Below are 137,776 nucleotides of genomic sequence, written 5' to 3' on the forward strand. Positions count from 1 at the left end.
TGGTAGAAGAAGACCTCTCTTAAGCGCTGGTTCAGGAGCCACTGGAGTGGGAACAGTGGTCTCTTGAGCACAGTGGGTAGGAGTGCCTGATGTGGGTCCTTGCGGTGGCCAACACAGGAGCTGAGAAGACTTTCTCCGGAATGGCGGAGCTGCGGATGCAGGTTAGCTGAAGCGGATCCGTAAGCAGGCAGGTGGATGATATGGCAGCAGCAGAACCTGGAGCTGGAAGAGCAGGCTGTAAGCAGCGTCACAGGACACAAGCAAAGCAGAGTCAGACAGTCCGTATTTGGCAGGAGATCAGGCAGGTATATGACAGAAGGGATGATCACAGAATAGTCAGTCAGGCAGGTGTTCGGCAACAGGTCACAAGATATAAGCAAGGTCAGGCAGGCCGGGTAGGGTTGGAGACAGTAGAATGGTCAGACGTAGCCGGGTCAATAGCAAACAATAACAACAGGCAGGATACAGGAACTCAGGTGCAGAGCTGCAGACGAACAGCACTTGATGGAAGCATCTGACACCCTTTTAAAGGATCTTTGGCGCCAAACAGCGCTAGCGCGCACGGGCGCGCGTGCGCACGGACGTGCGTGCGTGTGCGGGAGTGCGCCGGCGCCCCCCAGTGGGGAATTCAGCCGAACTGCCCTGGAGAAGCCCCTCGTGCACCTGCGCGCACGCATGTTTGCCCGGCGACCACCGACATGTCCCTGACAGATAGATTTCTGGACAGCTGACCACCCTCTTATCCTGGTAAATTCACCACGACTGCAATCAGAATTACGGAGACCTCAATGACACACACACACACAGGCAATGTGCAAAGCAAGTCTGGAACTTTATAAAGGGATACAGCTTATAAAGGAGAAAGCAAGAGGGGAGGGGTAGACCCACTCCTAGACATGATTGGTCGCTAAGATCTACGTCAATGTAACTATCCATAAATCTGACACCTGTTCTACAACCAGATAAACTTAATTATTCCCAGAATTCCTATATGTTCATTAAATGATTTACAACTGGTTTTGTCGAATTAAGAACACCTGTGTAGAGACCGTCTGGCACCCAGCTGTGTTAAATCATACCCTCCTCATCTTGATAAAGTTTAACTACGGTAACTTCAAGACTAACAGATTTACGACTCTGGAAGAATGAACTTTCAATAACCCCACCAAATGTGTTATGTTGTTTTTCACTATACAATCCTGTGTGTATGTATACATAAGGTACTGTATTACTTACAATATATATGTATATATATATATATATATATATATATATATATATATATATATACTGCATATACACATTTACACAAGCCAATTACTTTATTCAATATAATTGTTATTAAAATATATATATATATATATATATATATATATATATATATATATATATATATACACATACACATGAGTGTACTTCTTACTCATCTAGCCTCAGCAGGTGCACGAAACTTAAAGAAAAACAACACCATCTAATTGGCCTTGGCAGCTGCAAGATAAGATAGAAAGACATCATCATCTCCAAGGACATAAAGATAACACAATCTCCAAAGATACATCTGGCCCAAACACAACGAGTTCTAATTATTAATATATATATTGAAAACTGTATTTTAACAGTTTTAATGAGGCACAAGTAGACCTTTCTTTGACCCTGTCAAACTTAATTAATATACTGTACATAAGTTTCCCAAACCACCCGTTGTAAGGAGTTTTTATTGCTTGTGCTTGAAGACTTTTTATCTTCTCACCAAGCTTTATTTCAACTATTGTCAGAATGTTCCTTGTCTAATTGGTGAACTTACAATGAACTATCTTAATACATTTTCGAGAACACCTGTGAACAAGTACTTGTCATAAAGCAGAGGTCATTTAAAGTTCAACACTTACAAGAACTATAAAATGGAAGACAAAAGACAAAATGGAGTTACAGTTGATCATATACTCTATAACACTGGCTAATGCCCTTATTTAATATGCTCTTAAAGTAAACCCATCTCTCCTCCATGTTCTTTGTTCCTAAAATATTATCCCACTTTATATCTTCTAGCAAGGTTTGTAGTTTAGGGAAGTTGGCTCTTTTGAAATTCAGTGTCTTTGTATTCCCCTTATGTTTCCTATTTGTGTGATTTATACTGAAGCTAATTGACCTGTGATCGCTGTTTCCTAAATTTACAGGTCTGTATTGTTAGTAATCAGTAGGTCTAGTAATGCTTTGTTTCTAGTTGGTGCGTCTACCATCTGACCCATGAAATTGTCCAACAAGACATTTAGGAACTGGCGAGCCTTAGACGAATGGGCGGTTCCTTCCGCCCAGTCTATGTCTGGATAATTAAGATCCCCACTATGATGACACTTCCCATCCTTGCTGCTAATCCAAATTCTGATAGGAGGTCTGTCTCCCCCTCCTCATTCAGGTTAGGGGGCCTATAGCATACTCCCAGTATTATTTTTCCCTTATGCCGCGTACACACAATCGGAATTTTGGCATGCTCTCAATTTTTCGGTCGGGAAAAGTTCCTATCTGAAAATGCAATCGTCTGTGGCAATTCCAACGATTAAAATTCCTGCGCAGGCTCGGAAAAAATTTGACACATGCTCAGAAGCATTGAACTTCATTTTCTCGGGTCGTCATAGTGTTGTACGTCACCGCGTTCTTGACGGTTGTAACTTCAGCGAACTTTTGCTTGACCGTGTGTATACAAGGCAAACTTGAGCGGAATCCCATTGGAAAAGCCCTCATATCTTTTTCCGACGAGAAATCCGATCGTGTGTACGCGGCATTAGTTTCATCCCTTTGGAGCTCTACCCATAAGGATTCCACCTCCTCCCTAGCTCCCTTAGTGATGTCATCTTTCACTTTAACTTGTACATTATTCTTGATATACAGGCACACCCCTTCCCCTTTTTTACCCTGTCTATCCCTGCAATAAAGGGAATACCCTTGAATGGTTGCCAGCCAATCAAGAGAGCTGTTGAATCAAGTCTCTGAAATTCCCACAAAATCTAAATTCTCCTCGTACAACAGTATTTCTAGTTCTCCCATCTTGTCTGCCAGGCTCCTGGCATTGGTAAACATGCCATGTAGTTTAAACCGGTCATATACTGTCCTCTTATTGGGTGTTCCGAGATTGCAAATAGGACTTGTTACTATACTTACCTCAGGTTTATGTGCTTTAGTCAACCTACCACTAATACTACCCTCTGGAATATGTTCTGTGCTGACTATCTATACTTCTGGACCCCTCCCCCCCCCCGTCGCCTAGTTTAAAAGCCCCTCTAACTTTTCGGCCATCTTCATTCCCAGCAGATCTGAACCCTCCTCATTTGGGTGCAGTCCGTCCCTTCTATGGAACTGGTGACCGACTGAGAAGTCGGGCTAGTTCTCCAGGAACCCAAACCCCTCCTTACTACATCAGCTCCTCAGCCACTTGTTTACTTCCCTAATCTCCCTCTGCCTTTCTGATGTGGCTCGAGGAATACTACCTTGCAGGTCCTTTTCCTAAGTCCCTAAAATCGTTCTTTAGTACCCTCCATCTGCCTCTGACTTTGTCATTGGCGCCAACATGCACCATGACAGCTGGATCTTCCCCAGCCCCTCCCAGTAATCTGTCCAACAGAACCGTGATGTGCCGAACCGAGCGCCCGGTGGACAGCATACAGTACAGGTCTTTGACACAGATTGCCCTTTCTGTCCTTCTAAGAATTGAGTCCCCTACCACCAGAATCTGCCTTTCCTTTCCCTTCGCTTCCCCCCCCACTCTCACTGGAGGAGTTCTTCCCCTGGCAGCTAGGGGAGTCCCTCATCTCCAGCAGTGCTGGTCTCTGACTGGTTTCACCAATGTCACTCAATGGAGTGTACTTATTGGTATGTTCCAGCCCAGGATCGGCCTCCCTGGCACTTTCCTCTCTAACCTTCTTAACTGTCACCCATCTACTCTTTTCTAGTGCCTGCACCTCTTTGTCTCCACCCGCCTCTGTGCTGGCCCCACCTGGCTCTCCTTTAGTATGGAGGCTCTTCTCAGTGCTGACAGTTGCTTCCCTAGATTCAGAACCTGGGATTCCAGGGAAACAATGTGCTTACATTTTGCACAACAGTATTCGTACCTACTAATTAAATGAGGATTGGGGATTATACCCTGTCCAAATTAACTAACAACTAACAACCAGCTTCCTGACACTAATACTCAACAATACACAGGTATTCAGCAATACAAATAGAAAGACATGGAGGGTGCACCGACTTTGTGCATTACCAGAGGTAAAATGTATTTAAATAGTAAAAACAAGAGTCATACTCACAAACAAATTTTTAAAAGAGGCTTGACATTACTCAAAGAATTTGGAGCTGTGTCTTCTAGACACCTACAACCTGGACCTGGTGTATAGCAGGAACCAGATGGTATCGCAAGCAGCTTACGCATTACAAGGGAGTACCCTCTTCCTCACAGTCCACGTGCACTCGCAGCTCACGTGTACACACAGTCCACATGCACTCACAGCCCATGTGTACTCACAGTCCACGTGCACTCGCAGTCCACTCACAATACACAGGTACCCCTAACACTTACAATACTCAGGTACTCCCAACACTCACAATACTCAGGTACTCCCAATACCCAGGTACACACAATACTCAGGTACTCACAATACTCAGGTGCTCACAATACACAGATACACACAATACTCAAGTACACACATTACTCAGGTACCCACAATACTCAGGTACCTGCCGGGTACGTTCATCGGCTCTCCTTTAGTATGGAGGGTCTTCTCAGTGCTGACAGTTGCTTCCCTAGATACAGAACCTGGGTTTCCAGGGAAACAATGTGCTTACATTTTGCACAACAGTATTCGCCCTCGATCAGATGATCAAGGAACGCATACATGCCGCAAGATGTACACTGAGTCGCATCTCCATACCCGGCATCGTACCTACTAATTAAATGAGGATTGGGGATAAACCGCTATGCCACCTCCATCCCTAAATACAGCAAAAAGAAGGGGAGGACGGCCTTGGGACTTTGAGTGAGGTGGGAGAGATTCGAAACACTTCCATAATCAGTGCAAAAAATGTTTTATTGATCACAGAATGCTAAATACACAAATGGGATCAGCAATGAGTGTGCGTCACCCGGCATAGTGGCCCAGTTTAAAGCATGAGTAAAAAACAAATACAATTCATTACACTTGATTTAAACATCCATAAGAGATATTATACATGGTGAATCGCTAAAAAGCTAAAAATACATATACATCATCTGAATTTGTAAAATACATAATACGCATGCATGGATAGCAGCAGTGTGTGACCATATGATGACCAACTTGAAATACCCAGCAACATGGGCATGCATGTGGCATCGATAGTGCCCTACGCGTTTCGCGAGTCTCCTCTCGCTCATCAGGGGCTGATGCGTAATTTGTATGTCTAAAACAAAAAATATTGAAAATAATGAGGGTGTGAAAATAATTATTAAGTTGGGGTAAACAAGATGGTTGGCACGAAAGGTCTGTAACGAAACAACCCCGTACTTAGCACTTGACTGGATTGGGTCACCGAAACACCGGGTTTCAAGATGGCGGCAATGAGCAATGCCGCCCCGGGGGCTGAGGGGGAGTGGCAACCAACAAGGATAGACGCAGGATAGACCAGGAAGCACAGCAAAGACTGCAGGAGCTAATATGGTAGGTGGTCTGGAGGTGTCCATAAACATATCTAGAAAAAAATATATATAGGGATGCATGAGTCTCAACAGATGTACCCAGAGTAGACTAAGCATCGGAGGGTCATCTCTAACCCTCAGGAATAACCAAAACGGATTGTATTAAAAATAAAAAATGGGGTATGTATATATATATATATATATATATATATATATATATATATATATATATATATATATATATATATATATATATATATATATATATATATATATATATATATGCAAGGTTCACATTGATTCCTAGTATGAAAGGGTAGAAAATAAATGGACCGTCATGATGACAAATAATTAAGGGCAAGGGCTGGAGGGAAGTGCACACATACAAATAAATATATGATATAAACATGGATCTAGATTGTATATGGGTAAATGTGTGAACCAACAAAAAATGTTAAATTAAATTAAATTGAATAATCTTGTGTGTGGTGAGAGGGTATCACCTACACAACAGGTTTTATAGGGTGGAAAACAGATTCCAAATAGGGATAATACCTGAGTAGATGTAGAGAGTCCCAGACATAAATGGTGCTCTCACAGACCCAAAACCATAACAGCAGACCAACCGAACACAAATGCAGGCTGCAGCCGCGCCGAGCCTCCGGATATACCCACAGCGGCCACGGAGGCCACGCCCCCAGCGTCATGTACGGATGGTGATAGGCTGATGCTGGAAACGCCAACCAGAGAAGCCAGATGGGCGTGACAACAGCCGCTCACCCATCTGGGATGTTCCACACAGCCCAGGAACACGAGGTCAGAAGACATCGCGCACTGGGCGTGGAAAACATGACGCCGACGTGCAGGTGGCACCACCCGCCCGTGAGGACAGGTGAGGGCAGCAGGAGGTCGGGTAAACCTCCCCTTTGCACGTCGTAGCCCCCAATACCGGAAGTGCAGTGTCACCACCAAACAAACCACAGCCTGATTCTAGCTGGATGTATTGGTGAAAGTGGACCATTGGTTAAAACTGACCACATTATTGGCCTAATGGGTGTCTTCCACCCGGGTACATACAAAGAAAAAAGAGAATAGTGGTCTGAAGAAACCGCTCTGCCACCTCCATCCCTAAATACAGCAAAAAGAAGGGGAGGACGGCCTCCCCTTTGCAAAAAATGTTTTATTGATCACAGAATGCTAAATACACAAATGGGATCAGCAATGTGTGTGCGTCACCCGGCATAGTGACCCAGTTTAAAGCATGAGTAAAAAACAAATACAATTCATTACACTTGATTTAAACATCCATAAGAGATATTATACATGGTGAATCGCTAAAAAGCTAAAAATACACATACATCATCTGAATTTGTAAAATACATAATACACATGCATGGATAGCAGCAGTGTGTGACCATATGATGACCAACTTGAAATACCCAGCAACATGGGCATGCATGTGGCATCGATAGTGCCCTACGCGTTTCGCGAGTCTCCTCTCGCTCATCAGGGGCTGATGCGTAATTTGTATGTCTAAAACAAAAAATATTGAAAATAATGAGGGTGTGAAATACAATACACAGGTACTCACAACCAACGTGTACTCACAGTCCACGTGCACTCACAGTCTATGTGTACTCACAGTCCACATGCACTCGCAGCTCACATGTACATACAGTCCACGTGCACTCGCAGTCCACGTGTACTCGCAGTCCATGTGCACTCGCAGCCCACGTGTACTCGCAGTCTACGTGCACTCACAGCCCATATGTACATACAGTCCACGTACACTCGCAGCCCATGTGTACATACAGTCCACGTGCACTCGCAGCCCACATGTACTCACAGTCCACGTGCACTCGCAGCCCACTTGTACTCACAGCCCACGTGTACTCACAGCCCACGTGCACTCACAGTCCACGTGCACTAGCAGCCCACGTGTACTCAAAGCCCATGTGCGCTCGCGGTCCACGTGCACTCATAGTCCACGTGCACTCGCAGCCCACTTGTACTCACAGCCCACGTGTACTCGCAGTCCACGTGCACTAGCAGCCTATGTGTACTCGCAGCCCATGTGTACTCGCAGCCCATGTGCACTCACAGTCCACGTGTACTCATAGTCCACATGCACTCGCAGCCCACGTGTACTCACAGTCCACGTGCACTCCCGGGTCACGTGTACTCACAGTCCAGTCCACAGTCCACACAGATACACACAACACTCAGGTACTCACAATACACAGATACTCCCAACACTCACAATACTCAGGTACTCCCAACACTCACAATACTCAGGTACTCCCAATACCCAGGTACACACAATACTCAGGTACACACAATACTCAGGTACACACAATATTCAGATACACACAAGACTCAGGTACACACAATACTCAGATACTCACAATACTCAGGTACTCACAATACTCAGGTACACACAATACTCAGGTACTCACAATACCCAGGTACACACAATACTCAGGTACTCACATACACTGTCAGGTTTTGTAGTTTGTGTCTCTGTGTCCCATTGCACAGCCTCTCCTTGTAATCTGAAACTAGCAGTCAGTCAGTCACCTTCAGTGCCACCGATTCACTGATCAGCTTCACACTCTCCCTCTGCCCGCGTCTGTGGGGTGATTACTGTACTCAGCACACCCCCTCCTGCACCACGATGTCCCGCTCTGCCGCCGATGTAGGTCCCCGGGTCACCCGCTCTCGGTCATGGGGGGTCAGGTCCGATCGTGGGGGGGCCTGGTCGGGGAGGGGTCTGTCCGCCACGCTTCCACTTTCAGGGGTGGGGGGGTCTGGTCCAGTCCTCTGCTCGCTGCTCACACACTCCCTCTCACTCCACGCTGTCCCAGCACTGACTTCAGCGCCAAAAAAACTCTGCAACAGCACCACCTAGAGGTAGAAGGAATCTATCTGTTTCTATATCCTACCGACTTCTGTCCGCTGCCCTACATCCTACTGACCTCTGTCCGTTGCCCTACATACTACTGACCTCTGTACGCTGCCCTACCTACTACGGACCTCTGTGCACTGCTCTACATATTGCTGACCTCTGTACACTGCCCTACATACTACTGACCTCTGTACACTGCCCTATATCCTACTGACCTCTGCACACTGCCCTACATTCTACTGACCCCTGAACACTGCCCTACATCCTACTGACCTCTGTAAACTGCCCTACATACCACTGACCTCTGTACGCTGCCCTACATACTACTGAGTCCTGGACACCAAAAGTTACGGTTCTGCCGGCTGGAGAACCTGTCATGGTCGGAGGTAGAAGGGAAGCTATCACCACTAAGGGACCAACCACCTTTGCCAGGGACCACAGTGAGTAACTAAAGCAAGTACCGGAGCAGTATTCTCACCAAACAGGCATGGTGGAGAATCAGGAAACTTCAGGCGGTGATCAAGTCAGGGACCCAACCAGCGGAGGTGAAGCTTGCAGAGCAGCCTTGTGTATCAAGCCAAGGACTGACCCGGTTAGCAGGGGTGAAGCTTGAAAAGTATCTGGAGTGCCAAGCTAGGGAACCAGCAGGGAAGCGTGGGTGATGCTTGAGGGAGATACCACTGCAAAAGCCTTGAGGAGCTCACGGGATTCAGAGTCAGTGAATCAGAGAGTCCAGTGAGAGACTAGGAGCTCAAGGGGCTGAAGAACTACAAGTAGACATAGTAGTGAAGCTGATCGAAAAGTTGAACTTTATGTTGGGAATTGTTAAGTACTGTTGCCATAAGAGACAGCAATCCTGCACGTGCAGAAGTTTCACCTTGCTGGGGCCTTTCCTTGTATGGCTGTCCTCCTATTGAAGTCTCAGAGTCTGCTAATTGAAATTGCAACTACTTAAGGGTGTCCTGGCCCTAGCCCTCTTTCCCTTCAAAATATAAAAGGACTTTTAAAAGAAATAAAACCTCTTTTGCATATAAGAAGTGTCTGGCGCCCAATCACTTTCACCATCTTTGCACCCACTATGCCTCACAACCCACTACATATTAAAGGATGTCAGCTGTCTTTGGCCTTTAAGGTCCTCGTTAAACTGGAAAAGGTTAAAGACTTTGCTACAAATGCAAAGAGATTTATTGTCTCTTGAACAGAACTGTGAGAGAGAGAGAGAGAGAGAGAGAGAGAGAGGGTTAAGGCCAGGACACCCTTAAGTAGATGCAATGATAATTGGCAGACTCCAAGACTTCTATAGGCAGACAGCTATATAGGTGAAGGCCTCCAGCCGGACACCACTTCTGTATAGGTAGGAGTGCCGTCTTCTATGGCAACAATCTTGTAGTAGTTACTAACGGTAGTTGTATTCAACTATTGGCAACACAAACAGTTCTCTTCTTACTTCAAAGTCACTCACTGTGGGTCTTTACTCAATGAACTCCCAGTCTTTCACTAGATTTCGGATCCAATAGTCACTGGATCCCTTGAGCTCTTCAACTTTTAGCACTCAGTATCTTCCTCAAGCATCACCCCTGCTTCCCTACTGGGTCCCTGGCTTGGCAGATACTGTTCAAGTGTCACCCCTGTTGACCCGCTAGGTCCCTGGCTTGGCACCCACTGATGCTCTGCAAGCATCACCTCTGCTGTCCCGCTGAGTCCCTCGCTTGCCACTCGCTAAAGTTTTCACACTTCTTCCCCAACCCCGGCTGGTAAGAAGACTGCTCTGGTACTGGCTTCAGCTTACTCACCGTGGTCTCCAGTAATGAGGTGGATGGTCCCTTAGTGGCGACAGCTTCCCCTTCTACCTCCAACCACAGCTGGTTCCCCATGCGGCTGAACTGCTACTTCTGGTTTGACTACAAGCCAGCAGTTCCAACCCTACGCTGCTCTCTCGCTCCTGGAAAGGCCTTCAGGCAGCCTAGCAGCTAAATGTCCCTGGGATAGGCCTTAGGTTTCTGGCCTATCAGCCCGAGGCAGCACAATACACGTCCACCCAGACAGCCGTCCAGGTGGCACAGAACCCCGAACACCTGACTCCACCCAAATAAATAGGCTCTCCCAGCAGCCTAAGGGACCAAAGAACATCTCTGCTCATTGGTTGAGACACCCCATCCATTTATTTCTGAGCTTGCAAAGCCCCTGTCTTATCTAATGTCACTAGCATAGTGCCACCTAGTGACAGAAGAGAAAGGGTGCAACAAGTCCAGATTTAGAGAAGAACCAATTGATCCCCTAACAATTGATCAAGGCAACTATTGCCTGGCAAACAAATTAGATAGCAACCCTGCCTAAACATCAGGTTGCTACATTAGTTTTAGTAGATTTTTTCTAGGTTTTTAATGCTATCTTTACTTTTTAAGGGGGCTTGCTAGTTAATTTATTTTAAAAAAAGAGCGCTGCACCCTGGTGATCTTTGATCTCTTCATTGTTGTCCAGGTAGATCTACATTTCTCAAAGGTTGCCTACCCCAGCTGCAAAGTATTGCACCAGCCAGTGGCATAGCATGGGGAGTGTGAGGGGGGCCGTGGCCCCGGGCACAACATTTTGGGGGCAGAATCCCATGCCAGTGAGTGTGTGTCACTCCGTCTGAATTCCGCTATGATGTGTCCCCACGCTCCTGCCGCCATGTTCAATCTCAGGCTGGGCGGCCAGCGCCCTTTGATTGGCGAATTGGGTCATGTGCAGTGGCGGGGCTGGTCTGTCCGCGATCGTGGGTGGCACAATCGCAAATGTTGCTGTGACTCGCTGCTACTGTCTTCTCCTCCTCCTCTGGATCTCCGATTATTTCCCCGTTGTGGCAAGCCAGTCTGTCAGTGTGGCAGAGAAGAGGCAGACCAGATCAATCATGGATGGAAGACAAAAAGCAGGTGAGACTCGAGTCATGTTTCTGGCCTGGGGGGGAGTGAACACGGTCTGGGGAGAGGAAGCAGCAGAGAGAAGCAATTTGTGTCAAGCCATGTATGTAGTGGTCAGTATAGGAATAATATAGGTAGGTCGGTGTAGTGTAGTGTACAGTGTAGTGGGTAGTATAGTGTAGTGGACAGTGTAGTGTAGTGGGTAGTGTAGTGGACAGTGCAGTGTACTGTGGCGGGCAGTGTAGTGTGGTGGGTAGTGTAGTGTAGTGGGTAATGTAGTGGGTAGTGTAGTGGACAGTGTAGTGTAGTAGACAGTGTAGTGTAGTGGGTAGTGTAGTAGTCAGTACAGTGTAGTGGGTAGTGTAGTGGACAGTGTAGTGTAGTGGGTACTGTAGTGTAGTGGGTAGTGTAGTGTAGTCGGTAGTGTAGTGTAGTGGGTAATGCAGTGGGTAGTGTAGTGGACAGTGTAGTGTAGTGGGTAGTGTAGTGTAGTAGTCAGTACAGTGTAGCGGGTAGTGTAGTGGATAGTGTAGTGTAGTGGGTAGTGTAATAGGTAGTGTAGTGGACAGTGTAGTGTAGTGGGTAGTGTAGTGCAGTGGTCAGTAGGGATGAGCCGAACACCCCCCTGTTCGGTTCGCACCAGAACATGCGAACAGGAAAAAAGTTCGTTCGAACATGCGAACACCATTAAAGTCTATGGGACACGAACATGAATAATCAAAAGTGCTAATTTTAAAGGCTTATATGCAAGTTATTGTCATAAAAAGTGTTTGGGGACCTGGGTCCTGCCCCAGGGGACATGGATCAATGCAAAAAAAAGTTTTAAAAACGGCCGTTTTTTTCAGGAGCAGTGATTTTAATAATGCTTAAAGTCAAACAATAAAAGTGTAATATCCCTTTAAATTTCGTACCTGGAGGGGTGTCTATAGTATGCCTGTAAAGGGGCGCATGTTTCCTGTGTTTAGAACAGTCTGACAGCAAAATGACATTTTGAAGGAAAAAACTCATTTAAAACTACCCGCGGCTATTGCATTGCCGACAATACACATAGAAGTTCATTGATAAAAACGGCATGGGAATTCCCCAAAGGGGAACCCCGAACCAAAATTTAAAAAAAAAAATGACGTGGGAGTCCTCCTAAATTCCATACCAGGCCCTTCAGGTCTGATATGGATATTAAGGGGAACCCCGGCCAAAATTAAAAAAAAAAAATGACGTGGGGTTCCCCCTAAATTCCATACCAGACCCTTCAGGTCTGGTATGGATTTTAAGGGGAACCCCGCGCCAAAAAAAAAAAAAAAAAAAACGGCGTGGGGTCCCCCCAAAAATCCATACCAGACCCTTATCCGAGCACGCAACCTGGCAGGCCGCAGGAAAAGAGGGGGGGACGAGAGTGCGGCCCCCCCTCCCTCCTGAACCGTACCAGGCCACATGCCCTCAACATTGGGAGGGTGCTTTGGGGTAGCCCCCCAAAACACCTTGTCCCCATGTTGATGAGGACAAGGGCCTCATCCCCACAACCCTGGCCGGTGGTTGTGGGGGTCTGCGGGCGGGGGGCTTATCGGAATCTGGAAGCCCCCTTTAACAAGGTGACCCCCAGATCCCGGCCCCCCCCTGTGTGAAATGGTAAGGGGGTACATAAGTACCCCTACCATTTCACGAAAAAAGTGTCAAAAATGTTAAAAATGACAAGAGACAATTTTTGACAATTCCTTTATTTAAATGCTTCTTCTTTCTTCTATCTTCCTTCATCTTCTGGTTCTTCTGGTTCTTCTGGCTCTTCTGGTTCTTCCTCCGGCGTTCTCGTCCAGCATCTCCTCCGCGGCGTCTTCTATCTTCTTCTCCTCGGGCCGCTCCGCACCCATGGCATGGGGGGGAGGCTCCCGCTCTTCTCTTCTTCTTTTCTTCTCTTCTTCTCTTCTTCATTTTCTTCTCCGGGCCGCTCCGCAATCCATACTGGCATGGAGGGAGGCTCCCGCTGTGTGACGGCGCTCCTCGTCTGACAGTTCTTAAATAACGGGGGGCGGGGCCACCCGGTGACCCCGCCCCCCTCTGACGCACGGTGACTTGACGGGACTTCCCTGTGACGTCACGGGGAATGCCACAGGGAAGTCCCGTCAAGTCACCGTGCGTCAGAGGGGGTCCCCAAACACTTTTTATGACAAAAACTTGCATATTAGCCTTTAAAATTAGCACTTTTGATTTCTCCCATAGACTTTTAAAGGGTGTTCCGCGGCATTCGAATTTGCCGCGAACACCCCAAATTGTTCGCTGTTCGGTGAACTTGCGAACAGCCAATGTTCGAGTCGAACATGAGTTCGACTCGAACTCGAAGCTCATCCCTAGTGGTCAGTGTAGTGTAGTGTGTAGTGTAGTGTAGTGGTCAGGTAGGTCAGTGTAGGAATCAGGTAGGTTAGTGTAGTGGTCAGGTAGGTCAGTGTAGTGATCAGGTTGGTTAGTGTAGTGGTCAGGTAGGTCAGTGTAGTAATCATGTAGGTTAGTGTAGTGGTCAGTGTATGAATCAGGCTGGTCAGTACTTCTGTACTAGTGGAAGGGACTCAGGGAGTGCTAAAAGTCTGCAGGTTAGGGGTTGAAAATTTCTTGCCTTGCCCTGGGCACAGACAACCCACGCTACACCACTGGCACCAGCGACCAGGTGCCATGCCATGCAATGCAAGTCTCCAGCAAATTTGCCAGTTTATCTGTGTGCCCATTCATCCCGTACTGACAAGCGGATATAATCTGACGGGAAGAGAGAATGAACTACCACAGCACTCCACAGCGCCGTGATAGTTCATTGAAAACTACAAGCCGACAGCTGCAAAGACTACCAGACTTGTAGTTTTCCATTCACAGGACACTGTGAATGAGGGATGCAGCCGGGCTTGGCAAAGTTTTTTTAAATTCGGGCAGCTAGTGGGGGGGGGGGGAGATCCCCACTAACTGTCAGATTGGGGAATCTAAGAGGTGCGGGGGCGCCGGTCTGTTCGTAACATGTTACATGTTACACCCTGAATATGGGTGTAACATGTTACAAAATGTGAACATATCCTTTAAATGTTCCAAAAAGTCCTTCAGTTGAGATGAACTTTTGTACCTGGTGCTCCTCCAAGTATTTATCATCTGGCAAGCATTTCCTTTGTCACTAACAGAAAGGTATCAGCATAGGACCAGAACAGTATCCACTATACTATATTTCAACAATGGATCTGCTTCTTTGAAAGAAAAATCACTTTACGTTAGATACATCAGAATCCGCTTTCACTTCTATCAGTTCAGTCACTATATCAGCACTGACATGGTAATCTCATTGGCTCAAAGTTTAGGGTTGAAGCGGAGTTCTGTCAAAATTTTTCTTTTTAAAGTCAGCAGCTACAAATACTGAAGCTGCTGACTTTTAATATTAGGACACTTACCTGTCCAGGGCACCCGCGATGTCCTCACCGTAAAGCCGACACATCCTTCGGCTCTGGATGGAGGCGCTGGCATCTTCAGTAAGGGATTTAGGAAGTGAAGCCTTACGGCTTCACAGCCTGGTTCCCTAATGCGCATGCGCAAGTCGCGCTGCGTGTCCTCACTGGTCCCTGCTGTCTTCTGGAACCTGTGTGTCTCCCAGAAGACAGTGGGGGGGGGACAGAGGAGGGGCCGAACATGGCGTAGATCGCCACGGAATCTGCGGCGTTCTATCGCTGGAAGTAGGAGCAAATACCTGTGTTAGACAGGTATCTGATCCCCCCTCCCCCCTGAGAGGTGCCAAATGTGACACCGGGGGGGGACTGAAAAAGTGGAAGTTCCATTTTTGGGTGGAACTCCACTTTAAGGTTAGGGTTAGTGTAGCTCTCTTTTGGGGGTTATGAAAAATGACCCTCCCCAAACAGGATAGTGTGCTAAACTAGGTAAATAAGAGAACCAGAACCTTTGCTTTCACCTGGTGATCTGGCCAATGAAACCATTCACCACTGACAGGGGTGCTCACAATGATTAGCTTTTTCCCAAAAGAAAAAAAAAAGTCACTATAACTGCTTATGAAGTGGGAGCTGGAGTTTGGCTTTGTTAGTGTATGTAAATCTGCTAGTACATTTAACACTCCCCTCCCCCAGGACTGACAATGATGCTGTCCAAAGCCTGCCCCTGTGCTGCTACAGAAGGTGTGTTGCTGGCCAGATTACCAAGTGAAAACATGGGGGGGGAGCCTATAAAAGAAAACGGAAATTCCAAATTCATCAGTATTGGGTAGTGATAGCGGCCTTATGTTATTTGGCTCTGCTTTTGTTTCTTATAATTATATAATAATGACATAGGACATATTGTTTGACAGAGCAAAAATATTAGACCTTATGCCCCAAAAGAGATGACAACCCCATGTTTCTATTAGACATGTGCGATTAGTTTCGTACGAAATTCGTACATTCGCGAGGATCCGAAATACGAATTTTTATGCATACGAACTTTGTACGAAATACGAAATTTCGTTTACGAACTTCGGATCCAAATTCTGTTACAACAGAATCTGACAAAATAAGAATGTTCATTAATTACGATTATCTGTTATGATGAAGTTAAAAACCCCAGGAAGTCAGCACAGCACAGGGATGGTGGGAGCCCCTGATAATGGGCACAGCGGGTGTACAGACCCGAGAACTCAGCACAGGGATGGTGGGAGCCCCTCATAATGATAAATTTATCATAACGAACATTCAAAATTGTTACGAAAAGTTAACGAACCTAAAAGTTAAAAACCCAGGAAGTCAGCACAGCACAGGGATGGTGGGAGCCCCTCATAATGGGCACAGCGGGTTCACACTCAGACCCAGGAACTCAGCACAGGGATGGTGGGAGCCCCACATAATCGGCACAGCGGGTGTACAGACCTGGGAACTCAGCACAGGGATGGTGGGAGCCCCTCATAATGGGCACAGCGGGTGTACACTCAGACCCGGGAACTCAGCACAGGGATGATGGGAGCCCCTCATAATGGGCACAGCGGGTGTACAGACCCGGGAACTCAGCACAGGGATGGTGGGAGCCCCTCATAATGGGCACAGCGGGTGTACACTCAGACCCGGGAACTCAGCACAGGGATGGTGGGAACCTCTCATAATGGACACAGCGGGTGTACAGACCCGGGAACTCAGCACAGAGATGGTGGAAACCCCTCATAATGGGCACAGTGTTTGTACAGACCTGGGAACTCTGCACAGAGATGGTGGGAACCCCTCATAATAATAAATTCATCATAACGAACATTCGTAATTGTTACAAAACGTTAACAAACCTAAAAGTTAAAACCCCAGGAAGTCAGCACAGCACAGCGATGGTGGGAACCCCTCATAATGATAAATTCATCATAACGAACATTCCTAATTGTTACAAAACGTTAACAAACCTAAAAGTTAAAACCCCAGGAAGTCAGCACAGCGCAGCGATGGTGGGAACCCCTCATAATGATAAATTCATCATAACGAACATTCGTAATTGTTACGAAAAGTTAACAAACCTAAAAGTTAAAAACCCAGGAAGTCAGCACAGGGATGGTGGGAGCCTTCATAATGATCATAATCATCATAACAAACATTCATAATTGTTACGAAAAGTTAACAAACCTAAAAGTTAAAAAGTAAAACCCAGGTCAGCACTCAGCACAGCACAGGCATGGTGGGAGCCCCTCATAATGATAAATTCATCATGACGAACATTCGTAATTGTTACGAAAAGTTAACGAACTTAACGAAAATATAAATGAATTCTAATACGAAATGGAACGGAACGAAATGAAACACATTTATTGACGGCGCGCATGTCTAGCTCCTACTACTCTCATCCATAGACTGGTGTCATTTGGGGGGAATGGTGGGATTCTATGCACTAGGATACTTGTTTTTTGGTGTCAGCTTCAATGGCAACGATTACAAGGAGACTGTTCAAGATTCAGTTCATATGCTGAAGGTTCCGTGCTAAATTTTTCACAGGGTGCTAAATATCCCAAGGCTGGTCCTGTTCATCTTGATGTTTTTATTTGTCTCAGCTGTCAAATACCACAATATTGACAAAAGAACTGTGATGGTTGTGATTGAACTGAAACCTTTATATTCCACGGATATATAAAGGGTAACGATCATTTGAAGGAGTAGGACACCTACCCAGCGAAGATCCAGCGTAGAAAATGTCGGAGACCATTTACAAGCATTATCATGATGATGATTTTGATGCCAAGGAGTTTGTTAATACTCATTTTTCCCATGGGACCAGTATACTCGAAGAAAGCGTTGGCTTTCCTACAAGGATCATCCATGAGCTGGCTTCCACAGGTAATGTAATGTTCATCCATGAGATGGCTTCCACAGGTAATGTAATGATCATTAGGGATGAGCTTCGTGTTCGCGTCAAACCCATGTTCGACTCGAACATCGTCTGTTCGCCCATTTGCCGAATTGGCCGCTTGCGCCAAATTTGTGTGGCGCGTCACAGTCCATGATTCACTGCGGCATTGCAGTGCATTGCTGGCTGATGATTGGCCAAGTATGCACAATGACCCGCATGCTTGACCAATCACAGAGCCGTCTGAAAAGAGAGCCATAATTGGCCAAAGCCAAGGAGGCTTTGGTCAATTATGGCTCAGGGGATTTAGTACACGCCCCACACTATATAAGGCCGCCTGCAAGGCGGCCCTGTGTAGTGTGTTTCGGTGTTCATAGATAGAGAGGGAGACACACAGACAGTGTCATTTGATTTACGTTAGATAGATTAGGCAGGACAGTCAGTCAGTTAGATGCACTTACAGTCTATTGTGTATATATATATATATATATATATATATGCATCCCAGGTGTTGTATATATATATATATATATATATATATATATATATATATACACACACTGTATTCAGTTTAGCTAGATCCGTTCCTGTTATCTTGCTACTGCCAGGCAGGCTTGTGTTGTTACAGTATTTACAGCTACCTGAAGAAAATTGCTGGTGTTCTTTTGATCCTATTAGTACCACAGTCAGTCAGCTAGACTATTTACAGTTAGTGTAGTGCGTCCTCCTCACAGTGTTCAGTTAAAGCTACAAGTTAGTTTAGTGTGACCTCTGCACAGTGTTCAGCTAAAGCTACAAGTTAGTGTAGTGTGTCCTCTGAACAGTGTTCAGCCAAAGCTACAAGATAGTGTAGTGCACAGTGTTCAGCTGAAGCTACAAGTTAGGGTAGTGCATCCTCCTCACAGTGTTCAGCTAAAGCTACAAGTTAGTGTAGTGCATCCTCCTCACAGTGTTCAGCTAAAGCTACAAGTTAGTGTAGTGCGTCCTCCTCACAGTGTTCAGCTAAAACTACAAGTTAGTGTAGTGCGACCTCTGCACAGTGTTCAGCTAAAGCTACAAGTTAGTGTAGTGAGACATTGAAAAAATAAAATTTCCTCTAGGTGGGATATTTGGAAAGGGATAAATAGTGCAATGAGGTATGAGAGTAGTGTAAAAAGTATATACATTTTTATTAAGAAACATAGGTTTAAAATAATGAGCACATATATACACTATACATATCACAAAATTTCATGAATGAATACTGGACAGGACTAATCATATAATAACATTACAAAAAAAGACAGCTAGTAAATCGCAAAGATCTGTTATGTTGGAGGTGAGCGCAACAGAAAAGACCCAACGCGTTTCGAAAATGCTATTTCTTCATCAGGGGTGTATGCGATTTTAATTGTAATAGTTACTAGTTCTAGTTCTGGTATTTTAATTTTAATTTTAATTTTAAATTTTGATTTATAATTAATGTTTAGATCAGCGGCCATGCATATATTTGGGAGTGCAAACATCTACCAACAAATAGATTAAAATAGTCTAGAATAGTCCTGCCAATACTGTTACATACGTGAGCCAAAGCATAACAAATGCTCCTTGTAGCTCCTCTCCCCTCTTACCTATAGATTATACACATCAGGGGACACTGACCAGAGGTTAAAAATCAAAAAACAGAGATGGAGTAGCATACCTTATGATGTGCATGTCTGATGACAGCTCTTTTACTCAGAAAGAATATCTCTGTAGGGACCGTAGCTGTACCGGCTTCCATTGCTGGCCGGTGAAACGTTCCTGTGTACAGTAGAGCCTGGTGGAACGCACGCCGCTCCTCCGCTTCCGGGTTGCGGTCCACCGGGCGGAAGTGCGGTCGTGACGTCATATCCCATGCGCCGAAGGGTATATCTAGGGGTTATTAAATAGACACCAGTGAAAGGAATAACAGAAACATTATATCAAATTGATTTGTAAAATGATGGTGATAATGATGATGATGATAGTAGCAATCGTTTAGGTTATAATCAGACCACCAATTCTATTATATTTTTTAAAAAATACAAATGGTAATAACAAAAATTATATATATGGTAATAAAAAATTATAAATATAAAAAAAAAAAAATCAATTTGATATAATGTTTCTGTTATTCCTTTCACTGGTGTCTATTTAATAACCCCTAGATATACCAGGAATAATGTAAAAACCATTATATGTATTATTTATATGTGGTTATAACGAACCCTTTTTATATTACATTGGCTAAGTACACATATATCTGTGTACTTCTATACGGATTTATTATTTTTAATATTGTCTTTTAATCTGATTTCTATGCACATATATGCCTATGTTGATGTATGTGCATTTGTTTATATATATATATATATATATATATATATATATATATATATATTTTTATACATTATATTTTATATATTTTATATTACCACTTTTTTTCAGTGTATCTCTTGCTGGTTTTCTAAATACATGTGTTCAGGATACTGTCACCTTTGGTTACAGCTCTAGAATCATCTTTCTAATAGCCCCTGTCTACATCTAGTTTACATTTAGATAACTATTGTATCCAGTATCTGATAATTGGGCTTATCTCCTCCCCTGGTTTTTTTCTCCCCTTTTTTCCCCTCCCTCTCCCTTCTAGTGGCATCATCCGATCTAGTGTATCATATATATATATATATATATATATATATATATATATTTCTTTCAGGAACTCCACTTCAATTTATTATCCCCCTCTAATCCATAGCCTAGACGGTTCTGTCTCACTTTTGCCTCTATCCTTGCCTACGACAAAATGGAGACTATTGTTTACTATAGCAAGTCAATCTTGTGCGCCGAAGGGCGCACGGGATATGACGTCACGACCGCACTTCCGCCCGGTGGACCGCAACCCGGAAGCGGAGGAGCGGTGTGCGTTCCACCAGGCTCTACTGTACACAGGAACGTGTCACCGGCCAGCAATGGAAGCCGGTACAGCTACGGTCCCTACAGAGATATTCTGTCCGAGTAAAAGAGCTGTCATCAGACATGCACACCATAAGGTATGCTACTCCATCTCTGATTTTTGATTTTTAACCTCTGGTCAGTGTCCCCTGATGTGTATAATCTATAGGTAAGAGGGGAGAGGAGCTACAAGGAGCATTTGTTATGCTTTGGCTCACGTATGTAACAGTATTGGCAGGACTATTCTAGACTATTTTAATCTATTTGTTGGTAGATGTTTGCACTCCCAAATATATGCATGGCCGCTGATCTAAACATTAATTATAAATCAAAATTTAAAATTAAAATAAAATTAAAATTAAAATACCAGAACTAGAACTAGTAACTATTACAATTAAGATTAAATCAGACTAAAATCACACTAAACGTAAAAAGTTTTTTCATTATAGCCTTTTAATAATAACTACATAGCCTAGGCCCACCCCTCTCAGAGAACCGCCCACCAAGTAAGGGAGGAGCCTTTTGAACCAATCGGACCAGTCTTGTTTGGATGGACACATGTATAAAAACCAGCAGGAGACTAACACTACTAAGGCTCTGATAAAGAAGGGCAACCTTCGAAACGCGTTAGCCAGCTGTAGTCCGTACGCCTCCTTCCTGGGATCTGGAAAACTGCTACCATTGGACTAATCGTCGCTGTGCCATATACTAATGCGATTTTTTCTTCTACCTTTGTGAGTAGATTTTATCTTGTTTTTAATCAATAAATCTGTCAAGGATAATGCACTAGGCTGGTGCGCTCTTTTTTTCTTTCTTTTTATCTAATATTAGGACATCCCATCCTTAAAGAGCAGCAAGGCCGAAATCCACAGTCCTTCCTGAACCCTTGGGATCTTTTAGCTAATACACCTGTGCGCAAGAGTATTTTTTGCTTTTTTGTGTATGCGATTTTATCGCAGAACCCACAACCGTCGTATGAACTGTGTAGTACTAGAGTGGATTTTCTGTCCAGATTTTGATGTTTAAAAGCAGTTTAAATGTTGCAGCTGTTAGCCTGTGGGGCCCAAAGCCCGACGGGGTGAGTAAATGTACCAGCGCAAATAGATGGATCCAATGGTGGCACGAGGGGAAACATGGGCAGAGTCCCACACAAAGGACAAACCAGGCTGGCCCTCCGAAATGTATCCCTTACTAGGGGCGGTCGGAGTGGAGAAGGAGGAAAAGATACCAGAGCCAAGGCAAACGAGGATCTATACCTCCACAGATCCTTGAATCAGGAGACCAAAGGTGGCGCCCAAGAGGTTAATCTGATACTTGTACGGGTTCTATGGCGATGGATCCTCACCAGTGTCCACCCTCACAGCAAGCAGTAAGGAGTGCGTCCTCCTTACAGTGTTCAGCTAAAGCTACAAGTTAGTGTGGTGCGACCTCTGCACAGTGTTCAGCTAAAGCTACAAGTTAGTGTAGTGCGTCCTCCTCACAGTGTTCAGCTAAAACTACAAGTTAGTGTGGTGTGACCTCTGCACAGTGTTCAGCTAAAGCTACAAGTTAGTGTAGTGCATCCTCCTCACAGTGTTCAGCTAAAGCTACAAGTTAGTGTAGTGCGTCCTCCTCACAGTGTTCAGCTAAAACTACAAGTTAGTGTAGTGCGAGCTCTGAACAGTGTTCAGCTAAAGCTACCTGTAGAAGGTTGGTGGTGTTTTCCTGATCCTATCACTACCGCAGGCAGCTAAATAAGCTACAAGTTAGTGTAGTGCGACCTCTGCACAGTGTTCAGCTAAAGCAACCTGTAGAAGGTTGGTGGTGTTCTCATACTACAGGCAGGCAGTTGATTTTGCTAGCTGCAGTATATATATATATCCCAGCTTAGTGCAGCTACAGGCCATTAGTATGTCTGGAAGGCCAACAAGGAGAGGCGGACAGTCACAAGCCAATAAAAGAGGGCAAGCAGGCTCTGTGTCTAGAGGCAACAGTGCTGGTCGTGGAGACGGTGCATCCTCATCAGCACGTGGCCGTGGGACACGCTTGGATTTTTTTTCGGCAGCTGGCCGTGTTGAGCCGCAACATGTGGAAGACTTGGTCGAGTGGATGACCAAGCCGTCCTCATCCTCCTCATCCTCTCCCACCCATGCTCAGGGTACTTTGTCTGGCAAAGCAGCTGCCAACGCGGCCTCCTCCCTCGGCTCAATGGCATCAGTGACTCCTTCCCTAGCCCCACCATGTCTTCCTGAAGAGTCCCTCGAACTGTTTGACCACAGTGTTGGGTACATGCTCCAGGAGGATGCCCAGCGTTTAGAAGGTTCTGATGATGATACTGAGCTAGATGAAGGCAGTAACGTGAGCACGGACAGAGGGGGTGCTCAAGAAGAAAAGCAATCTGGCAGTCATGCTCCCCCTGCTGCAGCATACTGCCAGGTTTGCTCCAGTGATGAGGAGGGAGGGGATGATGAGGTCACTGACTCAACGTGGGTGCCTGATAGGAGAGAGGAGGAGGAGGGGGCACATCACCAACGAGGCAGGATACCCTCCAGGGTCCAGCCTAAGGGCAGCACACTGACTGCATCACACCGCAAAGCTCCGCATGTGCAGGGCGCTGCTGTCTCTACACGTTATTCCAAAAGTGATTTGGTGTGGGCCTTTTTTGAGACGAGTGCATCAGATCGCACCGCTGCTATTTGCAACATATGTCTCAAGTGTATCTCGTGTGGCCAAAACATCCCGCTTGGGCACCACATGCTTGACCAGACATATGTTGACCTGCCATGCAGTTCATTGGCAAGCATATCTAAAAGATCCACACCAAAGAACAGAGATGACCTCTCCTTGCTCCTCATCAGCTGAGATCTCCAACCCCACTATACCTTCAGTCTTCTCTGAGACCTGCACTGAGAGGAATGAAGGTGTAGAATTAGGTGTGTCACAGCCAAGTACTTGTGGGCAATCTGCTTTCGGTACACCGATGTCAGTTTGTACCAGGCAAATTTCCCTGCCGCAGCTGCTGCACCGCCGAAAGAAGTTCGCTCCCAGCCATCCACATGCCCAGCGGTTGAATGCTAGCTTGGCAAAATTGCTAGCACTTCAACTGCTACCTTTTCAGTTGGTAGACTCTGCCCCCTTCTGTGAGTTCGTGGAATGTGCAGTTCCTCAGTGGCAGGTACCCAAACGCCACTTTTTCTCACGGAAGGCGATTTCGGCTCTCTAACGGGCATGTGGAAGGCAATGTCCATGCCTCGCTGGACAGGGCGGTCAGCGGTAAGGTGCATATTACCACTGACTCATGGTCCAGCAGGCATGGACAGGGACGTTACCTAAGTTTCCCCGCGCATTGGGTGACTCTGCTGGCAGCTGGGAAGGATGCAGAACATGGTGCAGTAGTGTTAAAGGTTGTTCCGCCACCACGCCTCCAAAATGCCACTACTAATGATTCTGACACACCTCTCTCCTCCACCCCTCCTCTTCTTCTTCCTCCATGGCCTCTTCCTGTGCTTTGTCCTCGGAACCAGTGGTGCTCCGTAGGCGTTCAAGGGGCTAAGCAAGTACGCAGGCCAAAAGATGCCATGCGGTGCTTGAGCTGGTGTGCTTGGGGGACAGGAGCCACACTGGGGCAGAGGTTCTGTGAGCTCTGCAGGGGCAGGTTCAGAGGTGGTTGACGCCACGCCAACTTAAGGCAGGAATGGTGGTTTGCGACAATGGCACCAACCTCCTCTCCGCCCTCCGACAGGGACAACTGACCCATGTGCCCTGTTTGGCTCACGTCCTTAACTTGGTGGTGCAGCGGTTCTTGGGCAGGTACCCAGGCTTACAGGATGTCCTGAGGCAGGCCAGGAAAGTCTGTGTGCATTTCCGCCGGTCATATAATGCAAGTGCTCAGCTGGTAGACCTCCAAAAGAAATTTAACCTGCCCAAGAACCGCCTAATCTGTGACATGCCCACCAGGTGGAACTCAACGTTGGCCATACTGCAGCGGCTGCACACGCAGCAGAAGGCCATCAATGAGTACCTGTGCGACTATGGCATAAGGACAGGGTCAGGGGAGCTTGTTTTTTTTTTCCCCACAGCAGTGGGCCATGATCAGGGATGCTTGCACTATCCTGTCACCATTTGAGGAGGCCACGAGGATTGTCCCCCTTGTCCACCTGTTGGAGCACACGCTGCGTGGAATGATGGACAGGGCACTTGAGGCAGAACAGAGGCAGGAAGAGGAGGACTTCCTTAGCTCTCAAGGCCCCCTTTATCCAGACAGTGTTCCTGCATGCCCGCTGATCACACAGGAAGAGGATGAGGAGGAGGAGGATTGTGTCAGTATGGAGGTGGAGCCTGGCACTCAGCATCAGCAGAAGTCTTTAAGGGATCAGTCCCAAGAAACACATGGACTTGTACGTGGCTGGGAGGAGGTGACTGCAGACCATGTCGTCCTTAGTGACCCAGAGGACTCCGGACCGAATGCCTCTGCAAACCTACGCTGCATAGCCCCCCTGATCCTGCAAAGCCTGCGTAAGGATCCTCATATTCGTGGTATCAAGGAGAAGGACCAATACTGGCTGGCAACCCTCCTTGATCCACATTACAAGGGTAAGGTTGCGGACCTTATCTTGCCGTCGCAGAGGGAGCAGAGGATGAAACATCTTCGGGAGGCCTTGCAGAAAGGTCTGTGCAACACGTTCCCAGAGACTGGGAGGTTACAAACTCCTATTTCTGGACAACGTGTTGCTGAGGCTTCAGTCAGTCAAAGAAGGAGCGGTGGAGAAGGTGGCCGTCTGACCGATGCGTTCAGACAATTTTTTAGTCCGCAGCCCCAAGGTATGATCGGTTCCAGCAACCATCACCAGCGTCTGTTTTACATGGTGCAGGAATACCTAGGGGCAAGATCTGACTTGGACACCTTTCCCACCGAAAATCCTCTGGGTTACTGGGTCTTGAGGATGGATCACTGGCCAGAGCTTGCACAGTATGCAATTGAGCTACTGGCCTGTCCTGCATCCAGCGTTCTTTCGGAACGCACATTCAGTGCTGCTGGAGGCTTTGTAACCGAACACAGGGTGCGTCTGTCCACCGACTCGGTCGATCAACTGACCTTCATAAAAATGAATCAGTCTTGGATCACCACCAGCTACCAAGCACCTGATGCTGATGTAACCGAAAAATTTTTTTTGAAATGTCAGATCCCTTCAAAGACTGCCTATGCTGATGCTGAATGAATATCCTGAGTAATTATCCTTTCCTCCTCAATGATCATGCTGATAGCTTGTAAGAACATTTTTGGTTCTGGGCGCCGCCACCAGTGCCTAAGGCCCAATTTTTCAGCCACTGTATAACAGGGGCGTGTAATTACAATTTTTGATGCAATACTTTGCAGCAGGGCTCGTTCCTGCATTCCAACTACAGTATCTGTGAGGGGTTGCAGTGTTGTAGCACCAGCACCAGTGCCTAAGGCCCAATTTTTCAGCCCCTGTTTAACAGGAGCGTGTAATTACAGTTTTTGATGCAATACTTTGCAGCAGGGCTCGTTCCTGCATTCCAACTACAGTATCTGTGAGGGGTTGCAGTGTTGTGGCACCAGCACCAGTGCCTAAGGCCCAATTTTTCAGCCCCTATTTAACAGGGGCGTGTAATTACAATTTTTGATGCAATACTTTGCAGCAGGGCTCGTTCCTGCGTTCCAACTACAGTATCTGTGAGGGGTTGCAGTGTTGTGGCACCAGCACCAGTGCCTAAGGCCCAATTTTTCAGCCCCTGTTTAACAGGGGCGTGTAATTACAATTTTTGATGCAATACTTTGCAGCAGGGCTCGTTCCTGCGTTCCAACTAGAGTATCTGTGAGGGGTTGCAGTGTTGTGGCACCAGTGCCTAAGGCCCAATTTTTCAGCCCCTGTTCAACAGGGACATGTAATTAGAATTCTTGATCTAATATTTCACAGCAGGGCAGTTTCTGCGCCCACCAAGATTAACTGTGAGGACTTACAGTGTTGTGCCACCAGCACCACCACCACCACCACCAAAGGCCCAATTTTTCTGGCCCTCTTCAACAGGGGCATGTAATTACAATTCTTGATTGAATATTTCACAGCAGGGCCCATTTCTGCACCCACCAAGATTAACTGTGAGGACTTACAGTGTTGTGGCACCAGCACCACCACCACCATCACCAAAGGCCCAATTTTTCTGGCCCTGTTCAACAGGGGCATGTAATTACAATTCTTGATCTGATATTTCGCAGCAGGGCCCTGTGAGGGCTTACAGTGTTGAGGCCACAACAACACCTAACGCCCAAATTTCTGCTGAGTATATAGGGCAGGCCCCTACTTTCAAACATCCAACTTACAAACGACTCCTACTTGCAAACGGAAGGAGACAACAGGAAGTGAGATGAAATCTACCCCTAGGAAGGGAAATTCTCTCCTGTAAGAGTTAATATGGGAAAAACTTTTCTCCTTTCCACTGATGCTTTATCACCAATCCTTGTTTCACTAAAAACCCCAAATTTTCAAAAAACATTTGTCATTGGGACAAAAAGTGAGGTGAAATCTTCTGAAGAGGAGGACAGACAGCAAAACAAATGTCACAGGGGTGATAACCCTTCCCTATGTTTTCCAAAAAGCTTAAAGCGGAGTTCCACACAAAAATGGAACTTCCGCTTTTCGGAACCCTCCCCCCCTCTGGTGTCACATTTGGCACCTTTCAGGGGGGTGCAGATACCTGTCTAAGACAGGTATTTGCACCCACTTCTGGCATAGACTCCCATGGGAGTCTATGCCTCTTCCTGTCCCTCCGCGCTGTCTCCTGGGAAACACACAGGTCCCAGGAGATAGCGGGGACCAGTTACGATGCGCAGCGCGACTCGCGTATGCGCAGTAGGGAACCGGGAAGTGAAGCCGCAACGCTTCACTTCCTGATTCCCTCACCTAGGATGGCGGCGGCAGCTGCCGAGAACTGAGCGGGTTCTCGGCGTCGGCTGCCGACATCGCTGGACCCTGGGACAGGTAAGTGGCCATTTATTAAAAGTCAGCAGCTGCAGTATTTGTAGCTGCTGGCTTTTAATATTTTTTTTTTAGGCGGTTTAGGTGGACTCCCTCTTTAAAAACAGATTTTTTGGCTGGAGCTACACTTTAAAAATGTACCAGTTCAAAATTACAAACAGATTCTACTTAACAACAAACCTACAGTCCCTGTCTTGTTTGCACCGCCTGTATTTTGCTGTTCAGAGTATATAGGGCCTGGGGGCCCCACGCCTTTCCTTGCTTTAATTTGGGTGCGGGGTTCCCCTTATATCCATACAGGACCCAAAGGGCCTGGTAATGGACTGGAGGGTACCAATGCCGTTTGTCTCACTGATTTTCATCCATATACCTGGAACCCGACATTACAATAAAGCTGCAAGCAGTTTTAAATGACTTTTTTTTTCCTTTAAAAATGTCATTTTGTGCAGGGACTGTTCTAAGCACGGGAAACACGCGCCACTTTACAGGCATACTATAGACACCCCCAGGTACGATATTTAAAGGGGTTGTAAAGGTATTTTTTTTTTTTTTTTAAATAACAAACATGTTATACTTACCTTCACTGTGCAGCTCGTTCTGCACAGAGTGGCCCCGAACCTGGTCTTCTGGGGTCCCTCGGCGGCTGTTTCAGCTCCTCCTCGCAAGCATTTACCACCTTAATGCGAGCTCCCTCGCATGGTGGTGAGTGCTTGCGGGCGCGCTCCCGTGATACAGCCGGCGGCTATAGCCGCTCGCTGTATCACTCGGCCTCGCCCCCCGGCACGCCGCGTCATCGGATGTGATTGACAGCAGCGCGAGCCAATGGCTGCGCTGCTTTCAATCCATCCACTGCAGCCAATCAGCGACCAGGCTGAGCTGCAATGAAGATGACGAGGACGAGCAGCGAAGATTCGAGGCGTCAGGTAAGTAAAACGGGGGGGCTGGGGGCGGCGGTACTGTCAAAAGTTTTTTCACCTTAATGCATAGAATGCATTAAGGTGAAAAAATTTTTACCTTTACAACCCCTTTAACCACTTGAGCCCCGGACCATTATGCTGCCTAAGGACCAGAGGTCTTTTTCCAATTTGGCACTGCGTCGCTTTAACTGCTAATTGCGCGGTAATGCAATGCTGTACCCAAACTAAATTTGCGTCCTTTTCTTCCCACAAATAGAGCTTTCTTTTGATGGTATTTGATCACCTCTGCAGTTTTTATTTTTTGCGCTATAAACGGAAAAAGACCGAAAATTTTGAAAAAAAATGATATTTTCTACTTTTTGTTATAAAAAAAATCCAATAAACTAAATTTTAGTCATACATTTAGGCCAAAATGTATTCGGCCACATGTCTTTGGTAAAAAAAATGTCAATAAGCATATATTTATTGGTTTGCGCAAAAGTTATAGCGTCTACAAACTAGGGTACATTTTCTGTAATTTACACAGCTTTTAGTTTATGACTGCCTATGTCATTTCTTGAGGTGCTAAAATGGCAGGGCAGTACAAACCCCCCCCAAATGACCCCATTTTGGAAAGTAGACACCACAAGGAAATTGCTGAGAGGCATGTTGAACCCATTGAATATTTTTTTTTTTTGTCCCAAGTGATTGAATAATGACAAAAAAAAAAAAAATATTTACAAAAAGTTGTCACTAAATGATATATTGCTCACACAGGCCATGGGCCTATGTGGAATTGCACCCCAAAATACATTCAGCTGCTTCTCCTGAGTATGGGGATACCACATGTGTGGGACTTTTTGGGAGCTTAGCCGCGTACGGGGCCCCGAAAACCAAGCACCGCCTTCAGGATTTCTAAGGGTGTAAATTTTTTATTTCACTCTTCACTGCCTATCACAGTTTCAGAGGCCATGGAATGCCCAGGTGGCACAAAACCCCCCCAAATGACCCCATTTTGGAAAGTAGACACCCCAAGCTATTTGCTGAGAGGCATATTGAGTCCATGGAATATTTTATATTTTGACACAAGTTGCGGGAAAGTGACACTTTTTTTTTTTTTGCACAAAGTTGTCACTAAATGATATATTGCTCACACAGGGCATGGGCATATGTGGAATTGCACCCCAAAATACATTTAGCTGCTTCTCCTGAGTATGGGGATACCACATGTGTGGGACTTTTTGGGAGCCTAGCCGGGTACGGGGCCCCGAAAACCAAGCACCGCCTTCAGGATTTCCAAGGGTGAAAATTTTTGATTTCACTCTTCACTGCCTATCACAGTTTCGGAGGCCATGGAATGCCCAGGTGGCACAAAACCCCCCCAAATGACCCCATTTTGGAAAGTAGACACCCCAAGCTATTTGCTGAGAGGCATGGTGAGTATTTTGCAGCTCTCATTTGTTTTTGAAAATGAAGAAAGACAAGAAAAAACTTTTTTTTTTTCTTTTTTCAATTTTCAAAACTTTGTGACAAAAAGTGAGGTCTGCAAAATACTCACTATACCTCTCAGCAAATAGCTTTGGGTGTCTACTTTCCAAAATGGGGTCATTTGGGGGGGTTTTGTGCCACCTGGGCTTTCCATGGCCTCCGAAACTGTGATAGACAGTGAAGAGTGAAATCAAAAATTCACGCCCTTAGAAAGCCTGAAGGCGGTGCTTGGTTTTCGGGGTCCCGTACGCGGCTAGGCTCCCAAAAAGTCTCACACATGTGGTATCCCCGTACTCAGGAGAAGCAGCAGAATGTATTTTGGGGTGTAATTTCACATATTCCCATGGCATGTTTGAGCAATATATCATTTAGTGACAACTTTGTGCAAAAAAAAAAAAAAAAAAAAAAATTTGTCTCTTTCCCGCAACTTGTGTCGCAATATAAAATATTCCATGGACTCGACATGCCTCTCAGCAAATAGCTTGGGGTGTCTACTTTCCAAAATGGGGTCATTTGGGGGGTTTTGAACTGTCCTGGCATTTTATGCACAACATTTAGAAGCTTATGTCACACATCACCAACTCTTCTAACCACTTGAAGACAAAGCCCTTTCTGACACTCATTGTTTACATGAAAAAGTTATTTTTCTTTGCAAAAAAATTACTTTGAACCCCCAAACATTATATATTTTTTTAAAGCAAATGCCCTACAGATTAAAATGGTGGGTGTTTCATTTTTTTTTTCACACAGTATTTGCGCAGCGATTTTTCAAACGCATTTTTTGGGGAAAAAACACACTTTTTTAAATTTTAATGCACTAAAACACACTATATTGCCCAAATGTTTGATGAAATAAAAAAGATGATCTTAGGCCGAGTACATGGATACCAAACATGACATGCTTTAAAATTGCGCACAAACGTGCAGTGGCAACAAAATAAATGCATTTTTAAAAGCCTTTAAAAGCCTTTACAGGTTACCACTTTAGATTTACAGAGGAGGTCTACTGCAAAAATTACTGCCCTCGATCTGACCTTCGCGGCGATACCTCACATGCATGGTGCAATTGCTGTTTACGTTTGACGACAGACCGCCGTTTGCGTTCGCCTTAGCGCGAGAGCAGGGGGCTTTTTTTTTTTTTTTTTTTCTTTATTATTTTTTTGCTTTTTTATCTTATTTTTAAACTGTTCCTTTCATTTTTTTTTTTTTAATCATTTTTATTGTTATCTCGGGGAATGCAAATATCCCCTATGATAGCAATAGGTAGTGACAGGTACTCTTTTTTGAAAAAATTGGGGTCTATTAGACCCTAGATCTCTCCTATGCCCTCAAAGCATCTGATGACACCAAGATCGGTGTGATAAAATGCTTCCCCAATTTCCCAATGGCGCTATTTACATCCGGCGAAATCTAAGTCATAAAATGATCGTAGCTTCCGGTTTCTTAGGCCATAGAGATGTTTGGAGCCACTCTGGTCTCTGATCAGCTCTATGGTCAGCTGGCTGAATCACCGGCTGCATTCTCAGGTTCCCTGTTGAGACAGGAGAGCCAGAGAAAAACACGGAAGACGGTGGGGGGGAGCATTCCCTCCCACGGCTTGTAAAAGCAGTCTAGAGGCTAATTAGCCACTAGGATTGCTTTTACATGAAAGCCGACCGCTGGCTGAAAAGAATGATACCAAGATGATACCTAAACCTGCAGGCATCATTCTGGTATAACCATTCAAAGTCGTGAATGGTGTACCTGAAGACAAAAAAATGGTTAACAATAAAGCACAGTAAACGGTAAAGTATAAAAAATTGCATACCTGAAAAGCAAACATGATAAAACATAATAACAATAAAACATTGCAGAATAGAATACAGTAAAAAAGAGCAGAACAAGAGAGAGAGAATAGGGAGAGAGAACAATAAAACGACAACTATTTTTTTTTATGTTATATATATTTTTTTTTTTTTACACTTTTTTTGTAACTGTAACTTTTATAACGGTAACCGGTTCCAGGTTCGGGTCTCTCAAAATGCGATGGCATCTTGGGATACCCTGTGAAAGTGTGCCTAGTCTGTGCAATGCTGTACCCTACGCTAATACTCAACTAGTGTATGGTAGCGTTCAAAACATTCACCAATGCAAAGACCAGGATTGTCAGGACAGGAGGGACAATAATAGCGGGTGTCATGCCTATATCCGCGCTTGCTGCAGACACGACATCTTTTTTGGGGGGGTTCGTTGGGTAGGGGTACTCGGGAGGACATAAAGAAAATGCCTCTCATGCAGCCGACTGCATTTGGTTGGGGATGTGAATGGGGGAAGTACGGGCGCTGCAGAAGCGGTGGGTTCCCAATTAGGATTGGCTAATGCAGCAGGAAGGGCACTATGGGCACGACGGGCCTGTGTTTGTCTTCTTGGTGGCAGCGGGACACTACTTGTGCTTGCCACCTCACCAGCTTGAACTGCACTTATGGGACTCGCCACATCACCAAGTGTTACTGCAGTGCTGGTTTGACTACGACCGGGGTGTACTAGGCCGCTGGCGCTTGCCAGTTCAATAAAAAGCTACCAAAAAAACTGTTAGCGATCGCAGGGATCAGGCCTGACTCTGCGAACGCTGCAGTTATGCGTTTAGTGTTTTGTAAGTGACAGTGATCGATCGATACTGCACTTGGGTGGGCTGGGCTGGGCGGAGGGGCAAAATGCAGGTGCTAGCAGGTATCTGGGCTGATCCCGCTAACACTGCGTTTTTGGAAACCCTAAACTGCTGGGGACGCCAGTATAGATCTGATCGGATCAGATATTGATCCGTTCAGATACTATACCACTAAGGGAGGTGTACGGTGCGTGCGTGGGTGTTAGCGGTACTGGCGCTAATCTGACGCTGCTTGGGGCTGGTGCTTGCCAGTTCACCAAAATACTACCAAAAAAACTGTTAGCGATCGCAGGGATCAGGCCTGACTCTGCGAACGCTGCAGTTATGCGTTTAGTGTTTTGTAAGTGTCAGTGATCGATCGATACTGCACTTGGGTGGGCTGGGCTGGGCCGGGCCGGGCGGAGGGGCAAAACGCAGGTGCTAGCAGGTATCTGGGCTGATCCCGCTAACACTGCGTTTTTGGGAACCCTAAACTGCTGGGGACGCTAGTATAGATCTGATCGGATCAGATATTGATCCGATCAGATACTATACCACTAAGGGAGCTGTACGGTGCGTGCGTGGGTGTTAGCGCTACTGGCGCTAACCTGACGCTGCCTGGGGCTGGTGCTTGCCAGTTCACCAAAATGCTACCAACAAAACTGTTAGCGATCGCAGGGATCAGGCCTGACTCTGCGAACGCTGCAGTTATGCGTTTAGTGTTTTGTAAGTGTCAGTGATCGATCGATACTGCACTTGGGTGGGCTGGGCTGGGCCGGGCCGGGCGGAGGGGCAAAACGCAGGTGCTAGCAGGTATCTGGGCTGATCCCGCTAACACTGCGTTTTTGGGAACCCTAAACTGCTGGGGACGCTAGTATAGATCTGATCGGATCAGATATTGATCCGATCAGATACTATACCACTAAGGGAGCTGTACGGTGCGTGCGTGGGTGTTAGCGCTACTGGCGCTAACCTGACGCTGCCTGGGGCTGGTGCTTGCCAGTTCACCAAAATGCTACCAAAAAAACTGTTAGCGATCGCAGGGATCAGGCCTGACTCTGCGAACGCTGCAGTTATGCGTTTAGTGTTTTGTAAGTGACAGTGATCGATCGATACTGCACTTGGGCTGGGCCGGGCGGAGGGGCAAAACGCAGGTGCTAGCAGGTATCTGGGCTGATCCCGCTAACACTGTGTTTTTGGGAACCCTAAACTGCTGGGGACGCCAGTATAGATCTGATCGGATCAGATATTGATCCGATCAGATACTATACCACTAAGGGAGGCGTATGCTGCGTGCGTGGGTGTTAGCGGTACTGGCGCTAATCTGACACTGCCTGGGGCGACGCATATCACCGCCGGGCGATCAGGGGGCTAAATCTTTATTCGGTAATAAACGGCGGGTGCCCTGACACTATAAAAAATAAACAAACTAACCAGCGTCACCCGTAACAGTTATACGGTGATCAGTGGTGAAAGGGTTAACTAGGGGGCAATCAAGGGGTTAAAACATTTATTAGATAGTATATGGGGGTCCCTGTCGCTATAAAACGCTGACGGCGAACCTAAATATTTACCTCACTAACTAGCGTCACCACGACACTAATACAGCGATCAGAAAAATGATCGCTTAGTGACACTGGTGACAGGGGGTGATCAAGGGGTTAAAACTTTATTAGGGGGGGTTAGGGGGGTATCCTAGACCTAAAGGGGGGTAATACTAACTGTCCCAACACTGTAACTGTCACAAACTGACACCAATGCAGTAATCAGAAAAAAAAAAAAAAAACTGCTGGTGTCAGTTTGTGACGGGGGGGGGGGGTGATTGGGGGGGATCGGGGGGCGATCGGGGGGGGGATCGGGGTGTTTTGTGTGCCTGGCATGTTCTACTGTGTGTGTGTAGTGTTGTGCACTTACATACCTGTCTTCTCTCCTCGGGCCGGAACGGAAAATACAGAGCCGAGGAGAGATGACATCATTTCCTTTGCTGCTGTTTAGCATACAGCAGCAAAGGAATGTTCTCATTGGCCGGCGGCGATCGCGAGGGGGGGGCCACGAACGGATGGCCTCCCCCTCATCTCCGATCGCCGTGGGAGAAAAGACGACCGCCTCGGGCACCGGGGGGGGGGTCCGATCGGACCCCCCACCCGCGGAAGGCAAATCACGTATATGTACGTGATTTTGCCTGTCCGTGCCACCTTGCCGACGTAAATCGGCGTGAGGCGGTCGTCAAGTGGTTAAAGGAATATTTCACTTTTTTTTTTTACTTTAAGCATTATTAAAATCACTGCTCCTGAAAATACGGCCGTTTTTAAAAGTTTTTTTTGCATTGATACATGTGGCCTGGGGCAGGATCCGGGTCCCCAAACCCTTTTTAGGACAATACCATGCAAATTAGCCTTTAAAATGAGCACTTTTGATTTCAAACGTTCGAGTCCCATAGACGTCAATGGGATTCTAACATTCGTGAGAATTTTCTGGTGCGAACCGAACCGGGGGGGTGTTCGGCTCATCCCTAATGATCATCCATGACAAAGCTTCCACAGGTAATGTAATGATCATCCATGAGATGGCTTCCACAGGTAATGTAATGTATAGACTATCAATGCATAAAAGGTCAGCTAAGAAAGCACAGTGGCCAAATGGTCAGCACTGAGGGTTCCCAACCATCCACAGTTTCATACCATCCACAGTAAAATTGATAGGGGGGGATTTGTGCTAGAAGGAAGAATGAAGGGGGACATTTGTGCAAAAAGAGGGAGTGGAAGGGGGGGCTATTTATGCTAGAAAGAGGAATGAAGGGGGACATTTGTGCTAATAGGCTTGTGGAGGAGGGTGCTGGGGGGCTGTTTATGATGGAAAGGGTAATGGGGGGGGGATTTGTGGTAGAAGAAGGAATGGAGTGGGGGGGATTTGTGCTAGTAGGAGGAATGAAGGGGGGATTTGTGCTAGTAGGAGGAATGAAGGGGGGGATTTGTGCTAGAAGGTGGAATGAAGGGGGGATTTGTGCTAAAAGGTGGAATGGAGGGGGGGATTTGTGCTAGAAGGAGGAATGGATGGGGGGGCTTTGTGCTAGAAGGAGGAATAGGGGGGGTTGTGCTAGATGGATGAATAAAGGGGACATTTGTGCTAAAAGGGGGAATGGAAGGGGGGGTTGTGCTAGAAGGAGGAATGGAGAGGGGGGGGTTGTGCTAGATGAAAGGGGGGGTTGGGATTTGTGCCAGAAGGAGGAATTAAGGGGGACATTTGTGCTAATAGGAGGAATGGAGGGGGGGATTTGTGCTAGAAGTAGGAATGGGGGGGGGGGATTTGTGCTAGAAGGAGGAATGGATGGGGGTATTTGTGCTAGAAGCAGGAATGGATGTGGAGCTTTTGTGCTAGAAGGAGCAATGGATGGGGGCGGGTTGTGCTAGAAGGAGGAATGAAGGGGGACATTTGTGCTAGAAGCAGGAATGGCAGTGGGGGAATTACCGGGGTCGCAACAGTCGCAGTTGCGACAGGGCCCGGCATTCCGCCACTGTGGGGGGGGCCCAGCGTGGTTGCTCTTCACACACGCTCTGAGTGGAGATCGTGTGTCATAGAACAATAGCACAGAGACACCAGCGGCATTAATGTTCTATTTGTCTGTCCTCTCTGGCAGGGGATGAGAGAGGACACACAGCTGATCTCACTGCTCCCCCTTCTCCCCCCTCTCTCTCCTGTGTGCTCCGCGGGCAGTCAAGTGTGAAGCTAAGGAGCTCACATTTCCCGCGGAGCACACAGGAGAGAGGAGGGGGGAGAAGGGGGAGCCGTGAGATCAGCTGTGTGTCCTCTCTCATCCCCTGCCAGAGAGGACCGACAAATAGAACATTAATGCCACCGGTGTCTCTGTTCTATTGTTCCATCAGAGCCGTGCTGTCCGGCACTGATGGAATCTAATAGCATTCACTGATGAGCACTAATAGAAGGCACTGATGGGCACTGATAGAAGGCACTGATGAGCACTGATAGAAGGCACTGATGGGCACTGATAGAAGGCACTGATGAGCACTGATAGAAGGCACTGATGGGTACTGATAGAAGGCACTGATGAGCACTGATAGAAGGTACTGATGAGCACTGATAGAAGGCACTGATGGGCACTGATAGAAGGCACTGATGGGCACTGATAGAAGGCATTGATGAGCACTGATAGAAGGCACTGATGGGCACTGATAGAAGGCACTGATGGGCACTGATAGAAGGCACTGATGAGCACTGATAGAAGGCACTGATGGGCACTGATAGAAGGCACTGATGGGCACTGATAGAAGGCACTGATAGAAGGTACTGATGAGCACTGATGAGCACTGATAGAAGGCACTGATGAGCACTGATAGAAGGCACTGATGAGCACTGATAGAAGGCACTGATAGAAGGCACTGATGAGCACTGATAGAAGGCATTGATGGGCACTGATAGAAGGCACTGATGGGCACTGATAGAAGGCACTGATAGACGGTACTGATGAGCACTGATGAGCACTGATAGAAGGCACTGATGAGCACTGATAGAAGGCACTGATGAGCACTGATAGAAGGCACTGATGGGCACTGATAGAAGGCACTGATGAGCACTGATAGAAGGTACTGATGAGCACTGATAGAAGGCACTGATGGACACTGATGGGCACTGATAGAAGGCACTGATGAGCACTGATAGAAGGCACTGATGGGCACTGATAGAAGGCACTGATGGGCACTGATAGGAGGCACTGATGAGCACTGATAGAAGGCAGTGATGAGCACTGATAGAAGGCACTGATGGGCACTGATAGAAGGCACTGATAGAAGGTACTGATAAGCATTGATAGACGGCACTGATGAGCACTGATAGAAGGCACTGATGAGCACTGATCGAAGGCACTGATGAGCACTGATAGAAGGCACTGATAGAAGGCACTGATGAGCACTGATAGACGGCACTGATGAGCACTGATAGAAGGCACTGATGGGCACTGATGAGCACTGATAGACAGCACTGATGAGCACTGATAGAAGGCACTGATGGGCACTGATAGAAGGCACTGATGAGCACTGATAGAAGGCACTGATGGGCACTGATAGAAGGCACTGATGAGCACTGATAGAAGGCACTGATGGGCACTGATAGAAGGCACTGATGAGCACTGATAGAAGGTACTGATGAGCACTGATAGAAGGCACTGATGGGCACTGATAGAAGGCACTGATGGGCACTGATAGAAGACACTGATGAGCACTGATAGAAGGCACTGATGGGCACTGATAGAAGGCACTGATGAGCACTGATAGAAGGTACTGATGAGCACTGATAGAAGGCACTGATGGGCACTGATAGAAGGCACTGATGGGCACTGATAGAAGGCACTGATGAGCACTGATAGAAGGCACTGATGGGCACTGATAGAAGGCACTGTTGGGCACTGATAGAAGGCACTGATGAGCACTGATAGAAGGCACTGATGGGCACTGATAGAAGGCACTGATGGGCACTGATAGAAGGCACTGATAGAAGGTACTGATGAGCACTGATGAGCACTGATAGAAGGCACTGATGAGCACTGATAGAAGGCACTGATTAGCACTGATAGAAGGCACTGATGGGCACTGATAGAAGGCACTGATGAGCACTGATAGAAGGCACTGATGAGCACTGATAGAAGGTACTGATGAGCACTGATAGAAGGCACTGATGGGCACTGATAGAAGGCACTGATGGGCACTGATAGAAGGCACTGATGGGCACTGATAGAAGGCACTGATGAGCAATGATAGAAGGCACTGATGGGCACTGATAGAAGGCACTGATGGGCACTGATAGAAGGCACTGATGAGCACTGATAAAAGGCACTGATGGGCACGGATAGGAGGCATTTATGGGCACTGATAAGAGGCACTGATGAGCACTGATAGGAGGCACTGATGAGCACTGATAGGTGGCATTGATAGGTGGTACTGATGGGCACTTACGAATACTGATAGGCAGAACTCAGGCAGTATTGATGGGCTTTGATGGGCAGAATTGAAGAGTACTGATAGGTGGCACTGATGGACGCTGTTAGGCGGCATTAATGAGCACTGATAGGTGGTACTGATAGGCAGAATTGATGGGCACTAATAGGTGGCATTAATGAGCACTGACAGGTAACACTTGTAGGTGGAAGTGATGGGCACTGATAGGCAGCACTGATGGGCACTGATAGATGGCACTGATGATTGGGGCACTGATTATCAGTGTAAACAATTTACTGACATTCTTGACAGTTAACGGCAGTCCTTTCCTCACAAAGACACAGCGTGTGAGGAAAGGGCTGTGGATAACCGGCAAGTCTGTTTACATGTGATCAGCTGATCACATGGTAAAGGGCCGATGTGATTGCGCTGGATGCACGTCCCAGGGGTCATGCAGGAAGCACGGTTTTGGGAGGATGTCCATGGACACTCTCCCAAAATTGGAAGTCCAGGGCTCGGATGGAAGGGGGGCCCATCATGGATTCTGGCACCGGGGCCCTGAAGTTTCTAGTTACGCCTCTGAGGAATGTAGGGGGGTTTTGTGCTAGAAGCAGGAATGGATGGGGTGGGTTGTGCTAGAAGGAGGCTTGAAGGGGGACATTTGTGCTAAAAGGGGGGGTGGAAGGGGGGATTTTTGCTAGAAGGAGGAATGGAGGGGGATTTGTGCTAGAAGGAGGAATGGAGGGGGATTTGTGCTAGAAGGAGGAATGGATGGGGAGATTTGTGCTAGACAGCCGGGAGGAGGTGCGGGCTCTCTGTGCTCTCTCCCATCCTGTCAGTGGAGCGCTCCTCCATACAGCAGAAGGATCGTTCTTAGTTTGAACGGTACAGGGCTTCATAAACCCCCCCCAGAAGGAGGAATGGAGGGGGGATTTGTGCTAGTAGGAGGAATGTGGGGGGGGGGGGGGGGATTGGTACTAGAAGGAGGAATGGGGGGGATTCCATGAATATCCCATCACCAACCACCCCACCAACACCCGAAATGTGGATCAACCTAAGGAAAATAAAATTGCATGAATCAGTGATAGAGTAGTCACTTGGTGTCCTGGTGGATCATCCACATAGTAAGTGCTCTTTACTGTAAAGGCTCGAAAAATAGTCTTTCACATGAGCTGATTCTTATCATTAAACTCATTTAAAAAAGACCTGGGTGTGCTTCTAAACATACCACATTTTCTAATGTTTGTAAGAAACAATACTGTATTATGTTGACTCAGAGAGTATCCAACTGCTAATAAGATTGGGCCATGCTTTATGAGGGCTTTTTGCCTTTCTCTGTATTAACTGCATATGCTAGTACACGAGCACTGCAGCAAACAAATTGGCTACTTTTGCTGTTTCTCCCTCTTGTAGTCTGATCTCTGCTACATGGACTGCAAGAGGCTTGATACCGAGCAGGGTTGCCAAGCTCCCGCAGCATGTTTTACTGACAAACCATTGAAAATTAACTAGCGGAAAACATTTTTTACTGGCAACCTGAGAAATTACAAAACTCCTATTCACGCCTAACACAGTGAATATTTGAACAATATAAACATGATATGGAAACACTGACAGTAACTATAACAAAGTAATTTGCTTGATTAACACTTAAAAAGTCTACACAGCATGAAATTATCAGCCCTTGATATTTACCGGTAGTTGTAAAAAAATCATTGATTTTTACAAACTGTCAGTAAATTTAAAATTGGCGGTTGGCAACCCTGATACAGAGTCAAAATTACGTATTTGCAAGGCTTGCATTATATAAACACATTTAATGGTATATATATATATATATATATATATATATATATATATATATATATATATATATATATATATATGTCATGCTGTTGTTGTTTTCCCCACAGACAGCTGAAAGTAATATGTTAAATTATATATAAATAAATACAGATCTGCATTCATTTGTGTTTTTATTAAATCTGCCTAGAGATCAGCTGTAAAAGGTTTGTGGTTTTATTGTTGTTTTTCCCCACAGGGCAGCTGAAAGGAGACAAGGTACTTGATAACAGTATGGGGTCCATAATGTACCAACTCTTTTCAGTCAGCAATATTTTCAAAGAGATCTATGTTGTGCACTTGACTGATGCCAGCTTCAAACACTTCAAGCAATGGCTGGACAATGACATCAAAGCCACTGATTGGTCACATGCTGCCAAACGAGTCTGCCATCTTGAGGGTAACAGGTATGCTTTACATTAGGGGAACATCAGGGAAGAATATGATTTGGTCATCAATGCCCACCACCATTTAATTGGAAAGAGCTGTATCCCATACACTAATCCCTTTTAGGTGTGTTGGATGGCTGCCTTCCCTGACAAGCCTTGTGGTTCCATCTGCCAGCCCCTACATAACTACTGTGTGTTGTACCTTTAAGTAGGATGCAGCTACAGTAGGTGACCGCAATATTGTGTCAATCTCGCCGATAATCGGCGAGATTTGACACCTGCGAGCCCCGTCCCGGGAGCCAGCGCCGAGCTGGCTCGCTCATCAGGAAAGGAAAAAAGTGTTTTTACCTTTCCCGATGAGCGACAAGCAATACTGACAGGTGTTTGGTATGAATCATGAAGGGGAACTCAATGCCAAATTGAGAATAAAAAAACGGAATGGGTTCCCCTCCAAGGGCATACCAAGACCCTTATCTGAGCACAGCCCGGCCAGTCAGGAAAGGGGGTGGGGACGAGCGAGCGCCCCCCCTCCTGAACCGTACCAGGCCGCATGCCCTCAACATAGGGGGGTGGGTGCTTTGGGGGAGGGGGGCGCCCTGCGGCCCCCCCACCCCAAAGCACCTTGTCCCCATGTTGATGAGGACAAGGGCCTCTTCCCGACAACCCTGGCCGTTGCTTGTCGGGGTCTGCGGGCGGGGGGCTTATCGGAATCCGGGAGCCCCCTTTAATAAGAGGGCCCCCAGATCCCGGCCTCCCACCCTATGTGAATGAGTATGGGGTACATGTTACCCCTACCCATTCACCTAGTGAAAAAGTGTCAATAAAAAAACACACTACACAGGTTTTTAAAGTAATTTATTAGACAGCCCCGGGGGTCTTCTTCCGACTTTGGGGGTCTTCTTCTGACTTCTGGGGTCTCTCTGGTTCTTCTCCGCTGTCCCAGGCCTCTTCTCCGCGCTCTCCGGGTCTTCTGCCGGGCTCCTCCGCTATCTTCTGCTCTTTTGCCGCTCTTTTGCTAGCGGTGGCCCGGACTTCTGCTTTCTGCCTTTTTGTCTTCTTCCCTCTTCTCTTCTTCCGATGTTGACAGAAGAAGACAAGAAGGCAGAAAGCAGAAGTCCGGGCCACCGCTAGCAAAAGAGCGGCAAAAGAGCAGAAGAAGGCGGAGGAGCCCGGCAGAAGACCCGGAGAGCGTGGAGAAGAGGCCAGAGACAGCGGAGAAGAACTGGAGAGACCCCAGAAGTCGGAAGAAGACCCCCGAAGTCGGAAGAAGACCCCCGAAGCTGTCTAATAAATTACTTTAGAAACCTGTGTAGTGTCTTTTTTTATTGATACTTTTTCCCTAGGTGAATGGGTAGGGGAAACATGTACCCCATACTCATTCACATAGGGTGGGGGGCCAGGATCTGGGGGCCCTCTTATTAAAGGGGGCTCCCGGATTCTGATAAGCCCCCCGCCCGCACACCCTGACAACCAACGGCCAGGGTTGTCGAGAAGAGGCCCTTGTCCTCATCAACATGGGGACAAGGTGCTTTGGGGTGTGGGGGGGCCGCAGGGCGCCCCCCTCCCCCAAAGCACCCACCCCCATGTTGAGGGATTGCAGCCAGGTACGGTTCAGGAGGGGGGGCGCTCACTCGTCCCCACCCCCTTTCCTGACCGACCAGGCTGCGTGCTGGGATCGGGGGATCGGGGTCTGGTATGGACTTTGGGGGGACCCCACGCCATTTTTTTGGCGCAGGGGGTTCCCCTTGAAATCCATACCAGACCTAAGGGCCTGGTATGCCCCGCGACGGGGCTCGCAAGGTGCCAATCTCACCGATAAAAGCGGCGAGATTGACTTCCTTTTCTAGTCCCGTCGTACCCGAGTCACGTTCAAAATGAACGGACTTGGCCGTGTGTGGGCAAGTCCGTTCATTTGGAAAGTCCGCCGTAACTCCGATGAAAGTCCATCGAGAAGACCGGCGGACCTAGTCTGCCGGAAAGTCCGGTCATGTGTAGGCAAGTCCGTCCATTCAGAAAGTCCGCCGGAAGTCCGTCGGGAAGACTGTCGGACCTAGTTTCCCAGAAAGTCTGGTCGTGTTTACGCGGCATTAGGACCTCTCCATATCGGCCAATCACAGGCCTTCCTCAGTAGGCTACTGAGGAAGGCCTGTGATTGGCCGATACGTGTCTAGAAGGGAGGAGCTGATAGTCACGTCCAGCCAGGCACTGTGTATGTGGACACGGTGGTGCTACTCTGGAGGTTGTTATGTGGTTTTAAACGTTTTTATCTTGTAAGTGCAACTTGTCTGTTTGGGGGCTTTGAATAAATTTGTATACGGAGAACACTATGATCTCTATACTTATTATTTACATGTCCTGAACTCATGGAATCTTGATCCAAACTGGGAGATGATCCGCTTCTTTGGATATTAATGAGCTGAGTTACCATTAAGAAAAGAGCCATCTTGATTACCCACCATTGATTGGGAAGAGGAAGTGAGAGCAAAGAGCTTGTGGGGAGATCCTCATATGAGTTTTGACTCATCTGGGAGGTGAGCGCGCATTTTTACTGGTGGTGGTGTGCACTCCTTTTGAGGACGAACAATCACTGTGGTGGAATTGTGTGGATACACTGATCACAAGAAGAGTTTTTCATGTTTTATTTCTTATTTTTTTCATTTTATGGACTATTCATTTATATGTAAGATTTATTTATTTTAGAGATTTGCACTTTACATTTATAATTTTACACACAGCGCTACATTTATTTATTTACTATCCATTTTGAAATTAGTGTGGTGTACCACTTGGAATGTTTAGCAGCTGTGCACGTTTATTATTAGGTTATCTTATTTAAACATCACAATCTTTTTTACTTGTGGCGCTGATTGTTTCATCTTATAAGTTGTCCCTTACCCCCAGTCTCTGGGTCCTCCCACTGGAAAGCAAAAATGCGCTGGGATTGTTCTGCCACTGTGAGACAGAAGAAGGCATCTTTCAAATCCAGAACTGTGAAATAGGTGGCCTCCCCTGGTATTAAACCCAATAGGTTGTATGGGTTCAGGACTGCTGGGTGGATGGTCATTACAGCCTGATTGACCGCTCTGAGGTCTTGAACAGGACGACAGTGAGCTGTTCCGGGTTTCTGTACTGGGAGTAGAGGTGTATTCCAGGGAGACTGACAGGGTTTTAGAATTCCATAGTGTTGGAATTTGTTTAAGTACTTTTGTATTCCTACTAGGGCTTTTTGAGGGACTGGGTACTGTTTCAGGCTGACTGGAGTGGCTCCTGATTTTAATTCATAAAGGATTGGGGGAATGTGTCTGGCCAATCCTGGTGGGTTGTCTTCTGCCCATAGTCCCGGGATGTCTTGCAGTATGCGGGCTTCAAAGGGATGGGGCAATTTTAGGATAGCCTGTCCGTCAGATTTGAAGTATATGTGTGCTCTGAGTTTAGCAAGTAAGTCTCTGCCCAGCAAGGGAATAGGGCAATCCTGCATGTACAGGAACAGATGTTGGACTTGATGCCCCCCCCCAAAACTACAAAGTCTTTCTAATAGGAAGGGTCTTTTGACTTTATACTTCTGCACTGCTTGGTTAATTCTGTGTCTCTCCTCAGTATTAAAAAGGGTCAATAAAAGTTGCTGGCAGTCCGACCAAGTGGGGTTATGGGTCTGAGTTATTGACTGGAGCAAAACTGTCATGGCTTGGGGCTTCTCAGAGTAGGCAGGGTTATGAATCTTCCAGTTCAGTAAATCTGTTGTGGTAAAAAGGGGTGTAAACTAGAGTCCGATGTTCCCCCACTGCCTGTTTTCTTAGAGACATATGCAGAGGTATGTTGAAAGACGGGGCAAGGGTCCGGCTGTTTGCATCAGGATTTCTCGGAGTGGAAGTGGACACTTGATTGGGGAGCCCATTGACTACTACTGAGTTCCCTATTTCTGTCCTGCCTATACCCAGAGTGTTACGGTTTGGAGTATATTTACTGAGATTTGGCATTGACAAACTTGCTGAATCTGATGTAGGTGGACAACAACTTGAATCCCCTTGTCTACTGGACGGGGCATTTGGACATGGCTCTGACCTGTCTCTATCTGAGGTCCGTTCATCTACATGCGGGGGAGGCTGATCTGTCTCTTCGGGTTGAGAATATATGTGTTTTGTTTGTTTTGTCAGTGGTACTACTCTTGTCATAACCATAATTCTGCACTGTTCCTCTTTTTGTGGCTTCTATCCACTGCAGGTCTTTATCTCCCATTTGTCCAAAGGATGCACAATCATCCAGATGGACGTTTTCTCCTAGCTGACTGACTGACTGACTGAGGATTTGTCCGAAAAATGCACAATCATCTGGACGGATATTCCTCCTGACTGACTAGCTGAGGATTTATCTGAGAGATGCACAATCATCCGGAAGGATATTCCTCCTGACTGACTGGCTGAGGATTTATTTGAGGGATGCACAATCATCCAGACGAACAGTCCTCCTGGAAGGTGCATCTTGGTCATGTTTCTGTGAGTCTAACATAATATTCTCAAATAATCGGTCAATGGTCTCTAAGTCAAAGGTTCCCTGTGGGGGCCATCTCGCTCCATAGTGGGGCCAATCTTTCTCACACAATGCTATCAATTTCTCAGGACTAAGTTTTAACTTGCAGTTCTTAGAAAATCCCTTCCTAAAGTTGGAGATCATGGATTGTAGGGGAGATTCAACACTATGTTTACCACCCATACTTGTAACCTAAAAGACACCAAGACAGACACAGAGGGTAGGGTAAATGATGAGAATTCAGTAAGGGGTCTGAATCCTCGACACAAGTAGGAACAATAGACAACGCTTCCCTCGGTCAGTGGCCTGGGCACGGCCTCCCGGCCAGGAAACGCACTTAGAAGAGGACAACTGTCACCTCGCCACAAAGTGATGTCTCATACACACATCAATCATACCAGACACTCCCACCCAAAAATTACTGACTGACTGAGGATTCGTCCGAAAGATGCACAATCATCTGAATGGACGTCTCTCTCTTGGAAGGTGATCAGTCTTCCCTTCTCTCGATCCGTCGAGAGGCTGGCTGTCTGACTGTTATCCAAAAACAAAAGTAAAAAGACTCTCACCTGTTCCCGTTGGAGCTCCAGCTATCTATTTCTCAGATTCCCAGGTCCTTTTGACGCTACCAAGGTCGTCCACAGCAGGCCACCAAATGGGACACAGCGCAGTCTCCTAGATAACAGTTCTAGAAGGCGCCTTTTGAGACTACGATATAGCCCACAGGGCTGGCCTCTCGGACCACTCCTTGTAGGTCTGGTGGAAAACAGTGCCACCTGCCTCAACAGGTCACACCGATATTCCCCCCTCACAGCCAAATGCACCAAATGAAGTAGCAGATTTAAGGCAGAATATCGGTAAATGACGTTGCTGGACACAGGACTCTAGTTCTCAGATTTATTCCACCTTTTTGGCCAAAAAAGTCAACACGCTTGACCCGACTCGTGTCTACAGTCAGGTCCATAAATATTTGGACATCGACACAATTTTAATCTTTTTGGCTCTATACACCACCACAATGGATTTAAATTGAAACGAACAAGATGTGCTTTAACTGCAGACTTTCAGCTTTAATTTGAGGGTATTTACATCCATATCAGGTGAACGGTGTAGGAATTACAACAGTTTGTATATGTGCCTCCCACTTTTTAGGGGACCAAAAGTAATTGGACAGATTAACAATCATCCATCAAACTTTCACTTTTTAATACTTGGTTGCATATTCTTTGCAGTCAATTATAGCCTGAAGTCTGGAACGCAAAGACATCACCAGACGCTGGGTTTCATTCCTGGTGATGCTCTGCCAGGCCTCTACTGCAACTGTCTTCAGTTCCTGCTTGTTCTTGGGGCATTTTCCCTTCAGTTTTGTCTTCAGCAAGTGAAATGCATGCTCAATCAGATTCTCGCGATCAGGTACTGTACAATACAAGACTGATAGATATCTATAGCAAGATGTCTAGCAAATAAGCAGAAACTACGGTCTATGCACAGTAAAAGTATGCTTAAAAGTTACTTAACTCCGGTTACTGTTTGTTCATGATCTCCATTGCTTCTGGAGATCAGACACCTTCTTCTTGGCTGGGACAGATTTGAGTGTCCTTGGTTCTAATGCATGTTAAGTGGCTTTTGATGTTAATCCATGTTGAGTGGTTTCAGCATATGCCTGGCAACCTTTATATAACTCCATAACAACTTTTTCCATAACAACCAACTACAAGTCATTCTTTCAGTTTGAGAGACCCTCTCTTACCTGTTTACTGTAGCTATAGAGACAATAGCCTGTTCAAACTGTCTATTGAATACAATGGTATCCACATTCCCATTGTATGCAACAGCATTTGTTTGAGAAGTTCTGTGTCTGTGAAACCAGAATGCTATGAGTCTAATAGAAAAATCATATTTATATCAAACGCAACACAGCAGGCCAGTCAAGTTCCTCCCCCCTAAACTCACTCATCCATGTCTTTATGGACCTTGCTTTGTGCACTGGTCCAAATCATTTGGTGGAGGGGGGATTATGGTGTGGGGTGTTTTTCAGGGGTTGGGTTTGGTCCCTTAGTTCCAGTGAAGGGAAATCTTAAGGTGTCACCAGTGCACAAAGCAAGGTCCATAAAGACATGGATGAGTGAGTTTGGGGTGGAGGAACTTGGCCTGCACAGTGTCCTGACTTCAACCCGATAGAAAAACTTTTGGATAAATTAGAGCGGAGACGTCAAGCCAAGCCTTCTTGTCCACATCAGGGCCTGACCTCACAAATGTGCTTCTGGAAGAATGGTCAAATATTCCCATAGACACACTCCTAAACCTTGTGGACAGCCTTCCCAGAAGAGTTGAAGCTGTTAGAGCTCCAAAAGGTGGGCCAACACAATGTCACATGGTCCTAAGTATTCAGACCCTTTATACAGTATTTAGTAGAAGGACCCTTTTGATCTAACACAGTCATGAGTCTTTTTGGGAAAGATGCAACAAGTTTTTCACACCTGGATTCGGGGATCCTCTGCCATTCCTCCTTGCAGATCCTCTCCAGTTCTGTCAGGTTGGATAGTAAACGTTGGTGGACAGCCATTTTTAGGTCTCTCCAGAGATGCTCAATTGGGTTTAAGTCAGGACTCTGGCTGGGCCATTCAAGAACAGTCACGGAGTTGTTGTGAAGCCACTCCTTCGTTATTTAAACTGTGTGCTTAGGGTCATTGTCTTGTTGGAAGGTAAACCTTTGGCCCAGTCTGAGGTCCTGAGCACTCTGGAGAAGGTTTTCGTCTAGGATATCCCTGTACTTGGCCGCATTCATCTTTCCCTCAATTGCAACCAGTCGTCCTGTCCCTGCAGCTGAAAAACTCCCCCACAGCACGATGCTGCCACCACCATGCTTCACTGTTGGGACTGTATTGGACAGGTGATGAGCAGTGCCTGGTTTTCTCCACACATACCGCTTAGAATTAAGGCCAAAAAGTTCTATTTTGGTCTCATCAGACCAGAGAATCTTATTTCTCACCATCTTGGAGTCCTTCAGGTGTTTTTTAGCAAACTCCATGTGGGCTTTCATGTGTCTTGCACTGAGGAGAGGCTTCCGTTGGGTCACTCTACCATAAAGCCCTGACTGGTGGAGGGCTGCAGTGATGGTTGACTTTCTACAACTTTCTCCCATCTCCCGACTGCATCTCTGGAGCTCAGCCACAGTGATCTTTGGGTTCTTCTTTACCTCTCTCACCAAGGCTCTTCTCCCCCGATAGCTCCGTTTGGCCTGACATCCAGCTCTAGGAAGGGTTCTAGTCATCCCAAACGTCTTCCATTTAAGACTTATGGAGGCCACTGTGCTGTTAGGAACCTTAAGTGCAACAGAATTTTTTTGTAACCTTGGCCAGATCTGTGCCTTGCCACAATTCTGTCTCTGAGCTCTTCAGGCAGTTCCTTTGACCTCATGATTCTCATTTGCTCTGACATGCACTGTGAACTGTAAGATCTTATAGAGACAGGTGTGTGGCTTTCCTAATCAAGTCCAATCAGTATAATCAAAAACAGCTGGACTCAAATGAAGGTGTAGAACCATCTCAAGTATGATCAGAAGAAATGGACAGCACCTGAGTTAAATATATGAGTGTCACAGCAAAGGGTCTGAATACTTAGGACCATGTGATATTTCAGTTTTTATTTTTTAATAAGTCTGCAAAAATGTCAAAAATTCTGTGTTTTTCTGTCAATACGGGGTGCTGTGTGTACATTAATGAGGAAAAAAAATAACTTAAAAGATTTTAGCAAATGGCTGCAATATAACTAAGAGTGAAAAATTTAAGGGGTTCTGAATACTTTCCGTCCTCACTGTATATATAGATATCTATATATATATCCCTAATTGGAAACTCATATAGTTGTTTTGCTTGGTGTCTATTAAAGTGGTAGTAAACCGGCCGTTGTTTTCATTTTTTTTTTTAAAGCACCTGTAAGGCAATTGCATAATGTGCTAGTATGCATTGCATGCTAGCACATTATCAAATACTCACCTTGGAATGAAGCCCTTCAGTGCTGTGCTGTCACCGCTGAGAGGGCTGACATCTTCCCCCGGTCTGACGTCACTCCTGTGCATGCACGCAGGAACCCTTGGTTTCCGGCACAAAGCTCTAAAGATCCGGCAAGGTATGCTGGATTTCAGACCACATGTGCTGGTGATGCAACTGGCTATATTCAGGGTGTTTATCTCCTAAACGGTACACGTTAAGGAGATATTCATTTTTCCTACAGGTAAGCCTTATTATAGGCTTACAGTACCTGTAGGTAAAAATGACCAAGCAGGCTTTACTACCACTTTAAAGTGGATGTAAACCCAATTCATAAAATGAGAGCTGGGTACATATATCTGCAGAGTTTTCTTATCTTTCTTCAAATTCCTAAGTCCCGTGGCTTTCTGTTCTGTTATCAGCATGATAACTTCTGACAAGTTCTCTGTCAACTGTGATAAAACCATTTTATGTCAGGGAGAGCGCTATAAATAGATTAGCAGAGAGCTGGTCTATTCACAGCACAGCTCTGCACGTCTCTGCCTATGTGGAGTGGGGTGGTGTGCCTTTCCTCCAATCAGCTGTCTCAGAGTGTATGGCAAGAATCCACACCCACTGGTGAATCAGGAAGAGGAAATTCTAACAGGACGTGCACATTTTAAACTGTATAAAAAGCTGAAGACAGCAGATATACATGTAAAACTTATGTAGGGAGATTTGTTTCATCTCTGTGTATCATCTGAGGCTGTTCACTTCACTGGGTATATGTGAGGGTTTACATCCACTTTAAGATCCTTTGCGATATAAGCCAAGGAAGCTATTAAAACTCTGTAGTGTAGTAATGCTTTTAGTAAACAGAAATTTATAGCATATGTAGCACCCTGATAGTGAGCAAGGTTGCTAACCAATTTAGCTTGCTAGCTGATAACTAGTATGGCTGATTGATAGGGGGTGCACTGGTTCTTTCCCTAACTCTGGATTTGATGCACTTCTCTCTTCTGTCACTAGGTGGCACTGTTGCCTGTGGCATTAGAATGACGAGGGCATAGTGAATTCAGATCAGGAGTGAATGGGTTGTTTCAGCCAATTGGCAGGGACTTCTTTGGTCCCTTGGCATGCTGGGAGAGCCTATTTATTCAGGAGGAGTCAGGTGATCGGGGTTCTGTGCCATCTGTACAGCTGTCTGGGTGGACGTGTGTTACAAGATCCCGGGCTGCTAGGCCAGAAGGCTTATCCTGGGAGCACCTGGTTGCTAGGCGGTTAGAGGCCTATCCAGGTTTGAGAGAAGCAGCACGGGGTTGGGGCTTCAGGCTGGAAGCTCAACCAAGTTGCAGAGGTTCCACCGGACGGGGGAACTGGATCGTTGCCAGTAGGGAGGGAGAAACTGTTGCTATAAGAGATGACCACTCCTGTCACCAGGGGCAAGTGATGATCAAGGCCAGAGGTAAAGGGAGGAATAGTCAGTAGCAAGGGATCCTCATTCTTATTATCAGAGGCCAGTGCATGAAAGTCTGAAGAAGTACCAGAGCAGCCTTTTCACCAGTAGTGGATGGTGAATAAGTGGGAAAGCTTCAGCAGAGTGCCAAGCCAGGTACCCAGCGGGTTAGCAGGGGTGACACTTGAGAAGTATACAATGGGTTAGCTGTGGAAGAGCTCAGGGGATTCAGTGACGACTGGGATCTTGAAGTCTAGTGAGAGACCGGGAGCTCAGAGAGTGAAGATTTAAAGTAGGATGCTGTGAGAAATGAGTGAAGATCTAAAACGGGTTACTATGAGTTACGTGTACAGATCTCTATTAACTGTTGCAAGTTCATTTGCCATAGGAGACAGTAGTTATACAAATACAGTTGCTGCATCCAGCTTAAAGGCCCTCCACCTGTATAGCTGTCTGCCTATTATTTTGTCTTGGAGTCTGCCAATTACCATTGCATCTGCCTAAGGGTGTCCTGGCCCTAACTCTCTCTCTCCCAGTTCTGTTAAGAAACAATAAATCTCCTTTTCTTGCATTCAAAAGGTGACTGGCGCCCAATCATTCTATCTTGCATTACACCCACAATGTGCTTGGGGGGGACATGGGGACCCCAAAGCACCCTCCCCGTGTTCAGGGCATGTGGCCTGGTATGGTTCAGGAGGGGGGCGCTCTCTCATCCCCCCCTTTTTCCTGCGGCCTCCCAGGTTGCATGCTCAGATAAGGGTCTAGTATGGATTTTGGGGGGGACCCCACGCCATTTTTTTTTATTTTGCCGTGGGGATCCCCTTAAAATCGATACCAGACCTGAAGGGCCTGGTATGGATTGGGGGGGACTCCCACGCCATTATTTTCAAAAATTTGGGCACGGGGGTCCCCTTAAAATCCATACCAGATCTGAAGGGCCTGGTATGGATTTTGGGGGGAACCCCTACACCATTTTTTTAAATTATTTTGGTGCAGGGTTCCCCTTAACCACTTTTTGCAGGTTGAAATGTCTGCTAGTGGTAACTCATGTAGCAGGGTAAGTATTAGTCTCATTAATCAAAGTAAGTCCGGGACGCTGTGTGGAACAAGCCACCGAGGAGCTGCCAGGGTCCGCTGCCAGGGTCTGCTGCCACACTGTAAGATGTTTAGGGAAGCCGGCCGAACATTTCCAAGATGGCGCTGGTACTCAGGTGATGTCATCATGTGTGCATTTCAGCGACATCTTGGAAGTGTTTGGCCGGCTTCCCTAAACATCTCATGGCATGGCAGCGGACTCTGGCAGCTTCTCGGCATCTTGTTCTACACAGCGTCCCGGGCTTACTTTGATTGATGAGCCTAATACTTACCTTGCTATGTGAGTTGCCATTTGGCACCTTTTTATTTTTTAATAAAAAGCTTTTAAACAGTCTGCACTTAGATGTGCTTCTCTATTTGTTTTTTGTGTTCAAAACAATTCTGTCCTCCTCTGCCTCCAAAACAAGTGTTCCTTCTTTGTCTTCCCTATCCCTCCCCCTATTTTCTGCGACCTCATTTCCTGTAAGGAGTTTGTAAACCAATCCAACAGTTTCATTTGCAAATCAATAGAGCCTTATTTTCCAAACACAACATATGTAACTAATTAATTTATATCTAAGCTATAAAAAATCACCAACATAGCCAAAGCAACACATTAGTTTAGAGTTTTTGCACTTCGCAGAGGTGCCTTGACGCAACATTGTGGCTTTACATACGTTTGCAAACATATGCAACAAAAAAGCTCTTTTAACCTAAAATTTTGAAACAGTAAAAGAAAAGAACTAAAGTCCCACTTTGAAAATATTTCTAGGAATTCATTTTTTCCCCAAGAAAACTTTATCTCATGCTTCTAGCAATCCTTTCCTTTCCTTAGAATGGTAAACATCCCTGGTTATTTTTGGCATTTTGAAAATAGAGATGGCTGCTGGGAATGAATTAAAAACCAGAAAGTCGCGCTAAAATAATTTGGTCGTGAGACAATGTGATATGTGCTCACAGTGACATGAATTAGTGTACCATAGTAAGTGGAACCTAAAAGTTAGCAAAAAGCCAAATCCACTCTGTGCAACTGCACATATTGATAAGTGATAAAAATATTGAGTAATTGTGAAATAAATCAATAAAAATGAATGGAATAATACAAACAAAATGGTGGGTCAAAACATATAAAAATATTGAGTGTCTAAAGTCCAATAACTGTTGATGACCCAATGCAAATTGATAAAAGGTCCATAAATGGATCCAATGGTAATATCTCCAAAGGTGATGTGAAAATAAACACCCCAAAGGAAAGTGATAATAGTAGAAGTGCCTCCACCATAGCAAACACTGCCGCTTACCAGATGATATTGGTCCCTTAATCACAGAGGACCGCTATCAGCAGATGATTGATACCCCAGCTCAGGATTTTTAGGGGATGAGCCAGACTCTTTAATCCCAGTGATGATGGTCTCCACTTAAGATCGAACCCAGCAGCAGAATACACATAGTAAGGATAAAGACTCACAATAGTGTAAAAACTCTTAGTGTTTATTATAATATATAAAAAAGACAAATGCGCACTTACATGATAGAAGACAATGAATAGCATAAAAGATCGAGCCAGCCGGCCTCGAATACACCCATAGCTTCTGGGACTAAAGCATAAAGCGGTGACGTCAGCGCGTCGCTCCTCCCTACGGGTTTCGTCACTAGTGGACGTTGTCACGGGCACGGGCAGCGTCCTAACGCACTGCTTAAGTACCATACATCTAACCAAGCCTTGGTTACCCGCCCTGCGGATAAAGGGGGTGGTATATTTATCTTAAATAAAGATGACTATATGCAAGAAATGTACCGTATATTAGGGGATGATGCCACCTATACTCGGCTGCTATCCAATCCTAACAAAAGGCATAGGAGCAAATTAGTGCTATAGTCACTAGGGGTTTTGATTTGAACATCTTAAGTAAAAAAAGAAAGGGTATTCCTGGTGCCTAAAGCACCCAGGACCCCGATAATTTATTATCTGCCAAAGATACATAAGAGTCTTCCTTGCCCCCCGGGACGTCCCATAGTCAGTGGGATTGATTCCATCACATCCTGGGTGGGCAAGTATATCGATTTCTTTTTACAGCCTTTGGTGCGTTCAGTGCGTTCCTATATTAAAGACACTCGGGATGTTATTAACCTCCTCTCCAATTTAAAGCCACGTGTGGGGACCAGGCTCGTAACGGCTGATGTTACTTCTTTGTATATGGTAATCCCTCACCAGTTGGGTTTAGATGCTGTGTCTTTTTTCCTGAACCAGTTTTCTAACCTTCCTCAGGAACAAATAGATTTTATTATGGTACTATTGGAGTACGCAGCTACTCACAATTTATTTTGGTTTGATGGACACTTTTATTGCCAGGATAAGGGGGTTGCTATGGGGGCTAAGTATGCCCCCAGCCTGGCCAACATATTTATGGCCAAGTGGGAGGAGGATGTCATCTATGCCCAGCCAAGGCCTGAAGTGACCTTGTGGGTGTGTTATATAGACGACATCCTCCTCCTATGGGACGGCAGTGATTCCGACCTTTCTGATTTTATGTGCTCCCTTAATGCTAATGACAGGGGCATTCATTTGAGTTACAAGGCTAGTTTGGAACAGATCCACTTTTTTGACCTTTACGATTTCTGTCACCTCTACGTATTTTAAACCAACTGACAGAAACTTGTTTATCCCGACGATAGTTGCATCACACCTGGTGGCTCAAGTCTGTGCCCAAGAGTCAATTCCTAAGATTAAAACGGAATTGTACTGAGGATAGTACATTTCAGGCTCAGGCACAGATTTTGACTCAAAGGTTTGTGGCTAAGGGATATGCCCCTAATTCCCTTACTAACTCTCTGGATCAGGTGAAGAATGTGGACCGTAAAGATCTGCTCACTGATCTTTCTCTTGCCAGCTTTCCAGGGTTAAACATATAATGAACAAACACTGGCACATCCTCAAAAATGACAGTGTTGAAATCCATCCTGCCAGATAAACCCCAGGTGGTTTTCAGGGGTGCACTATCCCTAAAGGATAGATTGGCGCCTAATATTTTGAACCATTATTAAATCCAGTTTCTTCTCTGAACTTACTGGATATTATCAGTGTAGGAGGTGCCAGGTCTGTTCACTTTATCATTGTAGGATAAGAAGGACCATTAGTTTTACCTCTACCTGTACCTCCAAAACTTTTGCAATCAAGCCTTTCATTACTTGCTCCACGGTTGGGGCTGTATACATGCTTCAGTGTCCGTGCGGCCTGCAGTATGTGGGCCGGACTAAGTGACCCTTGCAGGTTCGCTTAAATGAACATATAAACAACATACGCAAGGGTTTCACCAAACATTCTGTATCAAAGCACTATCTTACAGCACACAATAGAGATCCATCCAATACAATCTTTCTAGGCATTGATAAGTTCAAACCGCACTGGAGGGGTAGTTGTCTAGTTGGAAGCATCTCTAGGCTAGAGATGTCTTGGGTCCACAAAATTAAAAGCTATACTCCTTTTGGCCTAAATATCGATGTCGATGTCAATTCTTTCATTGACAACTCCTAGTGACTCGGTGTACTCTTTAATATTTATTTTTGTTCTTTTTTACAATTTTTTTTCAGGAGCTCATATGTTTCACAGTTTATACCATATATATATATTATTATTCTTTCTAATTTACTGTATTTATGCATTCTTTGTAATTTTTTATTTTTTGGAATATATTTATTATATTTTTTCTGGTTAATTTAATTGGCAATCTTTCTTTCTCATGTTATTATGGCACTCCTTAGTGCTATATGGTATTTGAGTTTATTGCCCATTTTTAGATGCTGAAAGGGTGGGGTATGGGGAACTGTGGGGTGCCTCTATGTTAGGGGAGGACAGTGATTACACCTATCTCACCCATAGATCCATGTGTTTATTTATCGGTATTGCTTACTGAGAGGTCCCACTGCTCAGATTGTTTCCCTGTCCGCTCATTATGTTCAGAATTTTTATGAAATTACTGTTTATTTTTTCTCTGGTCCTCATGTCCATTCATAGATATTAGGACCTTGATTGTTTTTAATTTCAAAGCCACTCAGACAGCTTTGCTAGTCTGGACAGATTTTAGATTGGCTTTGCTGCGCAGCGCTGTTTGTGTGCTGTGATATATTTGCCATTTATTATATCTGTTTCTGTTTCATTTATCTGTTTATCTTTCACATTTTTTATTGGATGCGCCTAATCCACTGTGTGGCAGTAATTAAATTTTTTATTTCCCACACAAGTCGGTATTTTGTGGCAACTTCCATATGCCCCTTCAAACTGGCTAGGTGGTTTTTGGCCGCTTCTGTCTTGCCCTTTCTTTATGGGCTTTTAGATGTGTATGTCCATAGGTGTACCCTTGAACAAGATGGCGCCTAGTGGTTCTCTCCCTGGGACCCAGACCGAGGCTTGGTTAGATGTATGGTACTTAAGCGGTGCATCAGGACGTGGCCCGTGCCCGGTGACGAGGTCCACTAGTAACAAAACGCGTAGGGGGGAGGAGCGATGCGCTGACGTCACCGCGTTATGCTTTAGTCCCGGAAGCTACGGGTGTATTCGAGGCCGGCTGGCTCAATCTTTTATGCTATTCACTGTCTTCTATCATGTAAGTGCGCATTTGTATTTTTTACATATTATAATAAACACTAAGGGTTTTTATCATTTCTATATGGATTCTGTTGCTGGGTTCGATCTTATGTGGAGACCATCATCACTGGGATTAAAGAGTCTGGCTCACCCCCTAAAGATCCCGGGCTGGGGTATCAGTCATCTGCTGATAGCGGTCCCCTGTGATTAAGGGACCAATATCATCTGGTAAGCGGCAGTGTTTGCTATGGTGGAGGCACTTCTACTATGATCACTTTCCTTTGGGGTGTTTATTTTCACATCAGCTTTGGAGATATTACCATTGGATCCATTTATGGACTCTTTATCAATTTGCATTGGGTCATCAACAGTTACTGGACTTTAGACACTCAATATTATTATATGTTTTGACTCACCATTTTGTTTCTATTATTCCATTCATTTTTATTGATTTATTTCACAATTACTCGATATTTTTATCACTTATCACTATGTGCAGTTGCACAGAGTGGATTTGGCTTTTTGCTAACTTTTAGGTTCCACTTACTATGGTACACTAATTCATGTCACTGTGAGCACATATCACATTGTCTCACGACCTAATTATTTTAGCGCGACGTTCTGGTTTTTAATTCTGTTTAGTGTTGTATAACATTTTTGAGTCGCAGCTCAGTTCACTTGTATATTAATAGTGCTGGGAACGAATGCCCAGGAGTTTCAGTAGCTCAGTAACCGTCCACTAGCCAAAGAGAAGCATCACAGGACCTAGAAGAAAGGCCGGGGGAGTATTAGTAGTATTTCTGCCTTCCTTAGTAGTAGGATCATTACTTATAGTAGGAACAGTAGCCATAGTCCTACAAAAATATTATTATTATATGACCTGTAGTAGTAGGAGGAGGAGAAAACGCAATACTATTATCACCTTTGTGAATAGTAGTGTCTACAGCAACATACCCATTAGAAATAACAGTAATGAAAAGGTGTAATTGTAAAACAGTAATTGTAGTAATATTGCTAACATTAGTAGTTGGATCAATATTAATAATAGTACAATAATTGTAGTAATAAAAATTATATATATTATCTGGTGTAGTCTTTTTTTATCTTTACTTCTAGTAGTAATCAAACTTTGGAATTAACAATAGTAGAAAAGGAAAAGTAACATAATATTTGTAGTAATATGGCTAGCATTATTAGTTAGATCAATACTAATAGTAGTAGAAGTAATTGGAATAATAAAAAGCTATTATACAGAATTATGTCATAGTAGGAGAAGCAGTTCTTTTATCACCTTTACTACTAGTAGTAAATGCACAAGCAAAATCAATAATAGTAATAGTAGCAGTAATATGGTCGTATCATTAGTAGCATTACTGAAATTAATTGTACAATGATTCTAATGCCGCGTACACACGGGCAGACTTTTCAGCAACAAAAGTCAGACGGTCTGTCCAATGGACTTTCGACGGACTTTTAACGGACTTCTGACGGACTTTCGAACGAACGGACTTGCCTACACACGATCACACCAAAGTCCGACAGCCTAGTACGCGGTGACGTACACCAGGTAAGACAAGACTATAAAAAGGCAGTGTAATAGCTCGTGTGCCACCCGTTGGGCCCTTCTGCTAATTTCGTGTTTATCTCATGTTAGCAGAAATTTGGTGATAGACGATTCATGCTTTTTTTAGACTCGTGTTTTTCAGATGGTTTAACTGTTGTTCAGTTTGTGCTTGTGAGGTTTGTATCTGCTTTTCAGTGCGTGTAGTCAGTTCACATTGATTTATCAGTGTGTTATTGTCCGCTCATTGCTGAATTTCAGCTCGTTCTTCACAGGCCTTGCTGTTCTTCAGTGCGTTCTGTTAAGTGCATTCTGACCAGCCGACTGTTTTGAAGCCATGTTGCATGTACGTACTCGTCGTAGAGCTCGTGCATTGTATATACTTGGTGCTGTAGTTCATTCTTCAGCCCAAGCCCAGTCCATGAACAGGGCGAGGAGTAGGGATGAGCTTCGAGTTCACCGAACAGCGAACAATTTGGGGTGTTCGCGGCAAATTCGAATGCCGCGGAACACCCTTTAAAAGTCTATGGGAGAAATCAAAAGTGCTAATTTTAAAGGCTAATATGCAAGTTATTGTCATAAAAAGTGTTTGGGGACCTGGGTCCTGCCCCAGGGGACATGGATCAATGCAAAAAAAAGTTTTAAAAACGGCCGTTTTTTCAGGAGCAGTGATTTTAATAATGCTTAAAGTCAATCAATAAAAGTGTAATATCTCTTTAAATTTTGTACCTGGGGGGTGTCTATAGTGTGTCTGTAAAGGGGCGCATGTTTCCTGTGTTTAGAACAGTCTGACAGCAAAATGACATTTTGAAGGAAAAAACTCATTTAAAACTACCCGCGGCTATTGCATTGCTGACAATACACATAGAAGTTCATTGATAAAAACGGCATGGGAATTCCCCAAAGGGGAACCCCGAACCAAAATTAAAAAAAAAAATGACGTGGGAGTCCCCCTAAATTCCATACCAGGCCCTTCAGGTCTGGTATGGATATTAAGGGGAACCCCGGCCAAAATTTAAAAAAAAAAATGACGTGGGGTTCCCCCTAAATTCCATACCAGACCCTTGAGGTCTGGTATGGATTTTAAGGGGAACCCCGCGCCAAAAAAAAAAAAAAACGGCGTGGGGTCCCCCCAAAAATCCATACCAGACCCTTATCCGAGCACGCAACCTGGCAGGCCGCAGGAAAAGAGGGGGGGACGAGAGTGCGGCCCCCCCTCCCTCCTGAACCGTACCAGGCCACATGCCCTCAACATTGGGAGGGTGCTTTGGGGTAGCCCCCCAAAACACCTTGTCCCCATGTTGATGAGGACAAGGGCCTCATCCCCACAACCCTGGCCGGTGGTTGTGGGGGTCTGCGGGCGGGGGGCTTATCGGAATCTGGAAGCCCCCTTTAACAAGGTGACCCCCAGATCCCGGCCCCCCCCTGTGTGAAATGGTAAGGGGGTACATAAGTACCCCTACCATTTCACGAAAAAAGTGTCAAAAATGTTAAAAATGACAAGAGACAGTTTTTGACAATTCCTTTATTTAAATGCTTCTTCTTTCTTCTATCTTCCTTCATCTTCTGGTTCTTCTGGCTCTTCTGGTTCTTCCTCCGGCATTCTCGTCCAGCATCTCCTCCGCGGCGTCTTCTATCTTCTTCTCCTCGGGCCGCTCCGCACCCATGGCATAGGGGGGAGGCTCCCGCTCTTCTCTTCTTCTTTTCTTCTCTTCTGTTCTTCTTCATTTTCTTCTCCGGGCCGCTCCGCAATCCATGCTGGCATGGAGGGAGGCTCCCGCTGTGTGACGGCGCTCCTCGTCTGACAGTTCTTAAATAACGGGGGGCGGGGCCACCCGGTGACCCCGCCCCCCTCTGACGCACGGTGACTTGACGGGACTTCCCTGTGGCATTCCCCGTGACGTCACAGGGAAGTCCCGTCAAGTCACCGTGCGTCAGAGGGGGGCGGGGTTCACCGGGTGGCCCCGCCCACCCGGTTATTTAAGAACTGTCAGACGAGGAGCGCCGTCACACAGCGGGAGCCTCCCTCCATGCCAGCATGGATTGCGGAGCGGCCCGGAGAAGAAAATGAAGAAGAACAGAAGAGAAGAAAAGAAGAAGAGAAGAGCGGGAGCCTCCCCCCTATGCCATGGGTGCGGAGCGGCCCGAGGAGAAGAAGATAGAAGACGCCGCGGAGGAGATGCTGGACGAGAACGCCGGAGGAAGAACCAGAAGAGCCAGAAGAAACAGAAGAACCAGAAGATGAAGGAAGATAGAAGAAAGAAGAAGCATTTAAATAAAGGAATTGTCAAAAACTGTCTCTTGTCATTTTTAACATTTTTGACACTTTTTTCGTGAAATGGTAGGGGTACTTATGTACCCCCTTACCATTTCACACAGGGGGGGGGCCGGGATCTGGGGGTCACCTTGTTAAAGGGGGCTTCCAGATTCCGATAAGCCCCCCGCCCGCAGACCCCCACAACCACCGGCCAGGGTTGTGGGGATGAGGCCCTTGTCCTCATCAACATGGGGACAAGGTGTTTTGGGGGGCTACCCCAAAGCACCCTCCCAATGTTGAGGGCATGTGGCCTGGTACGGTTCAGGAGGGAGGGGGGGCCGCACTCTCGTCCCCCCCTCTTTTCCTGCGGCCTGCCAGGTTGCGTGCTCGGATAAGGGTCTGGTATGGATTTTTGGGGGGACCCCACGCCGTTTTTTTTTTTTTTTTTTTGGCGCGGGGTTCCCCTTAAAATCCATACCAGACCTGAAGGGTCTGGTATGGAATTTAGGGGGAACCCCACGTCATTTTTTTTTTTTAATTTTGGCCGGGGTTCCCCTTAATATCCATACCAGACCTGAAGGGCCTGGTATGGAATTTAGGAGGACTCCCACGTCATATTTTTTTTTTAATTTTGGTTCGGGGTTCCCCTTTGGGGAATTCCCATGCCGTTTTTATCAATGAACTTCTATGTGTATTGTCGGCAATGCAATAGCCGCGGGTAGTTTTAAATGAGTTTTTTCCTTCAAAATGTCATTTTGCTGTCAGACTGTTCTAAACACAGGAAACATGCGCCCCTTTACAGGCATACTATAGACACCCCCCAGGTACGAAATTTAAAGGGATATTACACTTTTATTGTTTGACTTTAAGCATTATTAAAATCACTGCTCCTGAAAAAACGGCTGTTTTTAAAACTTTTTTTAGCATTGATCCATGTCCCCTGGGGCAGGACCCAGGTCCCCAAACACTTTTTATGACAATAACTTGCATATAAGCCTTTAAAATTAGCACTTTTGATTATTCATGTTCGTGTCCCATAGACTTTAACGGTGTTCGCATGTTCGAGCGAACTTTTTTCCTGTTCGCATGTTCTGGTGCGAACCGAACAGGGGGGTGTTCGGCTCATCCCTAGCGAGGAGGAGTTCATGGACGAAGAATTGGTTGCTCCAGCGTGACCAATTCTCTTACATGCCTTTGCTCCGTGAGAATAATCCTGAGGATTTCAGGAACTTTCTCAGGATGACGTTTTTCACCGTTTGTTGGCTTTGCTGACCCCTTATATCAGCAGGCAGGATACCTGCATGAGGCAAGCCATCACTCCGGAGCAGAGGCTAGTCACCACGTTACGGTGCTTGGTGACAGAGAGAAGCCTGCAGGACCTCAAGTTCTCGACAGGCATCTGCCCCCAGGCTCTGGGAATCATTATCCCAGAGACCTGTTCTGCCATCATCCAGGTCCTGCAGAAGGACTATATTAAGGTAAGATTTTTATCCTTTAACATCACATTTTATTGTATTTAATATTTGCTAATGTAATGTATTTCTTAACTCAAACACTAATTACCATGATTGCAATATGCTGTGAATGTACCCTTTGTCCTTATGCATGCTGTAAACATTTAATGCTCTTTTTTGTCATGCATGCATATTTGCATTCACTAACCTCCCCAGCATGCTATGCTGGGCCCATATCCACCTAATGTAGTCACTTAACAATGTATTTTGTCAGCTCCATCGTAGTGCTTTACCCTAAAATTTATCCAAATGGTCTGTGTGTCCTTAAATTGCTTAATAATTCCCCCCCCCCCCTAACATTCATTCAAATGGCCTGTGTGTCCTTAAATTGCTTTATATTTCCCCCCCCCTAAAAATGTATCCAAATGGTCTGTGTGTCCTTAAATTGCTTTATAATCCCCCCCCCCTAAAATGTATCCAAATGGTCTGTGTGTCCTTAAATTGCTTTATAATCCCCCCCCTAAAATGTATCCAAATGGTTCGTGTGTCCTTAAATTGCTTTATCATCCCCCCTAAAATGTATCTAAATGGTCTGTGTGTCCTTAAATTGCTTTATAACCCCCCCCTAAAATTTATCCAAATGGTCTGTGTGTCCTTAAATTGCTTTATAACCCCCCCCCCCCCCCCCTAAAATGTATCTGATAAGTGGGCCTTATATTTTAGTCTTTAAATAATACTTAAAATTAATGTTATACTGATACTGCGCAGGAATGTTTTTTGTGTAATGTGCTTGCAATGTTATGTGCAAAAGCACTTATATTTTTTTTCTTGTTTGACTCCCCAGTTTCCTTCAACGCCACAGGAATGGCAGACTGTGGCATCCCATTTTGCCACTCGTTGGGACTTTCCCAACTGTGGAGGGGCTATAGATGGGAAACACATCCACATTGTGCCACCACCCCATTCGGGGTCATACTATTTTTTAAATAGGCCCCATTGTCACTGTAAACACCAAATAACTTTCAAAACTGATATTGAGCATTGAAAGAAAAAGCCACACATTTCATTGATTAACATAATTTTTAATCTGTGCACATTCACATGTGCGTTTAGGAATTATTTTGGTTTTAAAATATATATATATTTTTGTTCAAACAATATTTTTTTTTGGTTTTTACAAATATTTTTTTTTCTTTTTGATATATTTTTATATAAACAGACCTCATTTTTTTTACTTTTTAAAATTTTTTTTAATAACAGGCCTCTATTTTTTTTGTTTTTTTATTATAAACAGGCATCATTTTTATTTATTTTTTTAGTTATTTTACAAACAGGCTTTATTAAAATTAAATATAATATATTATAATAATATATTATATTATATTAAATTATATTTTTAAAATTTTTAATAAAAGTCAAAGCCCAGAATGGGGTCAGCAAAAAAAGGAAATGAAGAACATGATCAATGTTTTTTTTTTGTGAAAAAGGGATTAGATTCTCCCCAAAACATCGATCATATTCTTTTTTTTCTGCTGCATATTGTCCAGCCGATTACGCATTAGGTCCAGGCTAGTGCGCATGGCATCAATATCCCCATTCCAGGCCTTGATCTGCCCAATTAATCTTTGGGCACTGTCCGTGGTGAATGGTTCCCCTTCTTCCACAACCAGCACATCACCTAAAATTGATGAAAAAATATGTATTTAGAAATATGCAGGCATACATAGATTATCAGAAGCCGGGGTATCAGACACTCACATGGTGGGGTGCACTTGTCGCCCACTTCCCCCACCTCTCCTTTGTCAATATCCTCAGGGGGGCGTTGGTGCTTGGAACTGGTTCCGCCGCTTCCCCTTCCACAACCAGAACATCACCTAAAATGAATGAAAAAAGATGTATTTAGAAAAATGCAGGCATACAGATTACCAGAAGCTGGGGTGTCAGACACTCACCTGGTAGGGTGCCCATGTCGCCCACTTCCTCCACTGCTCCTTCCTCCACATCCTCGGTGGGGCTTGGGCTGATTTCCCAATCCGGCAGGCGAGGTCGGGGGTCCCTGGGATCAAGTTGTCTGAGTCTTTTCTCCCCTATGAGAACGCAACAAAAGGTGTACTTAGCGCTCAGATATTTGGGTCCAGGAATAGGAATATGAAACGTATTGAAGTGGTGTACAATTGTCTGTTTGGGCAGAGATCCAAGCTGAAGACATGATTAAAATTCCCTTTGAAACAAGCCGGAATACTTACCTTTTTGGCCACATTTCACAGATAGAGACACCCCAACAAGTATCCACTGGAGCACCTGTATGGATTACCCTAAAAAATGTATTCTGGTGTCCCACACTAGTGCTCCTGAGTCCAGATGTGTAAACAGCTGCTGAGCAGCGTTGCCAACCCTCCTAAGTGAAATTTACTGGCAAGATGTCTAAAAATTACAAACGACACCAATTTTTTTTACTGGCACTTCAAAAAAGTACCTAAAATGGCTGTTTTCGGGGCTAAACTGTGCAACTGTTAGTATTTAAACTATAAACATGTAGCTAGAGCTATTAGCAATGTGTTTAAGTTAAACAAAAGTCAAAAAATTAATTTCTCTATTTACATGAAGGTAACAGTGCAAGGGAGAACTCTGCGGACCCTGATGTAAAGGACGATGCCACAGATCATGATCTAAGGGGGAACTCTGATGTAAGGGGGGCTCTGCACTCCCATTTACATCAGAGTTCCCACTTACATCAGGGTCTGCAGAATTGTCCTTTACATCAGGGTCCTCAGTGTTCTCCCTTGCACTATAAGAGGAAATCCTTCAGACTCTGATGTAAAGGGGAACATAGGGAACTCTAATGAGAGAGGGGGGGGAACTCTGGTGACCAGAGATTACCTTCCGCAGAGTGAATACATTAAGGTAAGGGGGGGGGCTGTTACTGATATAAGGGTTAACCCTTACATTGTGTTCACTCCCCCCCCTCCTTACATCAGTGACCCCTCCTCAGACTGACCTCCTCTCAGGTGCACCGTGCAGGGCAACAGGGCTCAGTCAGGCAACTCCAGCTTTGCGGCTCTGGTTTTATCCGATAGTCTCCGCTACACAGTCCACACATGTCTGACTTCTCTTGTGATCCCCAATCTGGCAGCGCTCCCACTCTTGAGTCCTCTCCAGACTCCCCCTGAGAGACTGCAGACATGATAAAAGATGAAATGGTCAGAGATTGTAGACATGGTACAGGAGATGGTCAGAGATTGTAGACATGGTACAGGAGATGGTCATGCAGACAGGATACAGGAGATGTTCATATATACTGTGCTGCATTTTGTATTGTTTTTATTTAGGGTTGGTTTACACTAGCTCTTGCCATCCCACAGTGGATCGCTTTTCAGAGGATGTTTGAAAGGCAGCAGAGAGGTGACATGTTTATTGCTCACTGCCTGTTTGAACCCTGTAAATCCTGCGCCACCATGCCACGTGGCCCCATTCATTGAACTGGGTGACGTTTGGCAGCGGTACTGCCAGCTGAATGTGATGTGGGGTACAATGTTTGCTGCGGCATGTATACAACCCTGTCTAGCCTCTGTTGCAGTTTTACCGCCGCCCCTGTGAACAAGACAAGCCCTTACAGAGTTCAGTGCGTTTGTTAAGAAAAAAAATGCAGCATGTTGAACTTTTTTTTTTTTTTACCGCAATGGTGTGAACAAGGCTTATTGAGATGCATTGTTTTTTTCTCACACATGGGATCATATTGCAGACTCCTGAGGGTTCATGGACATGAATGGTTTGCGGTGCAAATATGCTGCAGCATAAAATCACAGTTTACAGGAGTACAGCCGCATATGCATACAGCTATTCATTTCTATGGCCGACTGTCTGTGCATGCTGCCTGTGACTTCCCAGGCTCAGGAAATGCCAGGACTTTTAAGCCATGGACCCCTTTCACATAGAAAATTTGAGGCACAAATCTGCTGTGGCAAAAAAAAAAAAAAATCACTAATTTCCAACTTTCCAGGAATACTTAATACGTGTAAACGCCAGTGCAAAAAAGCATCTGCTGTTCCTCGAGTACAGCTGCTTACTGCTAGGTAGGTACACTCACCAGGCAGACACACCGGGCAGCAGGGCAGGCTGAGTCATCACCAGTCAGGGCAGGGGTCTGTCGCTCGCTCCGGTGGGTGAGGTCACGGTGTGTGTGGTCCAGTGTGTCCACTCCACAGTCCGTCGCTGCGTCTCCCTAGTCCCGATTGGTCAGGCTCAGGTCACTGCTCCTTCCACTCTACATGAGGCTCCTCCGTCTACCCGCTCAGCTCCTGCCTGTTTATAGGCTGGCGGGAAAATAGGCTGACATCATTGGCTGCGCTGCGTCAGGTGGGCTGAGCAGAGGCTGCAGGAGTCAGACTCGGCGGCTCAGAATCGGATCTTCTCGGGGATTTCCGGAATTGCGCATGCGCAGTTCTGACCCGATCCGATCGCCGCCATTTTTACTGGCACTTTTCCCCTACTACGGGCAATTACGGGCACAAGAAAAGTGCCTTGTTTTTACGTGCTGCCCGTAAATCTACGGGCGGTTGGCAACACTGCTGCTGAGTGTCCTCTCCTTACATTCCACTGAATGAAGTTTGCTATTCATTCTAGTTTCAAAGATACCTAGACAACAATGACCTAAACTTCTTTTAATAAAGACAAATTACCAAGACCAAAATGTTGTTTAAACCCTGTATCAACTAAATACATTGTATATACTTGCTAATGATGTTTCCTATGAACGATGTTTCCAACGAACGAATAACGATTAAACCTGTACAGTAAAGAAAAGCACATGGAGCAGCATGCAACTGAATAATCTGAATAGGCGATACACGACAATTACTTACTTTTTTTAAGAACTTTCTTGATTCATCTGTACTGATCCGGCTCCCTCAATTTAAGGTCGGACCATTGTTTCCTCAGCTGGTCTTTAGACCCCAAAATTCTGATGCAGGGTCTTCACCACTTTGGACGTTATTTTTGCCTTCCGTAAATTAGGCTGGCCGTACGGTCCATGCTTTCCATCGTAATCTATTCTCTGCAAAATTGCTACCATCTCCATCATCTCTTCAAAGGCCATATTGGAGGCCTTAAATCTCCTCTTCCCGGATCAGGACATTTCGGGCTTTCCTCGTTACTGGAGTTAGTACACACCTGCTTTGTCTCCGCCACTGTTACTCCTACTGCGCACCGTAGAGAGAAGGGGCGGAGAATAAAGTAAATAAGTACATTTTCTTTACTTTGTAGCGGCCTATACTGCTTAAAGAGTGGGGCTTATGTTTGGGATAAGATTATGTGAGTTTAGGCTGACATTAGTGTTTTTGTCTTGTATGTAAATAAAAAGTGTAGCGCTGGAAATAAGTAAACAAAAAACAAGAGGCAAAGAGGCTATCCAAAAATGTATAAAAAGCTAATTACTCATGTTAGAAAACATAAAAACGTCTATCTATACATAATGTGTATAAGTGAAGAAAGCATCACCTACACTACCTGTGTTTATTTTTAATTTTATTTCAGATGCGTTTTTTTGCGACTTAAATGTCACATGATGCTTTCTTCACTTATACACATTATGTATAGAGACAGACGTTTTTACATTTTCTAACATGAGTAATTAGATTTTTATACATTTTTGGATAGCCTCTTTGCCTCCACTTGTTTTTTGTTTACTTATTTCCACCGTGTTAGGGAAATAATTCACCATCTCAGACCGTCCTTGGGCATCAAGGTAATATTTATTGCATATGCAAGAGAAATGAATAGCATTACATCTTCATGCTGTCATCGTCATTTCTAAGGAAAATACTGTGGTACATGTCTTTTTTATAAGCCCTGGACACCCCCCTTTCCTGTCTTAAAACATGCCCAGTCTCATGTATTTTCAACTTTATTCTGGACGTAACAGGAAAGGTGGAAGTGTCTGTTACAGACTGTTATCTTCATCTAACAATGGTTACAGGATACTGACTTGAAAACTCCCCAAGTCAACACAAAAATACAGGGTATATGCAAAACTGCAGCTCTAAGCATTTTATATTGCTGAATATATATATTGCTGACTCCATATTATCTATAGTTTATTTCTAGGCCATGATAAACAAAATGGCGTCTTTCATAACTGACATTTAAAGTATAATTTCTCTTACATCTCCCCCCTTTTATACTAATAATGTCAATACTTCAAATATCCAGGTTATTTTATTTTACCAGGTATTATCATTTTGACAGATGAGTCCTTAGCGAGAGTTGTAAATTCATCATCAGGTTCCAAGTATAGTTCCGTGTCGGTCTGGAGGAGCATAGTTTTTGTTAAAGATGTGTCAATCAGTCTTTGAAGAATTCCCCTAATACAGGGAATGCAGCAACATCCACACAATGTAAGAACTGCGGCTGCCATGACAATAGAGATAAGCAAACTTTTTGCAAGATCACCCCATTTACCAAACCATTTTTCAAAGAGTCTCGTCAGGGGGTTCTCTACACCAGAGTTCTCAGCTAATTCTTCGGATAGCATTTGTAGGCCTTGTAAGGCCTTGGTGATACTTCCATCAGGTGCCGTATTTTTTTGGAATAAAAGTGCAGCAGAAGGTGCCGAACATTTTGCATACCCCGCCCCTTTCTGCCAGCAACATACCCAACGCTATACGGTTCTGCCACGCTGTCAAAGAGGTGGCGTCCAATTGTGCTGCTATGCATTTGATAGCATCTCTGGTGTAATTCACAAACCTCTGCTGGTTGTAGTAGATGTAGTTTATCCAGTCGACGTTCTTGTTGGGCTGGACCCATATGAAGAGTGAGGTGAGTCCTGCTGTTATTTGATTCTGCGCTTTAATTCCATCTGAAACTCCTCGTGGAACACCTATTTCGTCTATATACACTCGGTTGTCAAATGATCCTTGTGGTGTTTCTCGCTTAATTCTTTTAAAAAAGTATTTACCTGGTAGTTTCATTGATTTATCACTCATAGGAACTATATAAAAGGGAAGCAGCAATCGGGTAAGGGCACAATTACCCTCCCCTTTAGGTGGCAGTCTGGGCCTTAGTCTCTTATCTCCACACAGACACCAAACATCAGCCAATTGCTGTTTTTGTTCCTGAAACCATTTTAGTTCATACTTAATGTCCGTAGTACGGGTTGTAATTACACAATATTCAGGGGACAGGGTGCCAACATTTGTACCATTACTGTCATTGTTAGAAAAACAAGTAAAATTTCCTGGTAATGCTTGTACTGATGGGGGTATACTTTGCATTTTAGTCTTAGGGTAACTCTTTTTCTCATTTACACATTCTGACCCAGTTATATTTTATGAAAACATTCTTATTATACAAGTCAAGTCTATTTCCTCTTTAGGGAGAGGAACGGTGGCTAGTTGTGGAATATAATAAGGTTTACAATACAACATTTCATACGGTGTTAGTCCTTTAGCAGTAGGGGTAATTCTTATACTCAACAATGCCATTGGCAAACACTAAACCCATTTATTTTTCCCTGTTTCCTCCAACAATTTTCTTGGTTTACTCTTTAAGGTACCATTGTGTCTCTCCACTGTGCCCACAGATTGTGGGTGGTAGACACAGTGTTTTTTTTTTTTTTTTTGTCAATATTGTACCATTTACCAATTTGTTGTATTGTTCGGTTTACAAAATGGGAGCCATTGTCACTGTAAATCACAGAGGGGATCCCATGAAATGGAATCACCTCTTTAATAAGTACTTTGGCTACTGACTGCCCATTTGGGTGTGTCATAGGAAAAGCTTCCGCCCACTTTATAAACAACAATAATCATAAAATCCATGCATATCGTGTGAAAGGGATAAGAGGGTTGTGGGAAATGACCTCTTAAGGGTCTTAGGGCACCTTGAGCATGGTATCTGGTACAAAGCGGACATGTGAGGCAAAAGTTTCTAGTCGTTCATAAACCCAAATGTTGTGAACACCTTATTGATCACCTGCACCATCCCTCCTTTTGAGATATGGGCTTGCCCATGGCTCAATAACGCAGCATATCTAAATAGTGATGTAGGTAAGATGGGTTTACCTTCTGTACTTGTGTATATACCATTGACCAGCGTTGCCCCTTTAGATAACCACTTTTGTTTTTCACCTGCCGGTGATGTTTTCTGCATTTCTGATAACCATGTTTTATCAATAGCTTTCCGTACCTCACCATTTTCTTGGGGACCTGTATAGTATATGTGTGTTTTTTGCGGTCCTGTAGTAGCTTCCCTTGCGGCCTTTGTCTGTTAGTGCATTTCCTAGAGTAATTGGATCTGTTCCCTTTCTGTGTGCTGTACATTTACAAATAGCCACTTGTGTTGGTTTCTGTACATTTTCTAGAAGGGCCAGGATAAGATCTCCATGTGAGATTGGTTTACCTGTGGACGTAATCATACCCCTATTTTTCCATTGTTGGGCAAATATGTGTATAGTAGAAAAAGCGTATTGGCTGTCTGTATAAATATTTATTTTCTTCCCTTCCCCTAGACTACAGGCCCTGGATAGGGCAATAATTTCAGCTTGTTGTGTAGAGTAGGAACTGGGAAGGGGTCTGGCTTCAATGACCTGGTCATGCGTTACTATAGCGTATGCCGTTTGATGTACCCCTTTATCGTCCTTTTTACAAGACCCATCAACACAAAAGGTAATGTCAGCATCTAGAAAGGGAACATCCGTGAGAACCCACAATGAGGTGCTTTACCTTTGTAAATGCATCCTCTGCTTGCACATTCCACTGAATGGAATCTTTTGCAGCCATTAGTGAACCATAGATGAGATCAGAAAGAGGCGCCACCTCCATAGCATAATTTGCTATCCATGCTCTACAGACATTTGCCATGCCAAGAAATGACATCATTTATTTTTGGTATGTGATTTGGGGACTTGAAGGATGGCCTCTTTTCGGATCTCATGCAAAAGTCTACCTTCTTGAGATAAAATGTAACCCAGGCATTTCACCTTTTCTTTCCACAGTTGTAATTAGTCTTTGCTGACCTTTTGACCTTGGTCTGCGAGGAAATGCATCAGAACCATGGTAATTTTACATACATTACTACCAGAATGTCATCCACATACAAGAGAATTTAACTCACACTGGGAGGTACAAACCGAGACAAATTATTGGTCATTCTTTGTGAGAAGGTAGTTGGACTTTCACAATATCCCTGGGATAACCTAGTGTATGTGTACCTCTTTTTTTTTTCCGTGTACATAAATGCAACCCAGAACTGACTGTCTTTGTGTAAGGGAATGGGAAAGAAGGATTACTGTTTTCAATAACAGAAAATACCTCGTTCTCTGGGTAGAGCTCGTTCAGGAGGACATGCATGTCTGGGACCACCGGGGCCCTCGGTAATATGGCCCCATTGACTGCCTGTAAATCCTGCACGAGTCTCCATCCATCTTTCTCTCCCTTATGCCTCCTATACCTCTGAATCCCTCTGGATTTTAGTTTCTCATCTGTCAGTTGGACCCAGTTCGTGATAAGTTCTCCTAGCTCATGCCATGATACCTTGGGGTTCCGGGTGACTGAAACATGAGGTACAGTATCCTGCCTGTATATTTGCAGAATAGGCTATGGTAGGAGACAAGTAGCCACGCTATTTCCTTCCTTATCACAGTACAGACATTTTAATAGAACTTCAGTGTTAGTGAGACTCATTAACTGTTTCTCATAGAACTTATCAGGCCCAGAGGTCTTTCTGTAGTACATGGTGCAATAGAGGTTTGCCTGGACCTTATACCTTTTCCTCACAGACTCTTCATCAATTATTTCTGCCAGGGTTTTGGGTATATTTAATCCCTCAGTTTGCAAATTCCAGGCTGTACCAGTATCAGGGCTCATTATCCACGGCTGTGATTTGTTTTTCACACAGCCGATGGGCTCTGAGACCTCCCTCCACTGGTACGACAGAAATATCAAGAGCGTGCAACATGTCTCTACCCAACAAATTAACAGGACATTTAGTCATAATGACAATTTTACACTGAGCCTATTTACCTGTCTGTGGATCTTCCACAGTAAGGCCTTCAGACATGACCTCCTGGTGCATCAAACCCATTTTGCAGATTCTACATATACTACACCTTTTTCTTTACCTTTTTCATATCCAGCGGGTGTATTAGGGTCCTACAAGCCCCAGTATCACAGAGAAATGTTAGCCATCTACCCTTCACAAAAAAGATTATTTCTGACTTGACTTTAGCATGCAAACAAGTTTCAACAGTGCACACATCCAAAATTTCAGATTCTTTCTCATCATTTTCTTCTGTATCTCTCTCTCTGCAGACATACTAACATCTTCTAGTCATGCTTCTTCCTCTCTGTTTTCTTTTACCAAATGACCTCTTTTACCTCACAGGAAACACTCCCTTCTCTTTTTTTTTTTTTTTTTTTCATAGTCCTGAATGCGGGGCCTTGTTCAGGTGTTTCCCATCCTTCTGTTCTCTATCCTTGCTATAAGAGCATTTCTCCTGTTTTCTAGTGCTGCATCATCATGAGGCAACACAACTCCCTGATTGTTTAATCCACTCCAATCTCCCACTACATGATGCCAGTCGGGACACAGGATCTGTCTGATATTCTGCTCTATTTTCCTCCCAATAAGATGATAGTTAACAATCATTCCCATGATACCATCCCTGATTTGAGCTATGTTGACCTTGGGATGTGGTACCCCTTCAGTAGTTTTTTTTAACATCCTCAGGGGTCCAGGGGCGATATACCATCATAGTGTTGGGGACTACTATACCACCTACATTTTGTCCTGCCCTAGGGTTGGGAACTTCAATTAGTGGAAATTCTTCCTCTCCACATTCTGTTTGTTCCCCTGCTGAGGGGGATATCAATTGGTTCCCCAGGTCCCCCAAAAAATTTGTAACAGTTGCTGTAAAGGGGGTCCCTTGTGGACTCCTCTGGACAGCAAGAGTCATCTTGAGAGGGGGTTTAGCTGCAGCCATAGGAGAATCGGTTGTATCTGCGGGTGACCCAGGTGACCACGGGGGAACAACAAACAGTGGAGAGTCAGGTTGCATTTGGTTTGTTACGTTTTGTTCAGTCAATACTTGCTGAACTAAACTTCAGAGGACAGTCATATTATTGTCCTCCTCTTTGTTCAAAAACATAGTCTTTTTATGGTTTTCTGAATTTAACCTATGGTTAGCCTCCTCAAGCCATTTCTTTGCCTGGGGAAGGCCTAATTTCTTCTGTTTTCTTATTTTTGTGCCGGCATAATTTTTAAGCTTTCTACACAGTATTACACAATAATCCTTATTTAAAAATGCATCAAAATCATACTTTGTTTTCAAACATTTTAGGAAATGTCACATTCTCTTTGTCTAGACTACACATATACTTAACATCTTCATTCATACTAACAGATTTTCCATGGATCATACCTACTTTGTTTATCGTGCACACGGAGCTCTTTTTTGTTAATGTCTTCTCACAATGACACAATACACGCACACAGTATCTTATCACTTGCAATCACTCACAGACTTTCTAGTCATGATATATCACTTCTAGATTACTGATCTTGTGTATTGCTAAAACACTGGTGTCTTAGAGAATTACAGAATTACGAGGAGACTGAATTCTCCCGACTGTTCTTTCTTTGTTACTTAAAACTTCACTAACTTGTAGAGAGAATTTACAGAATTACGAGGAGACTGAATTCTCCCGACTGTTCTTTCTTTGTTACTTAAAACTTCACTAACTTGTAGAGAGCATTTACAGAATTACGAGGAGACTGAATTCTCCCGACTGTTCTTTCATCCTATCAAAACATTTAATATTTCAGTCCTTGATCCAAGGGTATTTATGTGCCTGCTCAGGATTAATACAACATATGAGGCTGGCATGAACACTGCGGTCCGCCAAATGTCCTCTGTTTGTTACCTGGAAATCTATCAGGCCACACCCTTGTATCAGGGGGGGTTCTTTGTCTGGAAATATTTTTGATCCAAGGGTATTTATATGCCTAGAAATCTATCAGGCCACACCCTTGTATCAACGGGGGGTTCTTTATCTGGAAGTATTTTTGATCCAAGGGTATTTATATGCCTAGAAATCTATCAGGCCACACCCTTGTATCAACGGGGGCTTCTTTAGGTTTTGATCTAGGAGTATTTATGTGTCCCCAAGGGATTTTCTGCAGTTTACAAGGCTGTCTGGATCTAAGATCCAATCGACAAATTTCCTTTATCTGCACCCGGATATTAGTATGGGACCATACCCCTATATCAAATGACAATTAACCAGAAGAAACAAACAAGAACACACATGAGAGAACACCCGCAGTGCTCGACTGCCGCCAGGTCGCCCTGAGCGCGTCTTCCCAAAACGCGGGCTAGTCACTAGGTCTGCCCATCCAGGATGGCCACAGACGGATCTATACGGGGAATACGTGACCACTTATTTCCCCTCAACAAGAGTAAAGCAGATAGGACAGAAACAGATAAACATTCAATCAATCTCTATATTGTATGTATATATTCAAATCCCTTATTCATCAAATTCCTAATCAAGTCTAACACAAAAGGTTAATAATAAAATAAAAATAAAAATCTTACCTTGTCCCGAGAGCGGTCTCTTGTGCTGATCCGGTAAGTCGCTGCCTGGGAGGCACTAGTTCAGCGGACCGGCCTCTTTTTAACATCTAATTTAAGACTTACAGTTTTGCCGTACGGTCATCGGTCACTGTTGGCCAGTGCTTCTCGGGGGACTCCCGGCTCCTCGAAGGACCAAATTGTTAGGGAAATAATTCACCATCTCAGACCGTCCTCGGGCATGAAGGTAATATTTATTGCATATGCAAGTGAAATGAATAGCATTACATCTTCATGCTGTCATCGTCATTTCTAAGGAAAATACTGTGGTACATGTCTTTTTTATAAGCCCTGGACACCACCCTTTCCTGTCTTAAAACATGCCCAGTCTCATGTATTTTCAACTTTATTCTGGACGTAACAGGAAAGGTGGAAGTGTCTGTTACAGACTGTTATCTTCATCTAACAATGGTTACAGGATACTGACTTGAAAACTCCCCAAGTCAACACAAAAATACAGGGTATATGCAAAACTGCAGCTCTAAGCATTTTATATTGCTGAATATATATATTGCTGACTCCATATTATCTATAGTTTATTTCTAGGCCATGATAAACAAAATGGCGTCTTTCATAACTGACATTTATAGTATAATTTCTCTTACACAGCGCTACACTTTTTATTTACATTCTGTTTACAATTAGTCTTATTGTTGTGTTGGCTGCTTACACTTCACATATTGGCGCAGTATTTTATATACCTTTTTTTTTGTCTTGTATATTGTCTTACAACAAAAATGAATAATAAGTTTAAGGACCCTGAATTTCTGAGACCATTTATTGAGAAGTACAGGGAGATGAGGAATCTGTGGGAGGTCAAACACCCTCAATATTACAATAAACCAGTGAGGAAGTTAACGCTGGAGAGACTTCTGGCATTTGTGCAGACTTTCATCCAGGGGCGGATCCACAGTCTAGTCTCGGGAGGGACACTGCCAGAAAATAAGGTGTACCTGTACGCCATTTTGTGCAATAGCCAGCAAAGGCACGCGTACTGATTGGCCAGAGGGGGAGCCAATCAGCGAGTCCGGTGGAAGTGATATCCGCCGGCCACCTGCAATCGCTCCCAAAAATTCTGTCAGAGATGAACAAAGTGATCTTGTGTTCCTGCTAACCAGGAACACGGATCACTCTGTTCATGTAGTGAGTCCATCTCCACACATTTAGCAAGCACCCCCTAGGGACACAGTTAACCCTTTGATCACCCCTGATGTTAACCCTTCCCAACCAGTGTCATTAGTACAGTGACAGTGCATATTTTTAGCATTGATCACTGTATTAGTGTCATTGGTCCTCAAAAAGTGTCAGATAGGTGTCCGATCTGTCCGCCACAATGTTGTAGTCCCGCTAAAAAAAAAAAAATCACTGATTGCCGCCACCATTACTAGAAAAAATAAATAAAAATGCCCTAAATCTTTCCCCTATTTTGTAGATGCGATTACTTTTGTGCAAACCAATCAATATACATTTATTGGGATTTTTTACCAAACATATGTAGCAGAATACATATTGGCCTAAATTGAGGAAGACATTTTTTTTTTTATAGAAAAAATGTAAAAATATTGTTTTTTTTTTAAAATTGTCAGTTTGCTTATATCACAAAAAATAAAATATCACCAAAAGAAAGTGCTATTAGTGAAAAAAAAAGGACATCAATTTTACTTGGGTACAGTGTGGAAGGACCGCGCAATTGTCAGTCAGTTACAGTAACGAAATGCAGTATCGCAAAAAATGGCCTGTTCATGAGGGGGGGGGTAAAACTTTCCGGTGCTGAAGGGGTTTAGATTGAACAAGACTAAAAGGGCAGCATTTGCTTTCCATAAATAATGGCAGTTTTACACATTCATTAATTCTTTTACTCACTTTTTGGTGCTCTGGTGGGGGGGGGGGGGGGGCTCCCATGCAGGAGCAATGGAGAGGAGCAGGATCCATTAGCAGGTGGTGCAGCCAGCAGCATCAGATGACAGTGACACACAGTCACTGCTTCTTCCTGTGTTCACGCCATGCTGTGGAGAAGATAGAGGGAGGAGGTGGGTGGAGCCAACACTCAGGGGCGGAGAACAAAGAAGGCTCCGCTATGAATGCTTGGGTTCTCCTCCTCAGCAGCGGCTCCAGCCTCCGACGTGACTGACGTCACTGGTTGCTACACGCCAGGCGGCCCAGGCGTTAGCAACCAGTGCAGGATACACTAGCCAGCAGCTCCACCCACCTCCTCCCTCCATCTTCTCCAGGTCCAGCGCAGCGAAATGATCACAGCACGGAGTCTCTCTCAGCGCCGCTGATCGGCTAATTACACTGATGTGAAAGAGAGATACTCGGTCGGGACTGCATTGATATTTTCGGGGGGTGCAATTGCCCCGTTGCCCCCCCCCCTGGATCCGCTCCTGCTTTCATCCCAGAAGCAACCGAGGAGATTTTGGAAAAGAAAATTGGGATCTTGCGAAATATGTATAGGAGGGAGCATAACAAGATCCAGAGTTCCCTGAGATCAGGAGCATCAGCAGATGATGTGTATGTACCCAGGCTGTGGTACTTCGATAAACTACATTTTCTTGATGACCAGACTGAAGCCAGGGAATCACTTTCGACCCTTCCCTCCACCCTTCCCTCCACCCCAGCAGAGGCTGATGAGGACCAACCTGGGACTTCCATCCTGGAAGAACCAGATGCGACCATCTGGAGCCAGGTATATTATTTTTAGACATATTTAGTGTCCTAATATTAATGATGTTTAGATGTTCTAATTGATTACCCATTAAGGATTCGATCCAAAAAATTATGTTGACATATCAATTGACAGTAGTGGCCAAAAATGTTTGTCACCAGCTTGTAAAAATGCTGGTGTCAGAATAATACTCTTTTATATGTATTAACATTGATTTTGCAAGTCATGAGCTGAAAATTGTGTGTGATTGATGAACCAAAAACTAAAACTATGTCCCTTTTTTATACACAGGATGAGCTCAGCCAGGAGGACGGTGTAGAAAGTGACAGCCAGGAGGAGGCCGGGCCCAGTAGGAGCCTCACACAATCGCAGGTGCCTCCCCTCCGCCTTCAAACAAAAAGGCCCAGAAAGGGGACAGTGACAAAGGAGGCATCACTGCGCCTCATGAGAGAAGCTACAAATTTCCTCAAGAGCCCCCCCGAAGCTGAAGAGGCCTATGGCTCCAATATAGCCAGCAAGTTGCTCGAAATGGAGAAGGGCCAACGCCTCCTGTGTGAAAAACTTTTTTCTGATGTCCTTTAAAAGGGGCTGAAGGGCGAGTTAACTGTCAACACTCAAATAAATGAACAAGCCCCTCCTCCTCCTCCTGCCACAAGTCAACCACCAGAGCCACAGCCTCCAAGGAAGGGTGCAGGGCAGCGTGGAGGGAAGGCTGCAAAGAAGAGAAGAAAGTGATGACCTGGCTTCAGTCTGGTCTGACAGAAGACGCAGGCTGGTGTAGTACCACAGCCTGGGGACATGTATGTCATCTGCTGCTGCTCTTGATCTCTGGGATTCCTGGACCAGATTGTGCTCCCTATTATATGGACTCCTCAAGATCACAATTTTCTTTTCCACAGACTTGATGTGTGCCCTGGGGCCAAAAGGCTTCACAAATTCCAAAAGTTTCTCCAGCATTGACTTCATCTTTATTTTGTTAACCAGAATAAATGAATATTTTATTTTCAGAAAATACTTGCCTATGTGTTTTTATTAACCACTTCAGCCCTGGAAGGATTTACCCCCTTCCTGACCAGAGCACTTTTTGCGATTCGGCACTGCGTCGCTTTAATTGACAATTTCGCGGTCGTGCGACGTGGCTCCCAAACAAAATTGATGTCCTTTTTTTTCCCACAAATAGAGCTTTCTTTTGGTGGTATTTAATCACTTCTGCAATTTTAATTTTTTGCGCTATAAACAAAATAAGAGCGACAATTTTGAAAAAAACGCATTCTTTTTTACATTTTGCTATAATAAATATCCCCCAAAAATATATAAATATATTTTTGGTAAAGAAAAATCGCAATAAGCGTTTATTGATTGGTTTGCGCAAAAGTTATAGCGTTTACTAAATAGGGGATGGTTTTATGGCATTTTTATTAATAATTTTTTTTTTTACTAGTAATGGCGGTGATCAGCCATTTTTATTGTGACTGCGACGTTATGGTGGACACATCGAACATTTTTGACACATTTTTGGGACCATTGTCATTTATACAGCGATCAGTGCGATTAAAAATGCACTGATTACTGTGTAAATGACATTGGCAGTGAATGGGGTTAACCACTAGGGGGCGGGGAGGGGTTAATCAGTACTAGGGGAGTGTTTTCTAACTGTGATCAGTGACACTTGTCACTAGGCAGAACGGGGAGATGCTGTTTACATCAGCATCTCCCCATTCGTCCTCTCCATGAGGCGATCGCGGGTATCCCCGCGGTGATCAAGTCCGTGGGACCCGCGACCCGACTCACGGAGCTCCCGGCCGGCGCGCACGCAAGCGGCAGGCAGCGCGCACGCAATGGCACGGCGGGGAATTCAAATGGACGTACAGGTACGTTGATTTGCCCAGCCGTGCCATTCTGCCGATGTATATCGTCGTGAGCCGGTCGGGAAGCGGTTAAAATACATTTTTAAAAGGCAATGTCAAATTAACAAGGGACAACAACCTCCTTGAGGTTCCAAAAAAAAAAAATATCTAATGTTCTGGTGGTAACTTTACACCAAAAAAAAAAGGTTCTTGTGGTAACTTTACACCAAAAAAATATATATATATATGGAGATCACTATAAAATAATTTTGTAACAATCGTAAAAAAAGATCTTGATGAAATAAAAAATAATAAAAGATGACTCCAAAAAACAAATGTGTAAACATTAGTTTGGAGATCGGGCTTTTAAAAAATACATTATCATTCATGAGATCAAAAGAGAAATAATCCAGAAATCAGTTTGTGAGAACTCTGTGAATATAAGCAGCAAAACAACGTTGTTCTTCTAGTATTATAAAGAAAACAATTAATGCGCTGCATTCAACAATCACAGAATATGCAGCGTGAGGAATGTGCTAGCTACAATACGAACACTAGTTTTACCAGACCAAGCGCTTCCGTGTCGTACTTGCTTCTGAGCATGCGTCGTTTATTTGTCCGTCGGACTAGCATACAGACGGATTTCTCGATAGGAACTGGGTCCAGCGGAGTTACGGCAGAAAGATTTGAAGCATGTTCCAAATCTAAAGTCCGTCAGACTTTTGACAGAAAAAGTCCGCTGAAGGTCCGATGAAGCCCACACACGGTCGGATTGTCCGCCAGATTCAGTCCGTCGGACCAGTCCGGCCGAAAAGTCCGCTCGTGTGTACGCGGCATAACAGTAGCGCAAGTAATCATAGAAATAAAAAACTATCTGTAGTTGCAGTAGTAGGAGAAGTAATTCTATTATCAACTTACAACTAGTAGCGATTACAGTTGAATATGCATACAAAAATAGTAAAGTTGTAGTGGTATACTATCGTTAGTAGTATTGCCAGCTTAACTGCTTCAATACAGGGCATTTTCACCCCCTTCCTTCCCAGACCAATTTTTAGTTTTCAGCGCTGTCGCACTTTAAACGACAGTTGCGCGGTCCTGCGGCGTTGTACCCAAAAAAAATTGACGTCCTTTTTTTCCCCACAAATAGAGCTTTCTTTTGGTAGTATTTGATCACCTCTGCGGTTTTATTTTTTGCGCTATAAACAAAAGAAGAGCGACAATTTAAAAAAAATAAATAAAATTTTTAGCTCAGTTTAGGCCGATACGTATTCTTATAAATATTTTTGGTAAAAAAAATCACAATAAGCGTATATTGATTGGTTTGCGCAAAAGTTATAGCGTCTACAAAATACGGGATAGATTTATGGCATTTTTAAAAAAATTTTATTTATTTATTTATTTTACTAGTAATAGCGGCGATCTGCGTTTTTTTTCGTGACTGCGACATTATGGTGAACACATCGGACACTTTTGACACATTTTTGGGACCATTCACATTTATACAGCGATCAATGCTATAAAATTGCATTGATTACTGTATAAATGTGACAGGCAGGGAAGGGGTTAACCACTAGGGAGAGACGAGGGGTTAAATGTGTTTCCTAGGGGAGTGATTCTAACTGTAGTGGGAGGGGACTCACAAGGGGAGGAGACCGATCGGCGTTCCTCTGTACTGGGAACACAGATCGGTCTTCTCTTACCTGACAGGACGTAGATCTGTGTGTTTACACACACAGATCCACGGTCCTGCTCGGTTAACGGGCAATCGCGGGTGCCCGGCGGACATCGCGGCCGCCGGGCACACACACCGGGTCCCGAGCAACGTGGCGGGCGCACGCGCGCGCCCCCTAGACTGCCGGGAAGCCCAGGACGTCATATGACGGCCGCCCAGGATGGGAGATCTTATCTGTGCCCGTCATTTGACTATGGGCAGGTATTGAAGTGGTTAACCGCAGGTATTGAAGTGGTTGACCTACATTGCCGGGACGATGTCTATTGACGTCGTCCCGTGCACGAGCGGCCTGCGCGCCCCCTGCAGGGCGCGCGCGGCGCGCTCGGTGATCAGCGAGTCTATGAGACTCGCCTGATCACAGATCAGAGTAAGGGGTCGGTCCCGACCCCTTACCACATGATCAGCTGTCAGCCAATGACAGCTGATCATGTGATGTAAACGGAGCCGGTAATCGGCTATTTTTTCTCCTCGCGCTGACAGCGTGAGGAGGAAAAAAAAAGCTGATCACCGGCGGCCGTGAGAGGGACATTAGACCCGATCACGGCGATCATCTGCCCCCTGCTAGTGACACCTAGCAATAGGCAGCAGTGCCGCCTACCAGTGCCCACCAGCATCACCCATCAGTGCCCACAGTGCCATCCATCAGTGTCCACAGTGCCACCCATCAGTGCCCACAGTGCCACCCATCAGCGCCCACAGTGCCACCCATTAGTGCCCACATCAGTGCCACAACAACAGTGCTGCACATCAGTGCCACCTATCAGTGCCCATCAGTGTCACCTACCAGTGCCCATAAGTGCCCATCAGTGCCAACCATCAGTGCCTCCCATCAGTGGTACCTATCAGTGCCCATCAGTGCCACCTATCCATGCTACCCATCCGTGCCACCCATCCGTGCCACCCATCAGCGCCCATCAGTGGCCATCAGTGCCGCCTTATCTGTGCCCATCAGTACCGCCTTATCTGTCCCCATCAGTGCTGCCTTAACTGTGCCTATCAGTGCCGCCTTAACTGTGCCTATCAGTGCCGCCTTAACTGTGCCTATCCGTGCCCATCAGTGCAGCCTATCAGTGCCCACCAGTGCCGCCTCATCAGCGCATATCAATGAAGGAGAAAAATTACCTGTTTGCAAAATTTTATAACAAACTATGAAACATGATTTTTTTTTTTTCAAAATTTTCCATCTTTTTTTGTTTGTTTAGCAAAAAATAAAAATCCCAGCTGTGATTAAATACCACCAAAAGAAAGCTCTATTTGTGGGAAAAAAATGATAAAAATTTCATTTGGGAACAGTGTTGTATGACCGCGCAATTGTCATTCAAAGTGCGACAGCGCTGAAAGCTGAAAATTGGTCTGGGCAGGAGGGGGGTTTAAGTGCCCAGTAAGCAAGTGTTTAAAGAGGTGTTCCAAATAAAAAAAAAAAAAATTAAAAGTCAGCAGCTGCTGACTTTTAATCGGACACTTACCTGTCCCTGGGTCCAGCGATGCAGGGGATCGAAGCCCCGCTCGTCCCCCCCCACCGCTCGGTGGCGCCGGCATTTTAACTGTGGGCGCCCGGCTGTGGCTTCACAGCCAGGCGCCCACTGCGCATGCGCGAGCGGCGCCGCGTGCCTTAATTGGCCGCTTAGTCATCTGGGACCTGTAATGGGTCCCAGATGATTGACAAGAGGGAGGGGGCAGAGCTGAGCCCTTCCTGTGCCAAGGGGGAAGTGATGTCACCAGCCCAGGCACTGAAAGAGGCAGACTACGAGGTACCCCCTAGCAACAGGCATTTAGAGGTGAGTAAAAAAAAAAAGAATTCCAAATGTTTTTCTATTTTTTTTTAGGAACATTCATGCATTTTTTTTTTTTGGGTGGAACGCCACTTTAAGTAGTAGGATCATTACTAATAGTAGTGGAAGACATCACAATAGTAAAAAAAAGCTAATGATATCTATCGTAGTATCTCTGTTAGTACCGTGTTTCCCCGAAAGTAAGACATCCTCCGAAAATAAGGCTTACTTCCAGTTTTGCCTCTCGTTGTAATATAAGGCATCCCCCGATAATAAGACCTCCCCGATAATAAGGCATCCCCCGATAATAAGACCTCCCCGATAATAAGGCATCCCCCGATAATAAGGCATCCCCGGAACAAAAGGCATCCCCCGAACATAAGGCATCCACACGATAATAAGGCGTCTGACTCCGGACCATAGCGGCAGGCGCCGCCGCGCAGCTCATTGATTGGCCACAGCTGTTCAGGCAGTGCGAGGTCTCTTTAAATCAGTGAGCTGCAGCGGGCTCTCTGGATGACAAGTGACATCCCTGATGTTGCGCAGGGGAACGTCGCCCGTCGGAGAGCCCGCGCCGCCGCTGCCAGACACAGGAGTCTGGCACATTGTGTGGAATCTCACCGCCACAGGGGTGACTGAGGTGAGGGGGGGGTGTCTGGTGAAGGTGGGAGGGGGGAGAGACTAAACTGTCCACTGGCACAGGGGTGGGGGGAGGGGGGCTTAAAATGACTTAAAATGACACATGGTGGATTTGAGGGGGGGAATCAAATCGGCACAGGAGGATCAGAAGGGGGGAATCAAAATGGCACAGGAGGTACTAAAATGGTAATCCCCCCTCTGATCCTCCTGTGCCATTTTTATTGATTCCCCCCTCTGATCCCCCCTGTGTCATTTTAAGTGATCCCCCCATTTCAATCCCCCCCCCCTCTGATCCAGTGTGTCACTTTAGAGGGTGACTGCTTTTCTGCTGAAGGGTCTAAAGTACAAGAAATACCGGTAAACAGTGCTGGTATTCTTCTTCATTGAAAAATAAGACATCCCCTGAAAATAAGACCTAGCGCATCTTTGGGAGCAAAAATTAATATAAGACACTGTTTTATTTTCGGGGAAACAGGGTAGTAAAACCAGCAGTTATAGTACAAATGATTCCTATTGCTATTATCAGACATGATTTCTTGTTCCAGACAAGGGTGGAAGGAGAAGGAAGACCAGGTGAAAAAAGTAATTAAAGGGGTTTATAAGTGGGACAACCATGAAACCAATGGCCTGGATCCTGAGGTGGTGCCACAGGTGGATTGTGTCCTCAGTCTATGGATATTAAAAGCCATCAGTAGAACAAAGGAAGACTTCCTGAGGAACCTGGAGAGATTCACATCCAGACTGAAAATTGGAGGCCAGCTGATGCTGTTTCTGCCGCTGAACATGACCTTCTACAATGTGGGCCACCATCGCTACTTTTGCCTGACCTTGGACGAGACAGAAATACAAGAACTCGTGATTAAAGCCGGCTTCGTCATTGAAAAGTCATCTGTCATTAAAGCTGTGGAGTCCAGTGATAATGTTGACTACAGCCATCTGAGTTATGTCCTTGCTCGCAAAGTAAAAGAAGCCTGAAAACCAAAACCCAGAGATCTCATCTCACCGTGGTGAACCAAACTTACAACATTAATAAAATATATAATACATTTTGCCATTTGCTGAAACGTCGTATTTATTTTTTCTTTGGGAGAAAGGTATAAGCATTTATTTAAAGCCAACTGTTCTCCCCAATAGGGAAATGGGCAAGAACAAAAATTAATTTTTTTTGTAAAAATGTTGCTGTCCATGCCTTCCTATCCCGGTGACAACCACACTACCCCATTTCTTGTACAAGTTTCACAGGGACAGGAACTGTGGGAATTTTTGCAATGGACAGTAGACACAGAGAGTTATAAAATCCTGATATTAAAGTCAATGTGACATAATTATTTGTCTTTTTGTCAAGTGGAATTGTTTGTATATCTTACTTTGTAGCTTTAGTATGCAGTCATGTGACCGCACACCCTCTCTGCCCATCCCTCTTTCTGCAGGGGGTCGGTGTCTGAGGGCAGAGAGCGAATGACATGTAGGACAGCAGAGAAAAAAGCTGTCATCAAGCAAAACAGGGCTGATCAGCGGTGTCGCAGCAATGCTTTTGAACTACAGGCGCACCATGCATCAGCACAGCATCCTGTAGCTACAATCAGAAAGCTTAGAAACACAAACTGACCACGCTAACATGGATCTGCCTCTCTGCTTGGTGAGGTCAGAATACTACAAGACTCTAATGCCCCGTATACACGGTCGGACATTGATCGGACTTTCCGACAACAAAATCCATGGATTTTTTCCGACGGATGTTGGCTCAAACTTGTCTTGCATACACACGGCCGCACAAAGTTGCCGGAAAATCCGATCGTTCTGAACGCGGTGACGTAAAACACATACGTCGGGACTATAAACGGGGCAGTAGCCAATAGCTTTCGTCTCTTAATTTATTCTGAGCATGCGTGGCACTTTGTCCGTCGGATTTGTCTACACACAATTGGAATTTAAATGATCGGATTTTGTTGTCGGAAAATTTTATAGCATGCTCTCAAACTTTGTGTGGCGGAAATTCCGATGGAAAAAGTCCGATGGAGCCCACACACAGTCGGAATTTCTGACAACAAGCTCCGATCGCACATATTCCGTCGGAAAGTCCGACCGTGTGTACAGGGCATAAAAGAATAGGCAATAGCCCCATGGATTTGTTTATTGTAACTGCACAAGAAGCAACATATACAATATTCTTTAATAAAAAGGGAATTCCTTACATGAATATCAATTATAAGGCTTTATATACCTCTCCACTTTATCCAAAACAAAAAACTGTCTGTAATCAGGCTTCAGGAGGCATTTTATTTCTTGAAATTAGTCCAATCCTCCCCTTGAGCCTTTTGAAATCCCAGCAAAGTTTAGATTTTGTGTAATTTCTCACTGCAAATCTCTTTAACTCTGACCTGTTTACATCTGTCCTGGTTTATGTGTGTAAAGACTGAGCAAGGGAAGGACTACAACTTCCAGAATTTACTTAATTTATGGCCAGGTCTCATACAGCAAGCATTGCTGGTTGAAAACAGTAGGTGTAATAATCGATATAATTATTAATATTATATCTGTGTATTATTTATCTAGTCCCTATAATTAGTTGGTCTATTAAACTCTGAGCACATGCTATTGTTAATATCACAATAATACCAGGTTAGCTATGAAACCAAACACACGGTGCTGCTAGTAAAACAATATCTTATTTTATTTCCCAAGGAGTTAGGAAACTATCATAAAAGTACTAAAAGGGTACATAGCTTACAATCAGAACACACTATACTAACAGCATATCTCTACAACATATAACAACAATGAAATATCAAAGATACTTATCACACATGGTTTCCTCTGCGGGTTCTGGATGATAAAAGGGGTCTGGGCCACATGGAATATAGGCCCAAGCCCTCGGTCAGAGCGAGGTCCCAAGATAGCAGAGGGACACCCTTACAGCAGGCTTCTCAGCAACCAAGAGAAAGAACAAAAGCCTGTGTGTTCCTTTCATTCAAACATACACGGCCACTCGTAGCCACCCCCATTTGCCTTTTATCCAATATACATTGCCGAGAGGTATCCCTCCCAAATGTCTGCCCATTCTCCAGGAAGCATGCTATATTGTCCACCAGGGCCAGCGTCTCTATTAGCCCTGTGTCAGATCTTCAATAGACATCTTGGCAGCAGTGGTCTCTTTGAAACTTGTACTCACACATGTCACAGCAGGTGGGCTTGAGCCAAGGCATTATTCTTCTGATCACAAAGCTTTGATGTGTTTCATTCCTACCTGGCTGTGTCAAACAGGAAGTGAAATACCAGAAGTAAGATATTAAACCATGTTGCTATCCAACATATGCCGCTTTGCGCCTAAAGGGCGCATACCACCCTTCTTCAGACACGGCTCCTATTGAACAGTCCATAACTGTTTCCTCCCCAACATGTGTTTCCAAGCCAGTACCTATAGAACAGTCTTTAACTGTCTTAACGTGTTGTGTTTTCAACATGTGCAGAAACAGCCCCTATGGAACAGTCCATAAATGTCTTAACGCATGTTGCGCATCTCAACATAGGCCTCAGAACCAGCTCCTGTGGAACAGTCCATAACGGTCCTAACGTGCTGTGTTTCCCAACACGTGCCGCTTTGCTACTGTGTGACACACCAACATCATTCTTCCGTGACAGCTCCCATGTCACCATTCTGTATCTTCTTCTTTCTAACATCTTCATGAAGGGGTATAAAACAGGCAAGGAGTGTCCATACACTCATCATTCACCAGCACACATCCAGAGCAGCATCTTAACCAACTTTCAGATATAGAGTCTCGAGGAGGGCCTTTTGCCCATGTTACTAGCTTAAAATATACCTTTATCACACTATACCATGACATAAATCACCCATTACCATAATATATACATATATACCTATGACCCATCAGATTTCGGGCATGTCAGTGGTATTGCAGGGCTCTGACTTGGCAGCAAAGTCTCTAACTTGTACGCAGAGACCCTACCGTCACTTCGTTCCCCAGCTTGCATAGATAACTGGGCGACCCTTCTATATAAATATCAAGTCCAACAACAAATATAAATCTGCAACAATGACAAAACCCACACAATTCCGTCCCTGTGCCTGGATTTACGAGACCATGCCCAGGGTATACAATGCACCCCTACCTATTGTTAGGTTCAAAGAACCATCTAGTTCCATGACTAACGTTACATCGGCATTCTTTAGGACAAGGAAACAAACTCGTCTATGTCCCAAATAATACCCAGGTGCTTCCTTCCCAGCAATGATCCTTCCATCCCGAATACAGAATGAAATATCTTCCCAACATTTTTTTGTTCACCACCATGTGTTGACCTGGCATACAAAGGACATCATGGTCATGCTTCTGACCAAGGGAAGTATCAACCTGCCTCCATCTTCCAGCTTCTTTGATCATATGTGGGCAATTAGCCTCAAACGCAAGAATATAGAATCCCCAGTCAGTAAGCCCATTAATGCCACCAAATATACAGACCGAATCTGCACTTCTGTATTTTAGATCATACAGCATAACACCTTTCACAATCCAAACTGGTACAGCCCATCCAGGCAATCGACCACCACTTTGAATCAGTGTAAGCGACGTGTTTGGCAAAGTCTTACTGAGCGGTGATGCTAACTCATAAGGCCTCTGTCCCTCATATGGAGACTGTACAATCAGCTCAATGCTGGTTGACACTTCCACCTGCCACTTTGTGCACGCAAGAGCCAATGACAGATTCCTGTCCTATACCATCACATTCTCTACCAACCTCTCAACATGGATGACAAAATCTTGAGCCACTTTAACCTGGGTATTTATGTGACTTTGTTGAATGCTATCATGGATGCCACCAATCTCTCTGAGTACCAAAGCCCCGCTTAAGTTCTGAAGCTATGGCTGTGATTTTGTTCCTCAGGAGGCCGATGTCCACCCCATTAACAACATCCATCCCAGCTCCTATTCCCCCAATATGGGGCTGAATACATCCCTCCTCTTCCGGTTACTCCTCAGACATACGCGCCCTGCATGAACCTCATTCTGTGTCCGCACATCTCTGGGAGCAAGTCACTGGTACAATGATTGCACTTGATTCAGTGTATACTCAGCACATATAGGGTAATAGGTTTTTATCAACCACTGTGAGATGTTGCAGCACCATGTGGTGAAGGCATATTGTACCCTGGTAGCCAGCGTTTGTTCCCTTTATCTAACGGAGCGTGCTCCTGTGTGTATTCACTGGCATTACCTGTGCCGGGTTTCAACCTTTCCGGTGAGACATCAACCAGGCGTATCCCCCCATACAAGGAAATTTTCACCCCATTGATGTGTCACCTGGCCAACCGACACCTTATTATGTATAAGCGCCAGTCACCTGGGCACCTGCACCATATTACTTCCGTTATGTCAATACATGTCATACATTAAAAACCTTTTCTTCTTTCAATTCCTCCCTTCAACAAAAAACATATATTTCGCATTTCATGTTCTGACGGATTGGATGTGTATATTCCTTCCCCAACCTCCAACCCATTGCACATGTATTAATAGCATGTTTGCATTCTTCAGGAGAGACTCCGGCAAAAATGTTTCACAAGTCCTGTTGATGGGTACAGTCCTTCAGATTTAGTATAAGCCCTAAATTGTCCATAAGCAAAAACACGTATTAAACTGAATCTTTTCATCTGTCCCTTCTCTCCTGATGTCTATAAGAACAAATTTGCGGTGTGGTATGGCACAGACAAACTGCCAACCAGATGAACATCTGTCATCCATGTTCCAGAGACCCCTCCAATCTCGCTCCACCAGGACTCTGGAATTGAAACACAAGAGCAGAATCAAATTCTTATCCATAATATCTGCTCGCTTACTACGTTTACTTATAGTTCCTTCCTTGGAAGCCAGGAACTTAGTGTTCCTGGTTTCTGCAACTCTGACCAACCTATCAAAACAACCATGACCTCTTTAGGCTGAACCCACTCTAAAATGGATCCCCATGGTATGATCAAAAATTTTTAAAACATGAACTTGAACGTTGCTTCTCAAAAATTCAAAATTTTAAGCATTAAAAAGACAATGCATTATCTGTACTTTCAGACCTATGCACCAACCCCCCTTTCAGGTGGACAAAGCGTACACCTTGTAACTTTTCCCACCTGAATGAACATAAAACAAAGAGAAAAAAAAATGAACTCTAGAAGCTAGAATGGCCTCCTACCAACAACTCTTGTCTTAAATCAACAAAATGTATTCAGCTGCAGGACATATCCCATGACCATCTATTCAGCTGCTAATTGACGGAATGGCCAATTACCCTCCTTTCAGGTGGACTAAACAATAATTTCTCCACCTGAACAAACAAAAATAAAATGGATGACTAAACAAATACCAAAAATATTAAAAAAATTAAAAAACTTAACAAAAAAATTAAAATTCTGGCCATTATTACACAAAAACAACATGACAAGACAACCACCATAAGACAATGACAAACACTCAACTTTTAACTAAAGACATCCATGGATTTTCCTCCTGAGAAGAGTAAGTGCTCACTTCCATCTGAAAGACAATTAGTTAATGGGAAAAACAAAAAAACAAAATATCTGTACCTCATCACAACATTTGTAACTTCACTTGTAGCACTTGAAACCCTTAATGCCTGACCATTGTTTATCTTATTTTTTCATTGTTTGCAAACAATTACTAACTAATGAGCTCATGGTACCATTTGATAGTCGATTATGTCTTTACCATAACCTAACCCCTGTTTTGCTAAATGTGCCCACTGTTGTTCTCTCTTTGAAGAACCCACAACCAAACACAGACATTAGTAGCCAAACCAGTTTTATCTTCTTCCAAGGTCTCTGAAAAAGGAACACAAAGACAGTGATTACACACAATTATCATGACAATTGACTTTTTGAGTCCCCCAAGCCTTTTCCCATTAATTGCAATGCCAGGGGAACAATTGTTATGAATACGGTTTAGATGTGAGCGTCATATTTAAAATAAATATGGCAAGGAAACATTGACCATACAATTCTTAGCAACCATGCAGCTCACTAAGTGCTGCTAACATTGTTTTCCCCAGTGCTACATTTGAATAACCATGCGGCTACCTCCATTTTGACTTTACGTAACTGTTCTACATACTGGCTATTTTCCATTTGTAGTCTCCGCATTTGGGTCTTTAAAGGGAAATGGGTTTGATTACTATGGCCTCCATGCTTTGGGTTGCTACCCCATCGGGCAGAATACACTTCATAATGCCTTGGGGTCGTTTTGGGGTACTGCGACCTTCTTTTGATATCATTATTCGCTGCGCAACAATACTTAGCGATGTTACCCCCCCTTTTACACAAAAAACATTTGAGGGCTGGTCCCTCTGTATCGGCCCTTTCTTGAGCATACGGCATTGGAAACTCACATTGCTGGACATTATTACTATGATTACTATGCTTGGAATATCCATACTTTACACTTTCATCATCTGAGGAGTCATCAGAAGTTTCAACTCCTGAATCACTTTCAAGCACAGTTATCGCACTTTTATTTACATCTCCACCATTGATTTCTGTCATAGCAACATCACTTGCAGCAATAAGAGCGTCTGTTTTTTCTGCATGCTCCACTTCTATTTTTGCTGAGCACTGCGCATGTGCAGAGGGTACCTTCACCATTGCACATTCAGCTTTTGCATGTTTGGAGGATAACTCCATTATGGCTGCCTGTGCACCCTGTAATTCTGGGGTTTCCTGCTCCATGCTAGCAATGTTAAGGGCTTTACAAAATCTATGTCCATGCCTATTCCATTTAGAACGTCTGAACTCTCTCTGCCTTCCTGTACCTCTGCTTATTATGGATACACCTGCCTTTGACCCATATTCCCTATCACTGGACTCTTGACAGAAGTCTTGCAGGATATTGACAAAATTTTGGTAGGATCTAGCATTCCTCAGAGCCATTCTAGTGGGATAGCTTACATAACACTTATTGGCCATTGAGTATATGAAACTTGTATCATCCTCCAATAAGTCAGGACAGTTGAACACTTTCGTATACAATGCAAGATACTCACTGCAGAACAAAATTGGGTCATCTCCTCTCCTAAATCTCATTCGTTGCAAATCACTCATACCATTATCACGACTGTCCACAATACGCTGCAACTCTTTCCTCCGCACCTCTGCATCTGCTAAGTTATCATTAACCTGTGCAAATAACTGGCCTGCCAAAGGTCCTGGTAGCCATGCTCTCAGAAGAGAACATGCATCCTCATTACTCAAATGAAATTTAAGGACTAGAGCCTCAAATTTATTGGACAGACTCACTGGTTATTGCAGGGCATTAAATTCACCCAGAATCTGGCACAAAGTAAGTCTCTCTTGGATTGTAATCAAACTGTTATCTTGCTTCGAAGCTATGGGTGCAATAGCAGACTGTGTTTCATCACAGCCCTTCTCCTCATTGACTGTGCAGATATTGGCCAATTGGCACGTTCCTTTGTGCTCATTGAGCGATACTATACATTGCTCTTTAGTAAGAAGCTGGGAGTGTGCATTTGCTAACTTTCTTTCTAAAGACATAACCAACTCTTCCATCTCTGACAACTTTATTCGCAATGACTCTAAAAGTTTGCTCTTCATATCACAGTCCATGCTGCACCTCTGAAGCTGTTCTTGTAGCTCACTGTTTCTTTCTGACAAATTGCCTGCTGTAGTCCGCAATTCATCCATCTCACTACTGGAGGCTGTTGCAATCTTTAGAAGGTTTTCACTGATTTTCTCTATGTCCTCCCCGAGACGTCTCCTCTCTGCTTCCCACTTCCCCTCCATTTGCTCAGATATAAATTTAATTCTGAGCAACACTGCAATTTCATTTGCCAACCTTTCTTTTTTAACTTTCTTTTTTAGCTGTTTACCCAATAATCTGCTATTATGTTGGTGACACTGAGACAATAATACATTACACTGGCTTTTAAGAGGTTCATCTGCACATGAATGATAATTGGCAGAAGCGTACTTTTTAACATATGTATACACCAGTTCCATTTCACAACCATACAATCCACACAATACACAATTCTATTTGTACTAGCGTTCCAACACTGCACTGAGTAATAAACCAAACTCAATTATCGTTAGCTCTTACAACTCACGAAAAAAAAAACTGAATCGCTCTTCTAGCATTCAATATTCTTCATTCATTACCACTTTTACCTGATATCCTTCAAAACCATTAAACTTTTGCATATCCATAGAAAAGACCCCCCACGCTTACTGTGGCATTATCGGCTGCCTTGTATATGAGCACTTCTGTCCTGTAGGTTCTATGTGGCTTTTAGGATTACCACATGCTTACTGGGGAATATCCATTGATATGCTAATTAGCCTACCCCCACTAAAGCTCGTCTGACCTGCTTTTACCAGAGTTCCTTACCAAAAACTGATACAAAGCCATTTAAAAATAACTGTGACTTGACACAAGGCACATTCTAAGACACAAGGCAGACTCTCAATCAATGCCTTCCAGTTAGGTTGCAGGCCACATTGATCTCCTATTGGAACAAAGCATTTCACTCTCACATGGGTAAAAAAAAAAAAATGTAAAAAAAATTAAAAATTTAAAATAACAATCTATATTTCTCCCACTTTTTCCTCAAAGATGTATGGTAATTCCTGTCAATCTCTAACCAAGGGTGATCAGCCCTTTTACTCGTCAGCACCTTTGGCTGGTTACAGGCCTAAAGCATATTAATGATACAAACGTTTAACATATATACATATATCAGCGAAAGATCTCACCAGGTTCTACGTTTCCCTGATGAAATATTTCACAGAATCTTCATGACCATCCAAGCGTGGTTTCAGAATTCGCGAGCCAGCGCCAATCTTGTCCACACTAGAGATGATTTTGAGTTCTGGGTGTAGTTGAGGATTTATCCTTACAGGGACTCAAGACAAAAATACATTAGGTTTTTGTGGATTCTGTGTAAAAATAAAATTCACAGTCCGGGGTGCCAATTGTAATAATCGATATAATTATTAATATTATATCTGTGTATTATTTATCTAGTCCCTATAATTAGTTGGTCTATGAAACTCTGAGCACATGCTATTGTTAATATTACAATAATACCAGGTTAGCTATGAAACCAAACATACGGTGCTGCTAGTAAAACAATATCTTATTGTATTTCCCAAGGAGTTAGGAAACTATCATAAAAGTACTAAAAGGGTATTACAATGTTACATAGCTTACAATCAGAACACAAAAACCAAAAAGAAGAGGGGGACTTTTGGACTTTTTAGGCACAACTACACAACCAAGTTATAGATAAAAATCTTATTTTATTAATTTAGAAAAACACGTAGCAAAAAAGGGGCGACAATATTAAAAACACAACATATGTATATGTTCAGATAATTGCTATACAACACCATCTAAAGTATATGAGTCTTCGGACATCTGAAAGGTTGCTCCAAATATAGATCAGTCCGAAGAGGTGGTTAGATAGCAAATACGCAATCAGCTCATGTGTTGTGATTGTTCGATGCTCGACATGTTTCGCGCGTGGGCCACGCTTCTTCAAGAGCGATGACAATATATGTTGTAACTATCAGAGTATATAACATTACAATTTCATGGTTAGTATATACATATATACATATATATAGAGAACAGGCGTCTATGATGACGCCACATATATTGTGCAGAAAGAAAATGTGTACTCGTTCAAACAGGGGGGCAGTGGGCGTCAAAACCCCAAGCGGTGCTGGAAGGCTGCTATGGGGGCGTGCACAACATAGTTTTAAATAGTATTTAAGGAGTGATACAATAGAACAGGTTTGTGAACTAAATGAAATTTGAGTAACCTTAACGTGTGGAAAAGGGGGGGGGGGAGGAAAAGAAAACGTGGAGGGCAGGACGAGGGCAACCCAAGGGCAAGGAGAGGGGGGAAGGGGGAGGAAGGGGGAGGAAGGGGAAGGGGGAAAGGAGGGAGGGGGAGGGGGAAAGGAAGAGGGAGGAGGGGAAGGGAGAAAAGGGGGGGGGGGAGGGGGGGGAGAGAATTGGGGGGGAAGGGAGGGGGGGGGGGAGGGGGGAAGAGGGGGGAAGAGGGGAGGAAGGGAGAGGGAGGAACAGGGGAACAACCAGATATAGGGGGGGAAAGAGTGGAGGCGTGGTGTAATAAAGGGAGGATACTCACATTTAGAACAATTATAAAATCATGAAAAAGGGTAATAGTCCGCCGGTAAGGAGGAACCAGATGACTGGCAGTATGGTAAATATGCACATCAGGGTAGGTATGTTACTGGTACTAGCTATTTTTTATATATAGACCTGTTCCTAGAAAGAGAAACAGTTAAATTTGAAAGAAAAAGGAAAGGGGAGTTTGGAATATAAAACATATAGATTTTAGGTAGTCTATTCCTTGCTATAATATGGGACACTCACCAATATTCATCTCATAGGTAGGAATTTATAGTCTGTATGCCCCTGGATTCCACGGTGGGATGCAGGCAATAATAGACCATTACACAGGTACTGTATTATCAAAGATGGACTACAGACGATTTGTCCTGAAGTGTGAGTAAGGTAGACAAAAGAAGAGGGGGGGGGTTTAAACTAGTATTTGGACTAGAGAAGAAACAGACATCCAGCAGTGACAACGTCTTAATGGTTGATGCTGTAATGGAAGGTACCTGGATATAATGGAAAGAGACCTGTGGCATACGATATCCTCCTGGAGCTAGAGCGGAATGCACACTATGTTAGGACGCTGTCCTATTTGTGTGCCCGTCCCGTCCGTCGTCATCCAATCGGCAGCGCCGACGTGACGTCATCCGGACCGGCCGAATACTCACCGTGCGCATGCGCCCAAGCCAGCCGGGAGAGTCGTCAGCAGAGACGGTGCTTCCAGTGGGGAAGCGGCACACGCCCACTGTAAGAGGACCCAATGCGGCGCTGGGCGGCCGCATAGCAGCCAAGAATGCACCACCAGGTGGCGCTGCCACAAACCGCACCTCAAGAACTCAGTACACAAAGGGAAATCATTTGTCATAGAAAAGATTAAAAAACACATTTTATACAGTAAAGCATTACAGATAATTCTGTTATTGCATATATATACCTCAATATCTATATTGTTGGTATGCTTACTATGTACAGAAGCACAAATGGACCTCAACTCAAGCTGTGTATATAAGTGGATCTCTATATGGATCAAAATGGAAAAATGGACCTGTGTGTGTCTTGGCCCTTGCTCATTGTTCCTAAACCAATAGATATACACAGACTGTAATCAGAGCCTATATAGCTCAGTAATTATCACAAAAAAGGTTTATAGGACTGCACCTCATTAATGCCAGGGGCCCGAGTCGCATTCAACCATTCTATCCAAAAAGTTTCTTGTCTTAAAATCTGTTTGTCCCAGTCGCCACCTCGGGGGCTCCTTGGAATAACCGCAAGGGCAATGAAGGAAACCACCGAGGTGTCGAATCTGTGATAGAGGTCCAGATGCCTACTCACAGATGTAATCATTTTTCCTCCTCCAGAGTAATATACGTGGTCCTTAATGCGCAAACGGAATTGTCGGATGGTTTTTCCGACATAGAAGGCTTGACAATCACATGTCATAAGGTAGACTAAGCCCTGAGTTTCACAGTTAGCATGAAAGTGGGGAGTAAATGTCTCACCATTGGGAAGTTTGAAGCGGGTCCCTGTACGGATCCAGGGGCAGAAGGAGCATCTTCCGCATCTGGTAATTCCTTTTGGATGGAGTTGTGTTATAGAGTCATTACAAAAATGACTAGATGTAAGTTTATCCCTAAGGGATCTGCTTCTCCGAAAAGTGATGGTTGGGGTAGGGGTTATGTATTTGGCCAGGATCGGGTCTTCACGTAATAACGACCAATGTGTGGTTAGGATATCACGTAATTCTGAGTGGTGTTGGGAGTATTTTGTGATGTATCTTACCGTCAAATTTGGTTTAGGGGTTTTATTTTGGTATAAAAGTACATTCCGTGGTTGGCGCAATGCTTTATTGTAGGCGCGGCGAAGAAGTGATTTACTATATCCCCTTGCCCTCAAACGTTCGCGAAGTTTATTAGCTTGTAGTTTAAAGTCCTCTGTGAAAGTACAGTTTCTGCGGAGTCTAAGGTACTGAGCGTATGGTATGCTACGTATGAGGGTATATGGGTGGGCACTTTCCGCATGTAGCAGAGTGTTGCCTGCTGTTTCTTTGCGGAACAAAGAGTTGGCCAATTTGCCGTCTCCATCTTTGCAGATTGTAAGGTCAAGGAAAGTGATGGTTGAATAGTTACTACATACTGTAAATTTTAAGTTGGATGAATTGCAGTTAAGTCTTTTGACAAAGGTGTTTAAGCTTTCCATAGACCCTGACCATACGATAAAGATGTCATCAATAAAGTGCATCCAACACATCACCTGGCTGGTCAAATGTGATAAACTGTCATCCGAAAATACTGTACGCTCCCACCCCCCCCGGTACAGGTTGGCGTAGGTGGGCGCACAACAGGTGCCCATAGCTACGCCCTGTACCTGGAGGAAGTGGGACCCATCAAATGTAAAACAGTTATGTGTGAGGATGAAATGTAGCAATTTTAGAATAAATTCGCAGTACTCCCAACGATGGTGCGTTTGTTCACGAAGGAAGGTGCGCGCTGTCCTGATGCCCTGCTCGTGGGGGATGCTCGAGTATAGAGCCTCGACATCAAAGGTCACGAGCAGGGCATCAGGAGGCACGACCATCCCCTCGATCTGCTTTAAAAGGTCCATTGTGTCTCTGATATATGAAGGTAAGGACAGCACGTGTGGTAGGAGTATTGAGTCCACTAATCGGCTGGCGTTTTCTGTTAGAGACCCTATGCCTGACACTATCGGTCTTCCCGGGGGTTTGGTCTGATTTTTATGCACTTTGGGAAGTGCATAGAATGTGGCCATCCTAGGATGGCGCACATTCAAAAAATTATATAGGTCTTGATCAATAAGGCCCTCCTGATGGGCAGAACCAACGATATTCAAGAATTTTGCTTTATATTGGTCGATTTCTATCGAATCAATGCGTTTGTACCATGTCTTGTTACATAAGATATTCATGACCATCTGTTTGTAGTCAGCTTTGGTCATGAGAACAATGTTTCCGCCTTTATCGGCGGGTTTTATCACCAAATCAGGGTGATTCTGTAATTGCGTGATTGCTAATGTCTGGGCTTGAGTTAAATTCTTATGTTTAGGTGTTACACTCATATTCTTGACATCATTGATTGTGCCCATCAGGAAGGCCCAAATACTGGGATTAGTCATCAGATCAGGGAAGCGTTGAGATTTGGTTTTAAATGGGTTGATCAGGGGAACAACTGAAGGATTAGAGTTAGAGGCCGCAGGAGTCTCTGCATGGCTCGTTTGATCATTCTCATCGAGTAGTAACATTAAATCTCGGAGGGCTCGAAAGTCCTCCATAGTGAAGTGTTTGACTTGTTCGGAAATCTGTTTGTCCTGTATGGATCGCGCCCGATCCTTATCGAACAAAAATTTGTATGTGAGATTCCGAGAGAATAAGTATAGGTCCTTAATAGTCTCATACTTATCAATTACAGTAGATGGACAGAAACTCAAACCGAGCTGGAGAACCTCTACTTGGTGAGTATTAAGGGAATAAGGGGTTAGATTGAAAATGTCCAGATTCGCATTTACGTGAGTGGTAGTTTGTACTCTGGCACTTGAAAATTTTGTGACAAATTCCTGGTCTGGGAGACGTGTGAGTCTAGTGTACTCTGCCTAAGATGTGTGCCCTGTGTGTTGTTACCAGGAGTATTTGGAAGTGTGAGCTGTGTATTCTCAGCGGTAGTGGCTCCCTGTACCAGGGATCTGCCCATATCACTGATTGTGGAAGATGGAGTCGCGGTCATCGACAAAACATGTGATTGTGATTGTGAATTGAGAAGCTGGATCGCCTGTAGGGCCGTGGCTCCCAGGTATTTTCCAGGTGGATGTCCATTGGTGTCAGTATTAAGAGAGGTGTCTTGTGAAGATTTGTTATGAAAAGAAGAGTTATCAGAAGGAGGACGTTTTTTAAAATACGGAGTAAAAGACCCACCAACAAGATCCCGCTTACGTGCTCCTAGATGTGAGTGATGAGTCGTGGGGTTGGTTTTCCTGGAAGGAGGCTGTGAAGAAAACAGAGAGGAATCAGATTCAGTATCATCGTCTGTAGTGTATAGTATATTTCCTTGATTTTTCACGATGCGATTTCTGGTTCTAGACCCTCTGTTCTGAGCAGGTAGCTGCCAATGATACGCAAAACCGTCCATGAAGGCCAATCTATCTTTGGAAAGTTTATTTTGTTTTTTATAGATAATATCTCTAGTGATTTTAGTGACAAAATCTCTAATGTCTTGCCATCGTTTGGTGTATAAGGCATGGGTTTTTATGCTTTCATTGGAAGATTGTAATGTTACAATCTCTTGATCGAGTGTAGCCAATTCAGATTGATATTGGGAAATGAGTAATTTCATCAAATTAATACTGCAGGTTGTAAGTGCACCTTCCCACGCTACCTTAAACTCAGGAGTTGTGGTCTGAAACGAGGGATATACTTGTACCCTTAATCCCAAGGGACTGATGTTTTCCCTGACATACTTATTAAGGAATTCTATATGCCAATAGAGGTTGGCCTTCTTTTTCAAAAGGCGTTTCATTTTGGCCATATATTGATTGATCCCAATTTCTTGTTCCGTATCAACATTGCAATTGGTCTGGATTTCAGACATATATCCCGTCCATGCTGTGCCTACAAAGTCCATAAGTCACTTCCTTTTAAATATTAAGCCCAGTAAACTGAGAAAGAAAAGAACAAATATAGATTTAGAGAGGCAATAGAAAAATATTTACTGGTATGGATGAGGGGGTCTATGATATAAACCACTAATTGGTTCCCATAAATATGGTTACCAAGGGCCCGGGTGCTCCCACCCAATTCAGTCAATTGAAAAAATAAAATATAGGGGGGAAAGAGTGGAGGCGTGGTGTAATAAAGGGAGGATACTCACATTTAGAACAATTATAAAATCATGAAAAAGGGTAATAGTCCGCCGGTAAGGAAGAACCAGATGACTGGCAGTATGGTAAATATGCACATCAGGGTAGGTATGTTACTGGTACTAGCTATTTTTATATATAGACCTGTTCCTAGAAAGAGAAACAGTTAAATTTGAAAGAAAAAGGAAAGGGGAGTTTGGAATATAAAACATATAGATTTTAGGTAGTCTATTCCTTGCTATAATATGGGACACTCACCAATATTCATCTCACAGGTATATCTGGTTGTTCCCCTGTTCCTCCCTCTCCCTTCCTCCCCTCTTCTCCCCTCTTCCCCCCTCTCCCCCCCCTCCCTTCCCCCTCCCCCCCAATTCTCCCCCCCCCTTTTCTCCCTTCCCCTCCTCCCTCTTCCTTTCCCCCTCCCCCTCCCCCCTCCCTCCTTTCCCCCTTCCCCTTCCTCCCCCTTCCCCCCTCTCCTTGTCCTTGGGTTGCCCTCGTCCTGCCCTCCACGTTTTCTTTTCCTTCTCCCCCCCCCCCTTTTCCACACGTTAAGGTTACTCAAATTTCATTTAGTTCACAAACCTGTTCTATTGTATCACTCCTTAAATACTATTTAAAACTATGTTGTGCACGCCCCCATAGCAGCCTTCCAGCACCGCTTGGGGTTTTGACGCCCACTGCCGCCCTGTTTGAACGAGTACACATTTTCTTTCTGCACAATATATGTGGCGTCATCATAGACGCCTGTTCTCTATATATATGTATATATGTATATACTAACCATGAAATTGTAATGTTATATACTCTGATAGTTACAACATATATTGTCATCGCTCTTGAAGAAGCGTGGCCCACACGCGAAACATGTCGAGCATCGAACAATCACAACACATGAGCTGATTGCGGATTTGCTATCTAACCACCTCTTCGGACTGATCTAGATTTGGAGCAACCTTTCAGATGTCCGAAGACTCATATACTTTAGATGGTGTTGTATAGCAATTATCTGAACATATACATATGTTGTGTTTTTAATATTGTCGCCCCTTTTTTGCTACGTGTTTTTCTAAATTAATAAAATAAGATTTTTATCTATAACTTGGTTGTATAGTTGTGCCTAAAAAGTCCAAAAGTCCCCCTCTTCTTTTCGGTTTTTGTATATGAATTTGCTAGGACGTGGCACAGTGCTATTTCACGTGTATCCACGGTACCACTCCGTGTGACGATACACTTTTATTTTTTCAATACAATCAGAACACACTATACTAACAGCATATCTCTACAACATATAACAACAATGAAATATCAAGGATACTTATCACACATAGTTTCCTCTGCGGGTTCTGGATGATAAAAGGGGTCTGGGCCACATGGAATATAGGCCCAAGCCCTCGGTCAGAGCGAGGTCCCAAGATAGCAGAGGGACACCCTTACAGCAGGCTTCTCAGCAACCAAGAGAAAGAACAAAAGCCTGTGTGTTCCTTTCATTCAAACATACACGCCCACTCGTAGCCACCCCCATTTGCCTTTTATCCAATATACATTGCCGAGAGGTATCCCTCCCAACAGTAGGGAGTATGTCAGACTAATGCAGAGGGGCCACAGCCAGTAGTTTATTTAGGTTTTGTGCTGCCCTAGGCCTGGCTAAACTCGTGCACCCCCTAATTTATATGACCCACCCCTTCCTGTCAAGGCCACACCCCTTGCTGTTTAAGACCCGCCCTGAAATTTTCCAGTGGGGACACTAGTTCTGGGGGCCTGGGGCAGGAAGTGAAGGGAAATCTCTGCAATGGGACAGGGATGGTAAAAAATAAATTGACAGGGGTTATAACCATGCCTTACTCTATCCAAAATGAAAAAAAAAAGTGTTGTCTATAGTTCTACTTTTACTTTTTTTTACTTTTATGGTGAGGATTAAGAAGATTTAACCATGCCAATGGTGCAGCAGAAAACATATAGCACAGTGAGGAAGATTTGTGGTCCAGGATGAGAGCACAGTCAAAATTAGAAGCGCCCCCCCCCCCCCCCACAGTTGTGGAATGCCAGCCGCCCGCATACCGGAAGCAGTGAGGCCACTTTATGGGGCGCTAGACTAATTTGCCTCTCAGCCCAGTCCACCCCATAAGACTGGCGCTACACTAACAGTGTAGCGCAAACCGGCGGGGACTCTTTCCGTGCTGCCCCCCTGCAAAGTGCTGCTCTAGGCCTGGGCCTTGCCGGCCAAGCCAGGATACAGCGTTGGCCACAGCTCTCACACAATGGCCCTTCTATGTGGAATGCTACAAACCAGGGGCTTTTAGATTAGGGAAGGATAAGATGAGATAAGACATTGAAGCTTACCAGACATTAGATATGAAGGCTAAGTTGAGCTTTAAGATGCAATGGCGGCAGCAGCACCCGACCAACCGATGTAAACATCGGCTGAGGTGCCAACTGGACTTCAGGACAGGTAAGTGTCCTAATGTTAAAAGTCAGCAGCTGCAGTATGTGTAGCTGCTGATTTCTAATTTTTAAAGGGGGAGGCGGAACTCCGCTTTAAGGATAGGGCTACAGTAAGTTAAAAGTAATGGTTGGGCTAGGTTGAGGGTTAAGTATAGGGCTTAGTACTGCAAAGTACTGCATGCGACACTGAATGACACAAGCAGAATGAAGACAAGACAAGCACATGACTTTATTTTAATGTAAAAATTCTATCAAACTGTACAGTACAGTAAATATTTATACCCTCAAAGAGATCGAGAGGGATGAGACATTATCCTGGATACGGCTTGTAAACACGCTGCTTCTATCAAAATATACAAAATACTACAAAAAAATATGCTGAATGTCACATTTTGCAACAATGTAGAGAAAAGGCACAATACTAAGAAGGCACAACCATTAGGGGGCGCTGTTCTTTAAATCTTAGTAATGCAGATTGGCAACTAGGAGGCACCATTCAAGAGAAATTTAAACTACTGTGTATTTTCCATTTGCTGACTTTTGATTTTCATTGAAAGTGTATCTGAAGTCAATACGTCTAGGATTACTATGTGAATATCTATATTAATTAAGATAATTTTCTGGTAAAATAGGACTTTGGTATTTTTTTAAATTAATCATTGATAGCACCATAGCATATCATAAATAACAGCTTAGCAAAATATAACACACACAAAGAACAGGATCGAAAAAGCTTAGAAAAGTTGACATTAGTGAAACTCCTGGTATGATCATAGTTACATTGGTCCAGCTTGGCACGATGTAAGTATGCATATCTCATATCTGAGAGGCCACAGGAGAATCTAACCATCACTTTAGTAGTTGGCGCTACTTCAGTGATAACCGTGATCTTTCGGGTCCTGTTCCAAGCGGCGTACCCACTGCATAATGACCACAGGAGGTTGCTCGCACATACAAGTCATTAACAGAACACTTTTTTTTTCTAATAAACATTCTCTGATTGGACAAGGTGGAATAGTGATATCACAATCTCCACCTCGTCCAAACAGTCATTAAAAAAAATACAAGCCCTTCTGTGATTGGTGGCTGTACAGATCAAACACCCCCTGTGGTCAATGTGCAGAGGGGAAGTCACTTGGCACAGGACGCAGAAGATCTCGGCTAGCATTGTAGTAGCAATTATTACTACATTGATAGTCAGCTTCCCCAGCTGTCCATCATGTTTGAGATATGCATATATCTCATGTCTCTCTCATATGTTCCCCATGATTAAGCTCCAAGGGGCAGAGCGAAACACGTTGGCTACGTGACCTGGCTGACGCTGCCATTCATCTCACTTTATGCACATGGGTCTGCTTCAGGACATGCGGCTTATGGATCATTTCCTATGAGATACTGTATGCATACTTAGATTGTGCCAAGCTAAACCAATATGCCTATGCAGTAAAAAAATACAGCTGGAATTCAGCTTTAAAGAAAAATTCAGTCATTACTTCTTAGCTGCTCATTTTACTGGGTCTGTGATAGGTTGCAGCAAAGAAGGTTAGAACAGACATAAAGGTCCAGACCAACATGCTAAGATCCTCAATTTCAATGCACATGGCTCTTGCTTTAATTCACCACCCCCTCTGATATCACGTCATCCTTTCCAGCGTCTGGATCATTGCATCCTGGATGGCAACAGCAAGAGGAATGACAAATGATATCACTGGGGTTGGCACTCACAACGGTATGGTCAGTGTTCATAAACTGTACCACTATTGATACAATACAATCAAGATGTCCAGTTTAAATATTTTTTCACATTTTTGATCATATGTAACTGGAACCTCTGATTGGATGAAACTGGATATTAATTGCCTTGTCTCATGGGGGTCTAGTTAGAAGACATTTGTTGGATGAATGCCACACAAATTTTTAAATGCTCAACACATTTGGTCTGTAATTTCTGTAATAGATTAAAGTGAAGCTCCACCCAAAAGGGGAAAATTTGCTTATTTGCTTCCTCCCCCTCCCCCAGGTACCTGCTCCCACTTCCAGCTGACTTCACCACGGGAAACTCATCCGGAAGTTTGATATAATTAAAATAAGTGCAGCACTTAATATATATACAATCATCCCATATGTGATCATGTGCCTATATTGCAAATAAGAAAAATGTTCAACCACTTCCGGACTGCTCACCACCGTTATACATCCGTACTTTGAAGAGGAATATCGTTGTTATGGCAGCAGCAAGTTGCTATAACCCCGGTATCCTCTTCTTTTATTGACGGCGGGAGAGGGGGCTCCGGTGCCCTCCATCGCTTACCGGAGCCGTCAGCAGCAGCGGAGGTGATCGGATCTTTACCCTTGCTGGGCATGGAGACGAGTGAGGGGAAGATGGCCCCCACCCTTGTCCATAACAATGCAGGGCGGAAGCGACGTTAAAACGTCACTTCCATCCATAGCTCTTAAAGGGACATTTTTTTTTTTTTAAATGACAACATTTTTTATTTATTTTTTTTATTGCATTTTAGTGTAAATATGAGATCTGAGGTCTTTTTGACCCCAGATCTCATATTTAAGAGGTCCTGTCATAGTTACATAGTAGGTGAGGTTGAAAAAAGACACAAGTCCATCAAGTCCAACCTATGTGTGATTATGTGTCAGTATTACATTGTATATCCCTGTATGTTGCGGTCAATTCAGGTGCTTATCTAAAAGTTTCTTGAACCTATCGATGCTCCCCGCTGAGACCACCGCCTGTGGAAGGGCATTCCACATCCTTGCCGCTCTTACAGTAAAGAGAGAGAAGTGGGACTTTAAATGAAGCACACAGCAGCACAACGCAGGTCAAGTGACCAACATTCATTTATTTGGTATAATCCATGGTATGTAAAAAACATTTTGGGCATTCAACCTCTAAAATGCTGTGGGCATCAAGCCTCTATATAATAAACCATGGATTTATACATAAAATACACATTAATTACACAATAGGTCATGATCCATTGTCACATAGAGAGCACAGATAATCAATATGCATGTGTACATTTGTTACTATGATTAGACCCAAAAAGAGCCATGAAAATTAGAACTAATAATTATAATAATAAAAGATATTTAATGCCATGACAGATACTTATGGAGGTAAGTGGAATCATTGAAATCTTGGTATTCTGTGATATGGGAAGATTGGTAATAATCAAAGCTCTACGCGTTTCGTGGTATAGCAACTGCTCATCAGGAGCATACGTCATGGAATGATTCTAAAAAATATTTTTATTTAAAAAAAAAAAAATGTTTTTTAGTAAACAGGAAATGAAAAAAGGTTTTGTATACAAATATTTTACTTGTATAGAATGAATTAAAGGTTGTGCGTCCTAACTCACGTCTGCATCAGCGATCGAGTGAAACAGCATCCACAATCGCAGAGAGCTGCAAAGCAAAGCCGCCCGACGCCAGGGGGATCTGTGGGAATAGGAACAACGGCCATAGGCAAAACCATTGCTGGTGGGTGCAATGAGTGTGGGATGCGGACCTCCATGTGGGAAACCTATATGAAAAAAATCATAGTGATATGTGTTGATGTGTAAGTACTTACACATCAACACATATCACTATGATTTGTTTTACACAGCAATTTAAAATACATGTTCAATGAGAAATAAAACCATTTCAGCGCTCACACCTGCATACCACCTTTGAACAGGAGCAATTTCTACACTTCTGGTATGGACCGTTTATTAGGCATTTATGTTGGTATTATTGAAGAAAAAAATGAATACATATAATGTGTCAAAAATATGTGACAAACAATTATTCTGTGAAAAATCTTCGTGGTTCTTGTACACTTATGCCCCGTACACACGGTCGGATTTTCCGATGGAAAATGTCCGATCGGAGCGTGTTGTCGGAAATTCCGACCGTGTGTGGGCTCCATCGGACATTTTCCATCGGATTTTCCGACACACAAAGTTTGAGAGCAGGATATAAAATTTTGCGTCAACAAAATCCGTTGTCGGAAATTCCAATCGTGTGTACACAAATCCGACGGACAAAGTGCCACGCATGCTCAGAATAAATAAAGAGATGAAAGCTATTGGCCACTGCCCCATTTATAGTCCCGACGTACGTGTTTTACGCCACCGTGTTTAGAACGATCGGATTTTCCGACAACTTTGTGTGACCGTGTGTATGCAAGACAAGTTTGAGCCAACATCCGTCGGAAAAAATTGTAGGATTTTGTTGTCAGAATGTCCGAACAAAGTCCGACCATGTGTATGGGGCATTAATGTTTCCAGAGCTCTTACCTCAATGAGGAATATAGTCAGCCTTATCGATCTCCTAGAGAAAGATCCAATCTCCAACCCCAAATCCCTCATGGAAATTTCAATTCCTGATGATCCTGGACTCGGTTGAGGATTTCCAATGGTGTCAATGACTTTCAGGACTCCCAATCATATGATGGTTCAGATTTTTTCAAACGTTATGTTAGGATAAAGGACAAACCTTCCATAGCGTAAAAACCTCCCATAGTGTAAAAACTTTTAAATAAACAGACTTTATTAAAGGCCAAAATGGACTCTTACATTTAAAACAATATTAAAAGCAATAATGGTGCAAACAGTGCATTGTATACAGCGTTGTGGACACCTCTTACATCACTTCTGGTTCATTTGGTACATCCGGCCACGTCCAGTGGGAGTCCTGAAAGTCATTGACACCATTGGAAATCCTCAACCGTGTCCAAGATCATCAGGAACTTAAATTTCCGTGAGGTATTCGGGGTTGGAGATTGGATCTTCCTCTAGGAGATCAATAAGGCTGACTATATTCCTCATTGAGGTAAGAGCTCTGGGAGCATTACGTTTACAAGAACCACAAAGATTTTTCACAGAAGAATTGTTTGTCACATATTTTTGACACGTTACCTGAAAGGACTATTTTTTATATTATATAGTTATTAGTTATTTTGGATATTGCACATTTATTGGTCACAGATATTATTATCATCTTATTTGTCACCAATATTTTTACACATTGCATTTAGATATAGAAAGTTGCGCTGATCACTATTTATTCATTTAATATACATTGCTTCTATGGTTATTGATCGCAGGAGGTCTCGGGGAATGTATGTTCATTGAGTTCTTCATAATTACTGTTTCCTACAGTCCCAGACACCCTGGTGGCATGGGGGGAGCCTGGAAAAAATTGCAAGGGTCATCAGAAAGCCGTCTGCCATATTTTAAAGCCGGTATCAAGGTCAGAGATGCAGAAGCAGCTGTGAGCTTGATTTAACCACTTGTTTACCATGATGTTTATAAACGTACCTTGGTAGACAAATGGTTAATGTGTGATAGTACATTGGATAAAGTCTCACATGGAGCATCAGCATTCTGAGTGGAATGACCTTTCCATCATTTCCCAAAGACTCACCAGTGGCAGCCGGTCCACAAGGGGTGCAGGGGCACTGCCCCCTCAGCCCGCACAATCCTCCCCCCTAGCCTTCACAATCAAACATTGTGTGTCTGGCCGTGCACTGTGCACAGCGTCAGACCAGCAAGTCTATACCAGGTCCGTCACCCCCTCACAAACACGTGACCAGAGCCCGAGGCCCCAATTGACCTGTTTCATGATGTCCTCATGCGCCCTGAACTCTCCCACCCTGCGACACCAGCGAATTAACAAAATAGATTACAGCACACATACAAAAATTACATGAAACCCTGCAGGGCTATTTAAAACACCTGAACATATTAAAAAAATATGGGGATTTGGTCACAACATATGGCACTTAAGCCCACCTACTGCGTCAAAGTACCCCATTATCAGTGGGTCCTACACTATTAATAGAATGAAAGATCCTACATCTCAACCATGGGAGACAAACTCCTCTTTGTGGGAGAACTAGAAGGACTCCTCCTATAACACAGATGCTCCAGCCCAAGGGATCTGGTCAGGACCCTTACAATATACAAACAACAGACTTGGGGGGCACACCCTAAATGCATTTACATTCAAGATGGTGCTGCTATAAGAACGCAAACAGAACAAAATAGATTACAGCGTACACATACAAGAATGACATTAAATTCTGGATTTCTCAGTATTGTTCAGCTCTCTTAGGAAATGGTAATTACGCTGTGTATATTGTCTGTCCTTGAGATCAGCTTCTCCGTGTGTATCTGATCAATATATACAATATATACATTGTTCTAATCTCCATCATGTGTGCTCAGTATAAGGCTATGTACACTCCTCTAGTACATTCTTTTCTTCTTCCTATAACAGATATATCTCAGAATTCTCCAGCAATCTCCAGCACAGAGTACAGAGTTCCAGCCGTCACTCAGAAGTTCCTGGCCCCGCCTCATATTATTCATGATGTGTCCCCCAGGCCCCTCCCCCTGGCTCCATATATGGAGAGCACATGGAGGGGTCCAGAAGTGGCTCAGGCAGTATAAAAGGAGTCGGGCTGGGAGAGGTTGCAGTAGAGCGAGCAGCAGAGAGCAGACGCTGACACACAGGCAGACGGCCTCCAGCTGAACTGTGACAAGAAGCTCCAGGAAAAGCAGCAGCAGAGCGACATGTTCCCTCTCAGCCTCCTCCAGTCCTCGCACAGTCCTGTGTATGTCTACCGCCAGCCCGAGCTCCCCCACTGGACCGCCACACACCTCATCCTATATACAGGCTCCTCCCCTTCACTAGAGATACACAGAGAGCACGTGGCTGGAGGGCGGATCTTAGGTTCATTGATGTTAACCCTGTACAGTCTGGAATAGAAGGCTGGGTAGTAATTTATGGATTAGTAAATATAGGCCTCTTTCACACGGACAATCCGTTCAGATCTGCCTGTCAGTTTTTTTAGGTGGACCTGAACGGACGCTCCATAGACCTCTATGGAGCGTCGGATGTCAGTGGTGACATGTCCGCTGATATCCGACCTGCTCCGATCCCAAAAAGTGTGACGGAGGAAAAACCTACTTTTCCATCCATAGGGGAGAGCGGCGCTCTGACAGGTCCGTCCCTGCACAGTGTGCAGAGACAGACCTGTCATCTGCCTGCTCAGCAGGGATCGACAGAGCGATCCCCCGCTGAGCAGAGCGGGCTCCGTACACGGACATGTCCATGTGAAAGAGCTCTTAATGGACTTTACATAAGCAACTAACAAATTAAAGCAGAACTCCAGACAACACTCTTTGAACAGTTACAGCTTCTTTTTTACGTTTGGAATAAAGGTTTTACAGAAGTGAATAAAAGCTGATCATTGTAAGCACCCCTGTGCTATTATCAGACTGCATCATACAGTATTGGATATTTTTGTGTTAACATTACAAAGGAATCCAAAAATCTGATTGGATGATAAGGACTCAGCTTCAGTTTATATAAAACATTCCTATTCATTCTATAAAACAAATATTAAGAGATTTCTTATTTCAGAAAACATGTTCTGGTCCATGCAAACAAAACAGAAGATAGTTATAAAATGAAATTATTTATTATATAAATCAGGAAACTGGAACAATAAGATAAATTCTAACATGGGAAAGTAGAAGTGATCTTCCTGACATCTTCTCATCCTGATAGAAATAGTGACAGAGAATCTATTAATATTGTACCAAATCTCAGTCCCATCATGTCATCGGGATGAATTCTGGGGGAGGTCTTGCTCCTGCTGTCCCCGGTGGTTCTGGTTCTCTGGGTTGGACTCCTGACCTTCTCCTGGGCTCTGCTCATTGGTGATGGTTCTCTGTTGGGCAGTGGGCAGTGCCAGGCGAGGTGCCCAGAAGTGGAGCCACCCGTCCTTGGACATGGAGCACAGCACGTCCTCGGGATTCACGTCTTCCGGGAGCTCGGCTTCTCTGCGCCACTCTCTGTATTCCTGGAAGAAGCCGCCATTCTCCGTCTCCCTTTTCTTGTCGGATTTTCCCGCCACGATCAGTCTCCTTCCTTCCGTCCTCACTGTCAGTTCTTCTGGAGAAAACGGACTCACGTCCAGGGAGAGCTCAAAGTTCTCCTTCCCGTCTTTGCCCTCGGTGGGGGATTTGTCTTGGGGGGCGGTGGGGTGTCCGCTCTGAGCCCCCCTCCCCCTCCTCATGTCCGGGTCATTGACCAGGAGATGGTAAGCCTGGTGGAGGCGCTGCATTCTCCTCTCCATGTCGCTGCTCACGCTCAGCATGTCGTCTTCCAGCTGGCGGAGGATGAGGTGTGTGGCGGTCCAGTGGGGGAGCTCGGGCTGGCGGTAGACATACACAGGACTGTGCGAGGACTGGAGGAGGCTGAGAGGGAACATGTCGCTCTGCTGCTGCTTTTCCTGGAGCTTCTTGTCACAGTTCAGCTGGAGGCCGTCTGCCTGTGTGTCAGCGTCTGCTCTCTGCTGCTCGCTCTACTGCAACGTCTCCCAGCCCGACTCCTTTTATACTGCCTGAGACACTTCTGGACCCCTCCATGTTCTCTCCATATATGGAGCCAGGGGGAGGGGCCTGGGGGACACATCATGAATAATACGAGGCGGAGCCAGGAACTTCTGAGTGACGGCTGGAACTCTGTACTCTGTGCTGGAGATTGCTGGAGAATTCTGAGATAGGAGGAGGAGGGGGAGGGGCCAACCTAAACCTGGAGGATTACAACACTAGTGGGCGGGAGCAAGGTGACAGCTGGAGATTGCCAGATAATTCTTTATACTACGTAGATCTTCTCTCTAATCATCCGTACTTTATGGTTTTGTTATATCATCCCAGTCTCCTCTGTAGTCGTTTTACCCTCAAGAAGTATATATTTTCTGAAAGCAGAGACCCTGGAGAATAAAATGGTGACAGTTGCAATTTTTATATTGCATGAAATTTGTGCAGTTATTTATCAAACTTTTATCTTGAGAAAATAATATGCTAAAATAAATTTTAGTGCAAACAAATACAATATTATACCAACTTTTTTGGCAAGATATAAAAGATGGGGTTCTGTCAAGTAAATGGATACCAAACGTGTCAAGTCTTGCGTATGCTTGTTGAATCACAAAAAACGATTGTACTGAAAATTCTCTATAGGTGACGCTGACTTGCAGTAAAATGCAGGGAAAAAGAAAATACATTTCCCCATCCATTTTATGTGCATGTTAATGTGTGTTGATGTACATTGATGTGTGTTTTGACGTGCATTGATGCATGTTTTAACGTGCATTAAAATGCTATGCGTTTTAGACGTTCATTTTTGGAGTGTTTTTTTGGTAACAGGTTATCCAGCACAACTCAGTCATTGTGATTGCTCTAACTACAGACCCTGCTTACACTTATCTTTGTAATCCTTTTGTTGGGGGTCCGTACAGGATTTGCAACAAATTCATCAACAGTATTAAATGCTGACATGGCTGGTATAGGAGCTTGTAAGGGACAAAACAAATCACAAAGCAATCTTATTTTACTTTCCTTGCATTGCATTGACCATTTTACATGTGTTGACCTGTGTTGCGTTGTGCTAAAATGCTAAAATATAAGTTGCATTTTAACACAATGCAATGCAGGTCAATGCAGTGTTGTAGTGTGAACAGGACACATATAAACAATTGTTTCAAATCAGGGACAGTCCCTCAAAATCAGGGACAGTTGGGAGCTATGTTACAGCTGTGCTAAAATGCAGATGAAAGCACTAGTGTGAATTAGCCCTTACAAATTACATAAGTTTAGAGTGAACTATGACTCCAGAATTTTTGCTCTCACTCTGATTCCCAACAATAACTCTCATGTTAATGAAATTGACGTTTACAAACACATGCTCACCCTACGTTGTGTTTTTTATATGGGGTGTGTGCAGAGGTGACAGGGGTGCTTTAATTTTTTTAATAATTTTTATTTATTTTATATCGTTTTTTCACTATCTTTTTTTCTGTTACTTTATTGCCATCACAAGGAGGCTAAAAAAAACCCCATATAATAGAAGGAAAAAGTGACAGGTACTCTTTATGAAAACTTTGATTATCTATTAGATGTCCTCCAATTCTACACTAGCTATGAAATGACAGCTGTGACTGCGGAAGTAATTTAATATACATTGCTTCTGTGATTATTGCTTGCAGGAGGTCTCCGGGAATACTGTATATGTTCAGTGAGCTCCATTATACATACTGCTACCTACACTCCCAGGCACACTGGTGGCATAGGGGAGCCTGGGAAAAACTGCGGGAGCCACCTGATCACTTTTATTGGAAATCTGTTTATCAGCTTTTAAAGCCAGTATCAAGGACAGAGATGCAGAAGCAGCTGTGAGCTTGATTTAACCACTTGTCTACCATGGTGTTTATAAATGCACCTTGGTAGACACGTGGTTAATGTGTGGCACTTCATTGGATAAAGTCCCCCATGGAGAATTCTGAGTGGGATGATCTCTCCATTATTCCCCAGGAAGGTCTCACCATCAATGGCTAAAAAATGTTGTTTGTATAAAATAAAGTCACTTCCCAGCAGTGTTCAGCTGTTAGGAAAGGGTTAAAATGCTGTGTATATTGTCTGTCCTAGAGATCAGCTTCACCGTGTGTATCTGATCTATATATACAATATATACATTGTTCTAATCTCCATCATGTGTGCTCAGTATACGGCTATGTACACTCATCTTCTTTCTATCACAGATATATCTCAGAATTCTCCAGCAATCTCCAGCACAGAGTACAGAGTTCCAGCCGTCACTCAGAAGTTCCTGGCTCCGCCTCGTATTATTCATGATGTGTCCCCCAGGCCCCTCCCCCTGGCTCCATATATGGAGAGCACATGGAGGGGTCCAGAAGTGGCTCAGGCAGTATAAAAGGAGTCGGGCTGGGAGAGGTTGCAGTAGAGCGAGCAGCAGAGAGCAGACGCTGACACACAGGCAGACGGCCTCCAGCTGAACTGTGACAAGAAGCTCCAGGAAAAGCAGCAGCAGAGCGACATGTTCCCTCTCAGCCTCCTCCAGTCCTCGAACAGTCCTGTGTATGTCTACCGCCAGCCCGAGCTCCCCCACTGGACCGCCACACACCTCATCCTCCGCCAGCTGGAAGACGACATGCTGAGCGTGAGCAGCGACATGGAGAGGAGAATGCAGCGCCTCCACCAGGCTTACCATCTCCTGGCCAATGACCCGGACATGAGGAGGGGGAGGGGGGCTCAGAGCGGACACCCCACCGCCCCCCAAGACAAATCCCCCACCGAGGGCAAAGACGGGAAGGAGAACTTTGAGCTCTCCCTGGACGTGAGTCCGTTTTCTCCAGAAGAACTGACAGTGAGGACGGAAGGAAGGAGACTGATCGTGGCGGGAAAATCCGACAAGAAAAGGGAGACGGAGAATGGCGGCTTCTTCCAGGAATACAGAGAGTGGCGCAGAGAAGCCGAGCTCCCGGAAGACGTGAATCCCGAGGATGTGCTGTGCTCCATGTCCAAGGACGGGCGGCTCCACTTCCGGGCACCTCGCCTGGCACTGCCCGCTGCCCAACAGAGAACCATCACCATCACCATGGAGCAGAGCCCAGGAGAAGGTCAGGAGTCCAACCCAGAGAACCAGAACCACCGGGGACAGCAGGAGCAAGACCTCCCCCAGAATTCATCCTGATGACATGATGGGACTGAGATTTGGTACAATATTAATAGATTTTCTGTCACTATTTCTATCAGGATGAGAAGATGTCAGGAAGATCACTTCTACTTTCCCATGTTAGAATTTATGTTATTGTTCCAGTTTCCTGATTTTTATATTGCTTGAATCACTGTTTCTATATACTGTATATATAGTTTTCTAAATAAATAATTTCATTTTATAACTATCTTCTGTTTTGTTTGCATGGACCAGGAAATGTTTCCTGAAATAAGAAATCTCTTAATATTTGGTTTATAGAATGAATAGGAATGTTTTATATAAACTGAAGCTGAGTCCTTATCATCCAATCAGATTTTTGGATTCCTTTGTAATGTTAACACAAAAATATCCAATACTGTATGATGCAGTCTGATAATAGCACAGGGGTGCTTACAATGATCAGCTTTTATTCATTTACGTAAAACCTTTATCCCAAACATAAAAAAGAAGCTGTAACTGTTCAAATAGTGTTATCTGGAGTTCTGCTTTTAGTCGCTTATGTAGAGTCCATTAAATCTACTCATCTATAAATTACTACCCAGCCTTCTATTCCAGACTGAACAGGGTTAACATCAATGAAGCTAAGATCCGCCCTCCAGCCATGTGCTCTCTGTGTATCTCTAGTGAAGGGGAGGAGCCTGTATATACATCATGAATAATACACGAGGAGGGAGGAGCAAGCAGGTTGGCAAAGTTGGATTTGGTGAACTTCCCAGTGGGCGTGACCAAGGGCCAGCTAGAGTCTTCCTGGATCTTTCTGTTTTACTTTTAATAGTCATGTTATGGAAGAGTCCCGCAGTCAATAAACAGACAAAAATGAATAGTGAGATCTCTCCGAATGATGAGCAATTATTGTTAAATATGTGTATTAAGGATGAGCCTGAAATACGGCTCCCCACTGTGGAACTACAAGTCTCAGCATGCCCTACAAACTTGTCTTTGTAGTGCCCTGGATTTAACCTCTTCATCTCCCCTTATCCTATGCATTAACCCCTTCATCTCCATCCTCACACTGTATGTGACCTGAACATTAACCCCTTCACCTCCTTCTTCTGTGTATGTACATGTACATTCATGATACGCTGTATCTAGTGCACCCCTCATTAAGCCCTGTATTTTAACCCCCTCATAGCCATTACCAGGATGTATTTACATTTCAATTATAGCAAAAAATTTAGATCACTTTGGGGTGTCTACTTTCCAAAAAGCCATCATTTGGGGTGTCTGTACTGTCCTGCCATTTTTTTATACAAGGGAAACCAAAAATAAACCTTTTTTTTTTCAAAAATGTATACAGTAAAAAATGTTTTAAAAGTTTATTACGTATCACCAAAATAAATCTCTATGTTTCTAAAAATATATATATAATATTCCTTTTGATACAGTGCTGCATCACCTAGTAATTGTGAGTCAAACTATCACAACACTGAAAACCGAAAAGTGGCCTGGCAATAAAGAGGTGTATACAGGCTGCTACACACATGATTAAAGTGGAACTCTAGATAAAACCTTTTTATTATTTTGGGGAAGGTTTGGAAATTTTCAGGTATTTTCAGCTGTCTGTGTCCCTTCACTTTCTATCCTAGAGACAGATGTCCATAGAGAGGAAAGAGAGGAGAAACTTGTCCAATATAATCAAATGAGGCAACAAAAACCTTACATATTTTCCCCATTACACAACATAAAAGATATGGCTGGAGTTCCTCTTTAATATTTACCATTTGTACTATCAGTACTATCCTCCTCTAGTCAGGACCATTTCCCTAACACCTCTACATAGAATACAAACATCTCATATCCCATCATATGGCTTCATTCAAATCAAAACAGACAATGTCATTAGAATCTAAATATTTATTTAAAAAAATAATATGTTACACAACAAAAGCTGAGATTGTATTAAATAAATAAGAGATCAAAATAAGTGTAAATCATGAAGTTACATCTCAGGGTGGGAATAGATAGTAATAGAATAGAATGAGATAGAAGAATGTGATCTGTGATGAAGCCAAATCTCAGTCCCATCATGTCATCAGGATGAATTCTGGGGGAGGTCTTGCTCCTGCTGTCCCCGGTGGTTCTGGTTCTCTGGGTTGGACTCCTGACCTTCTCCTGGGCTCTGCTCCATGGTGATGGTGATGGATCTCTGTTGGGCAGCGGGCAGTGCCAGGCGAGGTGCCCGGAAGTGGAGCCGCCCGTCCTTGGACATGGAGCACAGCACGTCCTCGGGATTCACGTCTTCCGGGAGCTCGGCTTCTCTGCGCCATTCTCTGTATTCCTGGAAGAAGCCGCCATTCTCCGTCTCCCTTTTCTTGTCAGATTTTCCCGCCACAATCAGTCTCCTTCCTTCCGTCCTCACTGTCAGTTCTTCTGGAGAAAACGGACTCACGTCCAGGGAGAGCTCAAAGTTCTCCTTCCCGTCTTTGCCCTCGGTGGGGGATTTGTCTTGGGGGGTGGTGGGGTGTCCGCTCTGAGCCCCCCTCCCCCTCCTCATGTCCGGGTCATTGGCCAGGAGATGGTAAGTCTGGTGGAGGCGCTGCATTCTCCTCTCCATGTCGCTGCTCACGCTCAGCATGTCGTCTTCCAGCTGGCGGAGGATGAGGTGTGTGGCGGTCCAGTGGGGGAGCTCGGGCTGGCGGTAGACATACACAGGACTGTGCGAGGACTGGAGGAGGCTGAGAGGGAACATGTCGCTCTGCTGCTGCTTTTCCTGGAGCTTCTTGTCACAGTTCAGCTGGAGGCCGTCTGCCTGTGTGTCAGCGTCTGCTCTCTGCTGCTCGCTCTACTGCAACCTCTCCCAGCCCGGCTCCTTTTATACTGCCTGAGCCACTTCTGGACCCCTCCATGTGCTCTCCATATATGGAGCCAGGGGGGAGGGGCCTGGGGACACATCATGAATAATACGAGGCGGAGCCAGGAACTTCTGAGTGACGGCTGGAACTCTGTACTCTGTGCTGGAGATTGCTGGAGAATTCTGAGATAGGAGGAGGAGGGGGAGGGGCCAACCTAAACCTGGAGGATTACAACACTAGTGGGCGGGAGCAAGGTGACAGCTGGAGATTGCCAGAGAATTCTTTATACTACGTAGATCTTCTCTCTATTCATCTGTACTTTATGGTTTTGTTATCTCATCCCAGTCTCCTCTGTAGTTGTATATTTCTGGAAGACACACTCAACCAAACATTATATAACTACCATATTAAAATGTAGTTATAATTTGCTACTTTTAAATTTGTGTCTGAATCAAAAAAAAAAAAAAAAAGCAGTAACATATTGCAGTTTACCTAATAATGCGGATAGGGGAATTGGATCCTTTTTTTTCTTTTTTCATTCAACCTGCTGGTTGAACAAAAAAATGATTAATGTATGGCCAGCTTTATAGCGTACATACTGGTAGTTGGAGTGATTCTGTGTTCTTTTGGTTGTGGACAGTGAGAGTGAATAGGGATGAGCCGAACACCCCCCGGTTCGGTTCACACCAGAACCCGCGAACGGACCGAAAGTTCGCACGAACGTTAGAACCCCATTGACGTCTATGGGACTCGAACGTTCGAAATCAAAAGTGCTCATTTTAAAGGCTAATTTGCATGGTATTGTCCTAAAAAGGGTTTGGGGACCCGGGTCCTACCCCAGGGGACATGTATCAATGCAAAAAAACTTTTAAAAACGGCCGTTTTTTCGGGAGCAGTGATTTTAATGATGCTTAAAGTAAAAAAAAAAAAGTGAAATATTCCTTTAAATATCATACCTGGGGGGTGTCTATAGTATGCCTGTAAAGTGACGCGTGTTTCCCATGTTTAGAACAGTCCCTGCACCAAATGTCATTTTTAAAGGAAAAAATCTCATTTAAAACTGCTTGCGGGTTTAATGTCATGTCGGGTCATGGCAATATGGATGAAAATCAGTGAGACAAACGGCATGGGTACCCCCCAGTCCATTACCAGGCCCTTTGGGTCTTGTATGGATATTAAGGGGAACCCCGCACCCAAATTAAAATAAGGAAAGGTGTGGGGCCACCAGGCCCTATATACTCTGAACAGCAGTATACAGGCGGTGCAAACAAGACAGGGACTGTAGGTTTGTTGTTAAGTAGAATCTGTTTGTAATTTTGAACATTTTTAACGTGTTTAGCTCCAGCCAAAAAATCTTTTCTAAGCTTTTTGGAAATAATTGGGAAGGGTTATCACCCCTGTGACATTTGTTTTGCTGTCTTTCCTCCTCTTCAGAAGATTTCACCTCACTTTTTTGTCCCAATGAAAAATGTTTTTTGAAAATTTGGGTTTTTTTGTGGAACAAGGATTGGAAAGCATCAGTGGAAAGGAGAAATTGTTTTCCCATATTAACTCTTACAGGAGAGAATTTCTCTTCCTAGGGGTAGATTTCATCTCACTTCCTGTTGTCTCCTTCCGTTTGCAAGTAGGAGTCGTTTGTAAGTTAGATGTTTGAAAGTAGGGTCCTGCCCTATATACTCAGCAGAAATTTGGGCCTTAGGTGTTGCTGTGGCCACAACACTGTAAGCCCTCACAGGGCCCTGCTGTGAAATATTAGATCAAGAATTGTAATTACATGCCCCTGTTGAACAGGAGCTGAAAAATTAGGCCTTAGGCACTGGTGCTGGTGCCACAACACTGCAACCCCTCACAGACACTCTAGTTGGAACGCAGGAACGAGCCCTGCTGCAAAGTATTGCTTCAAAAATTGTAATTACACGCCCCTGTTAGACAGGGGCAGAAAAATTGGGCCTTAGGCACTGGTGCTGGTGCCACAACACTGCAACCCCTCACAGACACTCTAGTTGGAACGCAGGAACGAGCCCTGCTGCAAAGTATTGCATCAAAAATTGTAATTACACGCCCCTGTTAGACAGGGGCAGAAAAATTGGGCCTTAGGCACTGGTGCTGGTGCCACAACACTGCAACCCCTCACAGACACTCTAGTTGGAACGCAGGAACGAGCCCTGCTGCAAAGTATTGCATCAAAAATTGTAATTACACGCCCCTGTTAGACAGGGGCAGAAAAATTGGGCCTTAGGCACTGGTGCTGGTGCCACAACACTGCAACCCCTCACAGACACTCTAGTTGGAACGCAGGAACGAGCCCTGCTGCAAAGTATTGCATCAAAAATTGTAATTACACGCCCCTGTTAGACAGGGGCAGAAAAATTGGGCCTTAGGCACTGGTGCTGGTGCCACAACACTGCAACCCCTCACAGACACTCTAGTTGGAATGCAGGAACGAGCCCTGCTGCAAAGTATTACATCAAAAATTGTAATTACACGCCCCTGTTAAACAGGGGCTGAAAAATTGTGCCTTAGGCACTGGTGGTGGCGCCCAGAACCAAAAATGTTCTTACAAGCTATCAGCGTGATGATTGAGGAGGAAGAGGATAATTACTCAGGGATAGTCACTCAGCATCAGCATAGGCAGTCTTTGAAGGGATCTGAGATTTCAAAAAAAATTATTCGGTTACATCAGCATCAGGTGCTTGGTAGCTGGTGGTGATCCAAGACTCATTCATTTTTATGAAGGTCAGCCGATCGACCGAGTCGGTGGACAGACGCACCCTGTGATCGGTTACCACGCCTCCAGCAGCACTGAATGTGCGTTCCGAAAGAACGCTGGATGCAGGACAGGCCAGTAGCTCAATTGCATACTGTGCAAGCTCTGGCCAGTGATCCATCCTCAAGACCCAGTAACCCAGAGGATTTTCGGTGGGAAAGGTGTCCAAGTCTGATCTTGCCCCTAGGTATTCCTGCACCATGTAAAACAGACGCTGGCGATGGTTGCTGGAACCGATCATACCTTGGGGCTGCGGACCAAAAAATTGTCTGAACGCATTGGTCAGACGGCCACCTTCTCCACCGCTCCTTCTTTGACTGACCGAAGCCTCAGCAACACGTTGTCCAGAAACAGGAGTTTGTAACCTCCCAGTCTCTGGGAACGCGTTGCACAGACCTTTCTGCAAGGCCTCCCGAAGATGTTTCATCCTCTGCTCCCTCTGCGATGGCAAGATAAGGTCCGCAACCTTACCCTTGTAACGTGGATCAAGGAGGGTTGCCAGCCAGTATTGGTCCTTCTCCTTGATACCACGAATACGAGGATCCTTACGCAGGCTTTGCAGGATCAGGGAGGCCATGCAGCGTAGGTTTGCTGAGGCATTCGGTCCGGAGTCCTCTGGGTCACTAAGAACGACATGGTCCGCAGCCACCTCCTCCCAGCCACGTACAAGTCCATGTGTTTCTTGGGACTGATCCCTTAAAGACTGCTGCTGATGCTGAGTGCCAGGCTCCACCTCCATACTGACACAATCTTCCTCCTCCTCCTCCTCCTCTTCCTCCTCGTCCTCTTCCTGTGTGATCGGCGGGCACGCAGGAACACTGTCCGGATAAAGGGGGCCTTGAGAGCTAAGGAAGTCCTCCTCTTCCTGCCTCTGTTCTGCCTCAAGTGCCCTGTCCATTATTCCACGCAGCGTGTGCTCCAACAGGTGGACAAGGGGGACAGTGTCACTGATGCATGCACTGTCACTGCTCACCATCCTCGTGGCCTCCTCGAATGGTGACAGGACAGTGCATGCATCCCTGATCATGGCCCACTGGCGTGGGGAAAAAAAAACAAGCTCCCCTGACCCTGTCCTGGTGCCATAGTCGCACAGGTACTCATTGATGGCCCTCTGCTGCGTGTGCAGCCGCTGCAGCATGGCCAACGTTGAGTTCCACCTGGTGGGCATGTCACAGATTAGGCGGTTCTTGGGCAGGTTAAACTCCTTTTGGAGGTCCGTCAGCCGAGCACTGGCATTATATGACCGGCGGAAATGCACACAGACTTTCCTGGCCTGCCTCAGGACATCCTGTAAGCCCGGGTACCTGCCCAAGAACCGCTGCACCACCAAGTTAAGGACGTGAGCCAAACAGGGCACATGGGTCATTTGTCCCTGTCGGAGGGCAGAGAGGAGGTTGGTGCCATTGTCGCAAACCACCATTCCTGCCTTAAGTTGGCGTGGCGTCAACCACCTCTGAACCTGCCCCTGCAGAGCTGACAGAACCTCTGCCCCAGTGTGGCTCCTGTCCCCCAAGCACACCAGCTCAAGCACCGCATGGCATCTTTTGGCCTGTGTACTTGCGTAGCCCCTTGAACGCCTACGGAGCACCGCTGGTTCCGAGGAAGAGGCCATGGAGGAAGAAGAAGAGGAGGGGGTGGAGGAGAGAGGTGTGTCACAATCAGCATTTTGGAGGCGTGGTGGCGGAACAACCTCCAACACTACTGCACCTTGTCCTGCATCCTTCCCAGCTGCCAGCAGAGTCACCCAATGCGCCGTGAAACTTAGGTAACGTCCCTGTCCATGCCTGCTGGACCATGAGTCAGCGGTAATATACACCTTACCGCTGACCGCCCAGTCCAGCGAGGCATGGACATTGCCTTCCACATGCCGGTAGAGAGCCGGAATCGCCTTCCGTGAGAAAAAGTGGCGTTTGGGTACCTGCCACTGAGGAACCGCACATTCCACAAACTCACGGAAGGGGGCAGAGTCTACCAACTGAAAAGGCAGCAGTTGAAGTGCTAGCAATTTTGCCAAGCTAGCATTCAACCGCTGGGCATGTGGATGGCTGGGAGCAAACTTCTTTCGGCGGTGCAGCAGCTGGGGCAGGGAAATTTGCCTGGTACAATCTGACGTCGGTGTACCAAAAGCAGATTGCCCACAAGTACTTGACTGTGACACACCTAATTCTACACCTTCATTCCTCTCACTGCAGGTCTCAGAGAGGACTGAAGGTCTAGTGGGGTTGGAAATCTCAGCTGATGAGGAGCAAGGAGAGATCCTCTTTGTTCTTTGGTGTGGGTCTTTTAGATACGCTTGCCAACGAACTGCATGGCAGGTCAACATATGTCTGGTGAAGCATGTGGTACCCAAGCGGGAGATGTTTTGGCCACGCGAGATACGCTTGAGACATATGTTGCAAATAGCAGCGGTGCGATCTGATGCACTCGTCTCAAAAAAGGCCCACACCAAAGAACTTTTTGAATAACGCGCAGAGACTGCAGCGCCCTGCACATGTGGAGCTTTGGGGTGTGATGCAGTCAATGTGCTGCCCTTAGGCTGGCCCCTGGAGGGCATCCTGCCTCGTTGGTGATGTGCCGCCGTCTCCTCCTCCTCCTCCTCCTCCTCTCTCCTATCAGGCACCCACGTTGAGTCAGTGACCTCATCATCCCCTCCCTCCTCATCACTGGAGCAAACCTGGCAGTATGCTGCAGCAGGGGGAGCATGACTGCCAGATTGCTGTCCTTCTTGGGCACCCCCTCTGTCCGTGCTCATGTTACTGCCTTCATCGAGCTCAGTATCGTCATCAGAGCCTTCCAAACGCTGGGCATCCTCCTGGAGCATGTACCCAACACTGTGGTCAAACAGTTCGAGGGAATCCTCATGAGGACATGGTGGAGCTAGGGAAGGAGTCACTGATGACATTAAGCTGAGGGAAGAGGCCGCTGCTTTGCCAGACAAAGCACCCTGGGCATGGGTGAGAGAGGATGAGGAGGATGAGGACGGCTTGGTCATCCACTCGACCAAGTCTTCCGCATGTTGCGGCTTAACACGGCCAGCTGCCGAAAAAAAGGCCAAGCGTGTCCCATGGCCACGTGCTGGTGAGGATGCACCGTCTCCACGACCAGCACTAGACACAGAGCCTGCTTGCCCTCTCTTATTGGCTTGTGACTGTCTGCCTCTCCTTCTTGGCCTTCCAGACATACTAATGGCCTGTAGCTGCACTAAGCTGGGATAGAACACCTGTAATTTTCTTCAGGTAGATTTATATACTGTAACCAGACAAGCCTGCCTGTCAGTAGGAAGATAACAGGAACGGATCTAGCTGAACACTGTGAGCAGGACGCACTGTACTAAATGTAAATAGTCTAGCTGCCTGACCGTGGTACTAATAGGATCAAATAGAACACCTGTAATTTTCTTCAGGTAGCTTTATATACTGTCACCAGACAAGCCTGCCTGTCAGTAGGAAGATAACAGGAACGGATCTAGCTGTACACTGTGAGCAGGACGCACTGTACTAAATGTAAATAGTCTAGCTGCCTGACCGTGGTACTAATAGGATCAAATAGAACACCTGTAATTTTCTTCAGGTAGCTTTATATACTGTAACCAGACAAGCCTGCCTGTCAGTAGGAAGATAACAGGAACGGATCTAGCTGAACACTGTGAGCAGGACGCACTGCACTAAATGTAAATAGTCTAGAAGATAACAGGAACGGATCTAGCTGAACACTGTGAGCAGGACGCACTGCACTAAATGTAAATAGTCTAGAAGATAACAGGAACGGATCTAGCTGAACACTGTGAGCAGGACGCACTGCACTAAATGTAAATAGCAGGAACGGATCTAGCTGAACACTGTGAGCAGGACGCACTGCACTAAATGTAAATAGCAGGAACGGATCTAGCTGAACACTGTGAGCAGGACGCACTGCACTAAATGTAAATAGCAGGAACGGATCTAGCTGAACACTGTGAGCAGGACGCACTGCACTAAATGTAAATAGCAGGAACGGATCTAGCTGAACACTGTGAGCAGGACGCACTGCACTAAATGTAAATAGTCTAGAAGATAACAGGAACGGATCTAGCTGAACACTGTGAGCAGGACGCACTGCACTAAATGTAAATAACAGGAACGGATCTAGCTGAACACTGTGAGCAGGACGCACTGCACTAAATGTAAATAACAGGAACGGATCTAGCTGAACACTGTGAGCAGGACGCACTGCACTAAATGTAAATAGCAGGAACGGATCTAGCTGAACACTGTGAGCAGGACGCACTGCACTAAATGTAAATAGCAGGAACGGATCTAGCTGAACACTGTGAGCAGGACGCACTGCACTAAATGTAAATTGCAGGAACGGATCTAGCTGAACACTGTGAGCAGGACGCACTGCACTAAATGTAAATAGTCTAGAAGATAACAGGAACGGATCTAGCTGAACACTGTGAGCAGGACGCACTGCACTAAATGTAAATAGCAGGAACGGATCTAGCTGAACACTGTGAGCAGGACGCACTGCACTAAATGTAAATAGTCTAGAAGATAACAGGAACGGATCTAGCTGAACACTGTGAGCAGGACGCACTGCACTAAATGTAAATAGCAGGAACGGATCTAGCTGAACACTGTGAGCAGGACGCACTGCACTAAATGTAAATAGTCTAGATAGAAGATAACAGGAACGGATCTAGCTAAACTGAATACAGTGTATATATATATATGCAACACCTGGGATGCATATATATACACAATACACTGTAAGTGCAGCTAACTGACTGACTGTTCTGCCTAATCTATCTAACTCAAATCAAATGACACTGTCTCTCTCTCTCTCTATCTCTCAGCACACCGGAACACACACTACACAGGGCCGCCGTGCAGGCGGCCTTATATAGTGTGGGGTGTGTACTAAATCCCCTGAGCCTTAATTGGCCAAAGCCACCCTGGCTTTGGCCAATTACAGCTCTCTCTACTGACGGCGCTGTGATTGGCCAAGCATGCGGGTCATAGTGCATGCTTGGCCAATCATCAGCCAGCAATGCACTGCGATGCCGCAGTGAATTATGGGCCGTGACGCGCCACACGAATTTGGCGCGAACGGCCCATATCGTTCGCAATTCGACGAACGATCGAACAGCCGATGTTCGAGTCGAACATGGGTTCGACTCAAACACGAACAACAGTGCCTGACAGCCACAGACCAGCATAGGATCAGCCTAAAATTGTTTTTACAATTATACTTTAACCACTTGAGCCCCGGACCATTATGCTGCCTAAGGACCAGAGGTCTTTTTCCAATTTGGCACTGCGCCGCTTTAACTGCTAATTGCGCGGTCATGCAATGCTGTACCCAAACGAAATTTGCGTCCTTTTCTTCCCACAAATAGAGCTTTCTTTTGATGGTATTTGATCACCTCTGCAGTTTTTATTTTTTGCGCTATAAACGGAAAAAGACCGAAAATTTTGAAAAAAATGATATTTTCTACTTTTTGTTATAAAAAAAATCCAATAAACTAAATTTTAGTCATACATTTAGGCCAAAATGTATTCGGCCACATGTCTTTGGTAAAAAAAATGTCAATAAGCATATATTTATTGGTTTGCGCAAAAGTTATAGCGTCTACAAACTAGGGTACATTTTCTGTAATTTACACAGCTTTTAGTTTATGACTGCCTATGTCATTTCTTGAGGTGCTAAAATGGCAGGGCAGTACAAAACCCCCCCAAATGACCCCATTTTGGAAAGTAGACACCCCAAGGAAATTGCTGAGAGGCATGTTTAACCCATTGAATATTTATTTTTTTTGTCCCAAGTGATTGAATAATGACAAAAAAAAAAAAAATATTTACAAAAAGTTGTCACTAAATGATATATTGCTCACACAGGCCATGGGCCTATGTGGAATTGCACCCCAAAATACATTCAGCTGCTTCTCCTGAGTATGGGGATACCACATGTGTGGGACTTTTTGGGAGCTTAGCCACGTACGGGGCCCCGAAAACCAAGCACCGCCTTCAGGATTTCTAAGGGTGTAAATTTTTGATTTCACTCTTCACTGCCTATCACCGTTTCGGAGGCCATGGAATGCCCAGGTGGCACAAAACCCCCCCAAATGACCCCATTTTGGAAAGTAGACACCCCAAGCTATTTGCTGAGAGGCATATTGAGTCCATGGAATATTTTATATTTTGACACAAGTTGCGGGAAAGTGACACTTCTTTTTTTTTTTTTTTTTTTTGCACAAAGTTGTCACTAAATGATATATTGCTCACACAGGCCATGGGCATATGTGGAATTGCACCCCAAAATACATTTAGCTGCTTCTCCTGAGTATGGGGATACCACATGTGCAGGACTTTTTGGGAGCCTAGCCGCGTACGGGGCCCCGAAAACCAAGCACCGAATTCAGGATTTCTAAGGGTGAAAATTTTTGATTTCACTCCTCACTACCTATCACAGTTTCGGAGGCCATGGAATGCCCAGGTGGCACAAAACCCCCCCAAATGACCCCATTTTGGAAAGTAGACACCCCAAGCTATTTGCTGAGAGGCATGGTGAGTATTTTGCAGCTCTCATTTGTTTTTGAAAATGAAGAAAGACAAGAAAAAAACTTTTTTTTTTTTCTTTTTTCAATTTTCAAAACTTTGTGACAAAAAGTGAGGTCTGCAAAATACTCACTATACCTCTCACCAAATAGCTTGGGGTGTCTACTTTCCAAAATGGGGTCATTTGGGGGGGTTTTGTGCCACCTGGGCTTTCCATGGCCTCCGAAACTGTGATAGGCAGTGAAGAGTGAAATCAAAAATTCATGCCCTTAGAAAGCCTGAAGGCGGTGCTTGGTTTTCGGGGTCCCGTACGCGGCTAGGCTCCCAAAAAGTCTCACACATGTGGTATCCCCGTACTCAGGAGAAGCAGCAGAATGTATTTTGGGGTGTAATTTCACATATTCCCATGGCATGTTTGAGCAATATATCATTTAGTGACAACTTTGGGAAAAAAAAAAAAAAAAAATTTGTCTCTTTCCCGCAACTTGTGTCGCAATATAAAATATTCCATGGACTCGACATGCCTCTCAGCAAATAGCTTGGAGTGTCTACTTTCCAAAATGGGGTCATTTGGGGGGGTTTTGAACTGTCCTGGAATTTTATGCACAACATTTAGAAGCTTATGTCACACATTACCCACTCTTCTAACCACTTGAAGACAAAGCCCTTTCTGACACTTATTGTTTACATGAAAAAGTTATTTTTTTTTTGCAAAAAAATAACTTTGAACCCCCAAACATTATATATTTTTTAAAGCAAATGCCCTACAGATTAAAATGGTGGGTGTTTCATTTTTTTTTTCACACAGTATTTGCGCAGCGATTTTTCAAACGCATTTTTTGGGGAAAAAACACACTTTTTTAAATTTTAATGCACTAAAACACACTATATTGCCCAAATGTTTGATGAAATAAAAAAGATGATCTTAGGCCGAGTACATGGATACCAAACATGACATGCTTTAAAATTGCGCACAAACGTGCAGTGGCAACAAAATAAATACATTTTTAAAAGCCTTTAAAAGCCTTTACAGGTTACCACTTTAGATTTACAGAGGAGGTCTACTGCAAAAATTACTGCCCTCGATCTGACCTTCGCGGCGATACCTCACATGCATGGTGCAATTGCTGTTTACGTTTGACGACAGACTGCCGCTTGCGTTCGCCTTAGCGCGAGAGCAGGGGGCGACAGGGGTGCTTTTTTTTTTTTTTTCTTTATTATTTTTTTTTTGCTTTTTTATCTTATTTTAAAACTGTTCCTTTCATTTTTTTTTTTTTTTTAATCATTTTTATTGTTATCTCGGGGAATGTAAATATCCCCTATGATAGCAATAGGTAGTGACAGGTACTCTTTTTTGAAAAAATTGGGGTCTATTAGACCCTAGATCTCTCCTCTGCCCTCAAAGCATCTGATGACACCAAGATCGGTGTGATAAAATGCTTCCCCAATTTCCCAATGGCGCTATTTACATCCGGCGAAATCTAAGTCATAAAATGCTCGTAGCTTCCGGTTTCTTAGGCCATAGAGATGTTTGGAGCCACTCTGGTCTCTGATCAGCTCTATGGTCAGCTGGCTGAATCACCGGCTGCATTCTCAGGTTCCCTGTTGAGACAGGAGAGCCAGAGAAAAACACGGAAGACGGTGGGGGGGGGGGCTTTCCCTCCCACGGCTTGTAAAAGCAGTCTAGAGGCTAATTAGCCACTAGGATTGCTTTTACATGAAAGCCAACCGCTGGCTGAAAAGAATGATACCAAGATGATACCTAAACCTGCAGGCATCATTCTGGTATAACCATTCAAAGTCGTGAATGGCGTACCTGAAGACAAAAAAATGGTTAACAATAAAGCACAGTAAACGGTAAAGTATAAAAAATTGCATACCTGAAAAGCAAACATGATAAAACATAATAACAATAAAACATTGCAGAATAGAATACAGTAAAAAAGAGCAGAACAAGAGAGAGAGAATAGAGAGAGAGAACAATAAAACGACAACTATTTTTTTTTATTTTATATATAAAATATATAATGGCATCTTGGGATACCCTGTGAAAGTGTGGCCTAGTCTGTGCAATGCTGTACCCTACGCTAATACTCAACTAGTGAATGGTAGCATTCAAAACATTCACCAATGCAAAGACCAGGATTGTCAGGACAGGAGGGACAATAATAGCGGGTGTCACGCCTATATCCGCGCTTGCTGCAGACACGACATCTTTTTTGGGGGGGTTCGTTGGGTAGGGGTACTCGGGAGGACATAAAGAAAATGCCTCTCATGCAGCCGACTGCATTTGGTTGGGGATGTGAATGGGGGAAGTACGGGCGCTGCAGAAGCGGTGGGTTCCCAATTAGGATTGGCGAATGCAGCAGGAAGGGCACTCTGGGCACGACGGGCCTGTGTTTGTCTTCTTGGTGGCAGCAGGACACTACTTGTGCTTGCCACCTCACCAGCTTGAACTGCACTTATGGGACTCGCCACATCACCAAGTGTTACTGCAGTGCTGGTTTGACTACGACCGGGGTGTACTAGGCCGCTGGCGCTTGCCAGTTCAATAAAAAGCTACCAAAAAACTGTTAGCGATCGCAGGGATCAGGCCTGACTCTGCAAACGCTGCAGTTATGCGTTAAGTGTTTTGTAAGTGACAGTGATCGATCGATACTGCACTTGGGTGGGCTGGGCCGGGCGGAGGGGCAAAATGCAGGTGCTAGCAGGTATCTGGGCTGATCCCGCTAACACTGCGTTTTTGGGAACCCTAAACTGCTGGGGATGCTAGTATAGATCTGATCGGATCAGATATTGATCCGTTCAGATACTATACCACTAAAGGAGGCGTATGCTGCGTGCGTGGGTGTTAGCGGTACTGGCGCTAATCTGACGCTGCTTGGGGCTGGTGCTTGCCAGTTCACCAAAATACTACCAAAAAAACTGTTAGCGATCGCAGGGATCAGGCCTGACTCTGCGAACGCTGCAGTTATGCATTTAGTGTTTTGTAAGTGTCAGTGATCGATCGATACTGCACTTGGGTGGGCTGGGCTGGGCTGGGCCGGGCGGAGGGGCAAAACGCAGGTGCTAGCAGGTATCTGGGCTGATCCCGCTAACACTGCGTTTTTGGGAACCCTAAACTGCTGGGGACGCTAGCATAGATCTGATCGGATCAGATATTGATCCGTTCAGATACTATACCACTGAGGGAGGTGTACGCTGCGTGCGTGGGTGTTAGCGGTACTGGCGCTAACCTGACGCTGCTTGGGGCTGGTGCTTGCCAGTTCACCAAAATACTACCAAAAAAACTGTTAGCGATCGCAGGGATCAGGCCTGACTCTGCGAACGCTGCAGTTATGCATTTAGTGTTTTGTAAGTGTCAGTGATCGATCGATACTGCACTTGGGTGGGCTGGGCGGAGGGGCAAAACGCAGGTGCTAGCAGGTATCTGGGCTTATCCCGCTAACACTGCGTTTTTGGGAACCCTAAACTGCTGGGGACGCTAGTATAGATCTGATCGGATCAGATATTGATCCGTACAGATACTATACCACTAAGGGAGGCGTATGCTGCGTGCGTGGGTGTTAGCGGTACTGGCGCTAATCTGACGCTGCCTGGGGCGACACATATCACCGCCGGGCGATCAGGGGGCTAAACCTTTATTCGGTAATAAACGGCGGGTGCCCTGACACTATAAAAAATAAACAAACTAACCAGCGTCACCCATAACAGTTATACGGTGATCAGTGGTGAAAGGGTTAACTAGGGGGCAATCAAGGGGTTAAAACATTTATTAGATAGTATATGGGGGTCCCTGTCGCTATAAAACGCTGACGGCGAACCTAAATATTTAGGTCCCTAACTAGCGTCACCAGCGACACTAATACAGCGATCAGAAAAATGATCGCTTAGTGACACTGGTGACAGGGGGTGATCAAGGGGTTAAAACTTTATTAGGGGGGGTTAGGGGGGTATCCTAGACCTAAAGGGGGGTAATACTAACTGTCCCAACACTGTAACTGTCACAAACTGACACCAATGCAGTAATCAGCAAAAAAAAACCAAAAAACAAAAAAACTGCTGGTGTCAGTTTGTGACAGGGGGGGGTGATTGGGGGGGGATCGGGGGGCGATCGGGGGGGGGGATCGGGGTGTTTTGTGTGCCTGGCATGTTCTACTGTGTTGTGTAGTGTTGTGCACTCACATACCTGTCTTCTCTCCTCGGGCCGGAACGGAAATTACCGAGCCGAGGAGAGATGACATCATTTCCTTTGCTGCTGTTTAGCATACAGCAGCAAAGGAATGATGTGATTGGCCGGCAGCGATCGCGAGGGGGGGGCCACGAACGGATGGCCTCCCCCTCACCTCTGATCGCCGCTGGACAAAAGACGACCGCCTCGGGCACCGGGGGGGGGGTCCGATCGAGTGAGAGGAAATCTACCCCTAGGAAGGTAAATTCACTCCTGTAAGAGCTATAATGGGGAAAAGGTACCTCCACTGATGCTTTATCACCAAGGCTTGTTTCCACAACAACCCAAAATTTTCCAAATCCAATTGTCATTGGGACAGAAAGTGAGGTAAAATCTTCTAAACAGGGGCACACATAGCAAAACAAATGTTACAGGGGTGATAACCCTTTCCTGCTATCCAAAAAGCTTAAAAATATTTTTTTTGGCTGGAGCTACACTTAAAAAATGTACCTGTTCCAACTTACAAACAGATTCAACCTAAGAACAAACCTACAGTCCCTAACTTGTTTGTAACCCGGGGACCCCCTGTACACATTTTCATCCATTTTATGTGCATGTTACATAGCTGCCAACTGTCCCGGATTTCCCGGGACATTCCCGGGACTTGGACTTCATTCCCGGATTTGTGGTGTCCCGGGAAATGTCCCGAAAAATCCGGTTCCCGTTTTTGAATCCGCCGCCGCCGCTAGAGGTCGGCGGCCGGCGGAGACATTGTCTCCGCCGGCCGCCATTTTGTGGAAGTTCAGGAAGACGGCTGGGGGGGGCTAGACGAAGCTTCTGCGTCGCCGCCCACCCCCTGCCTCGGCCCGCCCCGCTCCGCCTCGCCCCGCCCCGCTCCGCCTCGGCCCGCCTACCCCCCGCCCCGCTGCCAGTCTGATATGGAAAGGGGCGGGGGTTCTAGGTGGGGGGGAGCGCGCGCACCGCTGTGGGACACCTGAGGTGAGTGGGGGGGGGCACTGGGGACACCTGATGTGAGTGGGGGGGGCACTGGGGACACCTGATGTGAGTGGGGGGGGCACTGGGGACACCTGATGTGAGTGGGGGGGGCACTGGGGACACCTGATGTGAGGGGGGGGCACTGGGGACACCTGATGTGAGGGGGGGCACTGGGGACACCTGATGTGAGTGGGGGGGGCACTGGGGACACCTGATGTGAGTGGGGGGGCACTGGGGACTCCTGATGTGAGTGGGGGGGGCACTGGGGACACCTGATGTGAGGGGGGGCACTGGGGACACCTGATGTGAGGGGGGGCACTGGGGACACCTGATGTGAGGGGGGGGCACTGGGGACACCTGATGTGAGGGGGGGGCACTGGGGACACCTGATGTGAGGGGGGGGCACTGGGGACACCTGATGTGAGGGGGGGCACTGGGGACACCTGATGTGAGGGGGGGCACTGGGGACTCCTAATGTGAGGGGGAGCTCCGCCGGGGACACCTGATGTGAGGGGGAGCTCCGCCGGGGACACCTGATGTGAGGGGGAGCTCCGCCGGGGACTCCTGATGTGAGGGGGAGCTCCGCCGGGGACACCTAATGTGAGGGGGGGCTCCGCCGGGGACTCCTGATTGTGAGGGGGGGCTCCGCCGGGGACTCCTGATGTGAGGGGGGGCTCCGCCGGGGACTCCTGATGTGAGGGGGGGCTCCGCCGGGGACTCCTGATGTGAGGGGGGGCTCCGCCGGGGACACCTGATGTGAGGGGGAGCTCCGCCGGGGACTCCTGATGTGAGGGGGGGCTCCGCCGGGAACTCCCGATGTGAGGGGGGGCTCCGCCGGGGACACCTGATGTGAGGGGGAGCTCCGCCGGGGACTCCTGATGTGAGGGGGGGCTCCGCCGGGGACTCCTGATGTGAGGGGGGCTCCGCCGGGGACTCCTGATGTGAGGGGGGCTCCGCCGGGGACTCCTGATGTGAGGGGGGGCTCCGCCGAGGACTCCTGATGTGAGGGGGGGCTCCGCCGGGGACACCTGATGTGAGGGGGAGCTCCGCCGGGGACTCCTGATGTGAGGGGGGGGCTCCGCCGGGGACTCCTGATGTGAGGGGGTGCTCCCCTGGGGACTCCTGATGTGAGGGGGGGCTCCGCCGGGGACTCCTGATGTGAGGGGGGGCTCCGCCGGGGACTCCTGATGTGAGGGGGGCTCCGCCAGGGACTCCTGATGTGAGGGGGGGCTCCGCCGGGGACTTCTGGTATGAGGGGGAGCTCCGCCGGGGACTCCTGGTGTGAGGGGGGGCTCCGCCGGGGACTCCTGATGTGAGGGGGGGCTCCGCCGGGGACTCCTGATGTGAGGGGGGGCTCCGCCAGGGACTCCTGATGTGAGGGGGGGCTCCGCCGGGGACTCCTGATGTGAGGGGGGGCTCCGCCGGGGACTCCTGATGTGAGGGATGGCTCCGCCGGGGACTCCTGGTGTGAGGGGGGCTCCACCAGGGACTCCTGATGTGAGGGGGGCTCCGCCAGGGACTCCTGATGTGAGGGGGGCTCTGCCGGGGACTCCTGATGTGAGGGGGGGCTCCGCCGGGGACTCCTGGTGTGAGGGGGGGCTCCGCCGGGGACTCCTGGTGTGAGGGGGGGCTCCGCTGGGGACATCTGATGCAAGGACGGACTCTGCTCGGACATCTGAAGCAAGGACGGACGGCTGGTGGCAGGCGACGTGGCTGGTGACACGCTCAGGGATCCCACTGATTCTGCATTATGGTGAGTTGAATGATTTCATTTTATATTACAATATAATAATAGAAATAATGCGCTTCAATCATCCTGACACCATAACAACCATGGTGCCGGGATGATTGAAGTGCTAACACCAGGTGTTTGGAGTATCTTTATCTGCTGATTGTTAAACTTTCTAGAATACACATATTTCTATTGTGTAGGATCTAGGGCTGCTGTCCCGTCATTTCCCTCTCTCTCCCCCTCTCTCCCCCTCTCCATCCCTCATTCATTTCAGACTCTAACCACACCCTCTAGAGCCACGCCCATGTAAGCCACGCCCACAATTTTGCGTAAACCACGCCCATTTTTCGCCGCGGCTCGCTTCACGCACCGCACTTGTCTGTTTTTGCTAGGCCACGCCTGCTGACAAATGCCCCGCCCCCTAATTATTGGACAGCTCCGTCTACAGCCACAAAAGTGTCCCACATTTTTTTTTTACAATGTTGGCAACTATGCATGTTAATGTGTGTTGATGTACATTGATCTGTGTTTTGACGTGCGTTGATGCATGTTTTAACGTGCATTAAAATGCTATGCGTTTTAGACGTTCATTTTTGGAGTGTTTTTTTGGTAACAGGTTGTCCAGCACAACTCAGTCATTGTGATTGCTCTAGCTACAGACCCTGCTTACACTTATCTTTGTAATCCTTTTGTTGGGGGTTGTACAGGATTTGCAACAAATTCATCAACAGTATTAAATGCTGACATGGCTGGTATAGGAGCTTGTAAGGGACAAAATAAATCACAAAGCAATCTTATTTTACTTTACTTGCATTGCATTGACCAGCGAGCGCTCAGCGGTCATGGCGGCAGATTTAAAAAGCTCCAGAGACAGTTTTTACTGCCTCTGCTGTTTTTCTGCTGGAAATTGACTTTTTGATATTCAAAATCTCCCTACAGAGGTAAGTGACTATCCTCTGTCCTACTCCCCTTCTACCTTGCTGTTTTTTTCTGCATGTCTCACATTTATGTATCTACAGGCTTCACCACTCTTTCTCTTTGGAGACTGCTGCCCCAGCAGATCACCGCCAGCCTAATAGGTAAGGAGGGGGAAGACATGATAAGTAGTGAAGATTAAAAAAGAGAGAACTACTAACGCTGCCTAAATTTGTCAGCCCTATCAGGTCCTCAGGAACGTCTGGTTCAAGACACAGAGAGACCTCGCACAGAAGAAGCCGCTCCAGACACAGACGGAGCCGCTCGGGCCACAGGGGGAGTCGCAGAAGGAGGCGGTCCAGATCTTACTCAAGACACAGCCGCTCCCACCATAGAAGATCCCCGCGCGCCACTCCCGTCCCTCCGGGAACGCCTGCTGGATATGCAGTGCGGTTGTCCTCCCAGACAAACTGGCCTGTCACAGGTGCCTCGAGGAGGCCACCAAAGAAAGTGTTCCGGATACCAGAGAATCCACTGGAATTTCAGCTCCGCAGGCCTTGATTCCGGAAACGGAGTTTTCAATCCACAGTGCCTCTCCTGCTCCGGCCAGTACATCAAGAGAGCAGGACTCTCCGTCTGATAACAAGGGATTGGAAGTATTGGCTGGCTTTGACTTCTCTCTAATAGAGCCTTTTGTCAAGTCAGTTAAGGAGACAATAAACTGGGAGGAACCCCAGGAGGTCCAACAGAAACAAAGGAAATATTTCCCTAATCTTAAGAGGGACCCAGAATCTTTCCCATTCATTGAGGAGCTGGACGAGCTAATCAAGGAGGAATGGCAAAGACCCGAGAAAAAATCCAGTCTAAATAATAGAGTTGCCAAGCTGTATCTGCTCAAGGAGCCTAAAGTAACCCCCCCGGTCTCTCCTCCTGTGGTGGACGCATCCTTGATGTGCCTAGCCAGGCATGTTACACTCCCTATAGAGGACGCAGTAACGTTCAGGGACGTGCTCGATAGAAAGATCAACACAGACCTTAAAAGGGCCTACCTATTGGCAGGAGGCGCTTGCAGGCCGGTGATAGCGCTTGCAGCAGTGGGTAGAGCCATTTCCAGCTGGTCCGCAAACACAGAGAAGCTCATATTGGAGGGCACAGACCAGGAGAAGATAATAAAAGCTCTGCAAGAACTAAGCCTCGAGGGGGACTTTGTGGCAGAGGCCTCTGTCGATACAATCAGGTTTGCATCTAAGTCTATGCTGGCCTCTGTAATGGCCAGAAGGGCACTATGGCTAAAGCCCTGGACGGCGGACCCCGCCTCCAAATACAATTGGTGCCACATCCCGTTTGATGGAGAGAACCTCTTTGGGGCGAAGTTGGACTCAGCCATCTCAAAGGTGACTGGCGGTAAGTCCGGACTTATCCCTTCGGATAGAAGACCGAAGCAACAGAGACCTCCTCCCTTTAAACGGAATCTTCCGGAGAGGTATAGAGACGCAAAAGCTTACAGGCCTGGGAAGGAATACAGAAGGAGCTGGAAAAATCCTCAAACATCCTTCATGAAATTTCAGAAGCCCAAGATTCCCGCTTCCAGTGACCAGAAATCCTTTTGAAGGTGCGTCCGTCCAGCCAGCAGTGGTGGGAGCCAGACTCTCAAAATACAAACTGGTCTGGGCGGAAATTATAAAGGATCCTTGGACAGTGGCCACCGTCCGATTCGGACACAGGTGGTCGTTCAAAAGTCGTCCCCCCAAAGGATCAGTTTTGCCTAACCCATCTTCCTTCATCTCAGGAAAGAAAGATGTCACTAATCAATTATGTTCAGGACCTTCTCTGAAAGCGGGCGATAGCGGAAGTTCCGTCAGCACAGAGGGGCAAGGGATTTTATTCCCCGCTATTCCTCGTCAAGAAAAAATCAGGGGATCTGTGCCCGGTTCTAGATCTAAAGAATCTCAACAGATCCATCCGGGTGGAGTCATTCAAAATGGAAAGCTTGCAGTCAATCCTCTAGGCCATAAATCTGGGAGACTGGATGCTTTCCATAGACCTCCAGAACGCCTACCTGCATATCCCGATTCATACTGCGTTCCAAAGATTCCTGCGATTCTCACTTAATCACGGGCACTTCCAATTTCAAAGTCTCCCGTTTGGGATCTCGACGGCCCCCAGAACATTTATGAAGGTCTTGTTAGCAGTGATAGCCTCCTTGAGAGAAAGAGGCCTAAGGGTCCACCACTACCTGGACGACATCCTCCTTCTCTCAAACAGCCAGGAGTCCCTCGTACAACACCAGGAAATCCTAGTTTCCACGTTAAAGAGCTTGGGATGGCTAATAAATTGGGAAAAGAGCAACATCCAGCCCACCTAAAGGATGGTCTTTCTAGGGGCCGAGCTGGATACCCGTGCAAATACAGTAGAGCTGCCGCTAGAGAAGATACCTCCATTGATCCAGAGAGTGAAAAAGACAATCTCGGCAACATCCTTCCCAGCCAGAGCATGCCTCAGTCTTCTAGGCTCTCTGTCAGCGACCATCCCAGTGGGCGCAATGGAATTCGAGACCCCTTCAAACCTCTTTCCTGCGCCAGTGGGACGGTGTGTCCATGTCCTAACCGATTTATATCTCGGAGGACGCCAGACTATCTCTACAGTGGTAGATGCATCCTTGCAACCTCAGGAGATGCAAACAGTCCCCCCCATCAGGAAGTAGTGACTTCGGATGCCAGCCTGGAAGGTTGGGGGGGCGCACTATCAACATTACGCGGCTCAAGGCCACTGGCCTTTCAGGACCCAGGACTCTGCCTCAAACGTGCTTGAAATGAAGGCAGCCTTTCAGGCCCTCTTGGCCTTCAGCACTCATTTGAGGGGGAAACAAGTTCTCCTAAAGATGGACAACAAAGTGGCAGTAGCCTACATTAACAGGCAGGGGGGCACCAGAAGCATCTCCATGATGCAGGAGGTCCGCCCGGTGATGCAATGGGCACAACTGAACTTCCTGGATCTGAGGGCGGCTTACATTCCAGGCGTTCAGAATCTCCTGGCCGATTCACTCAGCAGAATCTTTATTTCCAACAACGAGTGGTCTCTGAGTCCTCAAGCATTCACCCTCATATCTCAGACCTGGGGTCCTCTGGACATAGACCTTGCAGTGGCACCACCGCAGATTTTTGTCCAGGATTCCCTTTCCTTCAGCGGAGGGAATGGATTGTCTCCAACTACCCCTGGAACTTTCGCCTCGTCTACATCTTTCCACTGACTGCCCTCATAGCGAGGTTCCTTCTGAGGCTCAAACATTCTGCAGCACTGGTGGTGGCTGTGATTCCCTTTTGGCCGAGGAGGCCTTGGTTCACTACCCTCCTACAGTTGAACACAGCAGACCCACTCCCCCTTCCGGTATCGGCAGACTTACTGTCTCAGGGCCAGCTGCTTCACCCGAACCCGGAGAAGTTACATCTAACGGCCTGGAGGCTGAGAGGACTAGATTCTTAGACCAAGGCTGCTCTCAGAAAGTAGTGGATACTTTACTCCAGGCTAGAAAGTCTACCACTAACAACACCTACAGGAGGATCTGCGAAAAGTTTGTTGCCTTCACTCATGGGCAAGGTTGGGACTCATCTTCTCCATCAGTGTCACAAGTTCTGGAGTTCCTCCAATCAGGCCTGGAGAAAGGTCTTGGGTCCAGCACCCTAAAGGTGCAAGTATCAGCCATCTCCACCTTGACAGTAGTCAAGTGGGCTCTCATTCCCCTCATTATACAATTTCAAAAGGCCTGCCTAAAACTAAGACCCCCCAGGAAGCCTTCATTTCCGGTCTGGGACCTCTTAATTGTCTTGGAAGCCTTATCCAAAGAGCCTTTCTTCCCACTTGAAAGTATCTCCCTTTGGGACCTGACGCTAAAGGTCTCCTTCTTAATTGCCATAACATCAGCAAAGAGAGTCTCAGAGATGCAAGCCCTGCTAGCCAAAGAGCCATATCTGATCATCTACCCGGACAGGCTAGTCTTGAAACCTTCGGATCGTTTTACTCCGAAAGTTTCCTCTTCCTTCCAATTTAATCAGGAGATCGATCTTCCGGCCCTTGTCACAGATCAGGGCGACCCTCATTCACTGAATGTCAAAGGCAACATTTTGCAATATCTATTGGCAACCAAGCCTTTTAGGAAATCGGAAAACCTCCTAATCATCCCACACGGCTTTAAAAGAGGCCAGGCGGCGTCAGTCCGTACTATCGCCTCATGGCTGGTAAAGACTATCAAGAAGGCCTACTCGCTGAGCACCTTACAGATTCCGGAGGGCTTGAGGGCGCACTCTACCAGGGCAGTGGCTATTTCGTGGGCAGCCTACTGTAGAGTCTCAGCGGAAACCATTTGTAGAGCGGCCACCTGGTCTTCCAGAAACACCTTTATATCCCATTATAAGGTGGATGCTGCGCGCCTATCAACAGTGGATTTCGGGAAAACTGTTATCCAGGCCAACTCTTCTATTCCTTGTTAATAAACTTATTTGGCATTCCCACCCAGTTTGGCGAGTTATTCCCCAAAGTGTGTGCTGCCATGATGCGACAGGAAAACGGAAAATTGTATACTCACCTTTCCGTAATTTTCCTTTCCTGTCGCATCTTCATGGCAGCATACAATCGCCCACCCTTCTGAGGTGATATATATATATATATATATATATATATATATATATATATATATATATATATATATACAGAGAATAC

At 45.3% G+C, this 137,776-nt stretch overlaps 3 protein-coding genes and 1 pseudogene across 3 annotated transcripts; 2 read left to right on the forward strand and 2 right to left on the reverse strand.

Moving 5' to 3' along the window:
• The first annotated feature begins 17,549 nt into the window (after window positions 1-17,549).
• LOC141110127 (indolethylamine N-methyltransferase-like) lies at window positions 17,550-84,121 on the forward strand. The gene is made up of 3 exons (XM_073601343.1): window positions 17,550-17,778; window positions 40,717-40,924; window positions 83,617-84,121. The coding sequence occupies exons 1-3, from the start codon at window positions 17,634-17,636 to the stop codon at window positions 84,044-84,046; spliced, it is 783 nt and encodes a 260-aa protein (XP_073457444.1). The 5' UTR covers window positions 17,550-17,633; the 3' UTR covers window positions 84,047-84,121.
• Window positions 84,122-109,118: 24,997 nt separating this feature from the next.
• Window positions 109,119-110,049, reverse strand: LOC141110126 (heat shock protein 30C-like; annotated as a pseudogene).
• Window positions 110,050-112,299: 2,250 nt separating this feature from the next.
• On the forward strand, window positions 112,300-113,270 carry LOC141110128 (heat shock protein 30C-like). The gene has a single exon (XM_073601344.1). It carries the CDS (start codon window positions 112,471-112,473, stop codon window positions 113,125-113,127), a length of 657 nt encoding a protein of 218 aa, XP_073457445.1. The 5' UTR covers window positions 112,300-112,470; the 3' UTR covers window positions 113,128-113,270.
• A 1,812-nt stretch (window positions 113,271-115,082) lies between these two features.
• LOC141110129 (heat shock protein 30C-like) lies at window positions 115,083-116,012 on the reverse strand. Its single transcript, XM_073601345.1, has one exon. It carries the CDS (start codon window positions 115,838-115,840, stop codon window positions 115,184-115,186), a length of 657 nt encoding a protein of 218 aa, XP_073457446.1. The 5' UTR covers window positions 115,841-116,012; the 3' UTR covers window positions 115,083-115,183.
• Between the last annotated feature and the right edge of the window lie 21,764 nt (window positions 116,013-137,776).

The sequence above is a fragment of the Aquarana catesbeiana genome, linkage group LG10, assembly GCF_042186555.1.
Source record: "Aquarana catesbeiana isolate 2022-GZ linkage group LG10, ASM4218655v1, whole genome shotgun sequence".
Lineage (NCBI taxonomy): Eukaryota > Metazoa > Chordata > Amphibia > Anura > Ranidae > Aquarana > Aquarana catesbeiana.

Excerpts from the sequence above, each read along its gene's own strand:
- LOC141110127 (XM_073601343.1), top strand. The coding sequence starts at position 17,634 with ATGTCGGAGACCATTTACAAGCATTATCATGATGATGATTTTGATGCC. Across the intron at positions 17,779-40,716 it reads CCATGAGCTGGCTTCCACAG|GGCAGCTGAAAGGAGACAAG; the intron begins GTAATGTAATGT and ends TTTTCCCCACAG. Across the intron at positions 40,925-83,616 it reads TGCCATCTTGAGGGTAACAG|ACAAGGGTGGAAGGAGAAGG; the intron begins GTATGCTTTACA and ends TTCTTGTTCCAG.
- LOC141110128 (XM_073601344.1), top strand. The coding sequence starts at position 112,471 with ATGTTCCCTCTCAGCCTCCTCCAGTCCTCGAACAGTCCTGTGTATGTC.
- LOC141110129 (XM_073601345.1), bottom strand. The coding sequence starts at position 115,840 with ATGTTCCCTCTCAGCCTCCTCCAGTCCTCGCACAGTCCTGTGTATGTC.